Raw genomic sequence first — 144,179 nt, forward strand, 5'->3', positions numbered from 1 at the left:
TACATCACCATGTATGCACATGCAATTACAACCATATGACTCCAACATGAGGTGTAGTTCATTTTATTTAATTGGCCACCTAACATCACAACTAAGGCAGGTTAGTGCTACTATAATCCCCAATACATGTATCCCTGGTGCGGGCTTTTAACCCCTTCCCGCGATACACCCATTGAGTTATCGGAGAGGACCAGTCAGCTCCCACAGCTGTCACCAAGGTCAGCCCGACCAGCCCTCTATGATTAACCTATGAGGCATCCATCATTTTTATCACTTTTCTTTTCTCTGGCTTATAGCCCATAATTCACCTTTTTGGTGCAATCACATTTCTTTCTTTTCTTTTCTCATTCATATGGTCACACTCACAGGCATCCAACACCTGAAACCCTGTTGGCAAGGGTGCATAGCACAGGTGATGAAATTCTAGCCCAGTATGTCTATATGGCATCGTATGAGTCGGGTGGTGTCAACCGTATCCCATTCTATGGGTTAACACATGCCTCATTTCCAAGCCAGCTATGGCATCTAGTCTAACAAATCACATACAACATACATTGTTCACCCATAAATTCCAGCAGTCAACACACTGTTGTTTTCAGATTTCCAAGATTTATGAATTTAGTATAAAGCACAGTATCATTATGTTATAATTCATTTTAGCATATTGGTTGTGTTATATTTACATACACGATGACATTTCACTTACCTTGGTCTGATCCTACTGGTTCAGCTGTCAGTTCCGATCGGTGTCTGGCTGTGCACCTTGAGCACGGGATCAAATCCTAATTTATAAAGTAAAAATGTGTTAATTAATATTCAAAGCTATTTTGGATAACCTAGTGTTGGTCTAGGCTCACTGGTCTGACTCGGTGTTCAGTCTGGCATCACTTGGAATTCTCTGAGTCTTACACTGGGCTTTCAGGTCCATGTCCCGGTGCATCATCCAGAGAAGTGAAATAGGATCAGATCTGGTATTTATCAGTATGGTCAATTGTAGATGGTCTTAATAGTCTTACAAAGCAATTGCCAGGTCAGCAGTTCAGCTGGACCATCCCTAGCATGGTTACCAGGCCTTGTGGGGCTCACTTGGATACCCAAGGTGTGGATAACATTGAACAGATGTGAAGAGGCGTATTTTAGTCATTTACCACCTCCACACACTGCGTATAGCCCATTGGTGAAGGCCCACAGAGTCAGGACAGCATTACAGTCCAAAATCATTCTCTGGGCGATTCACTGGGTGATTGGGCAATCACCCAGTGCATCACCCAGAGCCTGTTTGAAGCGTGACCAGGCCTGGTTTCTTGGATTTTTCTGCATGGGTAGCCATGAGGTCGATCTGGAATGAATGTAGGTTGGTTATGGACCTCATGTGGAGTGGAATCCAATGGTTCTCATGGTTCATGGCTTGGTTCCTCCATTTGGAAGCCAGGAGCTGTCCAGACAGCTCAGAGAATAGCAGCCCAGGCTGTGTTCCAACTCAAAGCCATGATTTAGGCTGCATGCAAGGGAAGATTTACGTGTAAATCTATGGTAGGGAGTTGTTCCTATATAGATCCAAGCAAGGATCAACTTACATGCAAGGATCCATGCCCACACTGCCTGTTCTGGGTGCAACTGGGCAATGCATTCTGGCACAGAGACTGATCTCAGTCTCAGCAGTAAAATAGCATTTGAATCATGTTATATAGCTCAGATCTTACATGCAACAGGTTTGCATATCAGGATGAGACATCCCGAGGCAGTTCCAAGGTGCGCTGGGCTTTCTTTAGCCAGATGCACCCTCTCAGAGCTGGGAACCACAAGAGAATTCAGAGAGCAGCAGCATATGGGGATGAAGATCAGTTTACCCGAGATGGATGGGCTGCAGAGACTATGTGCAGGGTGGTAGCACAGTGATCCACCTCCCTTTCCTCCTCTTCTCCTTCTCCTCTTCTTCCTTTCTCTCCTTTCTTCCTCGCTTTCTCTCCTTTCTCTCCCTCCACGATTTGAACAGTGTAAGAAGTTCTATTTTGGGCTGGGGCTTGCCTATTTATAGGCCATCCATAACTAAGGCTTGTTTGGCTACCAGCCTTCCACTTCCAGAATGCATTTTTAAACTGATTCTGGGCCATTCTGGCAACTCAGGTGGGGTCCACATGGTACCAGGGGTAGGTAATGGTTCCTAAAATTCCCATCTACCCCTAAAGGGTGTTCATGGACTGTATAGATGGTCTCCACATGTTTGGAGTCCAAAATACACCATTCAGCCACTCTAGGCGATTCACTGGGTGATTGGGCCAATCGCCCAGTGCATCACCCAGAGAATACAGCAAAGCTGTATAAGCTCTGTGCTTGCACAGGTGCTTGGACCAGGGCTTGGGCTTTGCATCAACACCCCACCCAGGGTTTAATACACATCTTTATAGGTGTGGGCCCCACATTTATGGATAGGAGAGAGAATATTTGGGGTTTATGCAGTACATTATACTGTGGGCAGTGCAATTGCATGGGGCTGCAATCCATCTTCTAGCAGGTATGTAGGAAGACATCCTCGGAGGTTCAACTAGTGGAGTGATGCTCCACAGTGTGTTTGGGTGACTGGTCAGAGGTCCCTGTCCTTCATTCAAAATTCCCAGCTAGTTAGGGGTAGGCTTGACATTAAATGATAGTGCCACTGGAACAAAATCACTCCACCAACAGAAGCAGCAGCGGCAGATGAGGCAGGAGCACCATGGTCAAGGTAGTAGAGTCCATCTTTTTCACACCCTCCACCAATCTTCTTCCTCGTGTGAAGATCCTGAAAAACACAACAAGAAGGAGAGAAAGTCATAGAACAATGTAAAGTATTAGTTATTTGACTAACAGAAAGAAGATTCAATGGTAACTGAGGAACGTGTAACATAGAGGAGAGACTCAAGGAGGAAGTGGGAGAGACAGTACCATGCCCAAAAATAGGGGTAGAAGAACCATTTGCAGGGATAATGGGAGATGATGAATGTGTAGGTGAATAAGTGGTAAATAAAGATGACTCACCAGTCATATGAGTAGAAACCCCAGAGGTAATAATCCAAGATGGAATAATAGTGGTAATAAGAGCAGGTGTACCTGCATGACCTAGAGTAGCAGAAGAAGAAGAGGGCCCGATGGATGTAAGATTGGATGCCTCTAAGTGTTGTAAACACTGTATTATCTGGGAGAGATCATCACGGTGAGGAGCTGTGGTAGAACCACTACCTGGTAAGGAAACCTATGGAGAATCACTATGGGCAGCACCATCACTACCCCCTTCAGATGTTGCATGATTGGCAGACTGAGTTGCCCAATCTGGCTTACCATGCTTGTCCTAACAAAAATAAACAGTGTGTCTAGTTTTCCCATAATGAGTCCACTTTTGAAAAGGTATATCACCTAACTGACCACCACCACCACCACTACCACCACATCCTCCCTCGAAGCTATGTCCACGACCACGACCAGCCACAAAGGCAGAATTCTCCTTGGGAGAAGAGTCAGATTTCCCAAGAGAAGTGATACGTTGTAGGTAAGAGAATGTATCAGCAAGAGTAGGGACAGTTTCTCCAGCAAGAATATGTCCCTTGATAGACTTCAAATCAGAATCAAGCCTAGCCAGAAATTTAGATACAAAAAATTCATTCCTCTGTGCTTTTAATTTGTCAATATCAATGGTGAGAGGCTGAAAAACATTTAATTCCTCATCAAGGTCTTTAAAGATGCTATAGTAGTAGTAGTAGTAGTAGTAGTAGCAGTCTTGGAGAGGTTTGTTGGACTGCTAGAGCTGAAAGAGTTTCTCATATACGTTATAGACTCGATTCATGTTTATGTCCTGTGAATAGGTATCCTTCAAATCATCCCACACACCCTTAGCAGTGTTGTGAAACATCACATTTGCAGCAATCTCTGGTTCCATGTGGGCGATCAAGTTGGGCCCAAAGCCCATTAACATTTTACATCTCCCACTCGCCCACATAGGCCGCATAAATTTAATTATGCATTCAAGTTTCTCTCATTCCGCATTATCCTCCATACAGATAATGGGGCATGCGACCTGTCAAGATGGTACAAGGTAGGAGTACTATATCAAACTTCCATCTAACCAACATAGTACATCATTCTCAAAAGTCTCGAAATACCCCAAACGATCCACTTACACCCGATCTAACACTCTCGACCCCTCATGATGAGCAGTGTTAATCCTTGGTATGTAATGTACTCATGATTGCGTCGATCATAAATACGATGCGTCGTCCGGGCAATGAGTTACATAACAAAGGTGTAACGTCCCATGGTTTTCCCTGAGCCCCTCATGTCAATTCAAATATCCCCAATAGCTTTCCCAATCGCTTCCCGCTGGACCGCATCATCCATGGTCCTAAGGAGAACGTCAAAGTAGCATCATTGGATGTCTTTTTTATGACATTGTCTCAGGTAATAAGGGTATTGTGGGATTAATATAATCCACGTGGCTCACACAATGACGAAGCAGGGATCCATTCGGTCACTCTCACAATCGGTCATCATGAGCACATGCAGTATGATATGCATGCTATGGCGTAACTCCCACTAGGGTGGGCATGTCACTCGCAATAAATAAACGCCATACAAATCTTAGTCTAGTCGCTACTCTAAGCGCCTAACCTGAGTCTCTAGCGCAGTCACCCTCATAGTTTCTGCCTAGAACCTCACATCTGGCTTCTAATAGGCTACTTGGAAGTGTGGTGTCTTCCAAGTTGGACCAAGTAAAGGTCTCATCTTAACTCTAACTATGGCGCCATAGAGTACACATGCTCATGGGCTCATCTCGCTCGCTACACCCCAGCGCCGAGGCGAATCACCCGTGTGAGTGGGTCGATTCTAAGCCTGGTGACATCTTTACAAACAATGAATGTATACACACAAGATTACTCAAACAATTATATGTTCATCAATAAATGTAAGAGAAATGCAGATAAATGTCCATCACTAACAAAGTGTTCTCAAAGCAGATACATATTAGATCCGCCTGAGTCCCAAGTTCCTAACGTGAACTAGGAAAACATCTCTGGCAATGGGCTTTGTCAATGGATCAGCCAACATATTGCTAGTGGAGATATGCTGCAGAACAACTTCACCTCGCGCTATCATGTCTCGAATGTAGTGATACTGTATGTCAATGTGTTTGGCTCTACCATGGAACTTGGGGTCCTTCACAAATGCAAGCGCTACTGTGCTATCACAGTGTATAAGCACAGTGTCGTCTGAGTGAGCAGAAATGCTCAGTCTTTGCAAGAACCTCCTGAGCCAAACTGCCTCCTGTACTGCTGCCAAACATGCGACGTACTCCAACTCCATCGTGGACAGGGCGATGCAGGTCTATTTCTTGCTACTCTAAGTGATAGCCCCGCCTCCCAGGATAAACACATACCCTGAAGTGAACTTGCGCTCGTCTCTATCACTAGCCCAATCAGCATCATTGTAGCCTCTCAGTCTCAAGTCTGAACCATTGAAAGTGAGCGAGAGGTATGCAATGCCACGTATGTATCGAAGTATCCTCTTTATTGCCTACCAATGAGCTGGCCCTGGGTTACTCTAGTAACGGCTCACCATGCCAATGGCAAAGCAAATATCTGGACGCGTGCACATCATCGCATACATCAGACTGCCTACTGCCACTGCATAGGATATTTTGGATATTTGGTTTCTCTCTTCATCACTCTTAGGGCATTGGTCTAGGCTCAAAGTGCATGCCTTGTCCATTGGAGTGTCAATGGGTTTCGAGTTGCTCATATGGAACCGCTCTGGGACTCTCTTTATGTAATTCTCTTGAGACAAAGTAAGAAGTCTCCTAGTGCGATCCCTCACAATCTTCACGCCCAACACAAAGTTGGCCTCACCCATGTCCTTCATCTCAAAAGTAGAGGACAGTCACTCTTTAGTGGCGACAATCATTCCAATGCCATTCCCAGCCAATTAGATTTCGTCAACATACAATGATAGGATAAGAAACCCCACCTTGGACCATTTAACATACACAAAGTGGTCCTATTCAATCATGTCAAAACCCGCAGTGGTAATGGCATGGTGAAATCTAATGTACCACTGCCTGGACGATTGCTTAAGGCCATAGATGGAACGTTTGAGATGGCATACTTTGCGCTCATGTCCCTTCTTCTCAAAGCCCATAGGCTGAGCCATAAAGATCTCCTCGTCCAGTTTTCCATTGAGAAAAGTAGTTTTAACGTCCATTTGGTAGAGCTCCAAATCCAACTTTATGACAATGGCTAGAATGAGGCGTATTAAGGCCATTCTCACCACAGGGGAGAACGTCTTATCATAGTCTATACCCTCCTTTTGGGTATATCCCTTTGCCATAAGACGTATACTTGTCAATTGATCTATCTACCTTTCACTTGACCTTCAGGACCCACTTGTTCCCGATGGCCTTGCGCCCAGGTGGAAGATCAACTAACTCCCAGACTTGGTTCTTACTAATAGAACTCAACTCATCTTCCATAGTAGCTTGCCACATTTCCTTTGCTAGAGAAGAGAGCGCTTCACTCACTAAGGCTGGCTCATCCTCATCCCTTGGGGCATAGACGAGGGCAGCGTCCCCTGTAATCTCAAAATGACGTCGAGGAACATGTCCACGTGCGCTCTTACATACAGAGGGTTCTTGACCTGCAAGTTGTTCACTTTCATTAGGTAGCACACTCCCACTAGGCTGATGATTACTCTCACCCTCTCTGGAGATCTCTTGATGAATGTTTAATTCCTCACCCTCGCCAAGAGTAGGTGAGACGCTTTCATCAGTCTCTATCTCAAAAAGATCAAGGTCTCTGTCAGCGTCACTGATGCTAGGGAAATCGATCTCAAGAAAATCCACATCGTGGGACTCACTCTCTGTCATTCCTCCATCTTGATGTTCACCGTACACTACATAGCTTTTCGAAGTATCAGAATATCTTATAAAGATACTCTTTTTAGCTCTAGGGCCAAGTTTCCCAAACTTATGAGAGGTACTATGAACATATCCTGCACATCCCCATGGTTGCATATGCCCCAAAGTGGGCTTTGCGCCTTTCCATAATTCATAGGGAGTGGAGGAAACTAACTGTGATGGCATGCGGTTAAGGACGTAGGCAACGGTCAACATAGCATCCCCCCAGAAGGATATTGGGAGGTTAGCCTGCGCCATCATCGATCTAACCATATCTAAAAGCATCCTATTCCTCTGCTCTCCTACACCATTTTGCTGTGGAGTGTGGGGAATAGTCAGCTGCCTAGTGATTCCTTTTTCCTCACACATCTCTTTAAATTGATCGGACAAATACTCGCGTCCTTAGTTAGTGTGCAGAGTTTTTAACCTCTTGCCTTGCTGATTCTCAACCTCTGCTACAAAGCGTTTGAAGCAATCTAGTGCTTCGTAGTGGTGAGCGATCAGATACACATAACCATATCGTGAATAATCATAGATAAAGGTGAGAAAATAGGAAGCACCATGACGTGCCTTCACGTTCATAGGTCTGCAGATGTCCAAATAGACAAGCTCTAGGGTTTGGGTTGCCCGTTTAACCTTTTCAAAAGTCTTTCGGTGGGCCTTACCTGCTAAACAGGCCTCACATGTCGGTAGGTTGACTTTAGCGAGTGAGCCAAGAAGGCCTTCTCAAGCTAGCCATCTCATCCTATCTCGACCTATGTGTCCTAGTCTAGCATGCCAAGTAATTGAATCAGGACTAGTATTAGAATCAACTACAAAAGATGAAGAGGAAACAATAGGAATTATCAAATCTAATTTAATAAAATCATTCTCAACCCTACAATGTCCAAAACTACTACCATCCAATCGTATCTCAAAAGAGTCACCATAAAAAATAAAGGAATATCCTAAAGTCAATAATGCAGTAACTGAAAGTAGATTATGCTGGATTTCTGGTGCGTATAGCACATCATGAAGTAACAAGATGCGCCCAGTGCGTAAGGTGAGCTGGTAGGTACCAACTCCTCAAACTGCTTTACTAGTGCCATTCCCCATGTATATACTTTGGGCGCCATCTGAAATCTTTCTATAATCTACGAATCCTCTTCGATCTCGCGTTATGTGTCTTATTGCACCTGTATCCACAATCCAATCAAATTGGGTTTGGATAACCAAAACATGTGTACATACAAAAATATAAGGAGAGAGAGGCAGAAATGGTACCTGCTTCGCTTTAGTGCAGTCACGAGCGAAGTGCCCCATCTTCTGGCAGTTATAGCACTTGACCTTGGTGATATCTTTCTTTTCACCTCGCTTGCCACGTCGATGCTTGGTGGTCTTACGCCTAGTTGGCGTAACTTTCTGAGCTTGATCCTGATTCCCAATGGTCCTTTATCTCTTGTGCTTAGACCCATTCTTGCGCTGCCCTGCTTGGACGACAAGGGCATGTGATTGGGTATCCTCTGGGCATTCTGCCTCTAGTTCCACATGAGCAGCAATGTCATTAAATGTCTTGACAGTGTCGTTATATGTCAGAACTATTTTCATCTATCCCCAGGAATCAGGCAACGTCTTGATGACGGCCTGTACTTGCTGCTCATCGGTAAGGTGTACCCCAACATCAGTCAATTTTTGGATCATGTCTTTCACGACCCTGAGGTGTTCAACCATAGTGTGCTTGGGGTCCTTACGGTACATCTCAAACTTCAAGGTCATGGATGTACCACCTTACCTAGTCCCACATGGACTTGGCAGTCTCGCACTTCTCATACTGACCGATAAGATCATCATGCATCGTGCTTAACATAAGAAAGCACGCACTACGATCTCTCTTAAACCAATTATCGTAAGCCTCTTTTTCTTGACAGTGACGTGCGGTAGTACCCACTTCGGAGGGGCCATCTCAGTGGTCAGGAGGTCCAGGTAATCTTGCTCATTAAGCAAGAACTTGGCCTTTCGGTGCCATATGTCATAGTTGATGCCATCCAACTTGTTGCCTTGGTTAAGGTCAGCAACAACACTTTTCGAGGTCATCCCTACAATGCGCAAGGGAGGACATTTAGTATACATCTATAAATCCACAAATTTGTTCAAGAAATCCTAACTAAAATTAATGGTACCCTTCCCCACACGGTGAGACCAAAAACTTCACTAAGCTGGTAATCAAATCTCACAATGTGTGGGTCTAGGGGCGTATAATTTTAACTGATTTCGAACAAATGTAGGAGAAAAAACAAGAATCTCCTAACCACAGTTTAATGCTCCATACACACGGGTGCGCAAGGGACTCACACAGAGAGCCAAATTTGGTACTTGAAGTGATATGCCGAGTCGGTGTGGGGTTGTGATACGCAGTGCAGTAGCTCCCATTACATGGCTTCTCAAAAAATATTAAAATTACAACCGGCTCTTTACATTCAAGATCTTACTATAAACTACCGGCGAGCACTGCACTTTGTATCATTTCCAGACACTAACTCTAACGCACATCTATCCAAATAAACACATCACTTGACAAGTACCAAATCCATCTCATGAGAAATAAATAATAAAACACATGATTGCATGAGATGGGGTGTTTGACAGCGATACCCTAATGGTAGGGTCAAACAGGGCTGTACCGCAATGGGGGGAATCACATGTTTCTTTATTAACAAAGTGACCTTGGGCGATCTCCAATACACATGAGAAAAATATGGGATGGTTTGGGGCAACACCCTATCTCCTATTTTTCTCCTATGGATCTCAGAAAATGATTTCTCACTAATAGGGGGTGCACATGACATAAATAAAATACCCCCAAAAATGAGAAACCCTATAGGGGAGATCCCCCAAAAATTTGTTGGGAGTCACAAGAACAAATCACCAATACATGATATTCTAAACATACATGATTTATTTAATAAAGAAACCGCATAAATAACGATATCATTGACAAATCCCAATAATGCATGTATAACAAATCAAAGCATATGCATATAGTTGTAACTAGCCAAAACCATATCACATATATTTTGTTATAACCAAAAAACCCAAAATCATGCATATATTTCCATTATACCAATCATATATGCAATCTGATTTATAACAAAAATAAAAAACAAACCATATAAAACAGTAGGTTTTTTTCTTTCTTTTTTCTCTTCTTCTTTTTATTATCCATGGGCAGGCCACCATTCGGCTGCCAAAGATTGCCCCTTTTTTTTTTTTGTGGGAAAACATTAAAAAACAAAAAAAAGTTCACCATGGGCAGGCCACGATGAGGCTGCCAAAGATTGCCTTTAAAAACAAAAACAAGGTTCACCATTGGCAGGCCACCATGCGGCTGCCATCTTTCTTGTTTTTTTTTTTATATGTTGGATTCGTTGTTTTTTCTTCTTTTTTTTCCTCTTCCTCTTCACTTATTGCATCGGCTGCTGCCCCCTTTTATCATTTTTTTTTTTTTTTTTTGTAAACAATCTACTACCAGGAAAAAAACACAGCCAGGGAACGTTTGCAGCGGCCGTGCTTAGCCACTGCCGAGCATGGCCGCTGTCCATAATGTTTTTTTTTTTTTTTTAAATAAAAAAAAACTTGTTGCAAGAAAAAATAGCCTGGCTTCAGCGCGCCTTGCACATGGTAGCAACAGTAGCCATGCGCTGCTGCTACGCCGTGCGCCAAGGCTACTGCCAAGGAGGGTCGATCGATAGCCGAAGGAGAAGAGAAAAAAAAATACTGCGAACAACAAGCCCTAATTGGCTCTGATGCCACTGTTAGCAAATGAGCATTCCATTAATCACAGAGGTTTAGGGATTACCTGAACCGAATGGAATCGCAGCGGAAGGGATGATCGAATGCGGCTTGTAGTTATAAGCAGATCACGGTCACGAACAATCTCGAAAGGTTTCTCTACGAAGAAGAACTCCACACCACAAAACCCTAGGCAACGATGAAAACCCTAGGAAACGCAGAACTTGAAAGAGAGGGAGAGATCTAATTGTGTTCCTCCCTTAGGGTTTGAGCCAAATAACATATTTATAGGCTAAACCCCTAGGGCTCTCCCACTTATCCGATTTCCTCTGGGATTCTTAACCAAAGTTAAAATGTTAAACTTAATACGGACCGTTGGATTCCTCCAGGACATTTGTCATCTTCACAAGGTGGAATTGGGGATGAGAACCCGTGGAGATAAAAATCCCTCATGTTTCAAACAAGCGTCATTTAGCAAGGTAACGAACGCAGGCACCGTTGGATATCAAACCGCAGTGTTGGAGGGAGTAGCGCTGTGGCGGGCCGCGGGACAGACTCGATCCATCCCCAAGGCCCCCAATTTTCTCTGCCCTCCCTCTCGCGCCCATAACCCTCTCTCTCTCTATTAGCGGGCGGATAGCGAGTTAAAAGACTTCAGAGTAGCAACATAAACACAGATCAGACACTCCCCCTCTCAAGCAGGAGACTATCTTTTGCCTACACCTCTCTCTCTGTGTCCCCTCCCTTTCTTTTTCGAGGGCTTTCGCTCTCGAGAAAGAAAGCCTTATTCAAGCTCTGGTTATCCTTAACATTCACTCGTCCCTCTTATCCTACGCCCACATCTTGCAGCGCTCGCAGTAGCATCCCCATGTGTTCGTACATTCGGTTCTTCTTCCTCAAATGTATGGTTCTAATCCCTAATACCCTTTTCCTTATATTTCTTTCCTTCGTCACCACCCAATCCCCCCCCCCCCCCATCGTCTCCATTTCATTCCGATTTCTTATTTTTCAGTTCTAGTGAGAAGATCCCTTCTTGTTTTTTTTTTTTTTTTCCATTTTAAAACTCGGCATTTTTACGTTTTAATGATTTAAATGCAATTATAGTCCTAATAAATTTAGTGATGTTAGTGATTTTAGTCTTAAATAATGGCAAAAGGTTTTCTGCACTGCTGGCAGTTAAAAATGATTACTGTTTTCCGTAACGGTAGTTTGTTAGTGATGTTCATGGAGTAGAGATTTTCTGCAGGAATTGTGATCACAGGATGCGCTATCGGCTGTGCCCCGGAGTTCCCATTACAGAGAAGTAGCTCAAAAGTTGTAGTTCGTAGTTGGAATCCTTTATTCACTTTTAGAATTTAGTTTTTCCCCCTTCCAATTCGGTTCAGTTAGTGGTTTCCTTGATTTAAAAGTTCAGTGCAGTTGAACTGCAGTGAGATGGTTCATGTAATTGCTGAAGGTCTAAACTTTCTTATGTCCGAGGATACTTTGGTGCAGGAATCTGGGGTCAAGGATTCCATTCGATGGCGTGGACGGAGACTGGTGGTGGTAATGGCAGAGAGAGAGACACCACTGATGATAATGACTTGTTGAAAGGAGAACGTCCTTCTACTGATAAGATTTGTTCTCCATTATCTCTCTCTCCGGTACAGAAAAAGTTGGAAGGGAAGGATGCTTTGTCTTATGCCAACATCCTTCGCTCCAGGAATAAGTTTGTGGATGCTCTCGCTATCTATGAAAGTGTCTTGGCTCAGAATAGTGGGAATGTTGAAGCTCACATGGGCAAGGGAATCTGCCTTCAGATGCAGAACATGGGTAGTCTTGCTTTTGAAAGTTTCACAGAAGCAATTAGGCTGGACCCACAAAATGCAGGTGCTCTCACTCATTGTGGTATTCTGTACAAAGATGAAGGTCGCTTGCTGGAGGCTGCTGAGGTATGGCACCATAATGGGCTTCTTATATTATTGTTGTAACCCATTTAGCTTTTTGAGTGAGGTATTTTGTTATATCATTGATATGGTGCCAGCTTCGCAATTGGTTCTGTTGTCTCTTTCTCATTGTTGCCAGCTACGCAATTGTTTCTGTTGTCTCTTTCTCATTGTCTAAATGCCATCATGTTGATTTTTCTCACCGCTTGAGTAATGTTTGGGATGGAAAACTCACCCTTCGGAAAATATTACTAAGCAAAATTCATGCGTAAGAAGTGCTCCTGGGACACCTTAGCAGACCTTGCATGATACATGGGAGTGTCAGTCTAGCTTTCTTAATTGGTTGGAAGATAGACTGAGGTAGAGATGGGGTGGTTTCCTTACGAGGGTTGGTAGAGAAAGATATAGAACCCAAGGATTGTGATTTGTTTCAGTGAACTCCAAAAATGCAGTAGCTTATGAGTTTCATACTCATTTTTTTTTCAATTCCTTAAAACAAAAAATGCAAAAAGTGGTTTGAACATTGTGGTGGAGGTGGAAAGCCAGCTCCATTTTATTTGGATACAGATGATGGGCTTTGCAATTTATTTTACTAAAATGTCATTTTAGCACTGATTCTTGTAATCGAGTAGAATACCATTCTTTGATACGAGATTACAAGGTGGATTATAAGAGACTACCAGACAATGGTTTTTGTTTTTTTCCTTCATGTTGTAATAGTTATTAACCTTTATTATACACTGATTTTAGACTTATACTTGCAAGAAATATTTATGGAAAAGTTATGCTGATGCATTTATACACATTCTTATTGCTAGATGTAGATACACACAATCGTACATGAAATCCTTTGATGAGAATAAAACCCCCTTAAAATATCAAAACCTAGTCCCCCTTATTTACGAAACTTTCGATTTCCAAAAGCGGTCATACACAAATCCCTCCTATTATTATTATTTGATAGAACCGCTTCCTCTAAAAGGCCGACCTTGTAGGAAAGGGAGGAAACAATATGTATATCATACAGGAGCTTTAACACGGTGGACTATCCAAAGGGGGACACGGGTGGATAAATAATTCAACACCTGCCCGCTCCTAGGGGGACTAGATACCTTGACTCCTGCCTGCTCTGATACGATGTTGGAACCCCAGTGGGCAGGTGTTGAATTATTTATCCACCCGCGTGCCCCTTTGGATAGTCCGTTGTGTTAAAGCTCCTGTATGATATACATATTGTTTCCTCCATTTACCCCTAACTAGCTGACTCAATAAGAGCAGCAATCTAATCCTAATAACTTAACAACTAAGCAAGCCCAAAAGGATCAGAATACCGTGGGAGCAGAATACCCCCACGGTATTCTGGATTACATGTTCCAACATGGTATCAGAGCAGGTCTGATCTAGGTTAGAAAGAAAAAAAGCCCTCCTTTTCTTCTTCTCTTCAATCGACTTCTCCCTCCTTTCTCTCTTTCTCGGCTTCTCCTTGTTCTATTTTTTTTGTCTCACACCCTTGTAAGAGGGCAGCACTAATGAGGTAAACCTAAACCAATGATTTAGTTGCTGCCCTCCCCCTCCATCCTACCTATTTTCATTACCTTTTTTTCAGATTGATGGTTGCTGGGGCCATCTCTGCGATATTGGAGTTTTCCAGAATTTTTTGAAGATCAGATCTCTACCACTAATGAAGGTTAATCTTCCACCATTGGAGCTCCCTTTGCTTTCTTTTCCAGCACCTATCTACCCTATTCCATTGTTCTCTTTCCCTTTTTTTCTTTCATTCACCTTTCCAGCCTTGATACCCTAATCGATCTCAACTTGTCAGGGTTTTGAAAAGCCCTGACTTCAATTGATTTTAGGGTTCCTCCTTTCGGTTCATGTTGATTTTTTGTGGGTTGCTTTCCTCCATTACTAGGACCCCTCTACCTCAATCTTGCACCTATCCAAGTTTTCTAGAAGACCTCTACCCCAATCGATCTCTACTTTTTAGGGTTTTCCAAAACCTGACATTAATCGATATTTTGGGTTAGGGTTACTTGCTGCTTTTGGAGTTTTTTAGAGGTGTGTTTACCATCAAGAGAGGCAATTTACTTCAATTTTTCATGGCTTGAAGAAGTTCTTTTACACAAGATAGCTGCTGCCCTATTTTTTTTGCACTTTTTAGTGTTTCTCCCACTTGAAGATCAAGTCTCAAACCCTACAAAAGATTGGGTGTTTGTATTGGAGATCCATTCAAGCAGCTGTGGACAACATCTATGCCAAGACATCATCACTTTGACAGGTCATCATCAATTTTTATGAAGCCCCCTTCCTACAATCGATCTCAACTGACTATAATCGATCTAAGGGTTAGGGCAGTCCTCTCTTGCTAATTTTTTGAGGAGAGTCTTATACATATCAGAGGAGTATTTGACCCATATTTATGGAGTTTTTTTGAAAAAAATTCAGGTTCTCTTATGGCTCGATTTCTCCAACTATCAACCTATTCTTTTACTGGTTCCTATGTGACTGGCTGCTTCAACTACCTATGGATCTGTTGGGTTATTTATCTTATACTTGCTGGTTCTATTGATTGGCTTCTGTAAACATGACTGATTGACATGTCACTGCTGCCTTTACGAGGACTATTGCTGCCTTGTTCTTGAAACTGAGTATCCTACTATTGGAGATCGAATTTTTTCCATTGTTGAAGACTCGAATCTACTACCCTGGAGATCAGTTTAATTGGGATGACGATAGTGTGTTCCATAGTTATTGGTTGCAACTACGAACCTATTCAGTTGTGAAGTTTTCTCTACTGATTTAAATCCAGCTTACTTTGAGAGTTTGATCGTAGCATTGTCATAGTTGTCATGGCGTCACGGCGATCCAAGTCGGTGGAGGGATGTCACGTCGATATATCGACATGTCGCCCGCCATGGCATTGCCATGGCGAGCATGTCGACCATGTTTTATTTTTTATTTTCTCTATTTTTAATGTGTTAATAGATGTATACTCAAGCCATGTTTTATTTTTTCTCTATTGTTTCTCAAGTTTTAAGAAGAAAATTCAGAAATCGAAGAGGGAAAGAAGAAATCGAAAGAAATCGAAGAGGGAAAGAAGAAATCTAAAGAAATTGAAGAGGGAAAGAAGAAATCGAAGAGGGAAGAAGAAATCGAAGCCAGGAAGAAGAAATCAAAGAGGGTCGCCATGCAACCCTCTCCAGCGCTAGGACGCCATGGCGTCGCCATGACAACTATGAGCATTGTTCACTAATTCAGATCTGATCCAAGTTTTTTTGAAATTTATTCCATCAATTCTGCCCAGATATCTTCGTCAGTTCTATTTAGCATGAGGGAGTTTACAAATTGGAGTTTTGTACATTGGTTCTTCCGTGTTTGAAGATTGATCAAGCCTTGAAGATTGGAGTCTTTCCTTAGTTCAAATCAGATCTGTGAAGTTTTATCTGTTGATTCAAATCTAGCTTACTTTGAGAGCTCGATCCTAGCATTGTTCACTAATTCAGATTTGATCCAAGTTTTTGTTGAAGCTTATTACATCAATTCTGCCCGAATATCTTCATCAGTTTTAATCAGCATATGGGAGTTTATAAATTGGAGTTTTGCACACTTGTTCTTCTTTGTTTGAAGATTGATCAAGCCTTGAAGATTGGAGCCTTTCCTTGCTTCAAATTTGATATGTTTTCTACATTAAATCAGATCTGAATATTGGCGTTAGGTGTTTCTCTTCTGCAGGAGTTTCCATCTAAGTAGTTTGCTTGATCGTTTGAAGATGGTTGGCAATTTATATGTTGCATTGTTTTTCTCTGTGATTCATTATCCCACAGCTTTTTTTCACTTCACCACCTCCCATACCATACCTTTGGCATGTACCCATAACCACTTTGGAATTTTATGGGCTTCTCTAAATTGCCATTTCTTCCTTTTTCCATTACCTTTCACACCTTTTGGAAAATTCTGGCATATTATACTTCTACACTATTTCTTACATCATCTCCGTTATCTGTCCACGTGTACTACTACACGTGAGGGGGGGATTATGTACAATACACCTGCAGCCATTGCAGAAAGCAGAACTTGCAGGAACACTTGGTGCAAAACATAGAAGATCAGTGTTTCCACCATTGCCATTGGGTATCCTTTTATTGGGTTGAGTTTGCCGTAAGGGGGAGATTGAAGTATTAAAGTATTAAAGATATTTGGTTATTGCCTGCCTATTTGAGGATTTGTTGCCTACCTATATGAGGATTTACAGTTGGGTTGATTATTTCCGCTGCCTGATTCAGTTTATTTCGTTGCTTGCTGCCCTAGTTCTACACTTCAAGATTTAATGTCACTGTGACAATCGGAGATTCATTACTGGACAGCTATTGAAGATTGATGGAAGTTTGTTGATCAAGTTTGCCCAGGTTTTGGAGATCAATTATTTCAAGTTCTTGAAGGTTTATTTGGGAGCTTCATTCATCTGCCAAGCTGGACTTTGATGTAACTTAGTCTCTTCATTTTGTTTAAGTTGGGCATTAGTGCCTTATATGCGCCAACTTGAGGGGGAGTGTTAGAATATTGGAGTTTTTTTTTATTAGTTCAAGCTGGATCTTCTTTCTTTACTTATTTGTATAATCTAGCTTGAGGGGGAGTGTTGGAATATGTAATCCAGAATACCATGGGGGCATTCTGGTCCTTTTGGGCTTGCTTAGTTGTTAAGTTATTAGGATTAGATTGCTGCACTTATTGAGTCAGCTAGTTAGGGGTAATTATGTCTATTTCAGTCCCTTTGTAACTTTCTCCTCTATTATAAATAGAGGGGCGTACCTATCAATGAATCTAACACATTCTATTCTCTAATAAAAAAAAATAAAAATGATGGAACTGCTTCCTCTAAAATGCCGACTTTGTAGGAAAGGGAGGAAACAATATGTATATCACACAGGAGCTCTAACACGGCACTATCCAAAGGGAAACACGGAGGATAAGTAATCAACATTATTATTGTTGTTGTTGTTGTTTCTTCAATGCTCTTTGATGGTTAAACGGGTATCCAAAGTACGAACGAGATGGATGTTTGTTGTCCCAACTATTCTTGTTAGTCCCGAAAACCTGATAAGGAAAGGGGTAATTTCTAACAAAATTTTCTTCTTGTTGATTCCTAAATGTTGTTATTATTCTAGGTGTTGATTCTTAGATGATGTTGTTATTATTATTATTATGAGAAATTTTTTTTGGTCTGCCAACCAGCAAACTGACTCCATGATCTGGAGTCATCAACTATGGAGAAGGCATAAATTCTCCCCCCTATTGAACGAAGTTACTGAAGTACCCTATAATCCCGTCCGACTGCTATAAAAGCTTTTGCTTTTTCTGGTCTGTCAGACCAGAGAATCCCCTTATGATCATTATTATTTTATTTACAAAAAAAATTTCTTTGAGTCATGGCTGTTATCTAGGGAGCTGCACTTGTAATTTTGTTCCGGTGATCAATGGAACAATGATTACTCACATTATTGTCAATTAATTGTTCGTATCGCTCTATCACAAGGTTTAAAAGCTCGGGTCTCGGTGCCAACTCGGATCCTTGAAAAATCGAGTCGAGTCGAGATCTCGCCGAGTTGGTGCACTTTTTTTTTATTCCGACTCGAAGCCTCATCTCGGTGGGTTTTTGACCTAGTTTGGGTCTGAAACTTGGTATTTAACCTATTTTAGGCCATTTAAATACAATGACACTATCAGATTTTGCAAAAACAAAGTCCAAATAGGAGTTTGACTTAGTAGGAAAGCAGGACAGACACTTATGCTAGAAACCAGGACAGACACAGGACAAACACACTTATTTATACCTAATATCATTTAAGCTACTTAAGATATTATTCATAAATAAGCAAATACCCCCTATTTGAATCCAATAAAAATAGTTAAAAAATAAAATTCTAAAAGGAAAAAAAGTCAACCCCCTAGTTCAAGAACAAAAATTGGATTTTCGGCGGTAGGTGCAATTTTCAACTTTTTAATGTTGGGGTTTTTCTCAAATCTAAAAATTCCATAAATCTTAATATGGTAAAACATTGCTAAAAACCAAAAGTGCGGTAAAATATTCATTTGTTTTGATGTCCAAAAATATATTTTCGTCCAGAGCGATTTTGACTGCATTCGCTCTCATCGAATTAAGTTTGACTGGTACATAACTCGTTCAATATAAATCAGATTTAAGCAATCTTGGATTTGTTGGAAAGCTTTCAAAACAAAGCTTTCCAACAAGTCCAAGATTGCTAAAATCCAGTTTTTGTTCTTGAACTGGGGGGTTGACTTTTTTTCCTTTTAGAATTTGATTTTTTAACTATTTTTATTAGATTCAAATAGGGGGGTATTTGCTTATTTATGAATAATATCTTAAGTAAATGAAATACAAATACAAAAACATTTACTTAAATGAAATACAAATACAAAATCATTTACTTAAATGAAATACAAATACAAAATCATTTACTTAAATGATATTACGCATAAATAAGTGTCTGTCTTTGCTGTCTTGGTTCCTGGCATAGATAGGTGTCTGTATACCAAGATTTTCCAGCAAGATCTCGAGATTTGACACTTATATAAAGGACCTAGATGGGCATTTTCCTAGGTCAAACCGAGATCTCGCCGAGATATTGACATTTTGAGACTCGTAGGCAGTCTCATCTTGGGATTTCGAAAAACCGAGAAACTCGGCTATGCTCCTTCACCAGATATCTTGTATGTTATTGTAATTCTTTGCATTTCAATCTGCTTGCTCCTAGTGATTATTTACCATTTTCATACATTGGTTTGCAAATTGTTTTCTGGTCAGTGCATCTTATCAAATTTTTTTTCTACAGTCATATCGGAAGGCTTTAAGAGCAGATCCCTCCTACAAACTAGCTTCAGAATGCCTAGCAATTGTCATGACAGATCTTGGCACCAGCTTAAAAATTGCTGGCAACACTCAGGAGGGAATCGAAAAGTACACCGAAGCTCTTAGAATAGACCCCTGCTATGCTGTAATCTCATGATCCATGTCATCCCTTTTATCCTAATGCTTGTGTGTTTATTCTGTCATCCACTTGGTGTACTACCATGCAGATTTTAATTCTAATATGTTTGGTGTTTTACATGCAGCCTGCCTATTACAACCTAGGGGTTGTTTATTCAGAGATGATGCAATATGATATGGCTCTTGGTTGCTATGAGAAGGCTGCAGTGCAGAGGCCTATGTATGCTGAGGCATATTGTAATATGGGTGTCATCTATAAAAACCGTGGGGATTTGGAGTTAGCTATTGCTTGCTATGAGAGGTACTGTTGTTCGCTATCTCTATTTGTTGCTTTTATGGGCAATGTATGTTGATTGGTATCCCATATGTGTTGATTCTGTGTCCAGGTGTTTGGCTGTGTCACCGAACTTTGAGATTGCGAAGAATAATATGGCAATTGCCTTGACAGATTTAGGAACAAAGGTGGTTTCCATTTCCAACTGGTCTTCTCTGAATTCTGCAGTATTTAAATCTTGGTGAAATAGTTTCTGAAACTTGTATGTTGTGTAACATTGTAGTCAGAGGCTGGAATGCTTGGTGTATGATATCATTGTGTTAATTCTTGATGTTGCATTAGGCCATTGGTGCTTTAAATTTTTCAAAGCGAATGCTGTTCTCCTTAGCGTTTATTTATGAAGAAGATTTGTGATCTCTTCACCCAAAACGTTCCTTCCTGGGTTGGTGGAAAGTTGTTGAAACTTTGTGTTTCAATTGGTTTTTTTTTTTTTTTTCATGTTTGGTGAATCTATTAAGCACATTGTCAAGGTGTCACCTGGGCTACCAGTCATGTTATGTGATATGTCAGTGCACCCAGACCTATAAACCAATTTTGGGCCCTCCCCATGGTATAAATCTTAAGCATTTCTTGTGTTTTACTATTAACAGTTTCTATAATATCATTTTTAGCCCCCTTACTTTTAGGTTTGTTCATCACCCGTCATTACACTGCATACACGCAACACACACACACAGATACATAAATACATACGCTTATAGGATGGGACCTATCCCTGGAAAGTATGGCCTTGGGACTGGACTATTAGTTATGGCTTGTGTTTGTGCCTGCCCTGCCTATACGCCATGGTGGCTGGTCTTGCACTGGTGCAACAACAACAATGCTAATCAGGTCTTTCATTAGGTTCAGGGTACATTTCCTTTTAAAGGACCTCTATCAAGGTCCTTGGTTATTTGTAGTCCATACTTGTACTGTTTCTTTTTGCTTTTCTTATTGAGTTGTTACATATAATCTCCTGTCCATGTCCACTGTCTATCTTGTCCGGAGCCATTTCTGAGTTCAGTTTTGGTCACACACACACACACAGATACATAAATACATACGCTTATAGGATGGGACCTATCCCTGGAAAGTATGGTCTCGGGACTGGACTATAAGTTATGGCTTGCGTTTGTGCCTGCCCTGCCTATGCGCCATGGTGGCTGGTCTTGCATTGGTGCAACAACAACAATGCTAATCAGGTCTTTCAGTAGGTTCAGGGTACATTTCCTTTTAAAAGACCTCTATCAAGGTCCTTGGTTATTTGTAGTCCATACCTGTACTGTTTCTTTTTGCTTTTCTTATTGAGTTGTTACATATAATCTCCTGTCCAGGTCCACTGTCTATCTTGTCTGAGTTCAGTTTTGGTCAAGCCATGTTTAAGATAGGCCATAACTCATACTGATGCAAACTGATTGCCATCATCACTACTGATCTTCCCTTGGACTGAACATTTTGAAGCAACGTGTCCAATTCCTCCACAATTGAAGCACTTGAGCGGTAGCTTTCCTTTGTACTTCCCTTTTCCTCTTTGTAGGCTTCTAACAGTTGTCTTCCATTGATTCTCTGAACTTTTTGCTTCTGACTCTTGGCTTGCTCTCTGACTCTTCCGTGCTTTGAAGGTGGCCTCTCTGACTATGGGTTTGGATTTACCAATCCTCATCTCATAGGTTGTTAAGGACCCATGCATCTCATCCATGCTAAACACATCTAGATCCTTGGCCTCTACAAAACCTTTGAGGTAGTGTTCTGAGGACCTTTCTTCACATCATTGAATTATTAATCTCTTTTCCAAGTCCTTTGATTGCTGCTTTTGCTCTCACCATGTAGCCTTCAATGTTCACATCCTCACTCATCTTCCACGCTTAAAACTGTGCACGATGTGTCTGCAATTTTGCTTCTTTGATCTTGGCATCACCTTCATGGATGCTTCTCAGTTTTCCCCAAATTTCCTTAGCAGTCCTGCAACCCATAACTCTTACAAGCTCACTGTCCACAAGCCCACACATAATGGCATTCTTGGCCCTTGAGTTCAGAAATTTCTTCTTTTCTTCAAATCAGTAGGAAGATTAGAGTGTTCCGTATAACCATTCACAACAGATACTATATTACATAAGTGCGTCCTAAAGTTGCTTTTGACTTTAGAACTATTTAATTTTGATATTTTGCCCCTCACACCTGCATGGACTCCTGTTCTCACCCTCGCTTTGCACTTTTGAGCGTTTAGGTCGCATCCCTTTATGGCTTTATTTAGTTTATTATAATAAGAATCTTAACTGAAGGACTATAACCTTCCTAAAAGCGATAGAAAGATCATTGTTAGAGGAAGGACTATTACCTTGTATATGCTCATGAACTGGTTCTGAAGGTGCTGGAGAACATGGTAAGGTAGGAGCAGCTTTCTCTTTGCGACGAGAATACGTAATGAGCTCTTTGTCCCTGGAAACATTCTCCCCCTGAAGCGGAGCAATATCAATAACAAGAAGGGTGGTTAGGGAATTTTCATGTGGAGGCATTTTTTCCTCAAGATGCTCCCCCTGAAGAGATGCCGAAAAAAAGACTCTTCATGAAAAGTGACATCCATCGTGACAAACAATCGCCGAGTAGGAGGGTGATAGCATTGGTATCCCTTTTGAGAGGTGGAGTACCCAATGAAAATACACCGGAAGTTTGGGATAGAATGCTATGATCATCAAGTTACTTGAGAAACAAACCGTCCTTATATTCCGTTCCATTATCACTGTGCAAAGCTCGGATCTGGGCACCAAACTGGGTTCGAACCATATTATGGAAGGACAGAAAACAAGAAAAATCTTCTATTTTTGCCAAAGAAGATACACCCAAGTGAGGCGAGTGCAATTATCAATGAAAGTAATAAACCATCAATACCGAACCTGAGAAATAGTTTGAGAAGGACTCCACAAGTTAGAATGAACAATGGAAAAAAGGAATATTACTTTTATTTTCACTAGGATAATAAGAGTGCAGGTGTGCTTAGCAAGTTCGCACACATCACAACTGAAACGTCCTAAGGACTGTGTTTTATTAAAGAAGGAAATAAACGATGCAAAATAGGATATGATGGGTGTCCCAAACGACGGTACCATTGGTGGAGTTGATGTAGTTCACTTTCAGCCTGAAGGGTATACGCAGAGAGACTGGAGAGGATGCTGGAGAAGAGACTGCAGGAAGAGCTGGATCCAGGTAGTAGAGCCCATCTCTCACTTTACAATATCCAATCATTGCCCCTGTCACCATGTCTTGAAAAACACAATGAGCAGAAAAGAAGTGAACAGAGCAGTTGAGGTCAGAAGTAAGATGATAAATTAGAAGCAAATTAGCACATAAGTTAGGGACATGGAGACTGAAGGGAGTAGGAGAACAAGGGATAGTGTCTTCTTTACCAGAAATAGCAGAAAGGGACCCATCAACAACTTGGACCTTGTCCTTACCTGAATAAGGTTTATAGGTACGAAACATATCCGAGTAGCTAGTTGTGTGGTCCGAGGCACCAGAATCCAAGAGCCAACAAGGATTGGATTGAGAGGAAGCAAGGAATATACCTGACTGGGCTAGATGGGAAGTGGAAGATGCTGAGGTTGGAGGAGCAGCAGGGCCTATCTGAGTCATCATACGTTGTAGAGCCAACAGCTGATCTGAGGTGAAAGGTGAAGTAACAGTAGGTGCAATAGTGGTGCTATTAGAAGTATCAGCCATATGAGCCTGAGAACGGGAATTACCTTGTTTCCCACCACGACCTCCCCCTTTAGGACAACCATGTAGCTTCCAACAAGTTTCTTAATTGGCTCTTTACCAGGAGCAGCCGGTTTAGTGGAATCAGTCTGAGGAGTAGAGGCAAGGGCTGATTGAGTAGGAGGAATAGCAGGAATCATCAGTGACCGATGATGTTCCTCATGCTGAACCAGATTAAATGCTTTAAGAAAGGTGGGAAACTTGTCACGACTGAGTACTTGAACGCGGATCTGATCATATTCCGGGTTCAATCCCATAAGGAGATCATACACTCACTCCATCTCACGCTTTGTGTGAAAGGTATTGGCATCGTAATGTAGCTGTAGCTAGGCAAAGGTCCTACTAGAGGCCAATTATCCAGGATTCAATGACAAAGGACCAAAAGGGCTGCTGGTTCTGCAGTTGCAATCGGGCAGAATTGAAGTTGAGGTCAATTTCTAGGGTTATTTTTGGGGGAATGGGGATAATTGTTATATGGTAATGCTAGGCAGGTCTAGGGGAAGCTAACAGTGAAGGTTTGAACAAAATTTCATATTTCAGAAAATTAGGGTTAGGGTTTTGGGTTTTAGAATTTAGGTTGAAATTAGGGTTTAGAGTGAGAATCTGGACCAGAGCTTTAGGTCGAGTTCTCCAAGGGTAGGGAAGAGCATTCGGCCAAGGTTGGGTGAAGTTTTGATGGTTGGATATGGCTGAATGGAAATTTGAGGGTTTTGGGGTTTTACAGAGATGAGGGGGATTAGGGTTTAGGTGTTAGAATGAGGCTGCAATTAAGGTCGACTGGGAGGGGAGGCCTAATGGACCTGTGGTTAAAATCTGATTGATGGGGGAATAGGGCTGGATAGGATTTAGGATTTAAGAGACTTAGGGTTTAATGGAGATCGATTGGGGGTGATTAGACTAGGCTGTAGAGGATTAGGAGAAGAAGGATAAATGCAGAAAATTAAAATAACTTACTGGATTGAGCAATGGAGAAGGATAGAACCACCTTCAATAAAGATCCTCCCGGCCCTCACGGCGTAAGGAGTCGTAGGAGATCCACCTACCCTTTCCACCTTGATAGAACCACAAGGATATACACTCACAAAGAGCAGTAGCAGCAACTAGGCAGCAATACGATTTTTTTTTAACTGCATAAACTTGTGGGGGAGCCTCTCACGATTTGAATTTTGATAATAAAAGACCATAGGCCAAATCCTAATACAAAATAAACTCTTCCCTCACTTAAATCGTGGAGGGGGGACCTAATTAAAACAACTTAAAATTTTAAAAGGTTAAAAGACTTATTTACCCCTAATAACTTAAAACAAAAGACACTTAATTAAATTACTTAAATTGAACCTACTGGATACAACCAATTTGAACTGGTTCAATTAAAAAACATAAAAATAATTAAGTATTGGGCTAATCCCATGTGCAAACTATGTACCCCTAGTTTAGGCCCATTAAAGTGGCCTATTACATAGAAAACCCTTGGGATCAAAGGCACAACATATATATATCCCAACCCTAGACATATTTCTAAAGAAATAAGCCCATTTCGATGATGAATCTGCATCACATTGGCAGCATAGGACATGGCAACAGGATGGTAGAAGTCCAATTACTAGCATAGGTTGTTAAGTGCAGAGTAGCAGGCAGGGAGTGATATCTCCTTCTGTGTAGTTTCCCGAAGTTGTCTATGCAACTCATAAATTTGAGCATAGTTGGTTGACTGTGCATAGGTCTGTTTAACAGCATCCCACAACTCTTTGGCCGAGTTCAAAAGAACAAACTTGTCTGATGGTGGATTCCATAGAGTTCAATAAAAATGACTTCACAAGGGCATCATTTGCCAGCCAGGTATTAGCAGCCACAGTTTCAGATGGTTTAGGAGTATTACCAGTCACGTATCCCAATAAATTGTTTCTGCGGATTGTGAGCATACAAGCTCGGGACCAAATCAGGTAGTTTGTGCCATTCAGCTTAGTTTGTACAATTAGGAGAGTAAGGTTATGTCCATGGGTTCCAATATGACCCACCACACCACCCTCAACTCCCCCTGGAGATGTAGATGAACCCCCCATTACGTGTATAGAGAAAAATAATAAGGGAACCAAGAGCACTCACTGATATGATGGCTGAGGAAGTCCAAGGAAATCCAATAAAAAATATGGCAGCAGCATATATATAAGAAATAACCAGCAGCAACTAAATCTGGGTCATGGCAGTGGGCTGGATGATAACAGGTGGCCCAAGAGATCTTGCACACAGCAGGGATAGGTATCTGGAGCCCTGTCGCATGAAGTATAGGGCCTGAGAGGCCTTGTCGCAAGAAGCAGGGGCTTGGGAGTCCCTGTCGCAACCAGCAGAAGAGGCGAAAGGGGACTTGGAGGCCTGACACAAATAGCAGAGGGCTTGGGACCCCTTGTTGCAACCAGTAGAGGAGGCGGAGGGGCCTGGCAGCCCCTGTCGTAGGCAGCAGAGAAGGCGGAGAGGCCTGGGAGGCCCTGCGGCAGAGGACGAAGGGCCTGGTAGGCCCTGGCAGCGTCGGATAGCAGCAAAAAAGGGGGTGGAAGCCCCAGCCAATGTCAAACGATGATGAAAGAGGGGTTCTTGGCCCCTAGCGACGTCAAACAGCGGTGAAAAGGAGGGGTTTAGCTCCTGGGATGTCGAGCAGCTGTGGAAAGGGGGCTAGGGCCCCTGGCGGTGTCGATTGGTGACATGAATCAGAGGGCGAGGGCCCTAGTGAAGTCGAGAAGGAGGCGGATCCTTGGCAAGGGGGCTTGGGCCCCTGTTTTATGGGCGCTGAGCCTCTGAGCCTCTGAGCCCTAGCGGCGGCAGCGATAAGCATGGCGGTAGGCATGGTGGTGGTGTTAGTGTTCAGCGATGAAGGAGGCTTGACGTTTAGGTGCCCATGCTCAGCCTTGGGAGGCCGAAGCCCTTGTCATGAGGGGTTGACCGTCGCTGTGATCAAAAAAATTCAAAAAGATTATGCTCTGATACCAAGAAGAATTTTAGAAAAGAGAGAAAGATTTGAGAGTTATGTTGGTTTGTCAAAGTGACAGTGGCCATGACTTTATTTATAGAGATTAAGGAAGTGACAAATATGGCATGCTAGCTAAGGCTGACTCAAGGCCTTATCTAGCATGTGGTACATGTATCTGGACATATTACAATTTACAAGAATAAACCAAAACCGGTCCAACACTTTAACAGTTACCGATTGCATAAAAATGCTCTTACTCTTTTGATTTAATAGCTCTTTTTTTCCCCCTTAACTTGGCATGATGGTTGCATGTTGGGCCTTATTTAAGTGACTGCCACCTTTTTTGCTGGAACCTCTATGGGCATTTATTGCATAAGTTGGGCATTATCATTGCGAATTACCTTCCCCGAATTGTGATGCATGTAATTTTCATAGTGTCAGTCATGGGGCAGTATTTTCCCATCATGTTTAGAAAACAGACCTTCCTCATCTCTGCCCTATGTTGACCAAATCTATCCTTGGATCCCATTTCAAGTTCTCTCATGTGTTGGATTAGATATTTGTGTGTATGAATTTGCACAACAGCCAGCCTATCCTAGGTACTTTGATGGTTTAGATGTCATCTAACTCTGATTTATCTGTTTTCCTTAATTCTTGGGTGGGCGTTTACTTTTCTTAGTTCCAAATTCTGCTTTGTCTATTAAGGTCAAACTGGAGGGAGACATGAATCAAGGTGTGGCATACTACAAGAAGGCTTTGAGTCACAATTGGCACTATGCAGATGCATTGTATAATCTTGGTGTTGCGTATGGTGAAATGCTAAAGTTTGATGAGGTGAGTTCTATCAATACAGAAGTTCGTTAGACCCTCTGATGTTACTGAAGATCTCTCCCCATAATTCATTTAAGATTATAAATCTAAATTGCGTCAGGAACATGATGATTCAAATAAAGCTAAACTAAACAACTATCAGCAGGCTATATAATTCCCTAGTAATAGATAGCTTATGGGAAAAAGAATGCTGCCTGGTTGTGTGTATTCTACACCTAAACACAGGAGCATGCAGATTTACCGTCCCACCTCCCGTGAAATAAAAAATCCCATCCATGTTTATGTCCCTGTGCATGCTCTCATTGGCCCCCTTCTAGTGCCTACACAACCAGCCAGTGATCTCTTGCCCATAACTTATTAGCAAAGGGCCATTAACCAGTGCTGGTCCCAACTATGTGGGGTCCTGGGAGTGACGATTTGGACTCGGTCCTAACCTTTGACATTTTTTGCGCCAAGTGACCGCTCTCAAGGCTTGAACCTGGGCATTTTCCTGGAAGCTCAGACCTTTTGCCATTGCTCTAAGCGCCTTGAGTTGAACACTGGGATGCTGTTATGCAGATTTTACGATATTTGAAGACGACACTGGGCCAGGGCCTTTTATACAAGGTGCATACTCATCTCAGAATTGAAGGATTCAATGCCCCTAATAAATAACTTATAAACTTTCTAAACAAATCCTTTGCATTTTGGTGGCCTCTCAACTGTCTGGCATTGAGAGTTCCAGTCTGATAAATACTTGGAAATCTCATCTTTTCCAGAGTCAGCAGTATTGTTGATTCTTTGGTTGAGTTTGAAGCAGACATGCACCTTGGATTATGAACTTTGCATTTAAACTAGCTCTAAACCAAATCTCTTGAGGTTCTTAACTAATGGATAGTCAACACTAAATTTCCACGTGGTATATAAGTGCAAGGATAGAGATTGATTTAAAATGATTAAGGCCAGGCTTTAAAAATGCAATGGGTGGTAGAAGTAAAAGAAGGAAAAAAATGACTACTTATGGTAGAAAGAATAGCTTTTAGCTAATTTGAGGGATGGGGGAAAGAGTATGCTTGGAACAACAGAGGATGGGGAAAATGAGATGTTTTCAAAATTGATATGGAGAAAAGGGCTGAATCAGGAGAAGAGAAAGCTCTGGTGGCGCACGGTAGGTTATTTTCTCTCGTGGGGTTTTGGTCATGGCGGGTCCTCCTTCTCGGGAGGAGTGTCTCCCTGATCCTCATCTCGAGGCTGACGCTGGTAGGGCCTCGTCTCCCTCCTTCGCTGCCGTGGTATCCAGGTCATTGGCCATCCCACGTGCCGCGGTTGAAGTGAAGAAGCCTTCATCCTTGTTTGGTGAGCCTGCGGTCTTCTTCACCAGGGGGGAAGTGGAGTTGCCCGAGTTAGCTTTTTTCCTTATGTTGATTGCCAAGTGTAATTACGGTAGGCCCTCTTTGTTTGTGATCAAGGAATTTCTTCAGAAGCATTTGTTCCTTCAAGGGGACGTTGTGGTTTCGACTTTGGATCCGAGGCATATACTTCTTCACTTCTCTGCTCCGTCTAACTATGTGAAGGTGTGGTTGAAAGATCAGTTTATATCCAGGGCTTCCTCCTGCGATTTATGAAACGGACATCGGAGTTTGTCTCGGGCTGGGAATCCCCTTTTGCACCAATATGGGTCTCCTTGCTGGGGCTACCTGTCAACTTTTAACAGGGCAACTTTCTGGTGTCCATTGCAGGTGCGATAGGAAAGCTCTTGAAGGTTGATGGGGGCGACGGCCAACTGCACTCGCAGGTTGAGGCGAGGTTTTGTGTTGAGGGATCTGAGAGCTGTGTTGCCGTCAAAGGTCTGGATAGGTTGTGGTTCGGAGGGTTTTTATCAAAAGGTTGTCTTTGAGAGACTCCCCTCTTACTGTGAGTCCTGCTCAAAGTTGGCCACTTGAAAGAGGCTTGTAGAAAATCACAAAGGGGAAAGGGAGCTGTGGTGCCCTCAGAATCTGCAGGAGGGATTGGTGATCGTCAGCTTGGTGGCCCAGTTGCTGCGGATGTGGGAGTTGATGCTGGGGCCAGAACCAGCAATGTGGTTTTTATTCCTATGGGAGAGGGGTCCTCGCGTGACGCTCTTGGGGGAAATGGGGTGCCTGCTCAGTGACAACCGACTAATCGACGCATTTTGGCAAGATGAGGTGGGCGCTGGATACCTGCTCGACAGCAGGCCGTGGCTCCTCGACATGTGCAATCTGCGGAGTTGGCCCCTTGCGACGGTGTTTCTGATGCTACCTTGCTCGCGGGAGACCAGTCTAATGGAGTAGCCTGTGTGGATAGGCTTGTTGGCGAGGTTGCACTGCAGCCATTGGAAGAGGGAGAGCTTCCGCTCGCGAGGTCAAAGGACTTTTTTGCCAGAAGAATGGAGTCGTCGAGGACGGGGATGTAGTGCTGGTTGCGCCTAGTGGTTTGGGGCTGGAATTGTTTGCGAAAGAAGCTGTTGATGCTGCAACTGGTTATGCCTTGGCTGAACACTGTGCACTGTTTGAGGGCGATGCTCCCTTACCTTTTTTTTGAAGACGCTGCTGGGCCCATAAGGGCTAAGGACGACTCTCTTGTGTCAAGCTTGGCTGCCACGCCTGTCTTAAGCCGTGAGGCTTTACTGTAGAGCTTCAAAGTGTTTAATGCTGCCATTGAAGGGTGGATTTGCAAAACTTTGAACAGACTTAGTGAGGAAAGTACGGTCTTAGGGCCATCTGGCCCTTGCGCTGGAAAGCGGCAGTCCTCTCTATCTCTTTTTCTCAGTGCTGCCCACGTGTACAAGAGAGAAAATTAAGAAGGCTAAGAAGGTGCGACCAGCTAAGGAGGGCCCCTCGCGACGTGTTATGCGATCGATGAGATCGTTGGATTCCACGGGGAATGTTTCTAAATGAGTTGCTTATTTTGGAACGCTCGAGGCATTGGGAATAAGCCTAGCACTAGGCGGCTGAAAACTTTAATAAATCTGCATAAGGTTGACATTGTTGCTGTTGCGGAGCCTAAGGCGCATGTTTCAAAGGCGCGCTTGGTGCTGAGGCGGGTGGGTTTATACTCAGTGCATACTGCACAGAGGATTTGGGTTTTTTGGAGAGCTTTGTTGCAAATTGCTGTGCTGGAGGAACAACGTTAGTTTGTGACGCGAGAGTGTGTGGATGCCAATGCAGGAACCTTTGTTGTTACCTTTGTCCATGGGCTTTGCTCGGTGGCGGAAAGGAGGGAGATGTGGGGAGGCTTGATCTCTTTTCCAGGTCTACCCCCTTCCCATGGTCGGTGGGTGGGGATTTTAACGCTGTGGTGTCTCCGTTGGAGAAAGCAGGTAGTAGCCTTGCTTGTTCGATGTCTCTGGATGAGTTTAGGAGTTTTGTGAGTGGTGCTGGACTTATTGATGCAGGGTATACCAGCAATATCTTCACCTGGTCGAATAATCGTTCAGGAGCTAGAAGGGTTATGGCCAGATTGGACCGGTTTTTGGTGAATGTTGCGTGGATTGAGGCTTTCCCCCGATGTGAGGCGAACCACCTTATTCGTACGTGTTCTGATCATGCTCCTATTTGGCTCTCCTTTGCTACTTGCAACCGAGCATTTTCTGATTTAAATTCCAACAGATGTGGTTGTTGCACCCGGGGTTTCTTGACTTTGTCAAGGGGCAATGGGCTGAACCGGTGGCCGGTTCCCCCTGTTAGGTTTTAGAGGAGAAAGAGAAGAGAGAAGAAAAGCTCCAAGGGAGGCAAAGTTCAAACACGATTTGGTGTAATCTATTATGTCTCTCAACTTGAGACAAACAACCTTATATTGAGAAGAATATCTAATTACACTCAGGCCCTTAGCCTAATACAAATAGCACATAAAATATGTAAGTGTCTAAGTACAAATATACCCCTGAAACTAAGTACTCTTAACACTCCCCCTCAAGCTGGGTGGTATATGTCATACATACCCAGCTTGTCTAACATAAAACTGAAGTGATGAGAACTAAGTCTTTTGGTGAATATGTCTGCCACTTGTTCACTTGTCTTCACAAAAGGGGTACAAATAGTCTTAGACTCTATCTTCTCCTTGATGAAGTGCCTGTCAACCTCAACATGCTTTGTCCGGTCGTGTTGGACTGGATTATGTGCAATACTTATGGCTGCCTTGTTGTCACAGTATAAACTCATAGGTTCTGTCGTCTCAAACCCCAATTCTTGGACAAGCTTCTTCAACCACAAGATTTCACACATACCATGAGCCATGACCCTAAATTCTGCTTAAGCACTTGACCTAGCTACCACAGGTTGCTTCTTGCTTCTCCAGGTGACTAAGTTTCCCCCAACAAATGTACAGTAGCCAGAGGTGGATCTTCTATCAGAAATAGACCCGACCCAATCTGCATCTGTATATACTTCAATTCTCAGACTATTCCTAGAAAAGAGAAGACCCTTTCTAGGACATGACTTCAAGTACTGAGGATCTCAGAACCGCATCAAGATGTCCCACCTTGGGGCATGCATAAACCGACTCACCACTCCCACAAAGATAGGTAATGTCGTGTCCGTGAGGGAAAGGTAGATTAGCTTGCCTACTAATCTCTAGTATTTTTCAGCATCCACAAGCGGTTCACTACAATCTTCCCCTAGTCTGTGATTCTGCTCAATGGGGGAGGAGACTGGTTTACATCCCAAGTAGCCTGTCTCTGTAAGAAGATCAAGAACAAACTTCCTTTGACAAACATTGATCCCTTGCTTGGATCTAGAAACCTCAATCCCCATGAAATACTTCAATGGACCGAGGTCCTTGATCTCAAACTGTCGAGACAAGTAAAGTTTAAGCTTTGAGATTTCAGCTTCACTGTTTCCCGTGACCACAATGTCATCAACATAAACAATGAGAGCCGTAATAGTGCTGTCCTTCCTTTGTATAAACAATGTGTGATCAGCTTGACTTTGAGTATATCCGTTTTGCAGGAGAGCTTGTCTAAATCTCTCAAACTAAGCCTTAGGAGACTGTTTGAGTCCATAAAGAGCCTTCCTAAGACGACACACTTTCCCACTGTCACCAGTATGTTTGAACCCAGGAGGAGGATGCATATACACTTCTTCTTCTAGGTCACCATGTAAGAATGCATTCTTCACATCCAGTTGGTACAAAGGCCAATCAAGATTTGCTGCCATTGAGAGAAGTACCCGGATGGAGTTGTGCTTGGCCATTGGAGCAAAGGTTTCCTGAAAGTCAATGCCATACACCTGTGTATAACCCTTAGCGACAAGTCTTGCCTTATATCTCTCCACGGTACCATCAGACTTGAACTTGACTGTGAATACCCATCTGCACCCAACAGGGACTCTCCCTTTAGGGAGCTCAACAAGGTCCCAAGTATGATTCTTCTTAAGTGCCAACATCTCTGTGTTCATTGCTTCTCTCCATTTTGGATCTGCTATAGCCTCTGCTACATTCTTGGGAATAGATATGGAGGAGATAGACACAGAGAAGGCTATACCTGTAAGGGAAATAGAATCATAGGAAACAAACTTGGCAATGGGATTAGTACATGCCCGAGTTCCCTTGCGGTGGGCAATAGGAAGGTCCAAGTCTGAGGATATAGGAGTAGAAGAAGGTATACCTGTCTCGATGGATGGAGACTCAGGATGAGGTGATGAAGAAGGATTTTGGCAGGTCTTCTTTATAGGCAGCCATGAAACAGGATTTCTCCTTTCCTTCGTATACACCAGTAGCTCCCCCTGTTCTTTGTTCCCCTGTACACAAGGATGCTCCCCCTCAACTACATTCTCTATACAAGGCTCCCCCTCAACAGAACTTCTCTTTCCCTTGTCAATCTGAAAAGGTGAAATAGGAACAGGATAGGAGATAGGAAGTGAGACAGACTCGGGAACCTCTTCACCTGCAATACCACCACCAAGCGATGAACACTCCCCCTGAAGAGGTGACTGAAAAAAAGGTATGGTTTCAAAGAAACGGACATCTTTGGAGAGAAGCCACCGACGAGTGGGAGGATGATAGCATTTATATCCTTTGGAGGTGGAGGAATACCCGAGAAAGATGCACTTTAGAGCCTTAGGATCCAATTTAGTTCGGGCAGATTTGCTAACATGTACATAACAAATACAACCAAACACTTTTGGAGGGAGAGAGAATGAAGAAGACCGTGAGGGTAGGACATCAAGAGGAACTTGAAATTGTAAGACACTAGACGGCATGCGATTAATAAGAAAGACAGTAGTGAGTAGTGCATCAGACCAAAAAGTTTTGGGAACATGCATGGTAAACCAAAGGGACCTAGCCACTTCAATAAGGTGGCGATTTTTTGTTTCAGCCACCCCATTTTGTTGTGGGGTATTAACACAGGCCACCTGATGAATAATGCCATGGTCAGAAAAAAAGGTTTCCAAACCACTATACATATACTCCCCACCTTTGTCAGAACGAACAATTTGGATCCGGGTTTGAAATTGGGTATACACTAACTCATAGAAAGTTGTAAATGCAACATGGACATCACTTTTATGTTTCAATAAGTACACCCAAGTAACCCGAGAATAATCATCAATAAAAGAGACAAAGTAGCGGAAGCCACGCAAAGAGGTAACAGGGGAAGGCCCCCAAACATCAGTATGTATAAGATGAAAAGGCGAAGTAGATCTGTTACCATTGGATGTATAAACTGTTTTACAACTTTTGGTAAATAGACAAGGTTCACAATGAAAAACATGAGAGACTGGAAAGGAAGTAAACAAGTGAGGTACCTGTTTCCTCATGACAGAAAAAGAAGGGTGTCCCAACCGATGATGCCAAAGCAAAATATCCTCTTGAGTAAATCCACCTTCTAGCCCACAAACATAGGATTGAGGTTGTACAACAGAGGAAGCACCAGTCTCCAAAACGTATGAGCCATCAGCGTCATGACCACTGCCAATCACCTTCCTCGTCATCAAATCCTGAAAAAGACAATGGGTAGGAAAGAAGGTGACAAAGCAGTTCAAAGATTTAGTCAATTGGCTAACGGAAAGAAGGTTAGTAGCAAAGTTGGGAACATGAAAAACAGACTTCAGGGGTAAACAAGGTGTAACCTGGATATCTCCCTTACCAGAGATGGAAGAGAATGTACCATCGGCAATTTTTACCTTATCTTTCCCAGAACAAACAGAGTAGGAATTATACAGCTGGGACCTACCAGTCATATGATCCGTGGCGCCCGAGTCGATAACCCAAGGTGTGATGCCGGAGGAGGAAGAGGCCTGTAGTGCAGTAGAAGTAGGAGCTGCAGGTGAACTGTCCAGGTGGGCTACAACCCGGCGAAAGGCAGCAATGTCAACTGGGGAAAGACAGGATGAATCAGCTTCAATGACCCCAACATGAGCCTTAGGCCCCTTCTTCCGCTGTCCCTTCAGTCCCCCAGTGGAACCAGGTGGGGGCTTCCCATGGAGATCCCAACGGAAGTCCTTCGTATGTCCAGTTTTACCACAATGGTCACATAAGAATCGGCTCTTCGAAGACCCCTTAGCAGCCCCCTTATCAGCTCCCTTAGTGGAGTTCTGAGGGATGGAAGAAACAAGAGCAGAGCGCTCAACAGTGGTGTTGATACTAGTCTCCATGGCACCCCTACGGGTTTCCTCACTCTGTAGATATCCACACACCTCCTCCAGTGAAGGAAGACTAGGTCAGCCAAGGATTTGTACCCTTAGAGGCTCAAATTTAGGATTTAGGCCTCTAAGAAGAAATAGTACCCTCTCCTTCTCAAACAACCTGTGTACCTTGACTTCATCATCAGGACACAACTGAAGATCTCTATAGTGATCATACTCCTCCCACAGGCCCACAACAAGACAATAGTCGTCAGAGATGCTTCTATCACCTTGGCGTAGGCTAACAATCTGTTGGAGAAGTTGGTACACCTTTGTAGAGTCTCCAACACGATCAATTAAACACTGTTCCAAATATCTTTGGCAGTCTTTTTACCCATAAACCTCCGTCCAATCTTAGGCTTCATTGAGAAAAGAAGCCAAGCCATCACCAGAGAGTTCTCAGTGTCCCATTTGGAATACCCTTGATCGGTAGGAAGAGGTGCCTTGATGCTGCCATTTATGTACCCCATCTTTCCCCTACACCTAAGGATCAGTTTCATGGATCGAGACCAATCTAGTTAATTGGTATTGTCCAACTTGACAATGGAAAGCTGCACATTGGGGTTCTCATATGAAGGGACAGAGGATGATGCAGCAAGTGGGTCCACAGACAAAGGCAAGGCTGTTTACTCATTTTTGTCGCCCATATTTAACTCAAATCAAATGCTTAATAAGTCCAAACAGCAGTATTTCAACCACAGCCACTGCTCCTTGAACACAAAGCAAAAAAGCAAAAACAGAGACCAGAAAAACTGAAAAAGGCTTGTAAAACCCAAACTTAGCAAAGACACAAGCGGAGCAACAAGGGTAAGTCTTCCTTACCCAAAACGATGCTGTATGGCCCAAAGAAAGCAAAGAAACAAAGCTCAAACTAAGAGCTGGATCACTCCAAGAGATGGCCATGGAACGGGAGAAAAAACTGTCCTGGCCGAAACTCGATTCTCTCCTCTCGATGCTACCACAGACTTGAGAGGATCAAATGATAAGGAAGAAGACTTCCAAACGATGCTAGAGCATCTGGTTGCTCCCTATTTGGTTGTCAAACAAGGAAGGAGAAGCTTGGTGAAGATACCCCAAGGTTTCCTTCGCAAACCAGCAAGAACAAGGAGATTGCAGCTCACTCCAGCCTTCCACACAACCTTCAAACTCCAGGAAGAAAGTGCTCTGATACCATGTTAGGTTTTAGAGGAGAAAGAGAAGAGAGAAGAAAAGCTCCAAGGGAGGCAAAGTTCAAACACGATTTGGTGTAATCTGTTATGTCTCTCAACTTGAGACAAACAACTTTATATTGAGAAGAATATCTAATTACACTCAGGACCTTAGCCTAATACAAATAGCCCATAAAATACATAAGTGTCTAACTACAAATATACCCCTGAAACTAAGTACTCTTAACACCCCCCTTGTTGGGTTGATCTTGAAGCTCAAGAGGCTTTGTGGTGCTCTTTGTAAGTGGAATGAGGAGGTCTTGGCAATATGCATTAGAAGGTTAGGGATGCGGAGGACTTGGTGAGCAGGGCTGAGGCGGCCTTTGATCAGGGAGCCAGTGAGGAGGCTAGGGAGGCGCTGGAGGAGGCCAGGAATGTCCTGCAGGGGGTATTGCTTCAGGAGGAAATCTTTTGGAAACAAAAGTCCAGAGTTACTTGGTTAAAGGAGGGGGATCGTAATACGAAGTTCTTCTATTCCATGGTTAATGTCAGGCAAAGACAGGCCAGGGTAAATAAAATCAAAGGAGAAGATGGTGAGTGGATCTCTGACCCTGATGGGGTGCAGGTTGAGGCGGTGCGTCACTTCTCTCAGGAGTCTTTGCTTCTCAGGGTTGTTTGGTTGATGAAAGTTTGCTGTCTTTGATACCCACAGTAGTGATGGAGACTGAGAATGCTTCTCCTGCTTATCCCCTCATTGGAGGAGGTGAAGGGGGCTGTTTTCTCCTTGTCGAGTGATAGTGCGCCGGGCCCCAATGGCTTTTCTGGGTACTTTTTCACGGCTTGCTAGGAGGTGGTGGGCCATTATGTTTGGGCTGCTATGGTGGATTTCTTCGAGGGTGGGGTGCTTCCTAGAAGCTTCACCTCGGCCAATCTGGTGCTTATTCCCAAGAAGGACAACCCTGAGGTAATGGCTGACTTCCGCCCTATTAGCCTTTGTTACTTTTCTTACGAGATTATTGCCAAGATCTTTGTTTCCAGGTTGTTAGGGCTGCTCCCATCCTTAGTAGAGGAGTAACAGGGTGCTTTTGTATAAGGCAGGTATATCCATGATAATATCTCTATTGTCCAAGAGGTTGCTCAAGACTTGAATAGGAAGGCTCGAGGGGGTAATGTGATCCTTAAGCTAGACATGGCAAAAGCCTATGACCGGTTAGAGTGGAAGTTCCTATGGCTGGTTCTGTCCAGATTTGGGTTAAGTGAAGCCTGGATTGCCTTAATCAGGAAGACTGTGGAGAATTGTTGGTTCTCAATTTTGTTGGTTGGCAGTCAATCCGGTTTTTCAAGTCTACCAGGGGGTGAGGCAAGGGGATCCCTTATCACCTGCACTTTTTATTTTGGCAGAGGAGGTGCTGAGCAGGGGCATCAAAAGTCTTTTCGTGGAGGGGCATGCGTCCTACTTCCAGCTACCGAGGGGCTGCCCTGGGATTTTGCATTCCCTTTTTGCTGACAACACCAGTATCTTCACTAGGGGTTTGAAGAGTTCTTTCAAGCAAGTTATGGGGTTTATTGGCAGATATGAAGGTTTTTCGGGACAGCTGGTAAATAGACAAAAAAGCTGCTTTGTGTTGGGAGACAAGGTCTCTTTGGCGAGAGCCCAGATGGTAGGGGTGGTGACTCGGTTCTCTAGAAAGACGCTCCCAATTACCTATTTGGGGGCACCACTCCACTCTGGAAGGCTGAAGATTTGCTATTTTGACAGTCTTGTTGAAAAGATAAGAAATAGGGTGGCAGGCTGGAAGGGAAGGCTTATATCATCTGGGGGCCGCGTTACTTTGTTGAAACATGTTCTCTCTTCCATCTCCATCCACATTCTCGCAACACTGGTTCCTCCCAAGGCAGTCATTCGAAGATTATATGGGATCTTTGCTGATTTTTTGTGGGGCAGCTCAGAGTGGGGAAAACGTAGGCACTGGGTGTGTTGGAGGAAGATCTGTAGGCCATTTGATGAAGGGGGGCTGGGGGTTAGGTGTCTGGAGGATGTTGGCCTTTCACTTAGGCTTAAGGGCCTTGGAGGGTCCTTTCAGAGCGCTCTCTGTGGAGTGATTTTTTCAGGGCTAAGTTCTTTAGAAACTTCCATGTTGCTCTAGCAGGTTCACATGGTGTTGGTTCAAAATCTTGGCGTAGTACTTTGGCTTTTAAGGGCTTCTTAATGGAGAAGTCTAGGTGGTTGCTTGGATCTAGCAATATTTCCTTCTGGCTGGATGACTGGTCTGGCGTTGGCCCTCTGATTGACCATGTTGACAATGGGCTGTTAGGAGACTTGGATTTGCGGGTCAAGGATGCCTTGGGGGAGGATGGAGCTTGGAGGCAGGACATTCTAGCTCACATTGATTTGGCTGCTATCAAGGAGAGCATTACTCTTGCTAATTTTGCTCTCTCTGATAGATGTGATGTCTTGGCATGGACCCCCCGCTAGCAATGGTTGTTTCACAACTAGGTCGGCTTGGAACAAAGTGAGGAGTGCTTCACCTGTGATCCCTTATGCGAAGTGGATATGGAACCATTCTGTTCCCTTGAAGGTGGCATTTTTTTCTTGGCAGCTCCTTAATGGAAGGATTCCCACAGATGATTCTTTAATGTTGGTGGGAATTCCCCTGGCTTCGAAATGCAGCTGTTGTGGGAGTCCTCGGAGGGAGTCTATTGATCACTGTCTGGTGTCGGGTGGTACGGCTTCCAAGGTATGGGGTTACTTCTCTCGTATTTTTGACATCGCTCCCGTTCCCTCTCAGGGTGTCAGAGGCAGAATCGCTCTTTGGCAGGTTTCAGCGAGTGGTAAAAGCCTTAGTGCTTATATCACAGGAATCTTGCCTTTGTTGATCATTTGGGAGCTCTGAAAGGAGAGAAACTTTAGAAGGCACGGGGAAAGGTGCCACACTGCTGGTTCAATAGTTGAGTGTATTAAAGCTTGGGTGAAGGAGGTTCAACTACCCTCCAAGGTTGGCCGGTTGGGCTCGGTAAGGGACAGCGTGATTCTACAGTGTTTTGGGCTCTTGGCCCCAACACCCAAGCTGACGCGCCCTTTACCAGTTTATTGGTGTCCTCCCTTTGCTTCGGTAAAGCTTAATGTGGATGGTGCTTGTCGGGGCAATCCGGGCTATGGAGGGGGTGTAGGGGTCATCAGGGACTCGAATGGTGTAGTCCTGGCAGCCTTTTCAAATTTTTATGGTGCTTGCACTAATTCGATAGCTGAACTAAGAACATTGAGGGATGGTTTGGCGCTTTGCCAGGACTTAGGTCTTTTCGACATGGTGGTTAATTTGGACTCCGAGTCCACAGTCAGAATGGTTAACCAAAAGAGGTGTACCTTGTGGAAGGGTTGGTACTGGTTCCGGGAGGTGCTGGATTTGGTTTCTTTTGCCGCTTCCGTGACCTTTGCGTTTTGTGAAAGCAACAGGGCGGCTGATTGGTTGGCAAACCTTACTTGCGACTCTTAGTCGTCTAACATCTTCCAACAGGGCTTTCTCCCTTCCGGGATGCTTCAGGGTATTCTTCGAGAGGACAAGGCTGGTCTGCCGATTCTCAGGAAATAGCACTTGTGATTTTGTTCCCCTTGTAGAGTTGCAGTGACGCCAAGAGTGTCATTGCTCATTGGGTTGGGATAAGGTAGTATGTCCTCCCCTTGTATTCTTTATTATTATTGATTATCAATAAAATTCTAGGGGCTGGCCCGGGTCCCAGGTAATATTCGGGTTAAAAAAAAAGAAAAAAGGAGAAGAGAAAGCAGGTTTAGTAATAATTATTGGCACTGTTCGAATATGTTCACCTGTTTGTTTTATCTACCTAGAAGCTTTACCTGTGCCATGTTTATGTCAGTTGTTGTGTTTGTAATTTTATATTTTCCAGCAGTTTTATGTCACTAAAGACAATTTAGAACAAATTTCTATTCATGTAGGCAGTTGTGTTCTATGAACTTGCATTGCACTTCAATCCCCACTGTGCAGAGGCATGCAACAATTTAGGAGTAATCTACAAGGACAGAGACAACCTTGACAAAGCCTTGGAGTGTTATCAGGCAAGTTTCAGCTATAGTGTTACATCATTACATCTTAACTCTTTCTTGGAAAACCATGATCTTGAATTGTTTCTGGACTTTGCAGATGGCTTTGTCAATCAAACCAAATTTCTGTCAGTCTCTAAACAACCTTGGCGTTGTATACACTGTCCAGGTCTATTATTTATACATGAATTCATATCTATTTAAACATTGAACTGATTACATGTGTTTAATATGTATTTGAACATTGAACTGATTACATGTGTTTAATATGTATTTGAATATTGAACTGATTACATGTGTTTGTGATTGCTAAAATTCTCTGTATATGCATAGGGTAAATTGGATGCTGCAGCAACCATGATTGAGAAAGCTATAGTTGCAAATCCCACATATGCTGAAGCATACAACAACTTAGGTAGTTTTTTTCTCTCCAGCACTCTCCTCTCACCTTGCAGCCAATTCTTCCTTTTTAATATGGTCATAACTTCTCAATACAAGAGTTTCTCAGCTGCTTACTTGATTCCTTGTGCTTGAGTTTGGTGTTACTAACCAGAACCATTTATACTGGTAAAGGTCCTGAGGGATTCAATCTTACACCATAGTAGATTTCAGAATCCCACCCAACAGGCAGAACCGCAGGTCAAAATTAGAGACCAGAATAGGAGTAATGTAATAGCAGTCAAACGACAGTTCAGAGCAGCCTCCAAGTCAAGTCGAGATTAGAGCTAGTATGGAAGAACAACTGCCCAAAATCTCATAACAATGCAACAGTTGGATATGGAGTTAAGCTGCTGGCTCAAAATTGAAACTTAAAAATTCAGAATTAGTAACTACCCAGAACAACCAAACTACAGGTCTGATCAGGGCCAAGTTTATACCAGTAGGAGTGTCTGGCCACTCTAGGTGTTAACCCCAAAATATCTCAGAGATTCAAGGGCTAGATGAAGATATATTAGCACTTCACTGTTGCAGCCAAAGGACATAACAGGGCTACCACAAGTCGGGTTTGGTTGCAGAAAGCCCTTCAGAACTTCAAGTGTGTTGATTTAATCCTCACTTAATGGCAATGAAAACCCTTTAATAATCACAAAACATTAACCAAAATCATCAGAAAACAGAGAGCTATACTACTGGTGTTGCTAGAAATAATGAAGGAAGAAAGAAGAAGATAGAAGGGTAGGGATATGACTTGAACTTCTCGTTCAAGCCTGGATCAGCATCTCACCGTGCAGAAACAGTCATGGAAATGTGAATCTCACAGATGAAGCATGCTAAAGCCATGGTTAAAAACTTTCATCAAAATCGTGGGTTAGTTCTCCCCCTCCTTATAGCTTTAGGAAAAGAACAATGTAGAAGCCTTCCTTGCATGGCCTAGAATATCCCTTACAACCTTGGAATCTTAGGAAATAGAAACTCTTTCAAAAAAGAAACTAATAATAGGGGTGTCAATGGGTCGGGTTGGGCTGGGCCTGCCCTAAACCCTAACCTAACCCTAGGGACCTAAACCTAAACCGCGGGTATTCGTGACTCCAACACTGCGGGACCTAGGAATTCGTCGTATCCGTGACTCCAACACCGCGGGTATTCTGAAGTTGATATGGAAAATCTCTTCAAAGCACGATTCCATTTGGGTTAATTGGGTCTACTCCCACCTCCTTAAAAAGGATTCCATCTGGACTGCTCCCATCCCTTCTGATTCCTCCTGGATCTGGCACAAGATCCTCCTTCTCCACCCTCTGGCCCTTAGTGCCATCTCCTCCACTATCTCTGATGGGTCCTCAATCTCCCTCTGGCTTGACCCATGGCACCCCAATGGGGTTCTTTATAACTTCCTTGGTGCTAGAGCTGTTTATTCCTCCGGCATACCCAAGTCCGCCCCTCTCTCTGCCATCATTGCCCACGACACTTGGTCCCCCCTCTCCCCCTTCCCCCTCACCTTCTCCCGTTTCTGGAACTCCCTCCCTCCCCTTCCCCCCCTCCCCCCCCCCCCCCAACCCAAGCGGACAAGACCATCTGGCTTCCCTCCCCAAATGGCCTTTTCACTTTCAGTTCAGCCTGGAACCTAGCTAGATCCCAAGCCCTGACTGTCGTTTGGCACAAGCTAGTTTGGTTCAAAGGTCACATCCCTAGACATAGCTTCCTAGCCTGGAGAACCCTCAGACTTTGCCTCCCAACCCAAGATTCCTTCTTCACAGAAGAATCCCAGTTTCCCTCTCTTGCATCTTTTGCTGGACCGGCCATGAAGACATTGACCACCTATTTTTTGACTGGAAAAAAGCCCTTTCTTTTATTTGGCCTCGCAAAAGGAGACCACTCCCCTTTGCTAGAGAGTGGCTTTGGTTGGGCATGAGCTTTCCTGGGCAAACTATAGGCGACACTATTGGCAAGCTTGTGTTTGGTGCGGCCCTGTATCACATTTGGATGGAAAGGAACCTTAGGAGATGGACCTCCAACTCTCGTTCATTCGACTTGATTTGGAAAGCCATCTTTTTTGACGTCTCCTTAATGCTTGGTGTTTTGCCTTTGAAAGCCATTCTAGATACCCCAAGGAACAGGCATATTGTTGTATTCTGGGGTTTAGATAGCACTATTTTGAGAACCCTTTAGCTGGTTCGCTTCCCCTTCCCCCTCTTCTCCCTTTGTATATTCCCCCCCCCCCCTCGTTCCTTTTTCTCCTCGTTGGTAATACATTTTTTATTCACCAAACAAAAAAAAAAAAAACAATGGATCATTTGGATAAGATCATTCACATGCATGAAGGTTCTTAGATATTTCTGCTAATGATCTTTTTAGATGGCAAATCTTAAAAAAAAAAAAATTGGAACTGTACCCTAGATTAGAGGATATGTCTCATAAAATATCTGTCCAAATCTTTTTAGAATGTCCTTCTAAATCTAAGTCTCTGGCCTCTATAGAAGAATGAGAACGGAAATGAGTCTTTACAGGGCTAATGGTGCATCTTGGGCATAAAGAGATAGTGATAAGTTAAACCTCAATATCTAACCATCAAATCGGACTGAAAAATGTTTATTTCAGCCTTCAATCACATACAATAGGGGTAAAAAGTATAACACTCTCCAAGAATCCAATTATAAGGTCAGTCATCACTTGAGTGGTGAAAATCTTTCTCCAAAAAAAAATCTATAAATAAATAAATCTGAGCTTAATACATACTAAACTAGCCCAAGTGCACAACAAGGCAACAACCACATCAAAACACTTGCATTGTTGTACTGAATTGTGCACTTTTTGTACTGCTTTTCCCATATTGAAGAGGCCATTTTCATCTACAATGTATTGCTATCTGCTCTTTTCTTCTGGCACTAACCATAATGTTAGGAAAAAGATTACACCAAAACCCAAAAAGAAAAAAGGAAAAAGGGTTCCCCATGCCCACTTCAATTGATAAGCACTATCCCACTTGGTAGCTTGATAAGTACCCAAATGTAGTGGTCCTCTTCTCAATATCCTCACTATTATCTAGTCATGTTTCAAATTTAATATCAACTTAATTTCTCTAGTTAATGTCATAGTGATTTAAAATTGTTTGAAACAATCAATTCTTTACAAAAATTATTTCAATAACAAAGATTATCCAAAAACAAAAAGAAAACCTGATACATGGTGGATCATTAAATTGAGACGTGTCATCAAATTTGACTTACAACTCGTACAAAGAATTCTCCAACTATATAAACCAGTTAAAATGCCAAATCACCTTGTCTATGTGGGTGGGCACCAATTTTTTTTTCTTTGTTAATGGCCTTACAATTTCATATGACTTAACTAATAGTAGAAATTGATTGTGTTTAGAGTGGGTCAGATCCTGAGATCCATCCCATAAGGTATTAGAACAGTGCCAAAATAAATTGAAATGCTTGAGGGTGAGGGAGGGATGGAAATATTATAAACATATGGTCTGACCAATGGTACCTTTACAGCAATTTGGGATACCAGACCATGTCCAACACCTAGCTAGAAGCCTAGAATCCTGTGAACAAATGTCAGTAAACAAAGTCCGGTACCCTCACAACCAAAACTTTCTACTTTTCACTTATGTAAACAACAGATGGGAAGTGTCGTGGAGGGAGCTTCTCATTTTTCAATCTGACCCAAATTATGGAAATTAAAAATCCCCCTGAAATAAACCATCTAATTAATAAGTAATGACTAATTAGAAGATCAATTAATTAGTTTGTTCCGACAAGAGAGAGATTCATGTTCAAATTGAAGTAAGAGAAAGCAAATGACTACTGGAACTGAAAGAGATGGTCAAAAAAACAAAGAAAACAAGAGCAAAATGGGGTAAAACAGTAAAGAGATGGGTTTAGATCTGTTTTTTCAGAGTTGAGTTCGGCCAATTTTTTTGGTTTCAAGTGATGTGGAATTTTAGGGAAGGTGGTTGTTTGGGTAGGGAATTTGTGGGGTTTTGATGCTCTCTGTAGGGAGTTGGGATGGGAGGAAGGGGTTAGGGTTTGCTGTTGGAGGAGAGATGGAAGAGATTGAACTCGAAGAAGGCGAGGCTTGCGATTACCAGGACGACAACGCAAGCATCGACCCTGATGTTGCTCTCTCTTATATCGTAAGGGTTCTTGTCTGTATTACTTCCCAACAAATTTGAATTTTTTTTGGTTGTTAGAAGCAAATTTGCTTCGGAAATTAGATGTGGGAGCTCTTAATGGATTCTGTTATGGCTCTAGAGATTCTGAGGATGTGTGGTTGGGTGATTTAATTCTGAATCAAGCTGTTGAGAGAACGGCGAGAGCCTAACCAAGTAACCAACAGAACTTAAAGGAAGATGGAAAGGGGCACAGCAGAAGAGGAAGACGAACATACCTGTGTCAAGAGACTGAAGCTTGATGCCTTGATCGTCAAGAGTGACGAAGCAGGGGAGGAGGAAGAGGAAAGCAGTCAGGCATGAGCGGCAGCTTTCCTCAAGGGATGTGGAATCATGGATGAAGAGTGAAAAATGAAAAGGGATTTAGGGTTTAGTTTACTGGTTTACCCATCTGTTATGGGCGTTTTTGTCTTTTCCATTATGATATAATACATTCTTACAATGTATATATGCCCATAACAAATACAGCGTCGGGTCCGGTCTGGGCCGGGCCAGGCCGGGCTAAGCCCGAGGTCTTATCCCGAACCCGACCCTGCCAGGGTCAGACAAAAACTCAACCCTAACCCGCCCTTTGGGCTGGCAGATCAGGGTCGGGTCCGGGCCGGGCTCAGGGCGGGTTCGGGCAAGTTCGGGCCAGCTGGGCATTATTGACACCCCTAACTAATAAGGCTTACTAAAGTCCAGCCTTCTAAAACAAACCTTAAACACCAAAATAAAAACTAACTTAACAACTTTAGGACAAATAGTAATTTAATAACAAAAATAGAAACTAACTACTACTAATAGGCCCCACGCAAGGACTAATGGACCGACTTTATAATACTCAAACCTGTTCCAATACTTGGACCACACAACAGAAACAGCAAGGCCCAGCTAGGCTTCCATTGTGGGCTAAACTTGATGGACTTTTTGCTGAAGTTCTTTTTCTCCTCCTTTGTGATGAGATCTGCATTAGGTCCATGTTCAATTCCACAATTCAACAATATTGAAGCCGATTCACTTTGATGGATTTTACTCCTAGGGATTATGGGGTGCACTTAAATCAAAATTGATATTTCTCCTCCGCATGTATATACCTTAATGAATTACAAGTCAATGAATTTGTAACAATTAATTAAAACCCGTGATCATGGTACAAGGTTTCAATGAAATTTCACGAAACCAACCGAAATATTGATATTTCAACTGAAATTTTGGCGTTCCACCAAAATTTTGGCCTTTTGTTTCATTTCACCAATATTTCAGTCAAAACTATTCGAAGGTTAGTATAAATTCCATACTTCAAGTGAAATGGGTTGAACTCATTTCGTCTGGTTTCAGCAGTGAAGGTTGAAAAACTCAATTTTTTCTAGGCCAAATCACTGCTGTATAAGGTTGGTACTTTGGCAGTCATAGTTGTGACAATGGCATGGTGGTCCAAGGTGGTGGAGGCCTGTCTAAGCACTTAGGCGGTCAAAGCGGTCTAGTGTTAGTTCCCCACCCCACCCCCCCCCCCCCACAAAAAAAAAAAAAAAAAAAAAAGAAAAGAAAAAAAAGAAAAAAGAAAAAAAGAAAACAACTTTTCTAATATCAATACATGATGCATCATAGGACCATACCTTATGTGGAATTTTGTGAATACTGGCTTTTGAACAATGTGCTCACAGCCTCTTTATTTATAATAGGAGGAGGAACATTCCAGAACTGGTACAAAGACAATAATACCCCTATAGACAATATTACCCTTGTACCCATTACAACACTCCCCCTCAAGTTGGTGCATATATATCAAGCATGCGCAACTTGCTAATCACAGAAGAAAATAACTTACGACAAAGACCGTTAGTGATAACATCAGCTGACTGATCACTTGACTAAACAAATAATGAAGATAAATTAAACAAGTATTTCAGATTATCGTCAATGTGAGGGACATGTATTCTCCATCACATGTAGTATAAATGAAACGTGTAAAAATGTTATCAAGGCCAAACAAAATGAAACAGTTGAATTCAATAACAGACCAAAATATAACGGGTTCTAGCAAAAAACTTCGAGGTTCGCGGAAATGGGGAGTAAAAAGAAAAAGAAAAGAGCTGCAGACAGAAGAAAGGATGGAAAACATGTGGAGTTGGGCTCTGCTTTGGTGGTTCTTCCAGTAACCTCCAGGAAGCTTGAAGAGCTTGGGGTGCTGGAGGACGATGAGGAAAGGGAGGTAATCTATTGCCGCCACCTGGTAAACGGTTTGCTACTCCTACTGTCGACAACAAGAAATTTTTTCCAGCATCCAAACCTTTGACTACTGGCGCTTCCACTGCTGGACCTTCTTCATGTCCTGCAGCTCCCCCATGGATTGATAAAAAGGGCAAGGCACCTATGGTTAGTACAGACAAGGTCCGCTGTTTCCACTGCCAGGACATTGTACATTATGCCAAGGACTGCCCTCATCGTAGAAAGCCTATTGCTGTTGCTGAAAAGGAAGATACAACTGAAGAAGATGATGGCTTGCATCCTTACCCTATAGATGATGGGGATTATGAAGCTGGTTATTATGATGATGTGCTTGATGATGAAGATACCCGTGAAATTCATGTGGTTACTAGAGTCTTGGTGGCTGAAACCAAAGGGGAAGACTGGTGATGCACTTGCATCTTTTTCACTCGCATTTGTTTAGGAGATCATAACGCCCAGGTTATTGTTGATAGTGGTAGTGGTGTTAACGTTGTTTCTTAATTTTTTTTGTGAAAAGGGCTGGATTGAAGACTGAAAAGTGAAAACATCCACAATCCTATAAAGTGTCCCTACTGAATAGCAATAAGATTGAGGTAAACCAGTGCTGCTCAGTACCTTTGCATCTCCATCGCTACTCAGAAGACATATGGTGTGATGTGATTCCCATGTGGATGAAAGATGTGTTACTGGGAAGGCCATGGTTATATGATAATGATGTTACAATTAGTGGAAGGAAGAACCCTGTGCATATTCCAACATAAGGGGCAGCAAACAGTGTTCTATCCTCTTAATTTGTCTGCTGAATTGCGCCAACTACAGTCCTTGTGCACCAATCAAAAGGGTACTGGTCATGGGAAGAAACTACTTGCTGTTCCACAAAAAGAGTTTGAGAAAATCATCAAAGATTCAGGTTGATTTTGGCATTGGTTACCAAAGAAGCCACTCCACAGCCGGAAGTACAACTTTTACCACCCATTAAAGAACTGCTGTCCGACTTTTCTGATGTAATTCCGGAGGATCTGCCTGATGAATTACCTCCTGTATGTGACATCCAACGTGCTATAGACTTCGTACCTGGTTCAGTATTGCCTAATCTGCCCGCCTATCGACTTTGCGCTACAGAGCATGAAGAACTAAAGAGACTGGTAGAAGAGTTACTGAAGAAATGGTTCATTCAAGAGAACCTCAACCCTTGCGCTATACCAGCAAAGATGGTTCTTGGCGTATGTGAGTAGACAGCAAAGAAATCAACAAAATTACCATCAAGTACAGGTTCCCCATTCCATGGCTTGATGATATGTTAGACATGCTGTCCGGTTCTAAGATCTTCTCTAAGATTGATCTACGGAGTGGTTACCATCAAATTTGTATCCGGCCTGAAGACGAGTGGAAGACGACATTTAAGACCAAGGATGGCTTGTTCGAATGGAAGGTTATGCCATTTGGTCTGACTAATGCACCTAGCACCTTCATGAGAGTAATGACACAGATACTTTGTCCTTTCATTGATAAATTTCTGGTTGTTTAGTTTGATGATATTTTGGTGTACAATAAGCATCCAGATGATCACATTGACCGTAGTTCGAAAACTCGGGTCTTAGTCCCTTGGAAAACCGAGATGAGTCAAGATCTCGACGAGATTCTGCATTTTTTTTTGGACTCGGACCCCCAACTCGGTGGGTTTTACACATATTTTGGGTCTGAAACTTGGTATTCAGCCTATTTCAGGCCATTTAAACACAATGGCATGCCTGGATTTTCCAAAAAACAAGTCCAAATATGAGTTTCACTTTGGACCATAGGTTGGTAGGCGACGAGTTGTACTAAAACAACCTACTCTACACATAATTTAGTAATACATAACAAATTAGCAATCAAAACATTTAATTTAGTACATAGCAATCAAAACATTCAAATAAAGAGTACATTACATCAATCTTCTTTGAATTTGTTACATAAAATGTGATCGAGTAATGAATTCTTCCCCATATTGATTCACAAAGAATTCCCATGTTATAGAATTGCTGAAGTGTTGCACATAGTGTGACAGCCTCCATATAAGTGTTATCATCAAGATATACCAAACCCCCTATCCTAGGGTACATGGGAGGCTGTTGGTATGAGGTGTGAGATCCACTGTTACTGTCATATTGAGTTTGAGGCATGTATGGCTGGTTTGGGACTGGGAATATGTACCTAAAACCTGACCCAGTGCTTTGATTGTCTAACTCAACTGCTGACTGCCCAAACTGACCATAGCCACTATATTAAGAACTGGTGCTCTCCTAGTCTTATTCATAGCCATGATGATGCTAAGATGAATGCCATGACTGATGCTCACTAGTAGTATTTATACTCATGCTTCTGAAACTTGCAAGCATGGTGTTCATACTGTTGTCATCATTCTGAGGCATGTGAGTGTTTGCGACCCTTCTTCTCGTTGTACGTTTTAGTGTGGCCACCATGGTCTTGATCTTGAGTGGCATGCGTAAATTGAGACTCACCTGTGAAACGCACAGGGTCCGCTTGCGTTTCCACATCATACTGGTACTGCTCGCGCATCCCCTCATGACGATCATCATAATAACCACCACTCTGCATGCCACCACCATCACCACCACCACCACCACCACCACCACCACCATCACCATCACCACCTTCACCACCATCATCATCATCAGCAGGACTTCCTACAGCAGCCTCAAAAGGTCTCGGTGACTCTGAATGTGCACGCCCCTCTTGCGACATATAGTCCTCAACATCAGTACCGGTTACAGACGCAATGGTGGGGTCGGGCCTACCCCCAGGCTGATCCATATAGGGTGTACCATGATCCCTCACCCACTGGAATAAGGGGTCCTCATCATCATCCGAGTCGTCCTGGAAAATGTTGGACAGTTCAATGGGTTCTTTGTCATTGGCTTCAATTCCTTCACGTATGTGCCTCATCCTTAATCTCATATTGTAGTACACATACACAAGCTACTTCAATCGTTCGCTACCCAATTTGTTCCGTCTCTTTAAATGTATCAAAGAGAATGTACTCCAGTTGTGCTCGCATTTAGAGGATGAACAAGTTTGTGAGAGCACTCTCACTGCTACCTTCCTCAGATTGGGTGAACTTGTTCCATAAAACACCCACCAGTCGGCTGCATTACAAATATAGAATATTAAGAATATGTACATTCTAAAGGGATAAAATTATAATTCATAAATGTAATATCATGCCACCTACCAGGGTCTGACTTTTGTCTACCCTCCACTGCAGCTTGTCGACCGAAACTTGCTGAGGCCTCTCTGAAGTATTTGATCTATTTTCATTTTAAATTTCAAACTTTGTTAGAGGCATTAGTATTTGCTATTTAGTAATTACATTCAAAAACTAACTACCAAAGTACCAAAGCCCCATACTCTCACCTCATCATTGCAGGTAGCTTGTATCTTTGGATTGGGCTCCAACTTCTCAATAACAGCTTGAGCTCCCACTAACAAATCTGTGTCTAGCCCAAGATCATAGGAGTACTGATACTTTGGATTCAAATAGTATGCTGGTAAAGTAGACACCACAAATATAATTTGTTAGCGACTTCATGCCTTTGGGTTTTGAATATGTAAATGTAAAAAAATTTTAACATTTAAAGTGTAAAGTATGTTGAAGTCATCAGCTTTATGCAATGGATGACTCAAGGGCTTTTCCCATTGCTCATCAATGATGTTAATGTAGGACTTTGCACTTCGAGGTATAGCAGCTCTAACCATTTCCTTCATTTTTTGAATGGCAGCATAAATGTGGGCCAAGGTAGACTTCTTATCTATATCAACCATCCTCAGTACTGCCACTACTGGTTCTAATATGGTAACCACTTTATGCAAGTCCTTCCAAAATCCGTCACTTGCAATGGTCTGTTGTGCTGCCCTCCCTTCTTCTGACCTAGAACCTTGCCAACCAAACCATTGTTCACTTGCAAACATAGACAGACCTATCACCTTCGTCCGAAAGCTCTTCAATGCAATGTAATTGGTGGCAAATCGAGTGACATCAGGCCTCACTAAATCTCCATTGCATTTTCCCCTCAACATGGCTAAAGCATAACCATGGTTATATACAAAATTTGTCACTTGTCTTGCCCTATTTACCACACCCGCTACCAAAGTTTTTTTTTCTTCCCCATGTCCTTTAGCATTAAATCAATGGAATGTGCTGCACATGGAGTCCAAAAGAGCCAGATTCTCTTACTCTTCTTATTCATCAACTTCTCTCCAGCCTTTTTAAAGTTAGAACCGTTATCCGTTACAATTTGGATAACATTTTTTGCTCCTACCTCGTCCACCACTTGCTTCAACTCCTTATACAAGTATGATGCATTCTTTACATGCTTTGATGCATTGACAGACTTCAAGAATACTGTCTTCCCCTCACCATGAAATTTATAATGGACAGTCTAGTAGGCCTAGTCTAACTATCAGCCATAACGGTAATCCCATACGTCTCCCACATTGACTTCAAACCATCAATGTACTCTTTCAGCTCCTGTACCTCCTGAGGCAAATATACATTATATAATTCATGTGGTGAAGGCCCCTTCCATCATGGGCCAGCCCTCCCTGCAGCGTCAAAGAATGCATTATAGTATGTTCCTTGTGCTACATTAGCTGGAATGTCATTGTATAACATGAACTTGCTGAAGGCTTTCCGTGCTTCCTCTTGTTTACTTGCAAACATTTGCGGGATGGTTGGCTGGTAGGCATCTTGTTGCCTAAAAATTGTTGGATCTTGCTCCAAAATGGGATCTGGGGAATGTGCTCGTGGTCGGGTTGGGGGCCGTGGTATATTTCTTGTCCCAGTGTTTTTCCTCCTCTTATCTTCTTGCACTGGTGCAGCTGAGCCAGATCCACCAGCTCCTCTTGCCTGCTCATATCTTCTCACATTTTCAAAATGCAAACTTTGTCTACTCTCTGCCAAAGTCTGCTGGTAAATTCTCCATTCAGCCTCTGATTGAAACTCACCAGGTGGAGGCCTAAATTCAGTATCATCTCCTCCACGGGCCTCTACACTAGGCTTCTCTAGTACTGCCTCATCAAACTGTTATTGTATTCTTTCCCTCTATCCTTTCTTTATTCTTCCTCCTCTCAAGTGTTGTGCCATAGCCAATTTCACTTGGGTTGGAACATTTGGGCATGAGGCAACATCCTTGCCTGTACCAGACAAATGTTGTTTTAACCTGGTGGGTCCTTCAGATAGTAACTTTCCACAATAATTGCATTTGGACTTCTTTTTGTCTTCGGACATCGAGATTCCATGTTGCCATGCTATATCAGACATTGTGTACAAAATGTCTTATATTTTACATTGTTTCATAAAAAAACATGTATTAATAACTATTAAAGACTTAAAGTAATGTATTCAAGACTTAAAGTATTCTATTCATAATTGTTAAACATAATGTCAAGCTACTAGAACAATCAAATAGCTATCTCTTATTTATCCCCTAACCCTAATATTTATTTCTTAATTAAAAATAATATGTAGAATTTTTATTAAAAATAATTATACCTTAAAGTATAAGAAAAATATAATGTAATGATGTATTTGACATCATTTGAAGTTGAACATTATATACATATGTTGTGCATAATTTTCCATAAACAACAAGTATTTTTCCTTAATATATTATATATATATATATATATATATTTTTTAATTTTAATAATATTTTTATTCATTCTGAAAAATAAAATAATTTTTTTAATGGGTGAAAATAAAAAACTGATCCATGAGGCTGTAGAGCATCCAAAGTTGTTCAACATATATGAAAATAATTTCCAAACAATCACTATTCATCTAATTTTTTGCAATTTTTTTTAAATAAATCATTTATTTTTGCAGAAATTATATTAAAAGAATAATAACAGAAAAATAATTCGGACTCAATCAAGTGATAGATCGGCCAAAGTTGTTCCACATATATGAAAATCACTTCCAACCAATCACTATTCAGCATATTTTTTTCAAAATTTTTTTTTCAAATAAAACATTTATTTTTGCAGAAATTATAATAAAAAAAATAATAACAGAAAAATAATTCGGACTCCATCAAGTAATAGATCGGCTAAAATTGTTTAACATATCTCAAAATCACATGAATCTATCAATGATTGCACAATTTTGTTGAAAAAAAATAGATTTGGGGAAAAGAGGGAATACCTTTGAAAAATCTTCAAATATGTGATGATTCTTGCAATATTGGAGTTGAATCTTCAATTTAGTAGTTGAATCACACTTGAAACATGCAATCCATAAAAAATTTGAAGCCAAGAAGAAGAAAATGGAGTTCGGAGCTGTTTTTTCAAAGTTTTAGCCTTTTAGGACAAATGGGTCATAATGGGTAAAAAAAATGGGTCAAACCGATATCCGAAACCGAGAACGAGATCTCGGCGAGAAAATGTAGTTTTAGCGCATATGTGGTATCGTTTCGGCTTTTTGAAATACCGAGAAACTCGGCAAGATCTCGCGAGTTCTCGAACCATGACATTGACCACTTGAAACCAGGTTTGAGAGTGCTCAGGCAGGATAATAAGTGCTCATTCAAGCTGGCCAAGGTTATATTCCTTGGTTTCATTATGTCCTCAAGGGGTGTAGAAGCTGATCCAAAGAAGATCAAGTGTATTGTTGATTGGCCAATACCGAAGACCTTTACTGAAGTTTGTAGTTTCAATGGACTTGCTTCTTTTTACCGGCGATTTATTCGGAATTTCAGTGCAATTGTGACACCTATTACCGAATGTACCAAACAAAGTGAAGGGAAATTTGAATGGACTACCGCCGCAACTAAGGCTTTTCAGTTGATCAAGAAGAAGATGACAGAGGCTCCAGTGTTACGCTTACCAGACTTTGACCATATATTTGAGGTGGCGACTGATGCTTCACATATTGGTCTTGGTGGTGTATTAATGCAAGGAGGACATCCGATTGCTTTTTACAGTGAGAAGCTTAATAATGCAAACAAGAGGTACGCTGCTTATGATCTAGAACTTTACGCTGTTGTTCAAGAGTTACGCCATTAGAGACATTACCTTGTTGGTAAGGAGTTTATTTTGTACACTGATCTTGAGGCACTCAAACACTTTTTTTCACGGAAGTCAATCAACAACATGCATGCAAAGTGGGTTGCGTATTTACAGGAGCTTATGTTTGTCTTGAAGTATAAGTCAGGAAAGGAGAATACAGTGGCTGATGCACTGAGTAGAGAAGTACTGACTTAGAATACATTCTCAGCACACGTACTTAACATCGAGCAGATCCGTGATGAGTATGCTAGTGACAAGGACTTTAGTGTCCTATATGCTGAGTTGCAATAGGGTGGGATGCACCCTAACTATGCTATTCATGATGGTTATTTGTTCTTAAGAACAAGGTTATGCATTCACATTATTAAGGAGTTACATGGACGAGGCCTAGGAGGGCATTTTGGGAAGGACAAGACCATCTTACAGGTGATTGATCGTTATTACTGGCCCCACATTGCTAAAGATGTAGAACATTTGATCAAGAAATGCCGAGTTTGTCAACTAGAAAAGGGAGACAAGCAAAATACTGGTCTCTATTCACCCTGCAGGTTCCTCATGCACCATGGGTTGACCTTAGCATGGACTTTGTTCTTGGGCTGCCACCTACACGCGAACAGTGCAACTCCATTATGGTTGTGGTGGACCGTTTTACGAAGATGGCTCACTTCATCCCATGTAGGAAGACATTCCATGCTTCTCATATGACAGAAATTCTTCAAGGAGATAGTGCATAGCCAGCTGCCAAGCACTATTGTTTCAGACAGGGATGTGAAGTTTATGAGTTACTTCTAGAAGATCTTTTGGCTGAAGACCAATACCAAGTTGCTCTTCTCTACTGCTTTTCACCCATAGACTAACGGGCAAATAGAACTGGTGAACAGAAGCTTAGGAAATTTATTGAGATGTTTGGTTAGAGATTATGAGAAGTCTTGACCCTCCATTCTTGATATTGCTGAATTAGCCTACAACAGTTCAGTAAACAGGACAGTAGAACGTACTCCTTTCGAGATTTTACTTGGAGTTCAGCCAAGGCGTCCCATTAATCTTGATCCTTTACCTCCTCATGCACAGGTAAGTGTTGAAGCTGATGAGTTCTTATGCCACATCATAGAAGGCCATGCTGATGTTCAAAGGAGAATTGGTCTTAGCAATGATATTTATAAGGCTAATGCAGACAAACATCAACGATATGTAGAGTTCAAACATGGTCATGGTTCGAATTAATCCAGAGAGGCACCAGCCGGGTGTCAACATCAAACTCCATCCTAAGAAGATGGGTCCATACAAGGTGCTGAAACGTATTGGACCTAATGCTTATGTTCTAGAGTTGCTTGTTGATATGGGCATAAACATCTTCAATGTGGCTGACTTACACCTTTATGTGGGGCATCACTCAAATGATGGTGATTGTGAACCCATGCTTAGGCTGCCCCAACTCAAACCACCCATTGAAACCATTATTGAAGAAGTACTGGACGACATGCACAAGGCCACTCGACATGGGAGCGGTTACCATGTTTTCCGTGTCAAGTGGAAAGGTCACCCACACCAGGACAGCACATGGATTCATGTAGACGACTTCAAGAAGCTCGACCCTGAGTTGTATGATCGTTACATGTCCTTCATCCATTCGTCAGAGACGAATGTTTTCAAGCCAGGGAGAGCTGAAGCCCTACATCTGCAAGAAGAAGAGGAACAAGCAGCTGCTGCCCAAGTAGTGGTAGTAGTTCAAGTTCCATATTTTTTTTAAAGAAACCAGTGGTTCAATTTAAGTGACTTAAGTCACCACTTTTATTTGTATGTAATTTTTTTTCTGTTTGTATCCACACCGCACTCCCACAAATTTAGAAAGGGAGGTGGACTAGTATAGTTGGCTAGGAGTATTCACACTCCTAGGCTGAATAGGTGTAAGGCCTTTAGGCCACTATTTAAGCAATGAAAACTGTGGAGCTCCTCACTCTCCACTTTGAAATTAAAATCTGCTTGCAAACTGCTGCAAGTTCTCTTCCCCTATGAAGGTTAGCTTTGTGTGTAATCAAAGCTGGTGGGATTGGTGTCTGATCCAATCAACACCTTGCGGTGTGAAGCCTCTTGGGTGGTTTGTCTTCAAGTTTACTTCAAGTTCTGTCCAAGACTCCAAGATCTAATTTTTATTCAAGTTTCATCCTCAAACAAGCTGCTACCAAGAGTAATTTGCAACTACAGTAAGTTTGAGACATCCCCATCCTCATCCCCATCCCCATCCCCATCCCCGTTCTTCTTCTAATCCTTTAGATCCCCAACCGTAGCTTTTTCCCATTTTATTTACAATATCCCACAACCCTAAACCACCCACAGATCAACACAACCATTATCTCTGCCCCAAATTTGGATTGAACTTTCCCCTCCTCAATTGGGAAACTCGATCTGAGTTTGGTCCCCAAACTCCCACTCAAACCCTAGAAAACCCCACTTCCATTAAAACCCCAAAAACCCTAATTTCTGTCCAGCCCATCCTAACCATCAGAACCTCACCCAAAGCTGGCCGAGTGCTCTATTCCACCTAGGGAACACTTGATCCAAACGTGGTTCCAATTCCCTCAATTTAAACCCTAGATCCTTCCAAATTCCACTTTCCAAAAACCCGAAACCTGTAACCCTAACCTGCTGCCATTCTAGTTTACACACTTCCACTCATCAAAACATTTCAGGACCTTCACTGATAGACTCCCCTACACCTGCCTAGCATAACCAACACCTCAAACCCTAACCCTAACTGAAATTTTGACCTGAAACCTTATTTTGACCTATTCGGACTACCTATTCATATCAGATCCTGGTTTACTGGCTCCTAGTTGGTCTCCTACCAATCTAGGACTACATTATATAGTCAACGATTGGTGTGGGTATAACAAATCGTGGGAGGAGGGTTTGTTGGAGGGTCGGATAGTCAGCGATTGGTGTTGTAGGGTCGGAATAACAGGGTTTGTTGCTGAGGGATTTGTGAGGGGAGTCGATGCTGGTAACAAGGTGGTAGCTGGTTCTGGTCCTGGTGCCTACTGTTGAACCTTTTTTTTCTTGAGAAAGTGATAGAGCGGAATGGGTTAGAGAGAATGGGTATTGAGAAGATGGGGGTTGAGAGAATGGGAATAGAGAGACTGGGTTGAAGCGGGATGGAGAGAATCGGAAAAAGGTTTTTTTTCGCTAAGAAGTCCACTTCTCAATATTTAACGATCCTGCAGTACAAACCTGCAATGATTCAAAAACCAACAACTGGTCATGGTTGGAAGATGTGCCCTGCCGACAGCAACTCTCGAAGCCCAAGGAGGAGCCTTCCAACAGGCTGTAGCCGCCTGTGAAGTATCTTAGCTCTGTTCAGCAGCAGAGCAAGTTTCCACCGTGAAGTTCAAGTACCTTAGCTTTGTTCAGCAGGAGAGCAAGTTTCCGAGCCCCTTGTCAAAGATGAAACAATAGAGCCCTAGAGACAAGGGGATTCGACCGTTGGAGAAGCTCCATGGAGAATAAATTATCTCCGATAACGTCAGGGACACCGCTTTACCTGTTTGAGGTGAGGGAGAAGGAGCGAGATGCTCACCGTTCCCCCTGCTGTCACCCATTTCACTGTCAGGAAACTAAAATAATTATAGAAACAGACTTAAAACAGGACTCTTAAGTAAACTAATGAAGTAAATCCCGTTTTCCTACTTTCTACCTACATTTTAGGCCCATTAAAGTGGGGCCAATTACAAAGAAAACCAATGGGATCAAAGACCCAACACATACATAACCCAACCCAAAGCTTATTTCCAATTTAATAAGCCCCTTAGATGACTTATCTGCATCAGGAGATGAGAGGGAAAAAAAAACTGAGAACGATAAGAGATTAGAAGAAGAAGAAAAAATTATCATGTATAGCGTCAGTATGCAAATCAAATAGTTAGAATAGAATCCCCCAAACAATACATTTTAAAAAAAAAAGATGTAAAACACATCCGCCTAGGTTTAAGGGCGCCTTAGTGAGTTAAACAAAGGCGGCGCACTGCGCAACACCAAAATTACTGCCTGGACGCCTTAGTTGACACTTTAACAGCTATGGTGGCCCCACTCGCACACTGTCCTCATCTAATGGTGGTAATGATGATGATGATGGTGGGGGTGATAGACTTGCAAGGATGTTGAGAAGTACTAGGAGCTGGAGCCAGAGAACCAGAGCCGATGCGCTTCACAGGTGAGACTCAGTTCACTCATGCCACATAGGATGAGGACCACGGTGCACGTGTGGCGGCTACTCGAGAGGTCCATGGACGTCAATGTCTCGAGCTTGACTGACACTCTTGGAGGCCTGAATATGGAGGAGATACATGGGGTGCAATGGTGTGCACCATCATTGCCACGGGGAGCGCCGGTTCTGACTATGCAGGGTATGATGGATATCATGGGTATGGCCAGTTCAGCTCTTCATTGTCATTACCCTCTTAAGTATGAGAGCCACTCACACAGTGGGTCAGATTTTTATGGATAACATCTTCTCATTTTCGGCCCCCCCAACCATACATGCTGGTGATGGTTTCACAGGCACTATTCAGTTGCCGTGGCTCTCGATCGAGTTGAATCAACATGAAGAGAGCAACAAATTATTATCCAGCAGAAGATGATCAACCAAACAAACTTAGTTTGGGAAACTTACCAGCCGCAGGGAATAAAGGATAGGAAACTGACATCTGTCGATGGAGAAGAAGGAAAGAAGCAGCATAGATAGAAGAAGGAAAAGATCAAGCTTCCCACCTAAAATGCAGAGCAGGAATCCCAGCTAGCTCCAGTCATGGATTCTCATCAAGTTTCTCTACTGAATCCCACAGTAGAATAGGTCTGATTCTCACAGATCCTGGCTCTGTCTCTCACAGAACAAGAAAGTAAAGCTTTTCTGAAACTAAAAATCATGGGGAAGTTCTGTAGCCCCTTCTCTTTATTTGTAGAACTAATAAATAATAGAATTAGGAAACTCTCCATGCACAGGCTAAGGAAAGTCCCATTACAACTTTTGAAAATAGAAAGTCTTCAGAAACTGTAAGAAAATAGAATAAGCACCTAATTTCGTATAAGCTTCAAATCCCTCATATTTGGCTTATAGAATTGGCCCACTTATAAGAGAAAACCTAAATATACTAAGCCCATGATCCATATAATCCATGGGAGAAATGAAATTAAGTTCATATTTGGGCTTATAGAATTGGCCCATTATAAGAGAAAACCAAAACATACTAAGTCCATGATCCATATAATCCATCGGAGAACCGAAATTAAGTCTAACTTGAATCAATCTTGGACAACAGGTTCAGTTTGACCCAGAAAACTTAGCCAATCCAAAACAACACACTCTTCTTCTCTTCTTTCTGGGATTGTGCATCACTGGTAACAATCCTTTTGGCCATAGTTTTTCCTGGCTTCCGTTTGACTCTTTTTTTTTTTTTTTTTTTTTTGGTCTTTTATGCTCAAATCTAGATTCAGGACCTCGGTTACATTTGTTTCTTTTTGGCTGTTATATGGAGAGGTTATATATTTGTTTAACCCCTGCAGAGTAATTTGGCCTATTCATCCTGTTCCAAAGTTTAAGAAGATACTGAATTTTATATCCTATTGTTCTGTATTAGATTTTAATATTTTGCATTGGTCTGTTTCATTATGTGTGAATATCATATAAGTTAATTGTGAGTTGGTTAGTTCTTGCTGGTTGTAATAATGAGTGTTGTTGAGATACTAAACTTATTTCACATCTTAAATTCATTGTGTAGGGGTTCTTTATAGAGATGCAGGCAACATTTCTTTGGCTATTGAAGCATATGATCAATGCCTTAAGATAGATCCTGATTCTCGTAATGCTGGGCAGGTATTGTGGGAACTACAACCAGTTTGCAAATTCTAGATGTATACTTTGATAAGTTTCACTAAATTTACCTGTTTTTTCATGCAAACTGATGTGGCTCATTGCTTCACTTTCTGTGGTCTGTTGCATGCATAATCACTGTGTTTTACTTGCTTTTTTAAATGGTTGGCATGGTTGTTTCTTTAAGAAAAAGTGGCAGTCCTCTTTTAACTAATTGATGGAGTTTCTAGAGAAACTGTGACAGTGCTCTTTCAACTGAGAGAGCTTGGAGCCGAGTTATCTGAAGAAATAGTGACTCTTTTGAAATAGAAAATGTGTTGGCAGCCAGACCAACGAAACAGCAAAAGTTGTAATTGCATTATGTGCCCCAGTGAAAAAAATAAAAATGATGTCTTTGCTTTGTGAAGGATTGATGTGCTATATAATTGCCTATATTCCACTGAAAATATTTATTTAGACAAAAAATAGAGGCTCAATGATTCGCTGAAGTGTTGTTAGGCACCTTTAAAGAGTTGGCCCTCATATACCTTAACTCCTTGCTTATGCTAACATTGATTCATGCTCTCCTTGTAATGAGGATGGGATGCTTTAGGTTGGAACAACTCTAAAACCCTCCCGGATAGGATCCCAAATCAAAACCCCACTCAGATAGAAACCCAAAATCTGACTGAAAATTCAAACTCCTCAGAATAACACGAAACTCGAAACAGTAGTTAATAAGAAGCATAAGAACCCCTCAAAAGATGGGAATGATCCAATGAGTGGTTTAGGAGTAATTTGAAAAGCAGCGATCTCATGGCCTCATGGCCTCATGGGTAGAGATCCCTGAGATTGAAAAACTGAAATTAAACTTAATCCAATAAACAGATTGATCTGAAAATTGGATCAGACCTCAACCTCAATAGTTCAAATCAAAGCCTTAAGGTTTCACAACAATCCAAAGGCTGGATTAAAAGTAATTCTGAAAACTCAAAATTCTGAAATAGAGAAAACAGAAAAGAAAACAAAGGATTACTTATTTGAGTATTGATGGAGAAGAAGAATGAAGAAGAAGAAGATATGATGTAAAACCCACCTAGCCTTGACTGAAACCAGCCATTAATGGTATCCCACCACAAAGCACCGCATCTCACAGCCATCTGAGTTTCACAAATAAAAGAAAAGGCTCAAGCCACCAAAATCTCATTAATCAAATTTGTGTACAACTGTACAATGCTGGCCTCCTTTGCAAACTTATATAGAAGGCTCAAATATAGACTTAACACTACAAAGGAAAGGCTTATGATGCAGTTGCCTTGGCCTGGCTGGATCAACGTGACCCACTTTGGAAGCCCATACCAAGGACTGGTCCTGAACCAGTTTTCTGGTCTGGCAAGGGCTGGTAATTTACTTAGGATGCAATATTTAGTTTAGTTTATTTGATTTCTGTTTACACCCAATTTTCACTCTATTTCGGTCAACAGGGAAATAGACCGAAATCCATTTCAGTCAAGATTGACCTGTCAGTTAGTGACTGGAAGAAAACGGTAAAGGATTGATGCATTGGCAGTGACCGATTAACGGTCAGTGATTAGTCAATGATTAATGAATTGTGAGTGGCCGATAAACGGTCAGTGATTGTCGAATTGTGAGTGACCGATAAACGGTCAGTGATCGATGAACGGTCAGCAAGGGAAGAGGGTAGTTACAAAACTACCTGGAAATTACCAAAAACCACTGTAACTACCATTCTACCAGGAGTGTCTATAAAAGGGAACTTCAGCCACAAAGGAGGGGATCCCTGGCTCAACAACACAACACTCTACAAGAGTCTTTATTTTATCTTTTCTTTTTGTTGAAGTTGGCTTCTAGCCACCAACCTCTTTATTTTATTTTATCTTTCGTTTCTGTCTTATATCTTTCCAGATGATCGAAGTTTATCTCTCATCTTTGTCTTTTATCTTTCAAGATGTAGAAGTTTATCTTTCATTCTGTCTTTTATTTTTCAAGATGATCGAAGTTTAGCTCTCATCTTTGTCTTTAGATGTAGCTTTTTGCTGGAGTTGGATTCTGGCCACCAATGCCTTATTGGCCCGTGTTTCAAGAGGCATTCATGTAGGTTTTACTTCGAGAATAACTCCAGCAAATTTTTTCCTTTTGGCCCGTGTTTCAGAAGACAATGTTTGTAATCAAAGTTGACACTCTGTTATCAATAAAATTACAATTTTTTCTATCATTCTTCTTCTTGGCATTTAATCAAAAGTCCTTGGAGTGATCGAGGCATTGGAAAAGAACCCATTCTTTCCTGGTTTGAAATCAGATTCAATCATTTGGAGTCCTTGCGACTCTGGCACGCCTGTGCATTTTCAACTCACACTGCCTTCCGAAAAGAGGGTAAACCAAGATTGAGTCTTATGCTAAGAAGAAGAACTGCCTATGAGGGGAATCCAGTCCTAAATCAGGCAACAACCAGGGGCAATTCTGCTGTAAATGGGCATCTAAAAGCCATTACTTGCAAGGGGCACGGTTTATGTCCAGCAGAAATGTGATGGTTTGAAAAAAAAAAATGCTCTCTGTAAGTTTGAGAGAGAAGAAACTAAGAACCAGACCAGACCTCCGTTTGGTCACCGTCAAGCAAGGGGCAGGTTTATTGCTGATTCTGCTAATGGCTCGGCAGTTTAAAAGGGCAAAGTGGTCAACTGTAATGAATATAACCACAAGTATTTTAAATTCAAATGTTATGCCGTGTTATCTTGAGATGCATAGAACATCATCATCATGACATCATATCCCATACTCTCTCCTATGTACTTTCTCTTTCATATCATTCATATTGCCACATCTTTCATGACATCATACCCTATACACTCTCCTATATACTTCCCCTCTTCATATCATTTGTATTAGAAGATGCGAGGATTAAGAATGAGAGAAGGAGAACCAGAGGGTAGGAAAGAGGAGCAAACCCGTGGTGCTGCTTTGTTTTTTCTTTTCTACTTCCCATATTATTTCGATACTGCAAGTTTTATGATGGAAGAGAGAAAAGAAGAAGATGACTGGACTGGATCTATGGAGAGGGTACTACAACGCCGGCCACTACATCAAGTCCAGGCGTCCAATGGACTTCCAGCGACGATTCAATCATGGAGTGCCATTGAATACGGCGAACAGTTTGCTGCAGTTTGAGGAGTTTATGCCCACTCTTGATAACACCAACAGCAACAAGTGCCCAAGTGGTGGTTAATCAAAAGGAATCAACACCATACGCTTGGTTGCAGTCATCTTCACAAAACCAGCGTCATTGTTCTTCAAGAACCAAACTTAAGGACGATATGAGAGATGTGGTGATCAAGCACAGGGGCATATCCATTACCGATCTGCCCAGGTGATTCACGATGATGACCTGAGAATTGAACTTGACAGCCTCCTCGGTAGCATCGGTTTTAGAGTTAGAAGCAGCAATTTCATGCTTGAGATCGTTCTTAACTTTGAAACCAGCATTGTGGCCAGGGGTAAGAACGTTTTCTAGAACCACCTCATAGTTTTAATCCATTTTCATTCAAAAAGCAATGCAGTTTGGATCAAAATGCAATGCAGAATTTGCGTGACAAGTGGGGGAGAATTTAAAAAATGCAATGCAGATTGGACGTTCAAATGCCTAGTTGCTGCAAGTTCAAGTGATCTCAAGTTTGGGAAATCCAACGGTGTCAATTCGGTCAACACTTATTTAAGAGCCTAATCCTTGGTGAGAAGTAGCAGGTGTTCTCCACATACCCGATCAACCAGCCTGGTGTGTCGATTTGGTCAATATTTATTTAAGAGCCTACACCTTGGTGAGAAGGGACTCAAGGAAGCCGTTAAAGCTGTTCGTGAAAATCAAGAAGTGATTGACCAGGAAGGAGAAATACAAGGCATTAAATAAATATGGAACTGACTTAATTTGCTAGGTATGACCGATCAAAAGCATATCCATAATCCCATTCAAACTTGTGTGACCCCGTTCAAATAGGATTTGAGATGTCACAAACCATAGTTGTCATGGCGTCGCCATGGCCACGCCATGGCGTCCTGGCGCTGGAGAGGGTTGCATGGTGACCTACGCCATGGCGTCCCTCTTTGATTTCTTCTTCCTGTCTCTCTGTCCCTCTTCGATTTCTTCTTCCTGTCTTCGATTTCTTCTTCTCTTTTCGATTTCTTCTTTCCCTCTTCAATTTCTTTCGATTTCTTCTTTCCCTCTTTGATTTCTTTCGATTTCTTCTTTCCCTCTTCGATTTCTGAATTTTCTTCTTAAAAATTGAGAAACAATAGAGAAAAAATAAAACATGGCTTGAGTATACATCTATTAACACATTAAAAATAGAGAAAATAAAAAATAAAACATGGTCGACATGCTCGCCATGGCGGGCGACATGTCGATATATCGACGTGACACCCCTCCACCGACTTGGATCGCCTTGACAACTATGTCACAAACCCATTTGAACTTTGGACCTTCGATCTCATTCAAAGGGTTTGTGAGGGGCATTGTTTACACCCAATTTTCACTCTATTTCGGTCAACAGAGAATTAGACTGAAATCCATTTCAATCAAGTTTGACTTGTCAGTTAGTGACTTGAAGAAAACGGTCAAGGATTGATGAATTGGCAGCGACCGATAAACGGTCAGTGATTAGTCAATGATAACGAACTGTGAGTGACCGATAAACGGTTGGTGATTGTCGAATTGTGAGTGGCCGATGAACGGTCAGCAAGGCAAGAGGGTAGTTACAAAACTACCTGGAAATTACCAAAAACCATTGTAACTACCATTCTACCAGGAGTGTCTATAAAAGGGAACTTCAGCCACAAAGGAGGAGATCCCTGGATCAACAACACAACACTCTACAAGTGTCTTTATTTTATCTTTTCCTTTTGTTGGAGTTGGCTTCCAGCCACCAATGTCTTTATTTTATTTTATCTTTCAAGACGATCAAAGTTTATCTCTCATCTTTGTCTTTTATCTTTCAAGATGTAGAAGTATTTCTTTCATTTCTGTCTTTTATTTTTCAAGATGATTGAAGTTTATCTCTCATCTTTGTCTTTAGATGTAGCTTTTTGCTGGAGTTGGATTCTGGCCACCAATGCCTTATTGGCCCGTGTTTCAAGAGGCATTCATGTAGGTTTTGCTTGGAGAATAACTCCAGCAATTTTTGTCTTTTGGCCCTTGTTTCAGAAGACAATGTTTGTAATCAGAGTTGACACTCTGTTGTCATTAAAATTATAATTTTTCCTATCATTCTTCCTGACATTTCATCAGAAGTCCTTGGAGCGATCGAGGCATTAGAAAGAACCCATTCTTTCTAGGTTAGAAGTCAGATTCAATCATTTAGAGTCCTTGCAACTCTGGCACGCTTGCGCATTTTCAACTCACATCGCAGTTTACCGAAAAGAGGGTATACATTTTCATGGGTAGATTGCGTAGGAATTTTTTTGGGTAGTTTCCTTTTTCTTAGATATGGCTTATTTTGCTAGTTTCCTCTTTGGGATGTTTCCATTTTAGTTAGGTTTCTATTCTTATGCAAGACTATTTTCTATTTATTCATTTTAATCGTAGGAGAGCAACAGATTTGATGATTTGGTAATTGAATATGGAAATTGAAGTTGATAGCTTGTGCAAAGAAGTGGCTGTGCATGTGTCTCCTCTCTTCTCTCTTCCCCTCCTGCAATTCTGATTTCTCCCCAGTTTCCCTCTTCTCCTAACTGTAATGTAAGACTAGGTTTGTAGTCCCAAAAACCACTTTTTGTGAAAATTAGAACAAACTCAGAATTAGAAAGTTGGGGTTTCAATCCAAACTAGCAAAGTGATGGTCACCAAACTTGGATTGAGTGTAGTGATAGGTAAGGGGAATCTTTGCTCCAAATTTCATCCAATTGTGATGGTTGGATCTTGAGTTATGGGCGAAACACCAAAATAGAAGGTTATGGAAAAACCTCCAAACAGTGCTGGACTAGAACTCTGGTGAAGATCGAGTGGAGTGGGAGTAGAGAAGAACCTCCGCTGAAAGTCTCAGCCAATAGTAATGGCTAAATTGTGAGTTGTGAGTGATGAGTGAGTCCCCAATTTAGAAGGTCGAGTGGAGGAGGTTGTGTGCTCCAAAAAACAGCCCAAGTCTGATGGGTATTTGCTGAGATATCATCTCCACAAGTTACAACATCAAATCTGGGATTGCAGGGGCAGCGGCAAGTTTCAACTCTCAACCGATGGCAGCAACCAGCAGCAGCAATAGGGGAAGAGCAGCAAGCTTCAATTGATCTTCTCAAGAGTTGAAACAGTCTCAACAGTACAGCTGTACACAGGGATCAATGGGAATGAAGAGAAGATGGAGAGGACAGAAAATAAAAGGTAAAGGATTGGTGGATTAGGCTCTCTCAGCCAGGCTCCTTCAGCCCTTGGAGTCACAAACAATCGGACATGAAAAATTCTGTGCTCAAAAGTAATTTCATTCATCCTCTAAAAATCATGGGGAGGCTTCTAAAGCCTTTACAATAAATAAAGGGCTTATACTTGCACCCGTAGTATTAAATCTTGTTTTGGCAGGCTATTTCAGTTTGACCGATACCAAAATTTTGGCGAAATTTGGTATTTTTTCTGTAAGATTTTGGTTGGTCATTTCGATGGGTTTTAGGCCAAATTAAGGCATGAAATGTCATGGAAACCCTATTTTAGGCTATATAAACACATGTAAATGTTCAAATTGCAACAATACTCACCCAAAGTGGTGTTTTGGATTTGCACATTTGATTGGTGGTATACGGTCGAATCCTAATGTATAATTAGTTAATTACACATTGTATAAGTATTAGAGAACATAATAAGCAATTTAAACAAGTAAATCATACAAACATACGCCAATGATTCATTAAGTCATAATATTAAGTACATAATTTGGACGACATCAATATACTCTCCAAATACAAGTCATGTCTACTAATAATAAGTATTGCGCCATCCAGGATCGATCCCACTCATAGTCCGATGGAGCCGACGAGCATTGCCCTCTGACTGTAAGACATATGAATGCCACGTCATAGTCTTGGAGAAGAAACGAGTATAGTCCTCCACAGTTGCCATGTAAATTGCATCATCGACATATTGAAGGTAACCTATCCTAGGATGTGTCACCAAACTGTGAAGAACCCCACTGATCCATTGTGATATGATGCCTCTGGGAGCATGTACGGGTACGTTTGGTGGGTTGGTTAGGAGAAGATGTCGTCCACAAAAGATGATCAACTACGTCCCTGTGAGTGGGAGTCATACTCAAAACTGGGAATGGATGCAGAAGATATATGCTCCCCCACCCCAGTGTACTGCGCATATGGATGTGAATGTGATAAACTGTACTCTGATGGTACTGGAGATGAACTGCTCTCTTCGCCAAAAGATGGGGCACACCAATGCCCACTCGATCTGTTGTCCGTGTCGTCAATACTCAATCCACCAACAGAGCTAGATAAGGTATCAATGTCCATAAGATCAGCCTGCCTACTAGGACGAAACTGGGAATGAGGCTCTCTCGAGTAACCCTTACTTGTGGTTGGTGTGAGGACATACTTGCACCGTGGTCTGTATCATTGAGGTTTGTAACGTCTGGCCGAAATTAAGGCGAGATGTTACAAACAGTCGAAATTTCAACATCTCGCCGATATTTCGACCAAAATATTGTATATTTTCAATTTGATGTTGCATTTCGTTTCGGGAGGACTGAACTCTTCGAATTTCCAATAGCTCAACGAAATTTCGTCAAGATTTTGAACTATGCTTGCACCTCAATTTAAAACAAAATAGAAACTACTAAACTAAAAATTAGAAACTAAGAAAATAGTAACTAGGATTGACTCAAATAGAAACTAAATATAATCTTCAAACCTTCAAGGGATCTTCTAAATCTTCCAGCCGATGGTGCTTGTTGTGGACCCCACTTTTAAGTGAACAAATATTGCTGCTGATTCTCTTTATTGGTGGTCCCCACCTCTCAATATGGCTCCATCGATTGTATCCTTTAAATACTTAGGCCCAAAGAGACAATTATACCCCTCATTTAAAGACTTGAATCGCTAATAAATAAAAGACTATTCTGCCCCCCACAACCTTCTAGTAATATTCTCACCAAACCAAATTAAGGGGCTGTAACGCTGTTTACATGAATGGTAACGTGAACAGTGTTTTGGCCTCTTTTTTTTCTTGTTCTGTCCTACATCAAACCAGCCCTCCACCAGTTTAACCCAATCCTTAACTGATATGGTATCCTAAATTGATTAGGAAAGTGAAATAATAAAGAAAACACTCAAAATAAGACTCTAACTAAACTAATGAAGTTAATCCCGTTTTCCTACTTTCTACCCTATTTTAGGCTCATTAAATTGGCCAATTACAAAGCAAACACATAGAATCAAAGGCCCATTGCATACATAACCCAACCCAAGGCTTATTTCCACTAAAATAAGCTTTGTAGAAGACTTATCTGCATCTCCTTGCTTGCTTGAGCATCTATGCGGCACAAACTTTACATTTTTAAAGCATATATTTCCTGTGGCTTATGCAGAGGTGGCATTAATTGGAGACTCAGCTCTTGCTGAGAATTTTGACAACTACTTTGTCATCTGTCCTAATTTTTTAGTATGATTTTCCGACTCTTTAGTCTTATACTTTGGTGTTTTCTTGATGGCTGTGATATTTTGTAGGTTTCAATCAAACCCCGGGGGGGGGGGGGAGTTTACATGTGGTGTTATTGCTTAAAAAAGAACCTTAGTAATGTAATACTGAATTGAAAGACTCAAACAGTACCAATGGCAAGATGATCTTTCTTATCATTCATTGCACCATGTTTGAATATTTAATCTATATATAGGTCTTATGTTTATAAAAAATGCTCTTCTGACTTTGAAAGAAGAAATTTTTGTACTGAATGTTTTCTGAAATTCTTAATATGGATTATAATGAGCTTCTTGCAGAACCGGTTGCTTGCGATGAATTACATAAATGAGGGCAATGATGATAAACTTTTTGAAGCTCATAGGTAACATCAATACCCATCTGGAACCTTTTATTTTTCAATCACAGTATGGTTCATAGAAATGCTAAGCCGGTCCAAGAACATTGGTGGACCTAAGGTTTTCATCATCAATAGGTCCACATCATTTCAGATTTTTAATTAAAATGGAACCAGTAGTTGGAGTCAGAGTCCACAGGCGTGGAGGCTACTGGGACTAGCATTGCAATGCTGGTCCTCAGATCCGTTTAACTGTGCTCTTTCTAATTAACTTATCATGCATACACATTTTCTTTATTAAGTGCAAAGTCGTTAACATGTGGAGCACTTCTCCTTTCTGTTCTTTTGTTTTCCTGTCTTCTTTTAATTACCAAAGGAGAGTTTTGAGTCATGTGACCAAGGTTTTAAAACTTCGTATTGGATTGTCCAAAGTGCCTGATCCAGATCAGTATTGGATGGGATGATTCAAGCTTGGACAGTGCAGGATCACCGACCCTAATTATTTTATTTATTTATTTTTGGACTAGATCACCGACCCTTATTATTTTATATATTTATTTTTGGACTATGACCAAGTTATGAATCCTTGCAAGTTTGCAGAGCATTAGTATTTCATCTTTGGACTTAACAGAATTTTCGCATAAGAATCCTTGCTGGTTGATTCACAGTTACTGTTTGTAGCGGAGGCGCGGAGCTGTCTTTTGCTCCTGGAGACCCTATTTCTGTGTATAATCTCAGTTTTGCTTATATTTCCTTGAGTTTTATTTTATCAGGGACTAAGGAGCACATTAGCTGGTAGCATCGTTAGCATACAATAGTGTTTCTTCAAATTGTTGGTTTGCTTCAGATTATCAAATGAACACAATGAATTGTTTGACCACCAACAATTTTCCACTTGATGCTATGTAAATGCGTTCGACTAGTTCCTTGTTTCAGATTGCATCCCAAATTGTTGACCTGTTGAAAATGATTCTTCATTAAATATGCACACTTTACTATGATGTAAAGATTTTCTTCTTAGGCGCGTCTGTCTGAATTTAATACTTGCTTGCAGGGATTGGGGTAGGCGGTTTATGAAGTTATATCCACTGTACACATCTTGGGACAATCCAAAAGATCCAGAGCGGCCACTTGTCGTTGGATATGTCTCTCCAGATTATTTTACTCATTCAGTATCATATTTCATTGAAGCACCACTTGTCCTTCATGATTATTCAAATTACAAGGTGGTTGTGTATTCTGCAGTAGTAAAGGTATCACTTATTGTGAAATCACAGTTTAATTTCTTAATGACTTATCTCATTGCTTTGATAATGTGTAAGGGCATTACTTTTCTTCATCATTTCCTATACATATACGAAATGGTTAAGGAAAGAGTGATACTCTGTATTGAGAAAATATCACTTTAGGCGTACCTTATTTGTTTTACATTCTGATGATTCAGTTAGTTTTTCATCCTCTGGTGCAGGCGGATGCCAAAACTGCTAGGTTTAAAGATACGGTTTTAAAAAATGGTGGGTTGTGGAGAGATATTTTTGGGGTTGATGAGAAAAAGGTCGCAAATATGGTTAGAGAAGATAAAGTTGACATCTTGGTTGAACTCTCTGGTCATACATCTAACAATAGATTAGGAATGATGGCTTGCAAACCAGCACCTGTCCAGGTATAGGCATCTTTGCGACGTGTTTCTTGATTTTCCTTGGTGTTTTGTTTAATCTGTTTGATTCATTGATTCCTTTAGATCATTTATTTGCAGTTCTTTGCATTGAAGATCTTGCGAAAGAAGTTCTGTAAATGTTATTGTGATATCAATATATACGATGAAAATGTTTGGAGGATGCTAAGGTCCTCTAGTTAGCTTACTATTGAACTGAACTCTGACGACTGACACTTGTATTTTTAAATTCTTTTTTTTTCTTCAAAAGCAGCAGGCTAAATAGTTTGCCAATATCTAAGCAGTGAATAGTCCAATCATAACAAGGGGTCAGCTACCTAGCTGATCTGGCATCCTCCTAGCGGTACTCTATGTATGTTGAAAACTTTGCTTAGTGTAGCAAGATTATTTTGTAATTTTATTGTTATGGATGATATTTTTCCCCCTAGATTTTATTTTATGTTATTTTAGAAACTGGTTTGGAATATTAGTCTTTCGATCACTGCAAGGGTACCTAGTAGATCAGTTGATGAGTATTGATGAGTATCCAACTCTTCTCCACACAAGTCAAGGATGGGACCCATTCTAGCCTTTGTGTGAAGATAATTCAGGAGCTGGTTGCTGTTTTGCATGGGAGACTGTTGATTGAACCGTGAGTCAGAGAGAGGAAATAAAATAATAGAATGACTTGTATTAATGATAGAAAGGCCCCTCTATTTATAATAGAGGGGAAGTTACAAATAGTCTAAGCTAGGCGATGTGGGACTAAAACCCACATAGCCGACATAAGCTAACTACACTTAATAACATAAAAATAACCCCAAAAAGGACCAGAATACCCCCACGGTATTCTGGTGTACATTATTCTAATACTCCCCCTCAAGCTGGATTATACAAATACTAAAGAAAGAAGATCCAGCTTGGACTAAAGAAAAAAAAAAAAACTCTCTCCATAACAATGCTAACACTCCCCCTCAAGTTTGTGTATACAAGGTACTAATGCCCAACTTGAATAAAATGGGAAAAAAATAAATTGTAGTAGAAACCAGCTCCAAAATGAATGCAGCTCCCAAATAGACCTTCAAGAACTTGAAAAAAATAGACCTTCAAACTTAGACAGACTTGATCAGCAAAAAGGCATCTCTCACCAATCTTTGTCCAATAATGAATCTCTGAATTATAATCTAGATAAGTAACTAGGGTAGCTGGCAAATGAGTCAAACAGCAGTAAAGATCAAGCAGCGAAAAAAAAACCAAACTGTAGGATCTCATATGGGCAGGCAATAACCAAACATCTTCAAAACTTTAAGGCCAACCTCCCTCTTATGACAAACTTTAACCCAATAACAAAGTAGATACCCATTGGCAATGGTGAAACCTCTGACCTTCTATGTTTTGCACCAAGTGTCCCTGCATATTCTGCCCTCTACAATGGCTGCAGGTATACTGTATATAATCCCCCCCTCACGTGTCGTGCACGTGGACATAAGAGAGATGATGTAAGAGAAAGGGCAAAACACAACATTCCAGAATGATTCAGTGGCTGCCAAGTGTAATGGAAAAAAGAAGAAATGGTAAAGAAGAGAATACCATTAACTTCCAAGGGTGTTATGGGTAATGCCAAAGGTATGTTTTGGGAGGTGGTGAAGGAAAAACAGCAATGGGATAATGGAGTAGGATTAACTTGGGTAACATAGAAAGCTCTAACCTTCTTCCATCAATCAAACAAACACTTTGAATGGAAACCCCTGCAGGGGAGAAACTCCTAACCCCAATATTCAGATCTGAAAAAGATACAAATCTGATTCGAAGTAAGGAAATGCTCCAATTGTCAAGGCTTGTTCAATCTTCAAACAGGGAGGAGCAATTGTGCAAAAGATTCCATGGTAGAAACTCCCACATGCTAGACAGTACTAAGAAGATATCCGGACAGCAATGAATGGAAGTAGCCTCAACAAAACTGGATCAGATCTGAATCTGTAACAATGCTAGTATGCAAGCTCCAAAGTATGCCGGATATTAACCAGAAAGCTCCACATGACCGAATAGTTTCGTAGGTGCAACCAAAAAATCGTGGAACACATTGTGGTAATCCCAAATAGGCTGATCTCCAGGGTAGTAGATTCGAGTCTTCAATAACGATAGAAATTCGATCTCCAATAAGAGGAAACACAGTCACAATTATAGGGCAACTGTATTCCACATGAAGGCAGCAATAACACATCAACTAGTCATGCTTACAATAGGCTGATCTCCAGGGTAGTAGATTCGAGTCTTCAATAACGATAGAAATTCGATCTCCAATAAGAGGAAACACAGTCACAATTATAGGGCAACTGTATTCCACATGAAGGCAGCAATAACACATCAACTAGTCATGCTTACAAAAGCCAATCAACAACACCAGCCAGGTAGGTAGTGAAGCTCATAATAACCAGCCAAATAAGATAAATAACCAGACAAATCCATAGGTAGTTGAAGCAGCCAGCCATATAGGAACAAGAAAAACAACTTGATAATTGAAGAAACCAAGCCAACAGAATGAACTGGAATTTTTTTACTAAAAAACCTGATGTAAGATGCTGAATAATGGGCTGTATACTCCTTTGATGTTGATAAAACTCTCCTAAAAAAATTAGCAACTGTGGATTGCCCTACCCCTTAGATCGATTATAGCCAGGGTTTTGTAAAAAACCCTGAAAGTGAATATCAATTGTAGGGAAGGGGTCTTCAACAAAGGTGAGGCTGACATGTTAAAGGTGCTTGCTTATTGTAATACTTGCTGACCAAAAACTACTGGAATGGATCTCCAGTTCGAATGACCAATCTTCTTGGTAATTGAGACTTGATCTTCACATGGGAGAAATACCTAAAAATCGCAATAATGAGGGCAGCAGCTATCTTGGGCAGTAGACCTTCTTCAAGCCATAAATAGTTGAAGTAGAATGTCCTTCGTGATGGTAGAAACACTAACAAAAAATTCCAAATAGCAGCAAACAACCCTAACCCAAAATCCATATGGGCAGGGTTTTGAAAAAAACCCTGAAAAGAAGGATCGATTGGGGTTAGGGGTCTTCAAATTCTTGGAAATAGCCAAAAAACTGAGGTTGAGTGTTTTCTGTAGGTGGAGTAATCATCCCTCAAAAAAAGGCAGCAAGAATTTAAACCTGCACCCCTAAGGTCGATTTCAATTAGGGCTTTAACAGGGAACCATAAAAGGCAGGGTGAGAAGATTTTGCTGTAGGGACAGATCCAGCCATCAGATTGTGTTCAAACTGAGGTCGATTAGGGCTTGGATCAGGTGGGAAATATCCATGAAATATTGGCTGCATCTGACAAAGGAAACCCCAAAATCGATTGGAGTCAGGGTTTTTGACAAGGTAAAATCGATTTGGGGATCTAGGCTGGAAAAAATAATAATTGATGGAGAGAAAGAAAAGAGGGAAGTTAGGTGTAGGAATAGGGTAACATAGGGCTGGAAAAAGGCTGCATAGGGTGTTCCTCTATTAGAGGATCAGGTTTATCGAGATCTGATCTCAAAGAAGGAGGAACCCCAAAATCACAGAAGAGGCTTCCAGCTGTTTTTTTTTAATAAAAAATGATAGGAGAGAAAGGAAATCATCGATATGATGTTTACCTCATTAGTGCTGCCCCTGTTTTTGTGCTGAAAAGGAGAAAAACAGGAGCAAGAAAAAACGAGAAAAAGGGAGAAGAAGAGGAGAGATCGATTGGAAGGAAAGGAGGGAGAAATTAGGGTTTTCTCTCTAACTTGGATCAGACCAGCTTTGATACCATGTTGATTGAACCATGGGTCAGAGAGAGGAAATAAAATAATAGAATGACTTGTATTAATGATAGAAAGGCCCCTCTATTTATAATAGAGGGGAAGTTACAAATAGTCTAAGCTAGGCGATGTGGGACTAAAACCCACATAACCGACATAAGCTAACTACACTTAATAACATAAAAATAACCCCAAAAAGGACCAGAATACCCCCACGGTATTCTGGTGTACATTATTCTAACAGAGACAATCTACTTTCTATTTAGTAGTTGATACTTTATTTACTTTCTATTCTTGTTAGTTTCTATTTAGTAGCTGTTAGCTAGATTTTATTGTTATTTTGAGATGTAGTCTTAGATTAGGATATTTTCTAATTTCGTTAGATTCTAATCTGTAGTCCCACGCAAGAGGGGAGGTTTTGAATCTATTAATAAAGGAGGTGTTGAAAACTTGGCTTTGCTATTAAGTGCTGTGTGATTCAGCTGCTGTGTGAGACAGTGTTAGGAGAGATTCCTTGAGGTCTGTGAGAGACACACCAAGGCCATTTGTGAGAGGCCTTGTTCATATCCCCCCCCATCTTCTTCTTCTTCTTTACATCAAGTTCTTATTTCTATTTTCTTTGTTCTGAAATAAGCCTACAACTGGGAATAACTCAAAGGACTGCTCCCTCTCCATTGCTGCTGTTGGTTCAGAAAAAGGTTGCTCTATTGTTTCTCCATTGAATTCTGATTGAAGACTGAAAAATGCACTCTGCGACTCAACTGTTCTGAAGATTTCTACAGTGGAACTTCGTGGCTTTGAAACTCTTGATTAAGCCATGAACTTCATTCATCATTGTAATACCCTTCAAGAGCCCATGAACTTCATTTGTCATTGTAATACCCTTCAAGAGCCCGCCCTTCAATGTTTGTCGCAGCCCCATCTGATGGCTGAATAAGCTGGTTCTGTCATGAGCTCACATCGACCTGTCACTTGTGTATCAGCATCCTGATGTTCGCTCGTCTTCCTGTGCTCCGGCCCTTCTGGCTGGCCTGAGGGTCTCTCATCTCCTGTTCGCTAGCCTCCATGGCTGGCTCTGCCGAGACTGCCTCAAACTTCAACTCTTCCTCTCCTCCCCTTCCTTTTGCCCCTGGACATGCCCCTCCCTCTCACCTGCCTTCGCCCCCACCATCTCCTCCTCCCCCTCAGTGGAGCTCCCTGTTAGGACCTGCCCTTGTTTCCTCGAAGGAAGGCCTTTCCCTATGTTTCATTGCACCTTCTATTGAGGGAAACACTAAAGGTGCTCTCTGCCCTCCTGGCTTGCTCGATGATGAGGTCAAACTTTGGGGCAATTGTTTGGTTGGCCACTTTCTGGGTTCCAAACTTCCTTTCCACATCGTCAAGATTTCTCTCTCGAAGCAGTAGAGAGTTCAAGGGACCCTCGACATATTCCTACTAGACAGCGGCTTCTTCGTCTTCCTAGTTTTTTGATGAAATCGACAAGCTTCGCATCCTCGAAGGTGGACCCTGGCAGGTAGGTAAGAAACCTATTTTCCTCTGGCAGTGGTTCCGTAATGTTGATTTATCCACCATCCCCCTTTGGATTTCTCTTCTTGGGCTTCCTCTCCTCTTCTGGTGCACAGAGGGCCTTGACACCACAGTTATCAAGGCGAGAAGGCAACCATGGCGTTTTAGAGGGTAAAAAATCAAGGTGACCACTACCATGGTGGCAAGGCGTCCTAGGTGTCTGGACGCCATGGCATCGCCTAGGCGATGCCTTCATATCCTTGCTCAACACTGTCGGTTCAGTAGGGCCTCCCTGCTATTCTTAGACACTAAAACCATGACGAAGGATCGGCTAGCGAACGCTAGAATCTGTGTCGAAGTTTCAGAAAGTGACCCTTTGCCTTCCTTTGTCAAGATGAACGAAGGTGATTCCTTCTCCTTTGATCAAGAAATACACTACGACTAGCGCCCTCCCCACTCCCTGGTTTGCCAGAAGTTTAGCCATTATTTAAATCTCTGTGCTCCAAAAGAAGCCCTTGTAGAATTGCCTGAACCTGCAGAAGCTGCATGCGAAAGCCCTCTACACAGAAACCTTTCTCCTAGCTGAGGACGAACTTAAACTAGGCATCGCCACTGGAAACACCGTCTTAGTGGAAACTAGGCCATGAATCTCCAATCGGTCTCTCGGCTGATCACTCCCACCGACCGCTGGTCCATAGCTCTGTTTTAACCTCCAGTCGCAACCGTTTTGCAACTCTGGCCTTTGACGACTGTGCAGACGCTTCTGTAGACCCTTCTGCAGATCCTTGCACAGTCCTCAAAGATTGCCCAGTTCCTGATGGTTTGAATGGTCCTTCTTCAAAAGATCTCTTGGTTGCTGACTTTTCTAGATCTGATTCTGCATCTCGATCCTCTCCGGCTCTACTGTTGGCCATGAATCCACATCTGAAGCCATTGCCAGCTCTCTCATAGGCCCCTTGTGCTTGATCGACTTTTGAATCCTCTTTGCAGCCTTTTCTTATGCTTGACCATGCCTGATGTTTGGTGGACCCCACCACTTCTCCCACTAGAAGACCCACAACATAGAGGCAAGCATAGACACAGACCCAGAACTTGTAATCATACAAGTTCGAAAAAGTTCAAATTAGAGGTGGGTTTCACACAACTGAACTAAACTTCTCAAACCATGTACGGGGAGACTGTTTCAGCCTATAAATGGCCTTGTGCAGCCTACACACACGACCACTATTCTCCCCCTAAGCAACATAGCCTGGAGGTTGCTCCATATAGACCTCTTCAAGAATGTCACCATAAAGAAAAGCATTCTTGATATCTAACTGGTACAACGGCCAATCAAAGTTTACCGTCAGAGAAATAATGAGGCGAACAGAATTCAGTCTAGCCACAGGAGAGAAGGTCTCAAAATAGTCAACACCATAAGTTTGGGTATACCCTTTAGCTACCAGGCGGGCTTTGAGCCACTCAACAGACCCATCAGAATGATACTTAATAGTGTACACCCAACGATACTTGACTAGGTCTTTCCTAAGAGGTAAATCCACTAACTCCCACGTATGTCGAGTCAATACAGTACCCATTTCCACACCCATGGCCTTTTTCCAGGCATGATTGATAAGAGCCTCAGTGTGAGTGCGAGGGACAGTATAAGAGGATAAAGAAGTAGCATGACTATGAGGGCAAGACGGAAGATGAGGTAAAGAGACGAAATTCTCAATAGGATAGGTAACTAAAAATTTTTGAGTACATGAACATTTACCTTTCCGAGTGGCAATGGGTAAGTCATCAGGATCCAGATCAGCTCGTAAGTCACGAAGAACAGGTAAGATTGGATCTCCACCAGAGGTTGAGGAAGGTACAGAAAGCGATGCAGAAGGGCCAGTTTAATCTGTATGGAGCTGCCCAAAAGGTCTCGTGCGCTGGTACACCTGTAGGGGAGTAGTCATAGGAACAATGGCAGGAATGGGAGGAGGGTGAGACACAAGTAATGGATCACTGGACACGGTGGGCTGAGCAGAAAAATAAGATGTATCTTTAAAGAAGGTGACATCCACACTCACAAATTACCTTCTAGTGAGAGGGTCATAACACCTGTATCCCTTCTGGGTCCTAGAGTAACCCAGGAAGATACATTTGTTTGACCGAGAGTTCAATTTATCTCCATGGAGATGGAGATTATGAACGAAGCAAACACACCCAAAAACTCTAGGAGGCAAACTAAAACTTGAAACACCGGGAAACAAAATAGAAAAAGGTGATTTGTCACCAAGAACAGAAGAAGGCATCCGGTTAATCAAAAAACACGCAGTAAGGACTGCATCACACCAAAAATGTTTGGGCACTTGCGTATGCAACATGAGGGCCCTTGCAACTTCAAGCAAGTGCCTATTTTTGTGCTCCGCTACCCCATTTTGTTGGGGAGTGTAGGAGCAACTAGTTTGATGAATGATCCCATTAGCAGTACAAAAAGAGGATATCTCAAATTGAACAAACTCCAAAGCATTATCAGACCGAAAAACCTTTATAGAGGCATTAAACCAATTTTTTTTTATTTCTTTGCAGAAATTAGGAAACACAGTTAAAAATTCTGATCTATCCTTTAAAAGGTACAACCAAGTAGTTCTGGAATAATCATCCACAAAAGTCATAAAATACCGAAAACCATGTCTATTACTTCCCCGACAAGGGCCCCACACATCTAAATGCACTAATGAAAATAAAGAAGTACTACGGGGCAAAGGGCGAGAAGGATAAGTAGCACGATGATACTTGCCCAACTCGTAGCCTTCACACTCTAATTTATTTAAAGTCTCAAACTGGGGAAAAACAACTTTTAACCTAGACAAAGCTAAATGTCCTACCCTACAATGCCATTGAAATGGAGACTCTCCACCAACAGTAGTCGCTGCCGCTGAAGCAGATGGGTCAGCACCATTCAGATAATATAGTCCATCTTTCTCACATCCCCCACCAATCGTCTTCCTCGTGTGAAGATCCTGAAAAACACAGTAAGAAGGAAAGAAGGTTACGGAACAATTCAAATTTTTTGCAAGTTAACTAATTGAAAGAAGGCTTAAAGGCAATTGGGGAACATGTAAGACAAACGAAAGAGAAATATTGGAATTAAGAGGAACAGTACCATGTCCGGTAACAGGAGTGGAGGAACCATTGGCCAAAATAACAGGAGGGGTATGAGAGCTAGAAGAAATAGAACTAAAAATAGATGACTTACCAGTCATGTGAGTGGAAGCCCCAAATCAATGATCCAGGGTGTGGAAGCAGTGGAAAAGAGAGCAGCAGGTGTATCTGCATGAGCAAGAGTGGCAGTGGTGCTGGATGCCCCAGAAGTGGAAGTGAATGATTCCAGACTCTTGATGCGTCGCATGAGTTGTTGCATCTCATCACGGATGTTGGTAGAAGAATCTCCCACAGTCGAACTAGCCTTAGTATCACTAGGTGTAACAAAATCAATACCATCTTCAGAAGCTGCATGATTGGCCAAGTTTTGAGCCCATTCGGGTTTCCCATGCTTGGACCAGCATGTGTCAACAGTGTGGTTTGTCTTCCCATAATAAGAACGCAATCGGGTTGCTTTATCAATATGCTGCCCACCAGAATTACGACCACCAAAGCCACGCCCGCCCCCTTAGCCACGGCCTCTAGTGGTAGTAAAAGCAGAATTTTCCTTGGGGTTAGTGTCAGGCTTGGAGCTAGGAGAGGTAATACCCTGCAGCCTAGAAAAAGTGTCATTCAAAGTTGGGACAGATTCACCAGCCAACAAATGTCTTTTGACAGCCTTGAGACTAGAACTTAAACCAGCCAGAAACTTAGAGACAAGGTTTAAAGTATCGGCATCGGGTATCATATCGGTCGGCTGATTTTAAGAGACGTATCGTATCGTATCGTTTCGGAGATACGTATTGAACGATACAAATACGCATAGAAATGGTCAAGATACATATAGAAATATACTTTTGGAACAAAAAACAATAGAAATAAGCAATATATATTAAGTGTCATGCATAAAACCTAAAATGGTGAATAATGTATAACCAAACAGGTGCATTAAATTGAAATTGTTATAAAAGATGAAGTTTCTCACATGTTGTAATCGTCTATAGCCATGAAGAGTATTGGATGATGCAAAGGATGATGTTGTAGCACTCCTTGATTCGTTTTTAGTTTAAAAGTGTGAAAAACCAAGATTAAATGCCAGATTTTAAACTCTTGGTTGAGAGTTTTCCTTCATTTTTTCGTTAGATTAGGAATTGTATAGAGTCTGCGAGTGAAAATGGCTTTTTTATGGAATGTATCGATGGTATCGGTACGTATCGGTGCGTATCGGTATGTATCGATATGTATCAGTGATATATCGGTATCTATCAAGCCGTATCGGCCGATACGTATCGATACATATCGATACGTATTAAACCATCCACTGAACCCTTTACTGGACGTATTGATACCATCAATACGTATCGTATCGGCCCATATCAGTCGATACATTTCAAGACAGTTCATTTTTTTTTAAAAAGGAGACGTATCGGTATATATTGTATCGGTATCGACCGATACCGATACGTATCGGTTTGTATTGTATCGTATCGGTTGATACTTTAAACCATGCTTCGAGACAAAAAATTCGTTCCTTTGAGCTTTCAACTTTTCAATGTCAGTAGTAATAGGCTGGCGTTAAAAAATTATTTATCCACCTGTGTCCCCCTTTGGATAGTCCACCGTGTTAAAAGCTCCTGTATGATATACATATTGTTTCCTCCATTTCCTACAAGGTCGGCCTTTTAGAGGAAGCGGTTTCTACAGCTGGAAAACATTTGGTTCCTCAACCATGCCTTTAAAGGCACTGTAATAGTAATAGTCTTCGAGAGACTTGTCTCCCTGTTAAACTGAAACAACTTTTCATAAATGTTGTAGATACGTGTCATACTCTTCTCTTGAGAGTAGGTCTCCTTGAGACCATCCTAGACTCCCTTTGCCGTGGTATGAAACATAACATTCGCAGTGATATCCGGCTCCATGCTGTCCCATAACCAAATCAAAATAATAGCATTCTCTTTATTCCGAGTGCTGTACTCCTTAGAATCAGGTTCAGGAGGAGGAGAAGTAATGTAGCTAAGTTTGTCCTTAGCTATGATGTAAACTCGGACAGCTTGTGCCCACAATAAGTAGTTGGATTTCCCCTTCAACTCTGTGGAGGTAATCTGAACATTGACATTGTCGTGGAGGGTCTTCGAATCAGCCATAGTAGACGACCTTCAGAAAACTCAATAAGGACAAGCCCCAAAGTAATCGATTATGAAATAGGATAAGTAAGGAAGTAGCAACCAAAACCAGCAGCAGGTAATAAGGGTAACTAATTGTAGTCAAGGCAGAAGTAATCGACAGCAACAATACCACAGCAAATAGAAGCAGCCAAGACCAGAAATAAGGCTAAAATCGATCCCAGTGTCAGGGTTTCTAAGAAGAAGTAGGAAATCTTCAAATAAGCAGCACCATCAGTCAAACAGCGTTGTAATAACCTCCAGAAGTACTGCATACCATGTAGAAGTAGGCTGGAATAAAAAAAAAACTTGAATAACAAACTTCCCAGGTAAAATCGATAATTGTCAGGGTTTTCTCCTGGCATCGATCTCAGCAATCTTCAAGTGTATGAGGGAAACCTCCAATCAGTCATTAAGTAAGGTAGGTAACAATAGAAATCACTCCATTAATCCTTCGAAGGAGTGTGATTACATCATAGAGATAGCAGCAATAGGTGGCTGCACACCACAAGCAAAAAACGATAAAGGTAACTTAGAAGAGAATCGGGAGGGTGGCTCCAATCTGATTAAACAAGCTCTGATACCAGGATATAATATCAGAAATTATACAATCAGATTAGACGAAGAAAAAAGGAGAAGAAGAAGGAAGAGGAGAAAGGAAGAAGAAGGCACAAATCCAAAAGAGAGGATGGACCTGCGGTAGAACTCAATGTTCTATCATAGGTCACTTGATGTCTTATATAATAATAAATACTAAAGGACAAAACTGCCCTTACATCATGCGGAAATAATAAAGAACAATAATAAAAGACATAAGGACCTATCTGCCCTTATCTACTCCAACAAGAAGCTTTGATGGAGACCAGTTCAAGGTTCGAAAACTCGGGTCTCGGTGCCAACTCGGACCCTTAAAAAACCGAGTCGAGTCGAGATCTCGGCGAGATCTCGCCGAGTTGTTGCACTTTTTTTTTTTCTCGACTTGAAGCCTCATCTCGGTGGGTTTTAGACCTAGTTTGGGTCTGAAACTTGGTATACAGCCTATTTTAGGCCATTTAAACACAATGGCATTATCAAATTTTGAAAAAACTAAGTCCAAATAGGAGTTTCAGTTAGTAGGAACGGGAGAAACTTATGCTAGAAACCGGAGACATACACAGACAAACACACTTATTTATGCCTAATATCATTTAAGTAAATGATATTGCATTTACTTAAGATATTATTCATAAATAAGCAAATACCCCCCTATTTGAATCCAATAAAAATAGTTAAAAAATCAAATTCCAAAAGGAAAAAAAGTCAACCCCCCAGTTTAAGAACAAAAACTGGATTTTCGGCGGTAGGTGCAATTTTCAAACTTTCTAATGCAACTGGATTTTGACAGCATTCGTGCACATCGAATTAAGTTTGACCGGTACATAACTCTTTCAATATAAATCAGATTTTAGCAATCTTGGACTTATTGGAAAGCTTAATTCGGTGTGCGCGAATGCTATCAAAATCGCTCTGAATGGAAATAATTTTTTGGACATCAAAACAAATGAATATTTTACCGCGCTTTTGGTTTTTAGCAATGTTTTACCATAATAAGATTTATGGAATTTTTAGATTTGAGAAAAACCCCAACATTAGAAAGTTGAAAATTGCACCTACCACCGAAAATCCAGTTTTTGTTCTTGAACTGGGGGGTTGACTTTTTGTCCTTTTGGAATTTGATTTTTTAACTATTTTTATTGGATTCAAATGGGGGGGGGGTATTTGCTTATTTATGAATAATATCTTAAGTAAATGCAATATCATTTACTTAAATGATATTAGGCATAAATAAGTGTCTATCTTTTCTTGGCATAGATAGGTGTCTGTATACCAAGAATTTCCAGCAAGATCTCGAGATCTGGCACTCATGTAAAGGACCTAGATGGGCATTTTCCTATGTCAAACCAAGATCTCGGAGATCTCGGAGCGATCTCGGGATCTCAATATCTCGCCGAGATCTCGCCGAGAAAATGCACTTTTAGAATGCGTATGTGATCTCGACTCGAGATTTTGAAAAACCGAGAAACTCGGCGAGATCTCGGCAAGATCTCGCGAGTTCTCGAACCTTGGACCAGTTGGACATGGATTCTGTGGATGCTTTTAATGTTTGTATTGAGGATATTGGGGTGAATGATCTCAGGTCGTCTGGTCCTACTTGCACCTGGAATAACAAAAGGGCTGGTGACTCCTGCATAGTCTGTAAACTTGATAGAGTGATGGTGAATGAAGCTTGGCTCTCATCCTTTCCCTCCTCCCATGCCTCCTTTTACCTCCCAGGTATATCCGACCATAGTCCTATTACCTTGTTTATTCAGCCTTACATTTCTTTTGGCCCCAAATCCTTCAAATATTTTGATATGTGGTCCTCCCATCCTACCTTCCTTGCTACCGTCAAGGAACCTTGGGACAAGCCGGTTCAAACCTTTGCAACCCCCCTCATCTCTTTTGCTAGAAAATTGTGGAATGTAAACAGTGCCCTTAAAGCTTGGAACAATGATACTTTTGGGAACATCTCTTTGCAAGTCTTGGATTGTAAGAACAGATTATCTAGCATTTAGATGAGGCTCCAATTGGATTTGCTCAATGCCCCCTTGACGGAAAAAAGCTACCTCCTTAGAGCTCTCCTCCCTCCTTTCCCAAGTGGAATGCTTTCTAACGCAAAAATCTAGGATTAAATGGTTGAAGCTTGGGGACTCAAATTCAGCCTATTTTCATCGTTCCATGAAGGCTAGAACAAATTCCAATTCTATTCTCCAGCTTGTGGCACCTGATGGCTCTATTATCCACCAAGTAAAAGACATCAAAGAGCTGGCTGTTAGTTACTTTAAAGACATATTCAATGTCTCTTCTGCTGCCTCCATTGATCCCATACCGAGCAACTTGCTCAATAGATTCATCCCTAGTGAGCTTCTTAGCTCTCTTCAGGCTATTTCCTCTGAGGATGAAATAGTAGCTGCCATTCATTCCCTCAAGGCAAACAAAGCCCAGAGTCCAGACGGCTTCAGTTTGGGTTTCTTCCTTGCTTCCTGGGAGATTATTAAAGAACTCATTAATGCTATCAAGAGCATTTGCTACAACCCTAGCCAAATCAAGGGGATCAACCATACTTTTCTTTGCCTCATTCCTAAAGAGATCAAACTAGAGGCGAATGTGAATTTGTTGGTCAATGTTAACCACTCTGCCTTCATCCCTGATAGGAGTATTTCCGATAATATTTTCCTTCGTAATAAAATTGTTAGAGGCTTTGAAAGAAAATTTCATCCCCCAGTGGCTTGTATAAAAATTGATATCCACAAGGCTTTTGATTCATTGAGATGGGATTTTATTGTGAAGGTAATGACCAAGATAGGGTTTCTTTCGGCTTTTGTCCATTAGATCCACCAATGCATCTCTTCCCCTTGTTACTCGGTTTTGGTCAATGGCAGCCCAATTGGTTATTTCTCCTTAAAAACAGGAATTCATCACGGATGCCCTTTCTCCCCCTACATTTTCACTTTGGCCCTTGTAGTGCTTTCTCAAAGTCTCCAATGTTCCACGGATCAGCACCACATCTCGCCCATCTCCAAATGCTAGGCTATTAAGCTCTCTCACTTGGCTTTTGCTGATGCCCTCATGATCTTCTCCAAGGCCTCTTTGTCTTCCATTGAGACTATTATGGGTTGTCTTCAGCAATTTTGAAGTTTTTTCAGGCTTCCGTATCAACCCTAGAAAATCTCTCTTATCCCTGGCAGGGTTTTCTGAAGAGGAAAAAGCTGCTTTGGCAGAAAAATCAGGTTTCTCCACTGGTCTCCTTCCCGTCAAAAATCTGGGCCTTCTGTTGATCCCAGCTCGGCTCTCTGCCCACCACTGCACCCTATGCTTGATGCCATCCAAAAGAGATTCCAGCTATGGAAAGGCAAACTCTTGTCTTATGCAATCCGGTTGGTCCTTATCAAATCAGTTCTGCAATCCTCTTATATTTACTGGTCGGGCATCTTTGGGCTTCCTCAAGCTACCATCAAATCTGTTAGTGAGAAGTAAGGAGGGTAGTTTAGGAAGTTATTTTTATTTTATTTTGTGATTTCCCTGTTTTGCCCTTACTAGATTTATTTAATGAAGTTTAGAGGGAGATCACGATCATATAGTGACTCCTAAAGCTGCACATCGTCTCTCTCTCTTTTTCTCTCTCGATTTCTCTGTTCCTCACTTTCTTCTTCTTACACTGTATGACATGGTATCAGAGCTACAGGCACTGTTATTGCTCCTTAAGGTTCTCTTCTTCTCTTTTCTTAAAACCCACAAGTGGAATTGAAGTGTTTTTGCAAAGTTGAAGACTTGCGGCTTCTCCAATTTTTTGGTTGAAGGGGTGCAGCACCCTATGCTATGTTTTGAGGTTGTTTGGAGACTAGTTCATGTCCTAATTTAAGAACTAGGTCTCTTTTATGTGTTTGGATGGTTGATGGAGTGAAGATTGCAGTGGAAGTTGAAGAACAAAAATCGGCAGCATTGTCAGGGTTTTGAGATCGATTTTTCAAGGTGAGAGAAATCGATTTTTTGTTGATCTTTTGGACTTCTTTTTATTGATTGGAATTGTTGGACTGTGCTGTCCCTGTTTGGTGGCTATTGTGGTGGGCCTGGTGGCAGAATTCTGCTTGCAACATCTATTTTTTGAGATCGTTTTTTGTCAGGTTTTCTATCAAAATCGATTTTTGTCAGGTTTTTTTGAAGATTGATTTTTCAGAATATTTTCACACATTTTCTGCAATTTTACTCTATCCATTGGGCTGTGAATTGTGGGTGATAATTTGAATACTGTGATGACTGAAGTTTTCTCTTCTTCCTCCAACCGTATTACTGAAAAGAAATTGCAGGGAATTACCAACTTTCAACAATGGAAGAAAATTGTTAAGTTGGTTTTGACTGGACGTGATCAACAAGATTACTTGTTTGAAATTAAACCTGGAGATGACTCACTATGGGATACTATTGATGCTAGAATCTTGGGACAGATGCTGAATTCTATGGAAAACCAAATTGTTGACTTGGTGACACAGATTGATACTGTTAAGGAGTTGTGGGAATAGCTTATGTATGAGGAGCTGAATTCCCTACTTCCTATTACTTCAAATGTGGAACAAATGCAAAGTCGGAGCAGCTGGCTGTTATGGGATTTTTGGAAGGACTTGGGAAGGAGTTTGATTCAGTCCATTCCCAAATTCTTGGTGGTGATAAGGTGATCACATTGTCTGAAACATTTTCTAGGGTTCTACGTGTCTCCCGTGAGATGACTACTTCAGTTGATACGTCGGCTTTGGCATCTTTCCCACCTAACCGTGGACCCAATAGTGGGGCTGATAATGATGGTCATTGTAATAGTGGTGGTGGTCGTGGACGTGGTGCTGGTTCTGGTAAACCACCTACTTAGGGTACTTCTGATAGTTCCAGTTCGGTGAAGACTTGTTTCCATTGTGGTTGTCCAAGACATATCCAATGTTTTTGTTGGAAACTTCATGGCAAACCATCTCAGCGACAGTTTCCCAATTCTGCTACTATTATTGAGTCTGCTATTTCTACATCTCCACAGCCTGAGGGTAAGACTGTGACGATGTGTGATGAAGAGTATGCTCATTTTACCCAGTTTCAAATTTCTCAGTCATCCTAGCCTCTAACTGCCGCCTTTGTTCAGACAGGTAATGCCACTGCATGTCTTTCGACTACTACTTCTCGTCCCTAGATCATTGATTCAGGGGTTTCAGACCCCATATCACCGGTGTTTCAGGTATATTTTCCTCCTTCCAGAAACCCTTGTATAGTGTTACTTTAGCTGATGGTTCCTTAGCTAAAGTGACTGGTACTAGTACTATTAATGTTACACCTTCTTTGTCCTTGTTTTCTGTTCTTTATTTACCTGACCCTTTTAATCTTTTGTCTATTAATAGGTTTACCAAAACCTATAACTGTTCAGTAACCTTTTTCTTTGATTCATGTGTATTTCAGGATCTTACGACGAAGAAGATGATTGGTAGAGGTCGTGAATCGCGGGGGGGGGGGGGGCTATATATACTTGAGGACACTTCATCTATTGCGTGTTCCAGTGAGGTGTCACCTCACCATATTCATTGTCATTTGGGTCATCCTTCGTTGGAGAGTTTGGAGCTTTTAGATAGTTGTTTTCGGTCTCTTTCTAGGTTAAATTGTGAGTCTTGGCAGTTTGGGAAGCTCCACCGTGTGAGTTATCCTCCTAGAGTCAATAAATGGTCTGACAAACCTTTTTCTGTAGTTCATTTTGATGTATGGGGTTCTTGTCCTATCATTTCCAAGTTGGGCTTTCGTTATTTTGTTACATTCATTGATGACTATTCTAGGGTTACCTGGCTTTATTTAATGAAAAATCGTTCTGAATTATTTTCCATCTTTGTGCTTTTGTAAATGAAATCAATACTCAGTTTCAAACTCCTTTGCATATTCTTCGTAGTGATAATGCCAAGGAGTATTTTTCCGCCCCCTTTGTTGATTTTATGGTTCAACATGGTATTATTCATCAATCCTCTTGTGTTGACACCCCACAACAAAATGGTGTGGCTGAGAGGAAGAATAGACATTTAATAGAAGTCACTTGATCTCTTTTATTTGAGATGAAAGTGGCGAAACTTTTTGGGCAGATGCTGTTTTGACTGCGTGTTACCTCATTAACTGCATGCCTTCCTCTGTTTTACGTGGTGGTATCCCATTTTCTTTGTTATTTCTTTTTACGTCTTTGTTTGTTTTACTACCTTGAGTTTTTTTGGTAGTTAGTGTTTGTTTCATTCGTGATCATCGTCTTGGTGTTTCTAAGTTGGATCCTAAAGCTCTTAAGTGTATTTTGTTGGTTATTCCCACACTCAAAAGGGTTATAGCTGCTATTCATTTTTGTTGCAGAAATATTTTGTTACTGTTGATGTTTCCTTCTTTTAATCCACCCCGTATGATGCTTCTTTATTTATTGCGTTTGAGTTGGATGATGATCATCCTGTTTTTGTTGTTCAGTCTATTGTTAACCCTATTCCGCAGGCTGCCTCATCACCGGCACCTCGACCTATTTTGTTTCAACGTCAGCAATGGAAAGTATGGGCTTTCCCTGTTCCCGCAACTTCTACTCCATCTACTTCTTCGCCGACAGATCCTGTAATAGGTAGTACTTCTTCTTTGGAACCTCCTTGTGATCTTGATATTCCTATTGCTCATCGTAAGTGTATGCAGACTTGTACCCAACACCCCATTTCTAACTTTGTTTCCTATGCTAGTTTATCTTCCACCTTTCATTCCTGTTTACAAATTGTTGAAAATCATCCTGTTCCTAAGTCTGTCGCAGAGGCATTGTCTAGTCCTGGTTGGAAGGCTGCTATGAAGGAGGAATTATTGGTGTTGGAGGAAAATCAGACTTGGGAGCTTGTTCCCTTACCCTCAGGTAAATCTGCTATTGGTTGTCACTGGGTATATATGGTGAAAGTGAACTCTAATGGATGCTTGGCTCATTGAAGGCCCGCCTTGTGGCAAAAGGCTATGCCCAAGTATATGGTGTGGATTACTTAGATACTTTTTCTCCTGTGGCGAAGCTTACTTTTGTTCGCATTTTGATTGCTCTTGCTGTTACTTATCATTGGCCTTTGTATCAATTAGATGTTAAGAATGCATTTTTGCATAGGGATATTCATGAAGAGGTTTATATGGAGCAACCTCTTGGATTTGTTGCTCAGGGGCAGTCTGGTCTGGTTTGTAAGCTCAAAAAGTCATTATATGGGCTGAAACAGTCCCCTCGGGCTTGGTTTGACTGGTTCACTGAAGTTGTGTTAGAGTTTGGGTTGACACAGTGTGGTAGTGATCATTCTGTATTTTTCCACCGATTTGATGTATGGAAAATATTCCTTGTTTATGTTGATGATATAGTTATTACAAGAGATGATATTTTTGGTATTAACTTGAAGGTACATTTGCAACAGAAGTTCCATACCAAGGATCTAGGAAGCTTGAAGTATTTCTTGGGTGTGGAGGTGGCTCAGTCGAAGAAAGGGATTTCACTTGCGTAGTGAAAGTATGTTCTTGATCTTCTGTCAAAGACATGGATGTTGGGTTCTAAACCTTTAGATACTCCCATGGTTCCCAGTTTAAAGCTTATGGCTGATGATGGTGATGTTTTGGATGATCCTGGAAATATCGAAGGTTAGTTGGAAAATTGAATTATCTAACAGTGACTCGGCCTGACATTGCCTTTCCTGTTAGTGTAGTGAGTCAGTTCTTATCTTCTCCTTGAACATCTCACTGGGAGGCAGTTGTGCTTATCTTGCGGTACCTCAAAAAGGCTCTTGGACGTGGTCTTCTCTATAGTGATCATGGCCATGGGAGGATAGATGGTTTTTTGGATGCTGATCGGGCAGGGTCTTCGATTGACAGGAGGTCAAGTACAGGTTATTGTACATTTGTTAGAGGGAATCTGGTGTCCTGGAAGAGCAAGAAACAGATAGTAGTTGCTCATTCCAGTGTAGAGTCAGAGTATAGGGCTATAGCACATGCTACCTGTGAGCTACTGTGGGTGAAACAATTATTGGCTGAGATTGGGTTCGTTGATGATTCTCTGATGCAACTGTGATGTGATAATCAAGCTGCTGTCTATATTGCTTCAAATCCAGTGTTTCATGAAAAAACAAAATACATTGAGGTGGACTGTTATTTTATTCGAGAAAAGTTCCTTGTCATGTTCGTATAGGAGAGCAACTTGCTAATATATTTACTAAGTCTTTGGGGAGTGTAAGAGTGGATTATATTTGTAACAAGCTGGGCATGATTAACATCTATGCTCCAGCTTGAGGGGGAGCGTTAGCGAGAACTGTATAGGTCTCGGTATTAGCGCCAAACACCAACAACGAGATGAGAGAAGTACGGAGGGTAGTTTAGGAAGTTGTTTTTATTTTATTATTTTGTTATTTCCCTGTTTTGCTCTTATTAGGTTTATTTAATGAAGTTTAGAGAGAGGTCACGATCATATAGTGACTCCCAAAGCTGCACATCGTCTCTCTCTTTTTCTTTCTCGATTTCTCTATGTCTCCCTTAATTTTTCTTACACTGTGTGACAAAATCTATTGAGTCTCTAATGGCTACTTTTCTCTGTAAAGGAGATGACTCCTCCAGATTCCTTCACCCCATCGGATGGGCTTCTGTTTGCCTTCCAAAGGAGGAGGGAGGCTTGGGCCTAAGAAGGATCGAAGTGTCAATTCAGCTGGCATTACCAAGTGGGTATGGAACATAGTTGTCACGTCGTCACGGCGATCCAAGTCGGTGGAAGTGTGTCATGTCGATATATCTACATGTCGCCCACCATGGCGATCATATCGACCATGTTTTATTTTTTATTTTCTCAATTTTTAATGTCATTTAGTATGCTATAATATATACCCTATAACATAAAAAATTAACATGAAAGTGTACTAGTAATCTACTATGGTTTAATTCATGAAAGTGTAATATCCATTAGTGTATATGAAATCATGGATTATCAAATAATTGATAACAATAGTCTTGCTGATAATAAAGTTGAAAAATCATGAGAGTTGAGATGTGATTCATATGAAAGTGACTACAAAAGTAACAAAACAAAAAAAAATTACAAGAAGGTAATTTATATTGAGTGAATAAAGCTAATAAACAACCCATCTAAATAAAAAAAAAAAAAATTACTGATGTGAATATGTGATTGTGTATTAGTCAATAATGTATTAGTATTTTTTTGTTTGATGTTTTTTTAATTTTTTTTATGTTAAGGAAAAAGCATTAAAATAAAAAATGGTTAAAAAAATTATTGTGAAAAAATTAAGTTTTATAATTTGAAACAACCATGTCGCCCGATATGGCCATATGTCGTGGTATGGCGTCCATGGCGGCGCCATGGCGACGACATGGAGACCATATCGGTCGATATTCTTGCATCATCCATATCAGTGGTCGATATGCCCACTTCTCCAGCGATATGACGCCATGGCGTCGATATGGCGACGCCAAGACAACTATGGTATGGATTGTTAGTAAGGAGAAAAGTATTTGGATGGATTGGGTTTACTCTTGGCTGCTGCGTTCTGATTCTATTTGGATGGTATTGGTTTCGTTTGAAGCTTCTTGGGTCTGGCGTAAGATCCTGGTCCTTCGGCCTGCTGCCCTTAGAGCCATTCGATCCCATATATGATGAGGTAATGCAAGAGTCAACCTCGAACCAGGGAAACCAGTGAGAGATCGATTGCTGCCAGGATCAACACAATAAGGATGAACAAATTGAATAACTGAAACTTTTATTACTATTTTTTTCTGTATACATATGAAAGAAGCATGAAAATGGGATAAGAAGATAAAGAAGAGACGATAGAAAAGAAGGGGGGGTAGGAGAATGGCTCTCTCAGCCTGGGTCTCTTACCCACAGCTATCACAGCTGTTGAAATATGGAATTTCTCCCATAACCGATGGCAACAAGGCCTGAAAATTCTTTTCTCCAAATCTGTTTCTATTACAAGACGGACGGCCTATTTAATAAAATAGGTCAGCTTACAAAATTAGAAATTTAAGAAATAGTAACTTTTAAAAGAAATAATAATTTCTAATAATACAAACCTAATGAAAATTGAAACTAGACTTTATATTTCAGCTAACATGCAAGGAACAAAATTAGAAACTAGTAAATATAGTAACTACTAAAAAGAAAGAAACAAAATTAGAAACTACTGGATACTTGGATATTCCACCAACATCCAGTAGCTAATCTTCATTCCAGTTGTCCATATCAAGCCCCAAATCACTGTTCAAGTAACTCGGGTACTGGTCATGTGAACAGTAAATTTTTTTTTTTAAAAAAAAATTTCTGTCTTGGCCTCTTTATCTTCTTCATGCTTCTTTTTGGGCTGGGGCTGCCTTAGGTGATCCTCCATTGAACCAACAAAAACTTGCCACATCATCAGACCAGGCTGCCTCTCATAGCAGTCGAATCCACAACTTTGCTGGGCTGGTTTTGGGGCTTATTTCTTGCGGGTACATATGGACTTGTGATCTATATCATGGGGCCTCCATCAAGCTTTGGCTAGACCACTGATATCCCATGGGAGTTCTTCTTTACTATGTCACCCCCAGAGCTATCTACAACTCCGGTCTTTGTATGCAGGCCATGGTTTGGTGGCATCATCCATCTTGATGATTGGGCCCCTCAAACCTCCTCTCTCCTGACATTTAATGAGGTGTGGAATGCTTTGCCCTCTATTCTTAGAAGATCTTCAGGGAGGGGAGATCGAGTTGTCTGGGCTTCTTCTTCCTCTGGTATCTTTAGTTCTAAGGCAGCTTGGGATTTCTTCCGATCCAATGGCTCCTTATCTCCTTGGCAGAAGCTCCTTCGTTCAAACACCATATTCCTCGTCATTGTTTCACAGCCTAGTGAGTCTTCTCTAACTTCCTCCCAATGCAGTCCTTCCTTCTTCATTGGTAGATGACTGTCTCCTCCTCTTGCTGCCTTTGTTGGAACGTAGTCGAAGATATCAATCATCTTTATTTCGAGTGCCCCTTCTCCTCCCTTGTGTGGAAAGGTATTCTTGCAAAATGCTGGCCCAGAAAGTACAGAATCCTTCATTTTACAAGGGAGTGGATCTGGGTGGACATGTCCTTTGCAGGGTCATCCTTTTGTGATACTGTGAGGAAGCTAGCTTTTGTGCTGCTATTAATCATATTTGAATGGAGTGTAATATCAGGAAATGGACCTCCAACTCTCTGTATTTTTGCCAAATTTGGGTTTCAATTTTTTTTTACGCTAAAAGCCAAGCTTTCAACTATTTCTTGTAATGATTCTCCAAGGAACATGCATATTGTTAGCAGATATGTGTTAGAGAATATTGCTTGGATAGTCTAAAGCAGTTGGCTATGTATTTATAGTAAAGAGTCAAAAATTTCAAGGACAAAATTGCCCCTAACATAGCTGACATGGCTGTACAAATAATAGAAAGGAGAAAATGTCCAGAATACCCTCAAGTTGGTACATATATGTCATGCATGCCCAACTTGACTAAAATAGGATGAAACACTTTGCCACTCAATCCCTTGGTGAATACATCGGCCAACTGATCAGCAAACTTCACAAAGGGAACACAGATGAGTCCAGCTTCAAACTTCTCCTTGATGAAATGTCGATCAACCTCTACATGCTTCGTATGATCATGCTGGACAGGGTTATGGGCAATACTAATGGCAGCTTTATTGTCACAATATAGCATAACAATTCACAGATTCCTTGTGCCATGGCACGAAACTTTGCTTCAACACTGGACCTTGCCACAATATTTTGCTTCTTGCTACGCCATGTGACAAGGTTTCCACCCACAAAAGAGCAATACCCAGAAATGGATTTTCTGTCAATAGAGCCAGCCCAATCGGCATCTGTGTAAGCCTCAACCTTCAGGTGACCACTGGGAGATAAAAGTATTCTTTTTCCTGGTACAGACTTCAAATATCGCAAGATGCAAAGAATTGCCTCCATATGAGAGGAATAAGGATCATGCATAAACTGGCTTACCAAACTCACTGCAATGGCAATGTTTGGTCGTGTATGAGAGGTAGATCAGTTTGCCCACCAATCGCTGAAAACGACCTTTGTCAATAGGTTCACCTTCTTTCTCCTTGAGTTTTGTAGTAGCCTCCATAGGAGTATCTGAAGGGTGACACCCCAACAGCCCATTCTCAGACAATATGTCTAGGATATATTTTCTTTGAGAAAGAAAGATGCCCTTTGAAGATCGGGCAACCTCTATCCCTAGAAAATATTTTAGAGTTCCTAGGTCCTTTATTTCAAACTCACGACCAAGGAAAAGCTTCAGTTTGTTGGTCTCATCACCATCATTTCCGGTTACTATAATGTCATCACATAGCTTATGAGGATAATGACCTTATTACCAACTCGTTTGATGAACAAAGTATGATCAACATTGCTTGGCTTATATCCCACAAAAACCATAGCCTTGTGAAACCTGCCGAACCAAGCTCTAGGTGACTGCTTCAACCCACAGAGAGCACGCTTCCATTTACACACCTTGCCCTTGATAGTATTACCTGAAAACCCTAGAGGAATGTCCATATAGACCTCTTCCTCTAGTTCTGCATGGAGGAAGGCATTCTTCACATCCAACTGCTGAAGATCCCATGCAAGATTCACAACACAAGATAACAACACTCTTATAGTGTTGAGTTTTGCTACTGGTGCAAAGGTCTCCTAGTAGTCAACTCATATGTCTGAGTAAATCCCTTTGCAACCAGACGGGCTTTATATCGATCCACTGTTCCATCTGCCTTCTGTTTGACCACAAACACCCATTTACATCCCATTGGTTTTTTCCCTGGAGGAAGAGCCACAAGATCCCACGTATTATTTTTGTTAAAAGCTCTCATTTCTTCCAACATTACTGCTTTCCACTTTCCATCTATAGATGCTTCTTGCGAATTTTTAGGAATGGAAATAGAAGAAAGAGAAGATACAAATGCACGAAAAGAAGGGAAAAGAGAACTATGAGAAACAAAACAAGAAATGGGATGTTGAGTGCAAGTCCTAGTACCTTTGCGATGAGCAATAGGTAGGTCGGAAGAGGAAGGCTTATCAGGAGAAGAAGGATCTGGATCCTGAGTCGGCAACTAGATAGGTATTGGTGCCCCAGTGGATTGAGGCTGCCCTTTGCTGGAACATCTCTTTTTATAAGTGAGAATGTTGGAGTCGTCAATGGCCTTCTGAAATTTACTAATGGTTCTCTGTACTGGAGTCAGCTCCCTCTGAATAAGAACATCACCACCACTTGTTTCCATGATCTCCCCCTGTAAAGGATTTCCTTCGGGTGAAGGGGCAACAGTCAAAGGAGGTTGGGTTTCCTTCGGGTGAAGGGGCAGCAGTCAAAGGAGGCTGGGCAGCAGCCATAGGAGGCTGGACAGCAGCCATGGGAGGCTGGTCATCAGTCAGAAGAGGCTGGTCATCAGTCAGAGGAGGTTGGGCAGCAACCAAAGGAGATAAAAGAAGGGGAACCTCAAGAGAGGGAACCACATCTTCACTAGAACTTTCCCCCTGAAGAGGTGGGGGAGAATAATATTGTTTGGATAGTCTAAAGCAGACCCCAAGCTATGTATTTATAATAAAGAGTCAAAAATTACAAGGACAAAATTGCCCCTAACATAGCCGACATGGCTGTACACATAATAGAAAGGAGAAAATGTCCAGAATACCCCCATGGTATTCTGGCCCATACAATCCAACACATATTGTTGTCTCCTAGGGTCTCCCTCTCTCCTCCCTCTAGGCCTCTCCTTGAGGCCTTCTTGTGTATTTGGGGGGCTGTTGTAGTCCTCGTTTCACTTTGGTAATGAATTATTTATTCACCCAAAAAAAAGCTGGTTCTGTCAGTTACTAATTCTAAGTTTAGTTTCTAATTCTAAAGTCCCTTTATTATCTGTTAATCCGGCTTTCAGCCTTGGCTGAATTTTTTAAGAGTTTTCTGACCCTAAGAGACCTACCACCGATTGGGATATCAGTCCCATCAGAGCAGTTCCTAATTTTGTTACTACTTTGTTTTCTGGTTGTTTTGTCCTTTACCTGTCCTGTGATAGCTCAGAACCTGGTGTTGTTTGTGTCTCCTATGGTTAGGCTTCTTCCCATGGTACTGTTATAAGTTGGCGAGAGTTTTTTAAGTTGCAACACCTATCTGTTAAAGTGTACTGTTAGTTTCGTTTACTAGTTATATGCTGTAACATGTTGAAGTCATTATGGGGTGATCCTGCTGTGAGATTAGTTCTTAGTTGTCAAGTTGAGGACTGGTCTTACATTAAAAACCAGTGATTCCATGGTCCAGATTTGCCTAGAATGTGTCTCTGCTGTCTGAGTCATTGTCCTGGACATGCTTCTTTTCTCTCTTGGTGAATGAGTGAGAGTTGAGTGTTCTTTGGAGCGTAGGGTTGAAAGTTTGGAGATGCATATCTTGTGTTAATTAGGATAAGTTCTGCATGAATTGGTCCCCACAATGGATAACTACCTTAATTTTAGAATAAAAATAAGAACTTCAGGAGCTGAGGCTTATGTGGATAAGGACACCCTTAAGTTACAAGGGGTTGACTCTGTAAGTAATTCAGTAATTATATCTGCCTCTTTCAGTTAAAGGGTTTTGATTTCTGTTTGGTCCTTTTGAAGACCTAACAAATTAAAAGAGGTTCTGGTGTCTGATTTTTACTTATTCTGTATGTACTAAGGAACATATTGTGTGACTGAGTTGTACTTTTTCAAATTTTTATCAAATTCTGAAAGCAAGTTTGACAGGAACTTTAGCTTATTTCTCTAGCCAATATTTTTTCCCTACTGAAATTTTACAAAGGGCTGAGAAAATATAACACATGCACCTGAGATATATGTGCATTTTGAGCTGTTTTGAAGATATTATTTCAAAGCATAATTCTCCTACAACCAAGTGTCACTTGCCAACATAGTTTGAAAACTCGTTTCGGTGGGCCATTTCGGCCAGACCGAAATTTCCGAGTTACCAAAAGTTCAGCAAAATTTTGCCTAAACATTGTATTTTTTTCTATGAGTTTTGCTTGGCCATTTCGGGGTGCAAAAGGTCGAAATGAGCGAAATACCGTAATGAAATGACCAAAATTTCAACGAAATAGTGCATTTTTTAGACCGAAATAAGCGAGATTCCGAAACAAAACGAGCGAATTTTTGAAATTTCGTTCGAAACATTGTATTTTTGGGCTTTGATGTTTCGTCTTGGGGGGTTCAAAATTACCGAAATATCTGAAATTTCGCTGAGTCTTTGAACTATGCTTGCCAAGAATAACAAAATTTACATCATTTTTCTTGATTCATAAGTTTTTCATATTGAGACTTGCCCAAAATTTATTGAATTCTTTTTGTAGAAAGGTATTTGGATGTGATGTGGGTAAGGCCAATTATAGACATGGTGAGATTTGTGCTGAGAATTATATATATTTCGGTCTTCTTAGTTGGTTGCTCCACTATTTACTTAGTTCTATGTTAGTTTGGGGTAGAAGGGTCAATTATGTCTTAAGTTTGGGATCGGGTATTTGGAGTAAGTATCACTTTTTCCCTATAAACAGCTTTTAGATTTTATTAATCTAACTAGAGAGTTATCTATTCACAGGATTGTGATAAACAGCCATGCATTGCTATTTTTGCTCTTATTGTTTTATTCTTTCATCCTAATGTTTCATTGCAGTTGGATTCTCTACAATATAGATAACTCCGCAGTAAATTGAGGCATACGTTTGATAAAATGATATTAGTTTCAATTCTTTGGTTTGCATGGAAGGAATTGTTATGATGTGTTTAGTTCCAGGGGATACAAGCACCTGTCAACACGGTGGTAGCAAAAATTACGGAAGTTTTGGTGAATGTCATTTTGCTGGTTCGATTTGGAGGAGCTTGTTAGGTTCATATGGGGGCAATTTGTTTGGGGAACAGCTTCACAATTTTCTTTCGTGCTCTCTTAAACCTATCTAACTGTTTTGGAACTATAGTCTTGGCTACTAGAATTGTTCAAGTCATAGCTTCTTGTTTAAGTTCCATGGCATCTGCTGTTATATTACATAAACCTGTTGCCTTGTTAATTTGCTGACCATAATTTGCTTGACTGGATTTGTGCTTATTTTTTTTTTTTTTATCAAGCTGTGAGAATATGCAAAATCCTAGGTCTGTTGATCTCATTATCTGATATGGAATCTTGAGTTTTCTAAGGCCAATTGTACTCTTTCTCCTAAATTAGTTTGCCATTTTAAAAGTTTTCTTCTAGTTTGCCTGCTGAAATTCCAACCCCAAAACTATGATGTTTTATTTACACATTCCTTGCTCTAATAGATTGCACCAATAATTTCTCTTGGGGGTGAATATTAAATAGAAAGTTTTGTTTTTGATGGTCATGTGAATAGACATATGAAATGGAATTTTTTTTGGGAGGACGGTGTGAATTTCCTTGTATGTACCATCTGGTTTGTTTCTGACTTATTATGACTTACGTTTACTACTATAGGCAACCTGGATTGGCTACCCAAACACCACTGGTTTGCCTACCATCGACTATAGAATCACTGATTCATTAGCTGATCCACTGGACACTAGGCAGAAGTAAGCTTTATTTTTACCTTTGCTGTTCTACATTTCTTGTGTTTAACTTGAATTGAATTTGGATTTATTACATGACCTGTTTGTATTATGTGATGGGCACCCAAATCACCAAATGATTACATGTGTATGCTAGTGTTGTTTTCTCCAAGTCAATGAGGACAGAAATACCATTATCAGAGGATTAGATTGGATTTATGTTAGAGAGATTGGAATTGCAAGCTAATTTCATTATTCATCGAGAAAAGAACTAAAGCTATTTCCTGTAGGTCCATTGATGGAATATTTAGAGAGGAGTATGGATCTTCACATCTTATTTGCTTACTTTGGGAGAGTGCATGATAGGCACTTTAAGAGGCCATCTGGTGGGTAATGGAAACAATGGGGTTTTGATTAGAATTTGTGATGCATAATGAAGTACCTAGCATTAGAATGATTGCTGGAGAAATAACTGTTTCTGATCATAGTAATTTGGTATCGGATTTAGTAAAACCTACTAGGGTCAGGGACCCGCTTATTGTGGTGTATGGGATTACATGAATTAAGGAAGAGAAAAAACTTGAAGATATAGTCTTGACAAGGTATAGCAGATGAAGGAAGATGAAGAAGGCAGTGGCAGTGAAAGAAAGCAAGCTATTGATTGGACTGTTGTAGAAATTCTTTTAACAGAATTAGTAACAATTACAAAATTAACAAGGTGAGTTAAGGAAGAGAAAGAATTAGAAGAAATAGGCTTGTGTAGGTATAGCAGATGAAGGTAGAAGATGAATAATGTAACCTCGGGTTCTGAAACCCTGATTATAGGCCCTGACAACAACTCAGCCTTATCCCAACTAAATGGGGTCGGCTACATGGATCCTTGCCCTCCAATCAGCTCTATCTGAGGTCATTTTTGATACAAGGCCTAAGCTATGCATGTCTTTCTTCAGCATTTCTCCTAAGGTCATTTTAGGTCTGCCTCTGTAATGCAAAATCGACCTCGAGTCAGGGAATCCAGCGGGAGATCAATTGCAGCAAGGATCAACTCGATAAGGAACAAAACAACTAAAATTCTCTTTCTTTTTTTTTAATTTTTATTTTATTGTTGTTTTCTATTACATATGAATGGAGAACATAAAGGATAAGAAGAAAGGAGAAAAATATAAAGAAGAGAAGATAGAAAAGGAGGGGGTTGGGGAATGGCTCTTTCAGCTTGGGTCTCTCACCCACAGCTATCCCATTTGTTGAAACATGGGGATTCTCCCATAACCGATGGCAACATGGCCTGAAAATTCTATTCTCCAAAACCTGCTTCTATTACAAGAGGGGTTGCCTATTTAATGGAATATGTCAGCTTACAAAATTAGAAACTTAAGAAATAGTAACTTCTAAAAGAAATAGCAACTTCTAAAAAGAGAAACCTAATGAAAATAGAAACTAGGCTTTATAGTTCAGCCAACATGCAAGGAACTAAAATTAGAAATAAATAAATATAGTAACTACTAAAAAGAAAGAAACAAAATTAGAAACTACTAGATACCGAGACGTAATAACTAAGAAACTAAATTAATAGCAACTTCCAATAGAATATTCCACCCACATCCAGCAGCTAATCTTCACTCCAGCTGTCCATATCAAGCCCCAAGTCACTGTCCATGTGAACAGTAACTCGGGTAATGTTCATGTGAACAGTAACCTTTTTTTAATTTCTGTCTTGGCCTGTTATCTTCTTCATGCTTCTCTTTGGGCTGGGGCTGGCTTAGGTGATGCTCCATTGAACCAACAAAAACTTGCCACATCATTAGACTAGGCTGCTTCTCACAGCAGTTGAATCCACAACTTTGATGGGCCGGTTTTGGGGCTTGTTCCTGCAGGTACGTAAGGAGCTGTGATCTACATCACCTGGCCTTTTTAGTTCATTGAATCAGAATCAAATAACTCCTCCATACTGGAGCATCCTATGGCCTCCGTTGAACATGGCCATGCTACCTCAAATGACTTTCTCATAGCTTATTGTGTATCGTAGCTACTTCCAAACCAGCTCTAATATGATCATTCCTTACTTTATCCTTCCTAGTTTTGCCACTCATCCATCTCAACATCCTTATCTCCGTAACTGAGTTTATCTATATGATGCTTTTTAATTGTCCAACATTCCACACCATACATCATCCGCAGTCGTATGACTATCCTATAAAAAAAAATTTTAAGTTTTAAAGGAATATACCAATCACACAACACTCCGGACTCAGCTCTCCACTTCATCCATCCTATTTTAATTCTTTGTGAAACATCATCCTCTTTATCAGCTTCTTTATTTATGATTGAGCCAAATACCTAAAATAATCACTTTGCGGAATCTCCCTATCTTCAATTTTCACCCCCTCATTATCTGTCCTAGTGTAACCAAAGTTACACACCATATACTTTGTTTTCGTTCTACTTATCTTAAAACCTTTTGATTCCAAGGTTGATCTCCATAACTCTAACTTGGCGTTAATCTTTGTTTTTGTCTCATCCACCAAAACAATACCATCAGCAAAAAGCATACACCAAGGAACCTTATCTTGAATGTCTCTAGTTAAATAATCCATGATAAGCATAAATAAATGAGGGCTTAAAGCTGATTCTTGATGTAACCCAATTTTAATTGGGAATTCACTACCTTGGGCCCCACAATTCTTACACTTGTCACCTCACCGTCATACATATCTTTAATTATGTCCACATATTTTTTTTTTTGGGTGAATATTATGTCCACATATTTACTTGAAACATTTCTCTTCTCTAGTACTTCAAAACAGCAGCAGCAAGGAGAATCTCGTGGATCAGAATTCAATGCTTTGATACCATGTAACAGAACTGAAACTAAAACTAACCTGCAACAAGACAACTAGAAGAAGAAAGCATAGAAGAGAGAAGAAGTTCTGAGAAGAGAAGGAGTAAAACCGCGAGAGAGAGAAGACTTCTCACGATTTAGTTGAATCACTAAATCGTGAAAGGCAGTTTTATTTATAATAGAACTTAAGTGAATTACAATAGAAAACCCCCAAAATACCCTTGAGATTTAAATCTAATTAGAACTAATTAGAAAGAACCATAAAGACATAAATAACCCCAAACAACTAAACACGATAATCCCAAACAACTAAACACGATAATCTTAACACTATATATGAAAATAGAAGCTAAACTTTGGCAGCATTAGGATAGAAGCTTTCTTCACTTGATGGGCCCACAAGATTTTCTAAAAAGCATTCCCACACAAGGAAAATATGGACTGTGACACTGTTATATGAATAGTACCGTGAATAGTGTTTGGTCTTTTTTCCTTCATATTTCAATCTACATCATGTAAAGACTCGGTAGTCATTTGTAGGTCCCTCCCACCTAACGAACGTGAACTTCATGTCGAATGAACATCCACATGACATTTTGGGTTGTCACTTGATGCAGATAAGAGCTTGAAGAAGAGGACTAAAATAAAAGTCAAAAAATACTGTTCACGAGAACAGTAATTTGGGTGCATATTCTCCTATTTTAGTTTCTTATTTAGTTTAGTTTAGTTAGTTTCTATTTTAGTTGCTTAGATTTTATGTAGAAATTTCTATTTTAGTTTCATTGCTTGTAATCCAAGTCTCAGCCTTATAAGAGACTTGCTATTTTATTGTTTCTATTTTTATAGTTTCCAATTTTAGGATTTTCAAAGTTAAAACTTTCTAATTTTTGTAACTTGAGGAGCAAGTCATTGCTTCCTCTTTATATGTAAGGCTTTTAAAAGCCACGGAGACGATTTGAATAGTTGAATGAAAAAATTGTGTTTAAGCAAAAGATTCTCTTGTCCAATGGCTGTCACATGAAGGGTTGGGGGGCCTAGCTGGTGAGAGCCAAATCTCCTTATCCCCTTCTCCTTTCTTCTCCTATCCTCTACTACTTCTCTTATTTGAATCCCTACTATTCCTGCTGTTGTGTGACTGCAATCAAGTGCTGCAACCTGCTACTACATCTGTGAAGGTCTAGAGAGCATCCTAAAAAAGCAACTGAATCTGCTGTTGCTGTCCAGAGGCAAAGAAGGCCACTTTCCTCACTTGCGGCTACATCAGTTTCTTATTCACTGCTGCTGATTCGAAGGTCTTGATCTCAGCACTCTTCCTCCCAATCAGAGTGATACTTGGAGGACTGCTTCATGCCCCTAAGGAGCCCACTAGATCTCAGTCTTGAACCCTGTTACTGTTCCTTTCATTGTATTGATCCTGCTACAATCGATCTCCCGCTGGTTTCCCTGGTTTGAGGTCGACTTTTGCATTATCACCCCCTTTCTGCTTCTATAAGGTATTTGCTTCAACTCAGGTACCGAAGCACTTACATGGGTGCCATGGATAACACCAATGCAGTCCTGAGATTTTGCATGAGGGAAAACTAGGTAAGTGGTTAATGGATATTGTATTTTCCACAATTGAACACATTCTGATTCAAAAAATGAAAGGAACGATGAACTGGTTGAGAATCGGCAAGTTATAAGCCACTAGATGAGGGCCTTTTAGTTTGATGATGAAGAGGTAGATGGTTGATTATGGTTGATGATGATAATAATTGATGGAGGTAGATAGCCCCACCAAGGGGATCACCTTCGATATGATTGCTGAATCCACAGCCCACTTGAGTCCACAAGCTAAATCTCACAAGAGAGTTCTTTGTTTTCAAAATCTGTTGTTCCAGAGAAGAGCCCATGGTTTTATTATATAGAGGGGAGGCATTAAAATCCCTTGGGATACATCAACTTACATTAAGTAGACTTTTGGATTTTTAATAACTAGAAACTAAAACCAAAACATAGATAACATCCCCAAGACGTAGGTAACTATAACCAAGAAAGTGACTCTTAATGACTAATAACTAATACCCAGGAGCAAGAACAACCTCATAACTCCACCTAGGAAACTGAAAAGACACATAGTAAGAGTAAATACTAGCCTAGGAAAATGAAAAGGCAAAACCGCTGGGTTTAATTCAACCAGGCCAGCATAGGTGTCGACCTATGGGCTGGGCCTTTTAGTCCTGGTCCTGCGGGCACAAATCTGGCCTTGTGCTGGGCCTGGTGGGCTGCCTGAATACCCTGCATCACATTCCTTCAAGAGTAAAGTAAGTGATTAGTGGAGTACCTTGAAATATGGGAACTGTTTTGGGTTATCCCTAATCTCTGATGGAATTTCATCAGAAGATGGCAGTCTAATAATCTCTCTTGCCAATAGGAGGACAGCTCTCAACACTGTGTTGTACTTGCGGATACATCTCTGTTGGAACCGATATGACCAATTATGATCATGAAAATTCCAATTTGTTCATCCATCCTTATGTAGCGGCTCACTTCCAACCAACCTCATTCTTTCATTAAGTCACAAAGGTTCAAGAAGACATGTCTCCATTCTAAAGGCGTGATAAATCCTATCTGCATGCCCAACTACGAGCTCATTAACCCATTCTGCACCGGTGAAGCTACTCTGTAATGAGTTCTCTGGTATGCAGCGAGTTCTGTATAGTGATTGATATAACAACTGCAACAAATCAGCCTTATCCCAACTTAATGGGGTCAGCTATGTGAATCAAAACAAAACAAGTAGGGAAAACTGAGATCTAAACAAAAGGGGATGAAGAGATGGGAAAAGAGGGATGAGGAATCCAAACAGTACAAGTATAGTGATTGATATCAATGCTGATATAATAATATCATCATCATCATCGAACGCATTCACATTACCATCTTCATCTAAGAGTTGTTCAATACTTTCCATGCTGATTACTGCAACATGTACATATTTTAACATTAATATAAAAATCAGTCAAGCACAAAGAATAATGCAATTAAAGAACACTAGATAACTTAAAATCATCCGTGCTCATCCAATTAGCATGATATAAAGTCATCCAACACCTAGTTTAAAATAAAAAACATAATCATCCAACATAACTTGTAAATGTCAAATATGTTTTATGTTTACAATACACCCACAAAATACACAGTCATCTAAGGTATTTCAGGAGTCCGACTCTTCTTTTTGGGGGACTAGCAACGAAGGCTTCTCTCCAGCCTGGCTCGCAATTTATTTGATTCACTGCTCTGTTATATATATCTTCCTCCAAATCAGTCATGCTGCTAAGGACATCAATAACACTTGTGATGGACAGCGGTCCTCAATCACATGATGAGGGTTAGCTGCCTAAGGATACCAAAAGAAAACAAGACTCGAAGCCTGAAATGGTTCTGGGTTTGTGGAGGACCCGTGTCAGAGCCACTGGTGCTGTGACTCTCCCTGGATTTTTCCATTTCTTGAATGTCCTTATAGGCCATTGAGACCTCAGAGCTACTGCCAGCCCTCCTCTTGGGATTTGGAGTCCTATCCTCTGTCTGTGTATGGTAGGTCGAGTGGAACCAATTTGTTCATTTCCAAGCACAGCATCATTAAACACAGTATCAGAATGCATTTACTGCTCCTTAACTGTAGAGTCAGCATAATTGTCCTCATCTGAATCTGGAAGATCCTCAGCATGTCCAAGTGCATCATCCCTAGCAGAATAAAAAAAAAAGGACATACCTAGTGCACGAGGCTCCTGCCACTGTGGGGTCTGGGGAGGGTCATAATATACGCAGCCTTACTCCTAGCAGCGTATATATCACTAAATATTGTTTGCAGTTCTGCCCATAATGGAGGACCAGATTTCATTAATTTTTGTCACTAAGGATTATCCTGACATTACAAAATGGTGACTATCAGCAAAAAAATATCTATTCGTTTTAAATTTACAATTCTAGTAAGTAGAGGTTGAACTATGTGTTACTTTTATGTTTGTGTCCCAAATAGTATCATCCTCAACAGTGCAAGTCCTTGTCAAAGGGTTCTAACCGAATCCACTTGTTGACAAAAATTTGTTAAAGCTATTATACTCTTGCTTCAGTTTATTTAACTTATTTTTTAACTGCACTATTGATGAAGATACATTACCAAATAGGGCTTATTTTGACGGGAATAAGTGTAGGGTTAGGTTATATAAATGTTGGGCCTTTGATCATATGGGGTTTCTATGTAATAGGCCACTTTTATGGGCCTAAAATATGGATAATTAGGTTGCATATTGGATTTCTTACATAGTTTATTTTTTATATAATTAGTGGTCATGTGATATATGACTTGGTTAAGTGGTCATGTGACTATTTAAGTTGGGCTGGATTAGGACTCTATACGTCTAACCATGTTTTGAGTCTATTTTCTTTAGTATTTTAGTTTCCTAGTCAGTTTATGTTACCTAGTAGGTTAAGGATGGAGTTAGGCCTTTCCTTTTTAGTGTAGGAGTCTATTTTTGAGTCTTTTACATAAGGTTGTAATTGGGGCAAGCATGGAACACGAATTTAGATATTAATGAAAAGCTTTGCTGCTCTTCTTCTCCATGGAAGATTTTTGTCATGTGTTTGATCAAGGCTGGTGGGATCGGTGTTTGATCCGAATGACACCTTACGATGGGAAGACCGGGTGGTTCTTTGGTGGGATTGGTGTTTCTTCCAATCGACAATTCGACACCTTGAAGTGGGAAGCCTGGGTGGTTTGTTGGTGGGATTGGTGTTTAATCCAATCGACACCTTGTGGTGTGAAGTCCGGGTGATTCTGTTGAAGCTCTACATTCAAGTTCTAGTTCAAGTGTTTTATTCAAGTTCAACAATCAAACAAGCTGCTGCCAAGGAAATTCTGCAAGTATAGTAAGTTTGAATCATCCCCAACCCCTACCATTCTTCTTCTAATCCTCTCACAGCCCAAACCCCAAATTTCCTCCTTTTATTTTCAATTTTCTCAATACCTAAATTTTGCCCAGACTAAGCCAGCTAGCCAAATCACACCAAACTTTTATCAAATTCTCCTTTCATACTAGGGAAAACTCGATCCAAATTGCTCCCTCATCTAACCCTCATAAACCCTAAAATTCCATCTTTTCCTCTTTTCAAAAACCCTAACCCTAACTTTGCTTCCGATTCTAATTAAAAGGCCTAGATATGTTAAAACTTAACAAGACCTTCACTGATAGACTCCCCTACATCAACTTGACCTAACCCTACCATCAAACCCTAACCCTAATTTCACACTTTTCACCTATTTTGACCTAGCCGAATCACCTAGTTCATAACATATCCTGGTTATTGGCTTCTAATTGGTCTCCTACCAATCTCGAACTACATTAACTATCCTATATTTTTTTTTTGGTAAAGATTAACTATCCTATATTTAAGCCCTGTTATTTCCTCAAACCCATCCCTGACTTTATGCCTCCCTGCCTTGTTGAATGTACATGAGGTCCAGTTTCCCTTGTTGACCTCTTCCACTAGCAACCTTACAAATAGAGTAGTGTTTTCATCGGTCCACTTAGTGTTAAATGCTTCAGATTGGGAAGCCATTTCAGCCTAATAGAAATTATCTATCACACTTGTTAGGACTGTGTCATGACAAAAACAATGATTTAAAACCCCAAATAGAACCAAAGCACAAAAGTAATCACTTTTATAACAATAGCATTTAAGCCTAATATAATTGTGGGGGAGATAGGGGGGGGGGGGGGGAGGAAAAAGCATTCTCCTATCTCACTAATTTCTCTATCCACAAGAAGAACTAATAGTGTGTCTGAAAACATGTAGTACAGACATGTACATTCTGAGACCTTCCCAAATCTATTTATGTCCATCAGTAAATTTGTAAGAAATCTAGTCTAGGTTGAAGAGTTCTTCAGTCGTGGAGAATAGAGGTGTTTTGGTTTGCTCGATAGTCTTGGTTCATATTCTAAGAAGTAGGCTTCGTTGGTCTGTGGTGTGATTAACACTCACATTGAAGTAGATCGAAGATTTTTGGATTTTTAATGATTTTATCATCTTGCCATGAAGAAAGGATATTTTGCTTCTCTAGTAGGTTTAGGGCCGTTTCCAATCCACCCCACCTGGACCCTGTGAAAGTGGGATGTATACTGTGTGGCCTGCTGGTGGGTGTAGGCATAGTATTTTCCTCAGCTCAAAGAGTTACTTGGCATAATGAAGTAGTACTCAAAATATTATAAATAGAGGACAGAATTAACTAGCCTCGTAGGGAGAAATTAAAGAAATTCCACCAACACTGCCAAGGTGATCTTGAAGTTCAAACTTCAAACCATAGATACAGCTCAATACTAATCGATACACTCGATGCTTACCTTACAGCCTGCAGAAAAAAATATTTGCAGTAGAGTAGAATACCAAGACTCTAAAACCTATCCTGTCCAACCCTTTGCTTCGATTTTAGTTGACGATTCCATTTCTACATGAAAGACGAATCTAACCCAGCAAATTTCATATTGTTTCAATCATTAAACCTCCGCAAATCTCAGATTGAAGTTCTTAACCTAAGTGTGGTAAGTTGGAAAACCTAACTTTTTTTGCTCAAATCTTGCATTCTAACTCAAATTGTTTTTTATATGAATCAATAGACTAAGAAAAAATGACACTATTCGTTGCATAATTTTTTTTTATTTGCATGAATCTGAGGACCAATTTGTGATTTATTGACAATTTCTATGCGTATGTTTAGTGTATCTTGCATCTTTCGGATACGATGTGATACATCATCTCTTAAAATCACCCTTTTGATATGATACCTGATACTGATATTTAAATGCCTGGATACCTGATTAATACAACCCAGGGTTCCAAAACTCCGCTTATGGGTATGGGACCCACATGTAACAAATACAAGGTTCAATGGCAATCCTGAGAGAAGGGAGAAGATAGATGGGGGTAAGAACAGGAGGAAGAAGGAAGCGGCCCACCAACCTGGTTGTACACAAATCCATAACATTGGGCTAATCCAACTCAAAGTCTCATTCAATATTCCATCACTAATTCATTGGATTACAAGCATATATATAAAAAGAAAATGCACTCGACAAGGAAACTCTGAAGTAGTCTCAAACAAGGAAACTGGAATTTTACATATATAACTACCAATACCAAATAAAATAAAAGAATACAATATTAACCCCTACCAATAATCCCTATTGGACCAGAATCCCCCTGGTTTGGATTTGGTTCGTCCCGATCTGGGTTTCCAGATCTGGTCATGCCGGTCTAAAAGTGCACATGCAACTGCATCAATGAAGGTATTAGCAGTTAAAGAAAGCAAGCTAACAGAAGCACAACAACAGCTAAACATCCAGTCCATTGACACTGGGAACTCTAGAATAAAGCTTTCATAACTTTACCAAACAATACCAATTCAATTCATTATCATGGACAATGAAAAGCAAAGAGAGTTGCAGCCCCATATGTAACCTACCCCAGACCATCTAAAGATTAACACATTTTCTTTTACCAGACCCTAAGTAGAATTCCTACGTAATAGGTATCAGACTTTTGATTCAATGACTGAATATGGATGGTTTTCTTTTGATGTTGTTGTTAGGTACTAGTTGTAAATTTATCTAAATGACTAGTAACTGAGCCCCAGAAAACAAATAATATTATCTACTGAACTAACCCAATATGACTGAAAACTTATTTTTAACTAAAAAAATATTTTTACTTCCATCCCTCATTACACCAATCTACCCCATGCTGTGGAGTATAACTAAAGCGTTGAACATGCCTCTTGAATGCACTGCATCAGCACATCGAACACTACTTAGGGTAAAGACTTAATGGATTTAGTTTAGTTGTACTCTTTGTATTAGATTGTATATAGTTTTTTTAGTTTTTCTATTTTGTGGCAGGCATGTTGAAGAGCTAGTTCAGTTACCTGGGTGCTTCCTTTGTTATACACCATCTCCTGAAGCTGGTCCTGTTTCTCCAACTCCTGCTCTTTCTAATGGTTTTATTACTTTTGGGAGTTTTAATAATCTTGCGAAGGTATTACTTTGGATAAGAATCATATCAACATGGTAATAATGGTTTTCTAGTCATATTTCATGGAGTAAAGCTTCTGTTTTGGGAGCATTTACATTTTAGTCTTTTCTATTCCCAGATAACACCAAAAGTCCTGCAAGTTTGGGCAAGGATACTTTGTGCAGTTCCTAATTCCAGACTAGTGGTGAAGTGTAAGCCATTCTGTTGTGATAGTGTAGGACAGAGGTTTCTTTCAACACTGGAGCAGTTGGGACTGGAATCACAACGTGTTGATCTCCTGCCACTAATCCTTCTCAACCATGATCATATGCAAGCATATTCCCTCATGGATATCAGGTATGATGTGGGGTAATCTTTCCTTTATTAATATATTATCAAGGCAAAGTCTCCTTACCTGCTTCATTTTGTTTCCCTGCCCGTAAATCAAATTGAGTAGACCAAATTGATGTTCTTTTTCTCTTCAAACTTTATTCATTCTACCTGGCTATAGATTGTTTTATTTATTTTCATCGTTCTTCAGCATCTAAGCCTATTGTTTTGTTTCCTTTCATCTTTTTTCAGCATCGAAGCTTTTCTGTACTTGGCTATAGATTATTCTAATTTTAACCTTTATTTAGCAGTGGCTTTATTGGGAATATCACTACTGGATAGGCCTTATCATGCTATATTGATAGTTACTCCTGATGTTTGTGCTTTAATCTATATGCTTGATGTGTTTATTACTAAACTGCAAAGTGCTCTTTTGTTAAAGCCAGCTGAAGATATTCTTGAAAGTGTTGATCTGTACTGAATTATATTTCTTCAAGAAGCATAAGTGCTTATTGCCTGAAACCAAAATGGAAGGTACAGTGCCCCTCAAACAAAGGGGAAATCAATACAATAAGGGCTGACCAAATACTAAACTGATCACCTAAGCCCTGTCATAATGGCTCCTCCAACTGGACTGTAAATTCAAGCATCTACTTCACTAACTGTAGAAGAAGACTTGAGCCAATCTTCAAGCTTCCCTCTAGAATCTTCTTTTCAGCAATTCATCATATTGTTCTTCTTTCCCTTGTTCTTCCCCCTATTCCTTTCTTCTTCATAGAGTTGAAGCTACTATTTAAGGGAGAAGGAGCCATAGCTATTTAGCTCTCCGACTCGAACCATTAATCCTCATGCAGGATAAAATACTTTTAAGGTCTCCCAGCATGGTCCATGTCAACTGGTTCTTGAGCAAGGGTGGTACATGATCATTGGGTGAGCGATTTTATATCATCAATAAAGGATTTCCTTTGTTTGATTGCACGTTAGTGCTTTAGTTTGATTACAGGAACAAATACGGGCAAGGCATCACAATGACATGAGCACCCTTAGCCGCCCACTTAATGACTCTTATCTTGTCTTTCAGTCATCCAGTTATCTTCTTCTAGCTACAACTAAAACCTTCTTAGGGCCCGGTTGGTTTTGCATCACATTTAATGTGTTTGTTGAACATCATTGCACATATCCATTATTTAGGCACATCATCATATAGTTTTCCTCTTGACATCTCCAGAAACAGTTTTGAATTTGTCCATCGGTTTGGTTGAGATTCAAAACAATAGACAATATAGACTAGCAAGGATATTCGACTTCTGCTCAAATAGTCTATACATAGTTGTGGTTGGTCTTACATATACACAATCACAGATTTACCATTAGGCTCATCTATATAGCCAAAGTTGGTCTTACATATAGTCATCCAAAAGATATACCAATTACACTCATTGGACTATATTGCCATGGCTGGTCTTATATACAGATCAAAAGAATTGCCATTTAAAGTTCATGGATCTATAAGGTCAAAGTTGGACTTACGTATGAACCAAGAACCTTTTACAAGATTCAAGGGCCATAAGGCCATAATTGGACTTAAATATGGATCAAGAATTCTTTTTCAAAAACTCAAGAGCCATAAGGCCATATGCAAATGCGAATGCTTCAGCCTTATCTTTTTTACTTAATCTACATGATGTGTAGGGAATACCAGAAGAATAGACTGCACGGGCTCCTAGAAGGTTATAAAGGACTCCTAGGGGATGTCAGGGATCTAGCCAAAGGGTGAGCGAGGTCTTGATGTGGTTATCTTCAAGAAATCCATGTGACCATCAATTGAAAGAAATCCCAGCAGCTTGTAGCACTCTTGAGATTGATTTGAACAAAATTAGGGTTTGGATTCAAGAACCGATGGGAAGGGATGGGGGAAGGGAATAGGCATCTCACCCTAGGTCTCTCACCTGTCCTATTTCAAGATTTCAACATTGCATAAACAACTTTTCTATTCATTCAAATTCGTGTATAATGCTGGCCTCCCATACAAACTTATATATAAGACTTAAAATTAGACTTGTACACTAAAAAGGAATGGCCTAACCCAATCCATCCTTAACTAATAAGGTAACTTAAACTTACTAGGAAAGTAAAACAATAAAGGAAAACCGCCTCTAACTAAACTAATGAAGTAAATCCCGTTTCCTACTTTCTACCCATATTCTGGGATCATTAAATTAGTCAATTACAAAGTAAACCCATGGGATCAAAAGCCCAACACCTACATAACCCAAACCAAAGCTTATTTTCAATAAAATAAGCCCATTAGGCGACTTATCTGCATCAGTAAATCCCACTCACAGTAACACGCTCAATCAAAAATTTATTGACCACACTTGAACAGTCGAGGTTTCAAGTCACTCGTCACCTGTAGTAAAACAATCACCAAAATACATGTCATAAGTCATAATTATATTTGTCACGGGGTCTAGGCGCCCAAGGCGTTGGAGAGTGTCCAAAATCAAGGTGACCCCGCCTAGTCGACCGAGACGCCTAGACACCTAGGCGACGCCTTGACAACTATGATCATAATCCGTAAAGAAGCAAGAGAATCCAATCCCATTAGGTCCAGCCTGTCAAAACAGGCAAAATAGCTAAACAGGGGTGATCCGGACTCGCCGGCAGCCTCTGCCAACAACACTTGAAACAGGTTTTGGTTCCAGAGGCAACCGGAGCCCTCCGGTTCTTCAAATGGGTTGCCGGCTAGCCGGATAAGGCCCATAACCTGTTTGAGAGAGCAGTTCTGCCCAGGGTTTTGTGGTTTTTCAACAGGGTTTTCACCCAAAACAAGATACACGAAAATCACACAAATCGAACACTGAAATCCATCATGCAAACACATTTTAAGAGCTCGAATCGTACAAAGAAAAAATCCCTACTTTCAGATTGAGGAAATTTTACCTTGTTCAACTCTCACCACCAAACTTTGTTGAGAAATCCCAAACCTTTCTTGATTTCCTCACTTACAAGGCTGAATCAAGACACAACATGAACTAATTACACTACTCATCCATTAAATCAAGTTGAAAATCAAATCACGTTCTGTAGTAAACTCAACTCTAGCTCCACCTTACACATGAACCAAGTTGAAATTTCTTTTTTATCTCACCCTCAAGTGCATCAATCACATTTTCCCTCTCAAATTCCTACTCAAACCCTTCAATTCTTCAAGGATCCTTCACATGCAAGTGCAGCCCTCACTTTCTTTTTTTCTTCTCCTCCCAAGCCAGCTGTTGAACATTCTGTACTGTAATCCTACTCTAATACCTTATATATATGTCCTTCACAAATCCCCAATTTGCTACTAATTAATTTCCCGAAGTTGAATCAACAGCCTTTAACAGTTTAACCCATTAACTACCTAAACCAAGTACAATGGTATATTTTTAATTCTTCGTAGTCCTAGCTTAACTTCCAACTATACCCTTATAAGATTCCCTCTCCACTAACAAATTTGTCCAATGGGAATTCATGTATCATTCATCTAACTTATTTTGTACCCAAAATGCCCTTCCTTCAAAACACTATTCACCCCTTAATCCTAGTTGAACAACAATAATCCTTGAACCAACTCCGTGGGTTGAACCACCTATCACTTAAATCAACGGAACCAAAAAATGCAATTCACATACCTTATAACATTTAAATCAAGTCACTATTCGCATAGTGGATTATATTCATTGCTCAAATAGTAATAAAACCGTAACGTACCTCTAAGAGGCAAAAAAAAATTATCAAGTAGTTGTAAAAACACTAAAAATCTAAAATTAGAACTCGGGGTATCACACCCTATGTGTCTATCTCTCTCTTCCTCCCTTTGAGGGGTAAGGGAGTCATTTCAAAGGGGGGGAAGAGAGAGATAGACACATAGGGTGCTAGCTTACGGTATACTGTTAGCATACCCATCCCTCTCCCCTTTTTATATTAGCTAGTAGGTCTGATAAAACTGCATACCCAACCTTCTAGAAATACTTTTGAGAATTCTTAACCACATCACCTATCTTCCATTTGGCTAACCTTTTCTCACACTTCTGATTTAGTAGATTCCAAATCTCTTTGGATTTGTACTTTGCATTCAAAGGGAAGACCCTAGTGTTTTAAAGGGATAGGGCTCACTGTGCATTGCAAGAGGAGCTAAGTCAGTCTCCCCCGCCAATTTTTTTATCACACTCTTATTGAAGTTAATTGTTAGAGCCAAAATCCCTTATAACAACCTCACGAAGAGCCTAAGATATCTCTTTTGCTTGTGAGGTGCCTTACAAAGAATCTGTGTATCTTCAGTGAAATAAAGATGCGTAATTTGTGGCTCACCATGCAGAGTGCTAAAACTGTAAGAATTTTATTGAGGATTTCTGCCACAAACAGCAACAAGTATGGGGATACATGATCCCCTTGGTGGTGGATCTGCCTAGTCCTTATAAATGCCCTGTAGCTGATCCATTTAATACAGATAGAAAAGATACCATTTACATCTGAACTCCATCAGTATAAGGATCTAAAACAGGAAATTGTGGTTGTGGTCATAAGCTTTATCAAAGTCTAGCTTGCATACCACTCCTGGAGAACCCTCTCTCAATTGCCAGTGAATCAACTCTTTTCCTGTTAATACACAATCGAGAATCTGTCTTCCCTTGACAGAGATTTGTTGTGTGTGTGTTCAGTAATTAGATCATGTGAATAGTAATCTCTACTTTGTTAAGAAGGTAGAAAAGTATGAGACTGGGGTAAGCTAAAATGATTCCTTTACCTGTTTTTTTTTTTTAATCACATTTTTCATCCTGTTCCAATTTATGATCTCTAAACTTATTTGTGTACCTGTCCTGTAGCTTGGACACTTTCCCATATGCAGGAACAACCACAACATGTGAATCTTTATACATGGGGGTTCCATGTGTCACTATGGAAGGTTCGGTGCATGCCCATAATGTTGGTGTGACTCTTCTCAGTAAGATTGGTGAGCATCATTCCTTTCTATACCTTATTTTGATGTCCTTCTTTAACGTGTCTTCAGAAAATTCAAGAAATTTCACTCAAAAGCACTGAAAGACGTCCTATTTGATAGGGACCAAAATTGAAATGTGCGGTGATTTTGATTGAGTTTGACGAGCGGATGTATAAAATTATGAAGTTGGCCCAAAGTTGGCCCCAAATTGCTGGAAGGTTTTGATTTGGCCCAGATCAAGAATTAGGGTTGAAACACAAATTGATCCCTTCTCCTAGATTTTTTTTGAATGCCTGAATTTGTCTTTATTTGAATCCCCAAATGGTTGTTGCTGCTTTAAAGGTATTGGAATAATCACCTGTATAGAATTTTTTTTTTGTTTTTTGTTTTTTATCACCTGTATAGAATTTGTCCTGCGTTTAGTAGAAATTGCAATTATAATCTACTTCACTACTGTGATTACATATCTCATTTGAAACCTTACCCACAGGAGCACCTTTTGTGTGTAGGATCCCTGAAAAAATTACTTGCAGATTGACAAGCTCTCTCTCTCTCTATAAGGGGATCCATGGGATATTAGAAGCTCTTTGTTTCAATAGTTTTGCAGTTCCTTGTTGACTTGGATGCAGTCACACGCGCAAAGTCAAAATTATTTAAGATTTAATTTAATCAGATTCATTTCTTTGTTAATTATTCAGCAAAACGGTTTCCATAATATGAATTCCATTATCATGTTCAAAATCTAATACTTACCTGACTAGGTTTGAAACAACCACCACCTACAGCGGGTGAAAATGACCACACCACTAATCTACAAGCTTGGGTTATATCTTAAATATGATCTGTAAATTGTTTTTTTCTTGTTTGTTCAGACAAGATGGTTGGACAGTTGAATCATTTGACCTCTGTGCTGTGTTTACAAACATTACTTAATAGGATCAACATACCCAATCTTTTCCAGATTTGCTGTTCTTAAAATTCAATAGATGGAATTTCTTGTTGTCTTTTAAGTAACTTTTTAATTTCTCTGAGGATATAATTTCTCTGTGATCTCCTCAATCTGAGGCCAGATCTACCTCAAATCATGAACTTGATGTGCTTCTTCCTTTTATGGTGTTTCTGTGTGAGGTCACTGCTGTTACAATATTCTCTAATATGGAGGGAGTTTGATTGCTATACAGGTTTGGCGCATCTGATTGCCAAAACTGAAGATGAATATGTCCAGTTGGCACTGCAATTAGCCTCTGATTTTATGGCTCTCTCAAACCTGAGGATGAGTCTCCGGGATCTCATGATGAAGTCCCCTGTCTGTGATGGACCAAACTTCACCCTGGGTTTAGAGGCAACATATCGGAACTTATGGCGTAGATATTGTAGAGGTGACGTGCCTTCCTTAAAGCACATGGAAATGCTACTGCAGCAGCAGGTGCCTGAAGAGCCAGCGGTGAAATTATCAGAGCCCACAAAGATCACAACCCCGAGGGAAAATCCTCCAGCATCTGTCAAGACTAATGGCTTTAAAACTGTGCCGCCATCTGAATGAACCTTGCCACCCTGGGAGAGGTCAGATAATGCAGACTATAATCTGGAAAATTGAGATGAGATTACCCTGTTTAACCGTGTGATATTGCATGATTGGTGGAATATATTATGCGGTCAAAGAGAGTAATATTGCCTTTGTGCTGAGTCGTCTCCTGCTCTTATGTACATGGACAGTGCCATTTGTGGCAAGAAAATTGGGCATGTCATAAAAAGCGGGCGTTTGCTTGTCCAATGTTTCACATTTGGGAAGGAAATACTGCAGCAACCAATCTGGATGGTTTTGCAAAATTGGATTCTGAATGACATAGGAATAGAGGTAATGCTGGAAGCGCTTCAAGGTATAATTCCATGTAAGGTTTTCCCCCTAATTAAGTTATAGTGGTTTGTAAATTGAAAATGATTTGTTTAACTAGTGGTTGGTTGCTCCAGGCTTGGCATATTGTGGTTTGATTACATGGAAGGGAAAAAAATGTTACAGTTCCTAGTATAATTACTTCCCCACCTTAAATCTTATTGTTGAAAGTTGATAAATTGTCTTCATACCTTGATGTATTGGTGCAAGCTGCCCTCTTTACCCCCCCCCCCCCACCCAGGGGTGGATCTATTGGTTGCTCACCTTGGCAAATCAGGATCTGTTGAAGTGGTTTTCTTGCCATTTTGAGGAAAGTGTAGTTGTTGGACCGGTCCTGCAAGCCATTGTAGTCAATCTGGGAAGCTGGCCTAAAAAAATTCAGTTGACCCAATGTGTGCAAAATCAAAAAGCCTCGGAAAAATACCTGGTCAAGGGGGTTTGTATGTGCCACATGACTTCAGTTGGAAAAAATGTAACCCACACAACTGGGTAGTATCACAGTCCAGATCAAAGTTTTAATTTAATCCGGATCTCTGCAGCTGATTCACCCGGGAACTGAACCTAAAACATGGTCTAGATGATGAACTCCTCATGGTCTAACGTTTTTTTATTTCTTATGAGAACATGGTCTAACTATTTGAACTAAGGTAATCTGTGACGCGAATGATGACTTGATGCTTACCAGGATATGAGGATCAGTTCCCCTCAAACGTGACCTCGGTTTAAAACTGTGAAAATTCTCATCTGAAATTACACTATTTACTCAAAACTCTTCTATCTGTTCTTTATTTGTCGTCTTCCTTCGTGAAATGCAACCCAGGGCCGCGACCTCCTCATTACACCCCCACTCTACCTGTGCTACAACCCTGCAACCACCCCACCCATCCTGCGAATCCTGTCCCCACCCCATCATTGATGCAACACCATTTTCCCTCCTTAGACAGCCATATAAGATCGTCATGTGGAATCGAGCTTTCCTTTTGTGTTAGTTGATTTTGGCCTTCCTTCAGGCCATAGCTGGCCTCTCTCGTCAACCATCAATCCGTAGTGTAGGATATCAATGGCAATGAGCTCCAAGCAGGGATGCCATACTACATGGTCTCCATTTTCAAGGGAGGATGCAACGGGGTTATCTTGGTGGGCAGGAGAGCTCCACCAATCAAGGCCACAGGGCCTACACCCCGATGGAGAAGCCCAAGTTCCTATGTAGAACACCTAGAATTAGAATTGCAGTGGAGAGGATTACACCCCTGGAGAAGAAGAAACTGACTACCTGCAAAGTGGTAGATCATTGAGGATTACCCTCCTCTGAGTGTGAAAATGGATCTTATAGATCAACAGCACCTGTTACGCACCCACATACTTATATCTTTCTGTTTATGTACTACCCCTCAGGGACGGTTTTACCGCTAACGAGGTGCGACATACGAAGCTTGCCTTGTTAATTTCAGTTGTGAGTTCCACGGCCATATTTTTTGTAGTGGTGGTGATGTCTTGAGAACACACTAGCCTGAGTGTGCCTGAAGGTGTTTTGGACCCTTGTCCCACCTATACTGCGGAATGGGTTTAGCCTCCGAAAAGTATCTTTTTAATTAACATTATGGTTTCTCCTCCCCCTTGTTATGGTGATCTTTCCTATCCCTATACTCGTAGTACACATGCAGGATCTACAGATATTAGTGGTGTTTTAAATTATTTAATTAAGATGTCTTTAGAAAATCAAGAAAAAATCACAAAAAAATTAGACGCTACCCTCACTCTTCTGTTCGATCTGGTTGACAACCAACCGATCCCTCCCCCAAACCCTGTTCCACGGGCGACTTTCTTATGTATTAGCACTATCACTGAAGACACAACTTCAGATGATAATTTTCTTTACCTCAAAGAAATTATGGACCATTGGAAGGACCGTTATAAGATTTGTACGAATCCAACAGAACAAGACCGCCTCTTCGGCATTATGCAACAATTTTATGTTGACAACCAACAGAGTTTTGAGGCACACAACTTTGTTCTTTTCTCTGATGATGAAGAATTCTGAGTCTAATTCTGACTCCCCAGATTCAAACCCTCTTCCCCACAGTACCCCAACTGTTGGAGAAAGTTCTAAGCGTAAGATGGATCAAGATCAAGATCACGACCATCTGGAAACTGATGAGGATTTTCGTCCTCAGACAGGCCAACGCGAAACTTTCGATCATGATACTGTTTTTACCACAGAAACAGAAGGTTTATATACCCGAAAAGATGACCTGCACAAATATGGGCTAGCCTCTGGAGGTACCTACCTCGACTTAACCCATATACCTATCAAGGACTATGATAGGGCAATAAATGAATGGGCACAGACCTTTGCCCTCATCATTGCCACTAATAAGGCCACTTGGAAGGCCGATCGATTCTTAGAATATCTAAGCGGCTCCCTGCAAGGTGATGTCTTGCAATTCATTAAAAAATTTGATCAAACTGCTGACGGCAAAGTTGCCAAAACGGAGTTGTTGACTCTTCAACAAAACTTCAAAAAAATATTGGTCGAATTTACGAAAATCATAAAAAATGAATTTTGTGGTTTTCATTCTGTTGACAAATTCGCTGAAGATGTCAATTTTAATTTAACTAAAATAAAGCTTAACAATCTCATACAATTTGAAGCTTTTGCAAAAAAATATATGAGCCTTTACCAAATGTTCGATTCATCAAAATCTGAATATTGGAAAGACCAGTTTTTCCGTAAGCTACCACCGCCGTGGGATGAACTTTGCCATACTACTTATCCCGAGTTTATTAACTCAAGTAAAAGCGCAGATACACTTGGAAATAGAATTAATTTTGTTTTTCTCCACATCTTAGATCACTGTCTTAAGGCCCGCGCAGCCAAGGCTATCAAGCACCGGATCTCCTCTGATCTGTGTAAAGATATGCTACGGAATGAATTCGAATTTGGCACCAAACCAAATTACTATTGTTCTGGTAAGACCAAGTCTTCTTCTAAATGGTTTTCAAAACGATGGTATCGTTGGAAAACCTATAATCCCAAGGACTTTCCTTCCAAACTAAGAAATCGTTTACCAACAAACGATTTATCAGGAAACAACCCCCTTTCAAAAGGCAGAAACAAAACAAGGCTGACTGCACTTGTTACTTATGTAATGAGAAAGGACATTTTGCCAATGAATGTCCAAACAAAACCAAAAATGCCCGCAAGATGATTAGATTCTTAGAAGAATTTAATTATGAGGTATTATTCTTTTCTGAGGTTACCGACCCAACAGAACTTCTTTATGAGTTAGTCTTTGAATCTGACGACCAAACGTTCGATGACGACTCTGAATTTATTTTTATGGAAAATGAGACACATGAAACCCCTTCCACAGCCTCTATTCCTATCGAGATTACGCTAATTTCGGCCACTGAACTCGACTCTGTCGCTCTCAACGATCTTATGAGAGAAGACGTCTCCTTTGACCCTAATCTCTTCAATAAAGTCAAAGAGGTTACTTATGACGAGGTTTATAAGCTATCCAAGCTTAATAATCTCTGGTCTCGTCGTTATTTTGACCAAGCTAGTGGTAACACCACCGCTCAGTCTACTGATGACTCTAGTCTTGAAATTAGTTTGTTTAACCCTGCCCAAATCAAACGTTTGGATCAAAAACATCCCAAATTGAGATACATACACATTGGTCTCATTCAGGTTGAACTTACTGCTCTTTTTCGACAAGGTATAGACACCCCAATTGTCGTTGCCATTTTCGATAAAAGATTTCTTCAAGAGCCACTCAATGCTCTTATTGGTGGAATCGAATCCAACCTAGTTAATGGTTTGGTTTGGTTTGGTTCAAACTTAAGCCCAATTTCTTCATTTCTATTCATGACCCTAATCTTTGTGATTCAGTGGTTTTGAAAATAAAAACCCAATGGACCGGCATGAAAGTTGACTGTCACAATCTTGTAGTTAGTTGGAAGTGTTTACATGAGTTAACAAATGTTACCTCTACAAAACTCCTGCCAATCCCACGACCCTATGAGCACGAGATACAACCTCGAGTGCTTAACTGGCATGATATTAAGCTACCCAAAGAATGGTTAATCACTGATATTTTGGATTCCCCCCAGAATATTAAGGCATTACAAACACCAACATTTGAACTCCAATCTTCAGGTAATAATCTTTATTTTAAACGAAGAACACCAGCCCCCAGCATGTTGTCTACCGACATCCCTAGACATTCTGTGTCTACTTCGGTTCTGATATCATCGCAATCTTCGGTTGCCACATCTTCTCGCCAAGGTACCTACCCTTCGCAACATTTCTATAGACCTCCCTATCATCCGGCCTATATTCCCCCTCGGTTCTTCAAAGGACCACAAAACCAAGACTACCCTCTTGAGCATGACACTGATTCCGTCGGTGTAACTATTTTTAACCATTACATCTCTGATGGTTCTGATATAATTTTTGCAACAAACCAAAGCCCCAAAAATTATACCTATGTTCAAGGACATTTACTCTTCCCTGGTTTTAAACCATATACCCTTGATGTCCTTATGGATACCGGCGCAACCGGATGTATTTGCAAACACAATGCGATACCCGGCTATTTCTAGCAGAAAATGGATACTCCCGTTTATGTCAGCGGCATCTCTGGTCCCTCCATCACTTTAGAGTACAAAGCTCTAAATGTCCCTATTACTCTTGGAAGCAAGGAATTCATTATTCCAAAAATAACTTGTTTTCCTGCTATGCATGGTGACTTCATCTTAGGCACTAATTTTCTCTTTAATTACATGCCTCTCACCATACTCCCTCACATCTTTAGGATACAACATCCTACTGGCATGGTTGAGTTAAAATTACTCACTACTCATTCTTATAAATGCAATAAAGGGTTTACTCAAGAACCCATTCAAGTCGCTACTGAGAAACCAACCCACTGGCTTCTCGACCTCCTTCAACCCAATTTTAGTGAATTTCCACTTTTATGGTGGGATAAGAGTCCTCGTTTTTGTTCTATCAAATTGGATGATCCACTCAAGATTATCCGTGTCAAACCCATTCTCTATCTCAAAGTTGATATTGAGGAATTTGACAAACAAATACCTGAGTTACTCAATCTTGGACTCATAGAACCCTCTACTGGTCCACACACTTGTCCTGCTTTCATGGTACGCAATCATGCGGAAATCAAGCGCGGCAAAGCTCGAATGGTTATAAACTATAAACGTTTAAATCAGAATATTATTTTAGATGGATATTTTATTCCACAAAAGGATGTTCTCATTTATCGAGCAAAAGATGCCACCATTTACAGTAAATTTGACTGTAAATCCGGATTCTGGCAAATTAAGCTAACTAAGGAATCCCAACCTCTTACGACTTTCTCTACTCCCTTTAACCGTCATTTTCAATGGAAGGTTATGCCCTTTGGTCTCTGTACTGCACCACAGATCTTTCAACGATGGATTGATTCTATCTTTGGCCATCTACCTTTCTGTGTTGCCTACATAGATGACATTCTTGTCTTTCCAAAACTCGCGAAGAACACACCAAGCATCTCCGCATCATTGGAAACTTATTCCTACAAAATGGAATAATTCTCTCCCCTACGAAAATCGAATTGGAAAAAACCCAAATCGAATTTTTAGGTCTTATTTTAACTGATCAAGGACTCCAGCTCCAAGATCATATTCTTCTCAAAATTAGAGATTTCCCTACAGAACTGACGGATAAAAAACATCTGCAACAGTTTCTTGGAATCTTAAATTATGGTTGAACCTACATCAAAGACCTTTCTACCTAAGAAAAACGTCTTTTAACAAAATTGAAAAAGGATGTAGAATTCACATGGACTCCTGCTAATTCCCAAGCAATCCAAGCCATAAAAGACAAGATACAAAACTCTTGCCCAACTGTTTATTTCCCTCTTGCTGGCGATCTTCTCATTCTGGAAACAGATGCTAGCAATGAACATTGGGGATGTGTTCTCAAAGCACGTCCACTCAAAAACCCTTCTGATGAGCAAATATGAGGATATAATTCTGGCAAATTCACACCCGCTCAAATGAATTATTTAATTTATGAAAAAGAAATCCTTGCAATAGTAAATGCTATACAACAATTTTGAATTTATTTACTTCCTGAGAAATTTCTCATTCACACTGACAATCAGGCTGTTCGAGATTTTCTTACAACCAAAAAACGAGAAACAAATTCTCGCAGAATTAATTGGTACAACGCCATTAATCAATATGTTTTTGAAATTGTTCATATTAAAGGTACTGACAATTTTTTGGCTGATTATCTTAGCAGAGATGAATCCGCACCGTCCTCCCGATAAAGGAAAAGGTAAAGCATTAGCGACACCACATCGCAATCGTAAAAAGGCCACCCAAGGCTTACTCCCTACCCCCCGTCCTGGTGGAATCCTCATACGAGAACCCCAGACAATAGCAGTAGCATCTCCTACCCAAAGGTATGCTTCTGACTACATCCGAATTCCCTTCACCACAACGGAATTCACCCCTTCCCCTTATCAACCTTTTAGTCCCTACTTCTTCCCTGGAAATAGTCAAAATCAGGACAGTCAAGATCCTTATTATCTATGGAACATGACCCCAGCCAGCTACTCCCAGGTAGTACAACAACTACCAGCGGCTATTGCTCCATCTTCTTTTGCTCAGTTATTGACCAACACTACTGATTTCTTTAAACATGATGGTGTACCTACCAAGTGATATCATCACATTAATACCCTTTGGCGAACACAGTTAGCCGGACAAAAGAAACCTTTCCGGACTACACTCACTGCCTTCTCCAAATCTCTTGGCAAGTTCAACCAAAACCAACTGAATTTGCAAACTCTTGTACTCGATTCAATTAAACAACTTGATTGGAACGATGTTACTTCCCCGGAGAAAGTACACAGCTTTCTGAATGTATTGAGGACCATCTTAAAGACCCCCTCTTTTTTAAAATTTAGAAAATCTGTTTATATGAGCGCGCACGGGAACTCCTCCCTCGCGAAGTCTTCCCATTGATTGCCAATCGATGTAATGAAGAACAATACCAGCGCTACAAAAGATTTATGCTGGAATTTCCCAAAAACATTATGAGAACGCATCATCAACAACATCGTCTTATCTTTTACCCCGGACATGAACCCTGGAGTATTGTTGCTGTTGAATGGGGACTCGTTGGACAGTTAGTTTTTTCAAGCGACTATACCCAAGTCCTCGACTAGTTGCCCATGATGATCCGCACCATGGTCGTACACGCGACTGCAAACTGGAGATTCTCTGGTGGACTCGAATTCACCATTACCAGTACATTGGGATGGCGGCATAGAGAACGCTTCTTTCAGCCATATCAGATTTGGCATCTACAACCGGCGTCCTGTTATACTGTTCAGGATCCAGAGATCATCACTGATGAAGACGAAGCTGCTACCATAGCAAATCATTTCATCCATGCTGATCAGTTGTACAAATAATCCCTCATAGCTCTACACAAAGAAGCTCTGACACTCATCTTCCCCAACGGATGCTCCAAGTACCGTTATCTTGTCTCTGACGGCCGACGAATCTTCGTCACTCAATTTCTCATGGATTACGAGATCCCATGCGACATTGCTACCGCCTCCTATGAACTAGTCCAAAATCTGCAGACACTCTCCCTGCTAGATGTCCTGGCTACTCTCCTTGCTAAAGTCGAAGAAGCCCTGGAAGAAATGGTTGCACAAGAAGTTGCTGACCAAGTTGTTGTAAAAAATCTCTCTCCAGTCCGCTCCGATTTTCAAATGGATTCGGATGATCCCAACAACGGATCCGACTAATCAGTGGACCCAGTCACTGTACCCCAGTGGATCCCACGAATAGTGACAGCCGCCCTACGTCACTGCTTACATCATTTTTTCCTGATGTCACCCCTTATGTCAGCGAGATTTGGATTTCAAAATAAAATTTGAAGTTCATCCTCTATATAAGAGAAGCTCTCTCCATTCTCAGAACACATCGCTAGCACCGCTCTCTCCGCTCTCTTATCTTCTCCCTCTCTTCTATTTCTTCTATTGTAATCAGTCACTCTACCCCAGAGTACTAGAATTTGCTAATGAACGTTGAATAGCATCGAGGATCTACCCAAGATCGTCTCTTCTATTCTCCGATCTACAGCAAAGTGAAAGAGGAGAACTTATCTCCGACTACTCCGACCTATTTCTGTACTATTTCTGTATAAATTTTAGGTATTTTCTTTATAATATGAAGCTTCCTGCACTTTTTGTAATTTGTTCGAGAATTGATGGACATTATCTTTTTGTTCATTGGAATGAACAATAGGGTGTGGTAGGTGGAAGAGGGGAAGGAGTAATCTGCAGGTTGGTGGTGGTGGTTGTCTAAGAATTTGAATTTTGAGGTATGTGATTGTTCGCATGACCGTATCTTCTATTTTTAGTAGTAGATATTCAATCAAATATTGTGATTTATTGTATTTCCTTAATTCCCTTCTGCTATGTATGGTATGTTGGCTGTATCCCTATCGATTTAAGAATATGATCTCTCTCCCAAGAAAAATAAGAAGAATTGGGAGTTTTACTCAAGGACGTAGGCTTCTAAGGAAGTTGAACCTCGTTAATGGTTGTCTTCTCTGTGTGTGTTTATCTCTCTTTATGAACATGGTATCAAAGCGGGTATGATCCTAGTTGGTATATTTGTTCATGCGTGATTGTTCATAGCTACGATAAATCTGCAGTTGATGCTAGCTGTTGGTGCTATTGGTGCTTGCTATTGATTGTTCGTGGCTGAAGCAAATCTGTTGTTGATTCTTGCTATTGGTGCTTGCTATTCAAGCGTACAACACCAAGCTTGCTGATTCGATTGGTGCTTGCTATTCAGGCGTCCAACACCCAAGCAAAACCATCTGCAATTTGCTGATTCGATTGGTTCTTGGTGGTCAGGCGTCCAACACCCAAGCAAAACCATCTGCATTTGACGTTTGCTTTATTGTATTATGTTCTGTTCAAGCTTGCTGATTTGATTCAGATTGTGATCAATCTATTCAGTTGGGATGGGCTATTATCCTCTCAGATAAGTTCTTAATCTTTCCCCTAATTAAGATCTTAGTTTCTTTGTTGTTTGACTTTCATGGCTTGAACAAATCAAAATTTTGAGTCTAGCAATGAGACTATCCCTAATTAGACCAAGGCTGTGTTGCATGACGTGAACAACCAACGTCTTACATTTGTACAATTGAATAGGAGAAATTATCTCCCTTGGTCTCGTGCCATCACTGTCAGTCAGATCTAAGCTTGGCCATATTACCGGCCAAACCAAAGCTCCTAAGTTGATTGATCCAAAATTTATTGAGTGGCAAGCCAGTGATCACTCAGTCATGACTTGGCTTTTCAATTCCATGGAAACCAACATCTACGAGATTTTTGCTTATTCTAATACGGCCAAGTATCTATGGGACTCTTTGAATGAGATGTACGGTCTGGCAGACACTGCGTCTCGTATTTTTGAATTACAACAGGAACTTGCTTGCACCAAACAAGGACCCCAACAATCTTTTACTGACCATCTTGGGAACTTGAAAAAAAGGTGGGATGAACTCTGCCAATACAGAGCCTCTACTCATTTGGTAACAGATTATGTCAAATGGGAAGAACAAGATAGAGTGTTTCAGTTGCTAGCCAGTATCAAACCTGAATTTGAGGACCTAAGACATCAAGTTCTTATGAGTCCTACTTTTCCATCTTTTGCTGCCGTCTGCGCAACAATACAAAGGGAAGAAACTAGACGTCTAGCCATGAATAAAGATACCACCACGGATGGAAATTTAATTGAAAATTCGACCAACACTGTTACTACTAATGGCAAACAAGAAGGTGATAACAATGGTCGTATTACTAAAGGAAAAGGTAAAAATCAGGCTTGCGGTCGGTTCCATTGTGACCATTGCTCTCGTGATGGCCATACCAAAGACAGGTGTTGGGTCCTACATCCTCATCTTTGCCAAAGCAAAGATAAAGGCCAAGATGCAAAGGTGGCTGTTCAAGCTAACACCACCGATTTTCAGTCTACTCTGGAGAACCTTGCTCATCAGTTTCAACAATTTTTACAGAATCATGGAACGACTTTTGCTGGCATAGGCGCCTTAGCACATAATACTGGAAATCTGGCCAAGTCATCTGCTAATGCTCATGCTCTTTTAGTTCTCTCTCAAAATTGCTTTATTATAGATTTTGGTGCTACAGACCATATGTGTAGCTTATCTTAGGTTTTATCCTCCTTGAATATCGCTCCTAATGGACCACTTCTTCCCATTACTGTTGCTAACGGAGTGCAGGTTCCAACCGAAGGCATTGGGAAATTTCAGATATTTTCAAATATTTCTGATGCCTTATTTGTTCCATCTTTATCTTCCTATTTGTTATCTGTCAGCAACTGTACTAAAGAATGGAATTGCAATGTTATTTTTTCTTCTCAAAAGGTGGTTTTTCAGGACCGCGTCACCAAGAAGACAATTGGTGAAGGGTGACATCAACATGGTCTCTATGTTTTAGATCTTCATGGTAAAGCGCTTGTTGCAAGGAAAAGTTTTACTGATATTTCTTGGTTGTGGCACTTATGGATGGGACACCCATCAGATGGAGTGTTGCACACTCTTGACTCATCTTTATCTCATGATTCTAGCAACTGTGATCCATGTCATTTTGCAAAACAGCATAGATTGCCTTTTTCTGACAGTACTAGTATTTCAGCTAATTTATTTGAACTTGTGCACTCTGATGTTTTGGGGGAGTGCCCCTGTTGACTCTAGGGATGGTTACAAATATTTTGTTACGTTTATTGACGATAAATCACATGCTACTTGGCTTTATTTGCTCAAATCTAAGAGTGAAGTTCTTACTATTTTTTGTGATTTTTGTCATATGGTTAAAATCAGTTTAAGACTACCATCAAAGTGCTGCGCACAGATAATGGAACAGAATACTCCAACAATTCGTTTCAGTCGCTTCTTTGCAGTCTGGGGATCATCCATCAAACCACTTGCATTGGGACTCCTCAACAAAATGGAGTCACCGAGCGCAAAAATTGTCATCTCCTTGAGGTGACTCGGGCATTGTTGTTTTTCGGTCATTTGCCCAAATCTTTTTGGGCTGACGCTATTCTCACAAGTTGTTATTTGATTAATCGGCTACCCAGGAAAACTATCCATAACAAATCTCCGATGGAGATTCTTCATGGTTGAAAAGTTGCTCTCTCCCATCTGCGTATTTTTGGATGTATTTGCTATGTGCTCTCCCAAACTAGTGGTAAACTCGACCCTCGAGCCCGAAAATGCATCTTTTTTGGTTACTATTCCGTTAAAAGGGGGTATAAGTGTTATTGTCACGCCCCCATCCCAATAAGGGTATATCTATAGGAAAAAGGGTGACTGGGACTGCAAGTGTCATGCCCCTATCCCGATGTAAGATATTTTGCCACATAGGGGTATGACTGGGACAATCACACATCATCCCAACACCTACCAAGATCGCAGATACAATGTCCCGAGCCACAATCCACTCTATCATCACATTTTGATAATAAAAAGGAACGTACTAAAGAAAATAAACCGTTCCAGATTCAGAGTTAGCGGAAGCGAAATTAAATTGAAACATGTGAAATTATAGAGCATCGGTTCTCTAATGATAACACATAGTACATTGTTTATAAATGTAACCATTCAGTCTCTCCTATAAAGAAACATATAATTTGTACATAAATGTGGGGATGAAGACAGTAAATTAAATAATAAATAATTGTCATAAGGGCACCAATCTTGGGTGTACTTCTCCATCCAAGTCACAGTCTCCGGCTCCACTTGATTCGCATCCAATGGTGCTCATCTAAGTAGTATCTCCTGCATAACAACTAAAAAGGGATTGCGCAACGGAATTAGCTACACTAGCTAGTGAGGGAGCAAAGGAGAATGCACATACACCATACAATCAATATCAATCAGAATGATGCATGCTAATATTAGATTCATTTTTCACCTTGCACACAATTCTATCGGTCAAGTATATGCTACTGTGATAACTCGGAAGACACTGAGGGTCATTTATCCTATCGCCCTAGTAAAACCTCAATTATCACAAGGGACCTATGCCGGTAGAAGCCATCATGGCCACCCAGTGGCAAACCCCGATAGCCATCACTGAGCTTACCTTGGTGAGCTTCCTTCTTCCAGCCACTCTCTCCATCTCTTTTCCTCCTCTTTCTCTTCTCCCTTGGGTCCGGCCAGCTTGGGAGGAGATGTGGAGCAGCCAACCATCTTGGCATGGCTTCCATCTTCTTCCCTTCTCCTCCTATTCCTCTTCTACTTCTACTTCTACTTCTCCTTCCTCTTTCCTTCTTCTCCTTCTTCTCTTGTCTCTTCTCCTCCACAGTTTATGGGGGAGGGGGAGACATAAGTGAAAGAGAGGGGTTTCCTTATCCTTTAAGGGGTTAGATGGGGCTTAGGGTGTGTTTGGTTTAGGTATCCCCAATCACTTAGTGGCCCCTTAGGTCTTTAAATGGATTTTAGTTAGGTTTTAGGACTTATTTGGCCTTAGCCATAACCATTAGGTTCATTAGGTCATGTTTGGGGTGCACCCTAGGTCCATAGGACTTAATTGTCCACTAAGGTCTGTTTGGTTTAGGCTAAGGTATATAAAACCCAATATTCACCTAAGTTAAGCCTTGTGGGCCAACTTTCATGGCCCACTCAACCAATCAATGGTGAGGCCAGGGGTCTTCATGGTCTAAAGGTTCAACTATGGTGTCTGGGACACAGGGATGTGGGTCCCACAGAAAAATAATCCAAAAAGATGATGACTGCACAGATGGATCCTCGAGTGGATCCAGTAAGAGTGAGTCCGTTCGTGACTTCGGTGCTGCTGTTAGGGCCCAAACTTCAAGAAAAATTACGGGGCTTTGGCCCACACTTCCTGGGCTTCGAGGGGATACTTTTGGGAATATTTTAAGTCTAAGGTTATAGCTGTTGGCCAGTGCCACCATGGCATTGTCCTTTAGGTAAAGGTCTAAACTGTCCCAGGGTATAGGGGTATATCTGGGGTGCAGGTGTAACGTCCCCCCAACCTTATTAAAAATTTCGTCCTCGAAATTTGAGGCGACTAAGGTCTCAAGATAAAGGCTTGTTGTGTAACAACATGTCTAGTTGCCCACTACTTGGACTAAATCAAAGGTCAGGTCCAAATAAGGCAGTGCCCGCATGATACAGCAGGTCAGGTTCTACAATTCTCTTCATTTTAGGATCTCATTACCACAAGGGTCGGTTCATAGTAACCCTAAGCTCCATTGGGTTAAGAGTCGGTAATTACCACATTCCAGAGGTAATCACATTGTCTTCTACACTAAACTGAGTCATGAAGAATAGAAAGTTCTCTAGATCTTCCAGATCAAGTGATACCACGCAGGCCTTCACTATTCTAGTTACTCTTGGGTTGTAGGGCTTAACCTGCCTAGTTCCCAACATAGGGTTTACATTCTGAATGCTTTCACTTTAGGTTATCTCATTACCTAACCCAACTTTAGAATGATTTGAAATATTGATGGGACCTCTATATGTGTCACTCCCAGTACGGAGGGAACGCATTGGTGACCCATTACTCCCTTCATAGGAGAAGAGATGGAGAGAGTGGCTGGAAGAAGGAAGTTCACCAAGGTAAGCTCCCTAAACCTAGCTCTCCCTCATTTTCCTTTGATTTTGTTGGTTTCTTGAGCTAGGGCTAACCTAGAGTTTCATTTAGGACTCAAGGTAAAGCTCGACCCTAGTTGGGAACTCTCATGATGTTGACCTAGGCCTCTAACTACTGCAATTGTAGCCATGGCTAATGAATCCCTAGTTTGAACCTTGAAACCCAACCCTTGGACCAATGTGAGACCTAGACTTTAAAGGATCTTGGATCCTTGAGGTGAGCCTAGGACCTAGTGACCCTAGGAAGGCTTAGACACCTCTCCCTTGTCCCTGAGAGCTTGGGGCACTCCAGGCTTCAAGCTGGAGCAAAAGCCCTCTGAAATTTCAGAAGTGACTGCCGGTGGACGAACGACCGAATCCACCAATCGTGGTACCGGCCATCAGTCTGCCCAGTATAGACCCTGTGTGTTAGCTTGAGCGGACGAAGGCACGGATTCACTCTGTTTGTCTCCGCCCGAAGCCTGTTGCTCTCGGGTTTGTCTCAGGAATTGAACGGATGCAGGGGCAGACCCAAGAAGCACATCCGCCCGTTATTCCGCTCCCTTTTAGTTATGCCTCAGGTGTCGAACGGATGCACCACCGAACTCAAGTAAGAAGTTTCGCTCGTGGGTCTGCTCGCTCTGTTTTTACTTTTTAGCCTGAACGGAGTCAGGGGTGGATTCACCTTTTGCTGAGACCGCCCATGAGTCCGCTCGTGCTGTCTTGGTTGAAATCTGGTTTTAACTTTATGGGCCTAGCATGAGAGCAGGGTTGTAAATGGATAACCGAAAATCTGAATTCTATCCGCATCTGTATCCGTTTAGGGGCATCCGTATTCGATTAGAGATATTCGGAAAAAATCCGAATACTCCAATAAAAATCCGAATTCGAATACTTAATTATAAAAAAATAAGTAAATAACGATCTTGAGGGTTTTTGAAGATTCAACAGGTTCTAGAATATGAGGAGAAGAAAATCATGATCTAAAACTATGGATTGAGAGTGAATTGTATCCACTAGGGGGAGGAAGGTTCGGGTTACACAAGGCAGAGGTGTAAACGGATGGTCAAAAATCCAAATTCGATCCGCATCCGAATCCGTTTAGAGGTATCCGTATTCGACTAGGAAATATCCAAATCCGATTACATCCGATCCGTATCCGAGCCGAATCCGATCCGTTTATAGGCCTACATGAGACCCTTCTATACATGCTTTAATGATTGTTTTTGTATTCCTAGGCTACCCAACTCGATGGTTAGCGAGGAGCCTAGGTGAGATTCATGTCAACCACACATGGCGACGCCTGTGTTAGGTGAGTGGGTTCTGGGTGATTTGTTGGGTTTGAATATATATTAGGGTAATTTATACATATCACCCCTGAGGTTTGATGAAAGTATAATTTTACCCCCCAGTTTTGGATAATTTTGTGTACACCCCTAAGGTTTACAAACTTTAACAAATACACCCATTCCGTCAGTTGAAGACTAACAGTGTTAAAATCAAGGGGTAAAGTGACAAAAATACCCCTTTAAGGAAAAAAAAATCTGCAACCTGTAAGAGCTATGGATTCCAAAAATCCAAATTCCCCGACATGGGGTTGGTTCTCAATGCGAACCAGGTCTCACCGGTGAACCCTAAAGCAATGACCCTGATCCCTCCTAAGAGGGTAAACGGGTCAGTAGGAAGCCGCCACCTAGAAAGGGTCTAGGACCCAAAGATTTCTCCCGTGAATGGGGAGAGACTAACTGACTCAATGGATAAGGTCGGGGTCTACCCAGATCATCGGGTAAGTGTTAGGTTACGGACTGGGAAGGTGTTAGGCACCCAGTTCGCTTGGCTCAGAGCCGATCATCCTTCTTTTAACCATTTGCTTGAATGAGTCTTGCTTGCAATCCTTAAAGCTAGTTATTCTAAATCTAGGGCATCCTAAGACTAGGCATCTATATACACAGAGTTGCAACCTAAACCAAATTCCTAATTTATTCTAGGCAAGGCATGAAGTACTAAAAAGATTAATCTAATTAAGCATGGGATGGAGAGATTTACACTAAAACATGAAATATGGAACATGAAACAAATTTCTAAGCATGCATCCACTGAAGATAAGATATTCTAAACATCCATGGGCTAGATGACGGGCCAGCCTACTTCCCGTTTCAAAGAGCGTACATCTACATCCCACAGGATCCCAATGTGTAACGTTTCAACTCTGACCGCTAGATGGGCATTCTCACTCCTTCACACACGTTCTTATCCTACCCAAAATCGACTTTAGAAATTCATTTGGAATCCCATAACCTCGCTCCGAAATTGATTTGAATTTGAAGGAGATACTTAGTTAATCCTAAATGGTGAACTAAATGCACTCATGGGCCCCAAGGAATGGGCCCAAACTCTCCACTCGATCTAAATCAGGTTAATGGGTCAATGCCCAAACTGAAGCCAAGGTCAATTGGTTCCCAATCAAAATGGGCCTAAATTGGAATTATGGCACATGCCCCAAAATCCCAACTAAATCAAATCCAAGTCTCATAATTTCAAGCCCAAGCCCAATTCCTAATTTATCAATATTGGGGGCCCAGCCTGAATCTAGGCCCAAAATAAATCTTATGGCCCATTATCCAAAGGCCCATGCCCACTTCCAACGGGCCGGATTAACCTGGAAGCAGGCCCAAAAACCTAAATCGGATTTGACTAAATCCCAAAAATGGCAAGAAAAGGCCAATCGGCCTCAATTCAATAGGGGCCCAAATTGGAATCTACATGGTCCCGTTAGATGACAAACCAGAGAAACTTTATTATGCAAACAGATGCAGGCTTAAACTTATAAAAAAACATAGAACCAGGACATGATAAAAAATAAATAAATCTCACAACTGCAATCTTATTCCTGAAACAGGGACTAGGCATGACAAAAATAAAAATGTAAGGAGGGAGGGGTAGAAACCATGTTCATTTATCTATAACAATAAGCTCAAAGGATCGGGATTATGCATTTTTCAGAACCTGGAGAAAGGAGATCACAGAGACCACATGCTTATCAAGACATACACAACAGATAGGTCACCAATGCATCTCTAATTCTGACATTAAACATACAGGATAGGATGGCAAATAAAAATCACAAGAATTTCTGGATCAAGCATGACTTATCAATTCAATAGAGAAGGAAACCCAATCGAAAAAACAGAACAGCAGAGTACATATAAAGGAGTTCCACCAATAAAGGCTATGAAGGCCACAAATCCAAAAATCTGGAATGTAAAATATGGAAACCGATCAAGATGGTGACACAATTTCAATCCCAAAACCATGCACAAAGACTGACACAATATTGATAAAAGAAGACATGCTATTTGCATCTAGAGTATTCCTAGAAGAGAGACATTCACAGATTATACTAATGAAACAGAGAATCAAAGCACTACAGAACCATTTCATCTCTAATATAAAAAATGAGAAAATCAAATAGGGAAGATAAGCTTTACCTGTGGTCTTCTTGGAGCTCCTTAGTGCAGCCGACAGCAGCTTGTGATGGTGGAGGAAATTATTACTATTAGGGAATCATAGATGGGGGAGAGGGATTATTACAGACCACTCAAAGAAAAAACAGCAGAAGCTAAATGAAGTGAAGAAATGGAAAAATAAAATAAGAAGAATAGAAGATGCGGAGTTCACGATCAACTGCAACGGTTCCTTCTTCCTGGCTCAGAGAAGCCTCCGGCTCTCCTTGTCTCAAATTCTTTTTCACTCCTTCTCTAACACTATCTGTCTCTCTCGATCTCTTCGTCACTTTCTTCCATTTTTCACTCTCCGTCTGCTGCTCTATTTTTCTCATTCTTCTCTTTTTCGCTCTCTGTTCCTCTGCTACGCTCTTTTCTCTTTTTTTTCTCTCTCTGGTACCCCATTTTCTCTCTGCTGTCACTCTTTTTTCTTTCTTTTTTTCTCCCCCCTCGTTTTCCTCTCCTTTCTCTCCGTCCTTTCCAATGACGAGACCCTTCTCTTTTCAAATTCTTTTGTTTTTTTGCCGTGTTGTTTTTCTCTCTCCCCTCCTAGAGAATGACGGCTCCCATTGATGACTCATCCTTCTTTTCTTTTTAAAGTCCTCCCCATCCCCTTGTAGGGTTTTAGATTTTATTGTTTTACCCATTCTCTCTTAAGGTTTTAACATGTGTTTCCATTTTACCCGTTCACCTTAAGATTTAGGTATTTTTTTTTTAAAGAGTGTTCTTTTCCATTTTACCCCTTTTCTGTTTAGGATTTTAGACATTTTTCCTATGTTATCCTCTCAAACAATATCTTATTTTTTTTAATCCTCCCCCATCCTCTTTAGGGTTTTAAAATATTTAATTCATTTTTCCAATTCTACCCTCACCTTTATTTTAACTTTTTCCTATTTAATCCTCTTATTTTTTGGGTTTGTTTTAGATATTTATTGAATTCCCCATTTTACCCCCTCTTACTTTTAGTTTTTGTTTTAGATATTTATCGAATTCCCCATGTTCCCCCCTCTTTTATTACCTTTAGTGGCAACCACTTATGGACTTGGCACCAATGGGTTTTTTCATGGGCCAAGTTCACACATTATCTCTTTTAAGCTTGCGGATCTGAGATAGAGATCGTTGACACTCCAGGTATCATCATCGCCAGGTAACATGACAAAAATTAGATATCTATACTACCCATCTTCCCCAAATTGTTTGGGAGGATGAGTTGCAGATATCCTAAGGGAACACCAGGGAAGAATAATGACCTCAGCTCCACTAGTAGGGCCTCTCATTGACCTGAAACTTCCAAGGAGACCAACAACTCAAGGACTTGCTGATTCTAACTAAGCATCACTCCAAGTAGCGGTCGAAGATCAAAGGAAAAACCCTGCAACTCAGATATGGCAGTAGAACAGAAATCAGATCCAAACTTTGTGCTTGATCTCACAGTAAAGAGATCGATTGGAACCCAAACCGGTCAGTTAAAATCAGTTCCTAGCAAAGAACAGCCCACCAAAATTCAAACTCAGAGGATCAGATTCATAGGACTTTCGACTCAGTTTATGAGGGTTACAATTACTGACCGAAACAGATTAACAATAGTTAAAAAAAAAATAAATAAAAAAGTAGAGAAGAAGGAACAATACGCTTCAGCCAGATTGCTAGATCTGTTAGTGTATTTCATCAAACTCTTGTATAAATTGATTGAAAGCTGAAGCAGAGGTTCCTCGCAGTCCGTGAAAGGAGTTTGTTGCAACTCTAACTTTACTATTGTCGCTTCATCAGATACAGTGGAGTTCGATGGTGAGAGTATTTGTAACATCTCATTCATGAAGAACGGAAGATTGAGACTCGTGAATTTAATAATCCCACCTGTTCTCTCTCCCCTTTCTTTTTGGCTTCACCACTTCACCTTCCTCCTCTTTCCCATTTTATTCCTTATTATGAATCATCTCACAATAATGAATTTCATTTCCATTAATTGTAGAGGGCACCGGCTAAGAGGGAAATATGCTCCCTAGCTTTCCAGAAAGCATAGACCTGTGTTGATGTTTCTTTCAGCAACTATTCCCTTCTTCTCACCGCACAGCTTTTCGTCTCTCCCTTCCTCATCATTAAATCCCAGCTCCATCAATTCCTCTGCTTTGATCTCCCTATCTTCCTCTACTACTTCTTCAGTTCCTTCTTCTTTTAGCAATCTTGATTCTATTGCTCCCTTGGATGATGCCACCGGAGACAGATTCAGGTAAAAATCTCGCTGACAAACCTGTTAACTTAATTCGATTTTGGAAAGAGCAAGACCGAGTTGGAGAGGAAAACGGTGAAGGTTTAGTAATGCAAGGGAGATTGAGACGGCGAGTGGTGATGGTTTGAATTTGATGATGGAGTTGAAGCTGGCTTTGAGCTTCCATGGTTGCAGGTGCGCAAAGGGGAGGAATTGGGAATTTTCTCCAATTTCAAACCCTAAACGGTTGAAAGGGTTTTGAAACCCAATTTTCAAGGGCACAACCCTCTAGTTCTTTCTTTGGTCAGAGAAATCTCTTTGCACTCATGACCTACTCACTTATTCCACCAGCAACTCATCTTCTCCCTTTTCAAACTCTAAATGATTTGGGGAAGATGAGTTGCAGGTTTTTTTTTTTTTTTTTCTTTTCTTGAGGGGTATTTTTGTCATTTTACCCTTTGATTTTAACATTGTTAGTCATGAATTGATGGAATGGGTGTATTTGTTAAAGTTTGTAAACCTCAGGGGGATACGCAGAATTATCCAAAACTGGGGGGTAAAATTATACTTTTGTCAAATCTTAGGGGGTAGTATGTATAAATTACCATATATATTAATATGAAATCTTAAACATGCTAGTATATATTTATAAGCATTGTGCGTATTACAGTATTATCCAAATGTGATTTGTTATGAACGTGATAACATGCTCACCATTGTACCGGGCTACGGTGTTGGGTGTGCCGGTACCGGAACCCCAATTTATTTAAATTATGAAAACTGTTGTATGTCATCCTGGACTGTATGTGTCATGCCGTGCTAGTACCCGGGTACTAGATGGAATGGGACGTTGATGCATCCGGAATACCTCTCGGAATGATAGGACCTGCATATAGTATATCTGCGGCTAGGATGCTTGTTCCCTTATGCTACGACCCTTGCCAACAGGGGTTTATGTGTTGGATAGTCTGAGCACCTGTGGTCTGTGGAGGTCGGAGAGGCCAGGACAGAGGTAGTGATGGCTATCGGGGTTTGCCACTGGGTGGTCATGATGGTTTTAACTAGACTTAAGTGGTCCTCGTAAATGGGTCACCAAACCAGGGTGTCCAATCTAGGGTATAGGCATAAATTCATCATACATGGCTGGGGTCAAAAGGTCTCCAAAAATATGAGCTCAAAATTCTAAAATAACTCGGGCGGACTCACGAGCGGTGTCAGTACTCTGGGTCCATTCGTGGCTCCTCTGCGAAAACAAGGAGAGCGGACTAACGGGCGGATGCGAAACGTGAATCCGTTCGTTTGTCCGTTCTCAGAGGGTCAAAGGCAGAGAGGATATGAATCGAACGGATCTACGGGCAGACTTGTGGATGTGGATCCGCTCATTAATCCGCTTAGACTATTACCCCAAAATTTCAAGTTTTAAGCGAGACGGATCGACTGGCGAAGTCACGATAAGTGGTTCCGTTTGTTCGTCCGTTCGTGAAATTTTAACAAAACAGAGCTGCGAGTTTTAAAACTTACTTTTGGCTCCAAAGAGGGGAAACACAACCGTAGGGGGAGAGGGCTTTACAGGGTTTTCGTTTGGGCTTCCTTGCAACTCCTTTGAGTGGATTTCTTGCAATCTCAAGCCTCAAGGTTCCTTCTCTCACTCTCAAGGTAAGGTTTCTCTTCTCTTTTCTCTTTTCCAATTCCATCTTCTCCCATTGTAGGATTTTGTTTGTCTCTACATATTCATTTTCCCATTGAAGAACTTTTGGCTTGTGTCTCTTTATCTTTCTTTCTTTCCCTCTAGGATGTGGCATGGATAGGCCTATGTTGTGATGGGATATGACTTTGTTTGCACTTTCATGGCCATGTATGCCAAGATCATGCCCAAAATCGATTTTAGGCTAGGGTTTTGGGTGTAAATCAAGCCCTAATCGATCAATGGCACTATATGGTTGGATTCCTTGTTTGTGCATTGCATTTCTTATAAATTTTAAAGCCATTGCAAGCATTTGAAGATTGTTTGCCATGGTTGTCAAGTGTAGTTGGATTTACTTGGATAATTCTAGACTTCAGTTGGGATAAAACCTCAATCCTTCAATGCTTGTGATTAATTCTTGTGTGCCTTAAAATCTCATAGGAATTCATTTCATTATTTTCTCTTCAAGCATCTTCTTTTATTTGCAAGATTGTTGATAAAATCCTTGAAATCTATCCTTTATTTTCCAAATAATTCATGCACTTGATGTATCCTCAATGCATTACTTATTTTTGGGATTATTTGCAAAATTCTTGGTGCTTATCCCCTTTTCCTCTATTAAATAATCCTTGTCTCTTGGTGGGGATCTCATGTAGGTTTCACATGTAAATCAACCTTGCTTCCTTTCTCCTCCACATATTCCCCAATGGCATCCACATTTCATATTTCATATCTCATATCCTCGTCATTTACATATGCATATTTTGATTTTCTCATCATGTATAGCCTTCTCTTCAATTCATTCCCATGTCAATTAAACTTTGTACTCCTATAATTTAATTGCCAATTGTATGTCATTATTGCAATTGGGCTTACATTTGCTGTCCTTCTTTGGTTTGTGCCTTATGTGTAGGAAATTCGATCATGGGTCCAAAAAGAAGGAGAGATCTATCCATTGTATCTTCCATTCCTACGGCTTACAACGTGAACCATTTTACCTCCGAGAAGATCGAAGGAATCTGTAGGGAGCATCTCTTCAATAGGAAGATTCTTATAAAGAGAGATGTCACAGTGGAGGAGCTTTTAGCCTACAAGGTAGGGGCCAGGTTTGATAGACTGGAGTGGACCAACATGCTCATTCAACCGCTCTACATCCAAGTCACAGTCTCTGGCTCCACTTGATTCGCATCCAACAGTGCTCATCTAAGTAGTACCTCTTGCATAACAACTAAAAAGGGGTTGCGCAACGGGGTTAGCCACACTAGCTAGTGAGGGAGCAAAGGGGAATGCACATACACCATACAATCAATATCAATCAAAATGATGCATGCTAATGTTAGATTCATTTTCCACCTAGCACACAATTCTATCGGTCAAGTATATGCTACTGTGATAACTCGAGAGACACTGAGGGTCACTTATCCTATCGCCCCAATGAAACCTCAATTATCACAAGGAACCTATGTCGGTAGAAGCCATCATGACGACACAGTGGAAAATCCCAATAGCCATCACTACCCCTGTCCTGGCCTCTCCCACCTCAACAGACCACAGGTGCTCTGACTATCCAACACATAAACCCCTGTTGGCAAGGGTCGTAGCATAAGGGAACAAGCATCCTAACTGCAAATATACTATATGCAAGTCCTATCGTCCCGAGAGGTATTCCGGGTGCATCAACGTCCCATTCTATCTAGTATCCGGGTACCAACACGGCATGACACATACAGTTCAAGATGACATACAACAGTTTTCATAATTTAAATAAATTGGGGTTCCGGTATCGGGACACCCGACACCGTAGCCCGATACAATGGTGAGCATGCTATCACGTTCATAACAAATCACATTTGAATAATAATGCAATGTGCACACTGCTTATAAATATATACTAGCATGCTTAAGATTTCATATTAATATATATTCAAACCCAAAAAATCACCTAGAACCCACTCACCTAACACGGGCGTCGTCGTGTGTGGTTGACATGAATCTCACCTGGGCTCCCCGCTAACCATCGAGTTGGGTAGCCTAGGAATACACAAACAATCATTAAAGTATGTATAGAAGGGTCCCATGCTAGGCCCAAAAGGTTAAAATTAGATTTCAACCAAGGCAACACGAGCGGACTCATGGGCGGTCTCAGCAGAGGTGAATCCACCCCTGACTCCGTTCAGGCTAAAAAGTAAAAACAAAGCGAGTGGACCCACAAGCGTAACTTCTTACTTGAGTCTGGTGGTGCATCCGTTTGACACCTGAGGCATAACTAAAAGGGAACGGAATAACGGGTGGATGTGCTTCTTGGGTCCGCCCCTGCATCCGTTCAATTCCTAAGACAGACCCGAGAGCAACAGGCTTCGGGCGGAGACAAACAGAGTGAATCCGTGCCTTTGTCCGCTCAAGCCAACACACAGGGTCTATACTGGGAGGACTGACGGGCGGTACCATGATTGGTGGATCCGATTGTTCGTCCACCGGCAGTCTCTTTCGAGATTTCAGAGGGCTTTTGCTCCAGCTTGAAAGTTGGAGTGCCCCAAGCTCTCAGGGACAAGGGAGAGGTGTCTAAGCCTTCCTAGGGTCACTAGGTCCTAGGCTCACCTCAAGGATCCAAGATCCTATAAGGTTTGGGTTTCACATTGGTCCAAGGGTTGGGTTTCAAGGTTCAAACCAGGGATTCATTAGCTATGGCTGTAATTGCAGCACTTAGAGGCCCAGGTCAGCATCATTAGAGTTCCCAACTAGGGCCGAGCTTCACCTTGACTCCTAAATGGAACCCTAGGTTAGACCTTAAGTAATAGGAAATTAATTTAATAATGACCGGGTAGATTAGTGATGGAACCTATTTAAAGGAATTGACTCGGACTCAAACTAGGAGAGGATTTTGTGGTTCTCAAGAGAGGACTAGTATGGACTTTTCCCTTGTGGGATAACTGTGTGATAGGGTTAAAGGTCGTGAAAGCTGAAACTGAAGGATGTAACAAGACCTTTTCCAACGACAGATATGAAGGGAGTCCTTGAGCGGATTCAGTAAGAGTGAGTCCGTTCGTGACTCCGGTGCTGCTGTTAGGGCCCAAACTTCAAGGAAAGTTGTGGGGCTTTGGCCCACACTTCCAGGGCTTCGAGGGGATAGTTTTGGTAATATTTTAAGTCTAAGGTTACAGCTGTTGGCCAGTGCCACCGTGGCATTGTCCCTTAGGTAAAGGTCTAAATTGCCCCAGGGTATAGAGGTATATCTGGGGTGCGGGTGTAACAACAAGTGTCATCCCAATACTACCAGGATCACAGATACAGTGTCCCAAGCCACAGTCTACCCAATTATCACAGCATGATAATGTCAAGGAACGTAAACCAATGGAATAAATCATTCCAATACAAAGATTGAGATTAGCGAAAGCGTAAATCATTTTAAATACATATAAATACAGAGCATCGGTTCTCTAATGATAACATATATTATAATTTCATTATCCCGTATCCATCCAGTAATTATCATACGTTTACACATAAAGTTCATACATGAATGAAGATGAATACAAAAATAAAGTTTAAATTACACCACAAGGGCACCATTCTTGGGTGTACATTGACATCCAAGTCCAAGCCACCGGCTCCACTTGATTCGCATTCATAGATGCTCATCAAGAGATTATCCGCATATCAACTAAAAAGAGGTTGCGCAATGGGGTTATCTCCACAAGCTAGTGAGAGAGCAAAGGGGAATGCACATACACACAAACACGTAATTATGAATAATTCATAATGCATGCAAATGTTAGATTCATTTTTCATCTTGCACACAAATTCTAAGTCAAGTGTATGCTACTGTGATAACTTGGGAGACATTGTGGGTTACTTAACTTATCGTCACAACGAAACCTCAGTTATCACGAGGGAGCCTACGCCGGTAGAAGCCATCAGACCACCCTGTGCAAACCTCGATAGCCATTACTACCCCTAACCTGGTCTCTCTCCCTCACAGGCAACAAGTGCTCAGACTATCCAACACATAAACCCCTTTTGGTAAGGGTCATAACATAAGGGAACAAGAATCCTAGCCATAGATATACTACATGTAAGTCCTATCATCTCGAGAGGTATTCCGGGTACATCAACGTCCCATTCCATCTAGTACCCGGGTACTAGCATGGCACGGCGCATACAGGTCAGGATGAAAATCAACAAGTTCTATAATTAAATATGGGGTTCCGGTACCGGTACACCCGACACCGTGACCCGATACAATAATGAAAACATTACCACATCACATTCGTAAAAGTTCACATTCAAGATAAGTAATGCAAATGCGCAAGATGCTTATAAATCATATAATAGGTGTCTTCTCCAAGCAATGAGATCAAGACATCTTTGACTTTTCAACCTTCCATAGATGAGAGAATATCTTTCAAAAGAAATCTATCCCAAGTAGAATTCTAAAAGTGCCCTTGAAAAGTTGGAGGAGAGAGAGAGAGCAAGGGTGATGACTAGGATTCCACTCACAATTAATGAAATGTCAAATCTATCCTTAAAAAACATGGACGATGGGATGCTTATATGGGCCTCACTGTTGTATTCCTTACAAAAAATCACCCAAAATAGACCTAAATTTCGTCCAATTTAGAGTACGGGAGCCCAAGATATCTCAAGTTGAAGTTGGACTGCTCTAGAGCCTTCCAAATGGAATCTTTCGGCTGACAAAAAGATAACTTCTGATAATTGGGGACCGACTATCAATAATTATAAATAAACCCCTATCCATGGAAACAGCCGTAACTTCTTCGTTTCAACTCGGAATCAAGTGCCGTTTGAAAGGTTGCGAAGCTGACTTGACGGGCTATGCATCCATACTATTAACACCTCAAAATTATGCTAAGGGGCCCACTGTAATCACATTCAAATTTGATTGGTTGGCATGATTCTTTTAGTGCTCAATCCAAACTTGATTTTCTCGACTCTTGGGCGCTTCTGGCTATTCTTAGCATCTTTTACTCCATTTTCACAAGAATTCACCTAAAACCTGAAAAGCACAAGAAAGCACCGAAGTAACTCTGTCCAATGTGGTAAAATGTATGCTTTATGTCCTAAGATTTCACACATAAATATGCTCATCAGGCTCTCCTCCTCGTAATGAGCCTCCATGCCACAGCGGCATCCACCTGCAAAATCATCTAGAAGAAAAACATGTATAACAGAGTGTGAGCCCCACTGAGCTCGTGAGCAAAACATATCATCATGCATGCATATGCAACCACAATCCACATGATCCTACATGTTATGCAAGTCCAGATTATTTATTAGCCACCTAACAATACAACTAAGTCAGGTTAGTGCTACTACAATCCCCAATACATGTATCCCTGGTGTGGGCTTGGTTACCCTTTTTCGCTATACACGCATTGAGTTGTCGGAGAGGACCAGCTGACTCCAGCATCTCCCTACCCAGGTCAGCCCGACTGACCCTCTGGATTAACTACTGTGAGGTAACTGACTCAATATCAATTCCACCCAAACCGGTGCATAATCTTTATATGTGGCATGTAGCCAAAAGTTCACCTTTCGGTGCTTCCCAAGCTTATAGCCCGAGGCTTCCTGGTAAATTTGCCCTGGGGCATCCCAACTGTGCTGAGGCTTCCCGGCGTAAACGCCTCTAGGGTTTTACGGTAGTCCTCATAGTTATCTAACACCTTAACCCCTGTTGGCAAGGGTGCGTAGCACGGATGATGAATTCTAGCCCCATGTCTATATGACATCGTATGAGTTGGGCGGTGTCAACTGTATCCCATACTACGGGCTACCACTGGTCTCATTTCCAAGCCGACTACGGCATCTAGTCTAACATTCACAATCATCATGTAAGAATCACAGTGTTGATCAATAGACAACCAATATGTAATAATTTTGAGTAATTGAACAGAAGTTAAATAACATAGCATTTTATAACTTAAGAATTTAATTGTCGGCCTAATAATATAGTTACACATACATACACGATAATATTTCACTCACCTAGGTCTGGTTCTAAGAACTCAGTTGTAAATTCAGTTTCGACTGCAGTTTGGCTGTAGGCCTCGAGCGCGGGATCAAATCCTAGATATAAATAAAAAATTATCATTTTAATATTCCAAACTATTTTTGGATGTCCTAGGGTTGATCTAAGCTCACTGGGTTGACCCGGTGTACAGTTGGTCATTACTTGGAATTCTCCGGGACTTGTACTGGGCCTTAGGCCTATGTGCCGGTGCATCATCCAGAGATGGTGGCTTAGGGACAGAATGGTCATTTACCACATTTGTACATGTTTCTAGGTCACATTAGTCTTACAGTGTTGTCCCCAACTTGACAGTGCTGCAGGACCAACACAGGCAGGGTTTCCAAGTCCTACGGGGCCCACTTGGGTTCCCAAAGCATTCCCACATATAGACAGATATGGGAAGGGGCTTTTTGGTCATTTTCCATCTTCCCATACTGATTCATGGCCCTAGGGTGAGGATCCCCAGGTCAGAACATCAAAACAGTAGAG

At 41.1% G+C, this 144,179-nt stretch overlaps 1 protein-coding gene across 4 annotated transcripts; it reads left to right on the forward strand.

The window, feature by feature from the left end:
* Window positions 1-11,337: 11,337 nt before the first annotated feature.
* Window positions 11,338-116,359, forward strand: LOC122651975 (probable UDP-N-acetylglucosamine--peptide N-acetylglucosaminyltransferase SPINDLY). 4 transcript variants are annotated; one of them, XM_043845572.1, is made up of 19 exons: window positions 11,338-11,586; window positions 11,931-12,043; window positions 12,179-12,615; window positions 19,461-19,622; window positions 19,741-19,916; window positions 20,002-20,077; window positions 27,352-27,480; window positions 40,200-40,319; window positions 40,405-40,473; window positions 40,638-40,719; window positions 59,973-60,067; window positions 69,038-69,102; window positions 70,130-70,328; window positions 70,544-70,738; window positions 98,383-98,477; window positions 109,227-109,362; window positions 109,478-109,695; window positions 114,537-114,664; window positions 115,834-116,358. In XM_043845572.1, exons 3-19 carry the CDS (start codon window positions 12,205-12,207, stop codon window positions 116,193-116,195), a joined length of 2,718 nt encoding a protein of 905 aa, XP_043701507.1. In that variant the 5' UTR covers window positions 11,338-11,586; window positions 11,931-12,043; window positions 12,179-12,204; the 3' UTR covers window positions 116,196-116,358. The 4 variants fall into 4 exon arrangements, with proteins under 4 accessions (XP_043701507.1, XP_043701509.1, XP_043701510.1 ...); XM_043845574.1 differs by having other exon boundaries at window positions 11,931-11,998; XM_043845575.1 differs by lacking the exon at window positions 40,405-40,473 and having other exon boundaries at window positions 115,834-116,359.
* Window positions 116,360-144,179: the final 27,820 nt, after the last annotated feature.

This window comes from Telopea speciosissima, chromosome 2 (assembly GCF_018873765.1).
Source record: "Telopea speciosissima isolate NSW1024214 ecotype Mountain lineage chromosome 2, Tspe_v1, whole genome shotgun sequence".
NCBI lineage: Eukaryota > Viridiplantae > Streptophyta > Magnoliopsida > Proteales > Proteaceae > Telopea > Telopea speciosissima.

What these genes read in the sequence shown, in the direction of transcription:
- LOC122651975 (XM_043845572.1), top strand. Translation starts at nt 12,205, where the DNA reads ATGGCGTGGACGGAGACTGGTGGTGGTAATGGCAGAGAGAGAGACACC. An exon ending in TGACAGATTTAGGAACAAAG is followed by an intron (nt 20,078 to 27,351) that starts GTGGTTTCCATT and finishes TTGTCTATTAAG; the next exon opens with GTCAAACTGGAGGGAGACAT. An exon ending in TATTCCCTCATGGATATCAG is followed by an intron (nt 109,696 to 114,536) that starts GTATGATGTGGG and finishes CCTGTCCTGTAG; the next exon opens with CTTGGACACTTTCCCATATG.